Source organism: Maylandia zebra, linkage group LG10, assembly GCF_041146795.1.
Source record: "Maylandia zebra isolate NMK-2024a linkage group LG10, Mzebra_GT3a, whole genome shotgun sequence".
Classification (NCBI taxonomy): Eukaryota; Metazoa; Chordata; class Actinopteri; order Cichliformes; family Cichlidae; genus Maylandia; species Maylandia zebra.
Genome location: NC_135176.1, coordinates 21,017,978 through 21,154,456, shown reverse-complemented (window position 1 = coordinate 21,154,456; position 136,479 = coordinate 21,017,978). Strand labels below are relative to the sequence as shown.

Genomic DNA, 136,479 nt, shown 5'->3' with positions numbered 1-136,479 from the left:
CAGAAAAAGATTGCTTCAGGTTATTGCCACTAAAGATTGTTCTACAAGCTACTGAACCATGGGTTGAGTTAGTTTTTCACAGAACAGCACAGAGCCCTAAAAAATGTTCACAACTTGCCCAATTAAGCAGTGCTGTGGAAGTTTTCCTTTTAATAGATATTATATCAAATCCAAAACAGTACATTATGTTACACTGTCCACCAAACGGAGCCACACACTTTCTCAAGTTTAAGCCTTTCTAAGAGGGTCTTTGATATGAGCAAAGGAATACACTGCTTTCCAGGAGAAACTGAATTTTACACTATGTACAAGACTGATATTTGATGCCTCTCTAATGCCTTTGATAAGCAATGTTTTTCTGTTTTTCAAATGATCCCATCATATAAAGGGGTCACTCATATCTCTAATTGTGTTCTTCATCTTTTCCAGAATTGGCCCATCAGACTATTATTAGGACTAACTGAGTGTGATCAGCATTCATTTAAGCTTTATCCACAAATATAAAGAGTAATTTAAGATTTCAGCCACAATTTTTAATGGGGATGTACTAAAAGAAAATTCTGCATCCCCTCTGTGGGACCTTGTGTGTATCTGTGTGTCAGTGAGTATGTGCATCTATTTTCCAAAAACCTGTGTAAATCCTATGTAAACAATGGATCTGGAATATACCGATAGCTATTTGAATTGCTCTGTTTACACAGTTTTCTTATTCAAAGTTTGAAACTGCTGACGGCAGTGACAACTTTTTCCCTGCATCTTCAAGAAGCGATTTTACAGAACAAACACTAATCTAACAAATGGATCTCATTTACTCCATGCATGTCGAGATCAATCTCACAATTATCCTTACAGATGACTGTTATTAAATCGAGAGGGAATGGATGGTCTTAAAGTAGGGGGTGAGAGCATTCAGATCACACAGAGAGCCTCCCTTGTCTCTTCCGTGACCGAGAGTCAGCTTGATCAGACTGCAGAACAAGCAAGTATGCCTACTCAGGCGAGAAATTGTTTTGGGTGCATCGCAATGAAGGAATCATTTAATGTGCCAGGATTCTTGCTGCTTTCGTTTTAAATGATTGCCACTGTAAATGCGTATCTCTGTGTCTCCACATTAACAGTTCATGTATATTCTATTATCCCCATTAAAGCTCCCCCAATACAATATTCAGTATGAGCTTCATCACTCAGGTGCAATGCATGGTGTCTATCTATAAATCACCTAATTCATTTTAGTGCTCTAAAGACAGTGATCAAAACTGGGAAATAACAGTTTTGTTTTTACTGTACTGGTGATAATGCCCTTTGACTCAGGTGAATAAAAGAAGCTTCAATTGAAATCCAAATAGAGGACCAGCCACCCAGATGGCCTGATGCAACATCTATGTACTAAATTTGGATTTGTAAATTAGAACTACAACTATAACTTGTATTGCACCAACAAATCAGTAATTATTAAGATGAATGCATGTTGTTCCTCTGCAGATCTTTTAATCTAATTCTGGTCTGTTACACCCCGTGTACATTTAATGGCCTCGTCTCAGTTGTTTATGCCTCAAACCCTGCGCAGCTATACCACATCTTACCTTATGCTACATCAATCATAGACACTTTGTATTTAAGTTATCGTGTGTGGGCTAAGTTCGATTATCCACACCCCCAAACCCAAAAAATCCAAGCGCACTCAAAGGAACTTGGTGTGTTTTACTAGACAAGTCTCACTTTCAGGGCCTGAGGGCAGCATATGTCCTTGCAACCCTTTTTTGTATACCCTCAAAGTTTCCTCATCTTTGTCTCTCCAGATGTAAGTGCAACAATAAAATGGAAAAGAAAAAAAAAAAAAAAAAAAAAAAAAAAAAAAGAGAGAGAGAGAGGTGAAAAACTCACTCACAGGAGACATACTCATTATTTTTTCTTTTTCTGACACCCTCCCAAGGGGGATGTTATTGACTGACTCTCACACGAGCTGCCTATTTTCAAGCAACAATAGAATTTCTCCACCCTGGTCGTGATCGTGAAGGCAAATGGTTAGGGCAAGGTGGAATTAGTGACATTTAAGGAGTATATAACTATGAAAAAAAAGGACAGGCGCTTTGCCATTTTTAATGAAACCACTTATATTCTACAGCCTCGCTCTCTTTATCTACCCGTTTCAGTACCAACCTCACATTTTAACTCTACTGCTCTGCCCTTAGCAGACTAACAGGCAGGAGCATTGGAGGAGGAAGAGAAAAAGACAGAAATTAAAAGAATTGAAAGGCTGAAATTAGAGATGGATGGGACTATGAGGGTGGTACCCAAGAAGAGATAAAGGAGGAGTGATGAAGCTACAGATGAATTTGAAAGACTGTATTTATCTTCAGACATTTCCCAACACACTAATGTCACATCTTTCCTGAAGGTTACAGACAAAAAGAAAGAAAAAATGGACCCCAGACAATAGACTGGGACAGTTTCTTCTGTGTTAACTGAATGGAATACAATTATCATATGTTCACTGTAGAAAGAGATCACATTTACGATTTGCAGATGATATAACATGTTGTCTAGACACATGAAATAGTATAACTAAAATTTGTCATGGCTCGGGGCAGCAGCCGTGTGAAGAGTGGAAGGAGGACTCAAACGCAGCACAATTTCAGATGTGAAGGGTGATTTATTGACAATACTGAACATAAAGTGGAGATGGCAAACAGAACTAAGGACGAACTAAACTGGGAGAAACTACACAAAGGAGTGGCAAACCTGAACATGAAGGGAGAACAGCAGGGAGAGCACGCAGGGAAATTCACCGGGTATGAACACAGACGACGCGACGAGGAACAGAGGCAAACACACACTATAAGTACACAGAGAGACACTGGGAAATCACACACAGGTGGGAGACACAGCTGGACCTGATTAACCTGACGAGACAGGGGAACACTAACACCAGGGACCAATAGAGGGAGCACAAACCCAAAACCCAGTATCTAAAATCCCAAAACACAAACCATCCCAAAACAGCCCAAGAATAATAAAGAGAATAATAACAATAAGGAACACAAACACAAAGTCACTGAGTCATGGCCGCAGGACCATGACAAAATTACTGTGTGAGCAACTTCTTGTTTTCTTCATTTTTTTTTGATGAATGTCATTGAGTACATCAGGAAAAAACCCTGGTTGATAACTTCACACCACAATTTTTAGCCTAACAGTAATAAAGGCAAGTGTATATTATAAGAATCACATTTTTTTTTAAAACACATGAGAGCTAGTGGTCCAAGGTTACAAAAAGACTTGATGACAACGCATAAACCTTTAACACTTAATTTAATTAAGATGCTATTTAAAAAAAAATCTCTTCCACAGCAGCAATGCTTTAAATAGAACTACTTATGCATTTAAACTTCATTATCTTAATTACAGTGTCTATCAAATGATAAATGTGGCAAGTAACACTGAAATTAATATTTAATATTTCACTGGGACTGATTTTCTATCTCGTTCTAATTAGCTGTTCGCTGGTGATGATGGTGTGTGCAGCTTTCATAAAAGCTTATGCACATGCAGAAACGCATGTCTGGGATGTTTCAAAGGCCTCCTTCTGTGACCTCTCCACCCCACTCTAATTTCATCTTCAGGAAGAAAAAAAAAAGTCTCAGACATGATGCATGGCTGTCTCTGCCAACTGCAATCCCAGCCACAATGAGATTCAGGACAGCGGCAGGGAAATCATGGCCAAGAATAAGCATTCCACTCGTACTATGCTTTGTATTTTGCTGCAAGGCCTATTTGATTACATTGTCCAGAAAATAATTGAAGGTGGCTTGAGGTGGTGCCCACAAGCAAGACAAGTTAGTCTCGCAAGACAAGTTAGTTCAAGTGGAAGAGGGAAAGAATTAAAGTACAAAAGTTCAAATATATTTAGACGCCTTTTACACTATACTTATAGAGAGAAGTGCTGCGAACAAAGATTTATTATAAATCATCACTATTTATTTGTCACCATCTCAGTTTAGTGTGTTAATGTTAAAAGCACAGATGGGGCTGTGATTAATTTTGCACTTTTTATTTTATTTTATTTTTAATATTAATATAAAATACTGGCTTTTTTACTTAACCTGCATGAACTCACTCAAATGATGCAACAACGTAACAGCAAGCAATCCATCTGACAGAACACTGTCGCTAGCATGGCTAAAAATACAGAAGTATTTTGAGTAATTGTTACAAGTTGTTTTTCTTAAGCAAACCTATTGATGTGAAGGCTAAGAATCCACCAATAGAATTATGTGTCACTGATAAATCAGCCTTGGCTGACAGAACCAGCCCAGTGGGACCTTTTCAGGTTGTCTAGCTAAAGTCCTAAGTAACTAAGTTAAGTATGTAAGCAAAATTTATCATAAAGCACGATTCAAGACACCTTTTTACTGAACAAAATGTGGTACATAGTAGTAGGAAATACGGTGCTTAGGAATAACTCATTTACAGAAAACACAAATATTTTACAAATCTGTCAAAAACTTAATAATTAAATTGATGTTTTGGCACACCGGACTTCTCTGAGAAATGAGAAATTATTCAAGCATCACACTCAACCACAAAAAACCAACTAATTATTCTGTTCAGGAATACAAATAAATAACTGTAATTTGGCATCTTGATCAAAAATGTTAATGTGCTTTACTGCTTTTTTCAGCTTGTAAAGCAGTAAATTTGAAAATTAATGAATGACAATAATTACATGTCAGTATTAAAAATATCATTTTGATTAAAGTGACTGCAAATGCTAATATAGTTAACATTACAGAAACATGAACAAAATTATTTTGGTTATTAGCAACACTGTTGATTTAGTGCAGCTGTGACAGAAACCTTACATTGACTGATAAGACAGACCAGACAGACAGACAGACAGACAGACAGACAGACAGATATCCATAAAAATATGAAAATATTATAGATAAATACATAAGACACAGATTAAGAGACCTTCACCAGTATACTGACAGCAACAACCAGAGAACAGCGAAGGAGAAGCAGAGTTACAGACATAACAACAAATGGGAGATTAGTGGGCTGGAAAGGACAGGGAATAACGGTGAGTGTTGAGCCTAGACTTAAAAGCAGAGATGGAGGCAGCACTGAGGGAACATGGAGGGAACTTTTGATTTGATGCGTGACCTTGGGGCATGTAACTTTCCCAGTGGAGCTGAGAGACTGGAGGCAGAATGTAAACAAATGAGGTTGGTGGTATATATTAGAACCTGCCTGTTAAGAGCCTTAAAAACAATTAGTAAAATATTGAGAATATTGAGTTGAGTGCAGAGAAGCCAGGATACGAGTGATGTGCTTCTATTTTCTAGTACCAATGAGTAGTCTTTTGCTTGTATTCTGCACCATTTGCGGGGGAGACCAAGGTCTAAGAAACTGTAATAGGTGACTTTGGCATAGGTGACTTTTTCCAAATCATGATGAGACAGAATAGACAAACTTATCTGGTAAAGTCATATAGAATGACCTCATACCAAAGCCCACAAGACAACCTGGACATAATGTTGTTGGTACATCCCATAGAAAGGCAGACATTGTGATTGAAGTTGAAGTTGTATATAATCTGCAGAATATGACAAGGACACCGGAGACTGAATGAATTCAAACTGACTGAGATCACTTGATTTTAAACCATCTACATAGTAAATACAGTTTTTCTCAGTCATCTTGGTGCTTTTCTCAGATCAGAATAAAAATTCTCAAAACCATTAGTGCAACCTCCAAACATTTAGTCGTTTTTGCACATCATAGTAGCAATGTCTCCTTCCTCTGAACAAATTGCAAATGCTCTTGGACATGTATCACTTGCTTTCATACAATTATCTGGCGTCGACAGCATTATCATTTGCTTATGTCATGTCAGTCAAAATGAACTATACTTTTGGATGCTGAATAGTCATTCCCAATAAAACTAATAGTCTTTATTTCATTGCTTGAGGCATCACATACAAAATTGGTGAATTCGTTTTCAAATGCTGTCTAGCAAATGTTATAACTTTTTTTATCATTATTTTTTCCTGGAAATGACGCCGAAATTGAACAATTTCTTCAACTTCAGCTTTCACTGACAAGGAGGTGTGTGAAGTATTAGTTGTAACCAATGACAAGCCACTTGTTCACAGTCACTCATCGATCAATCCCATGAACCCTTAATTGGAAAGCATATATGAATCGAGCAGGACATAGTGTGTAGGTCAGCATCGTGGAAGAGGGGTGAGGATGCGCGGGGGGGGGGGGGAGGAGAGAAGACGTCAAATACATAGGCAGATCCATAATGAAATTAGGGCAACACTTGTTGACCATGTTGTCAATCACGGCCTCACAATGGATGATGCTGGTCGGAGGGTGCAACCAAATCTTGGAAGAATCACTGTGAATTCAATCATTCAAACATTTCGTAGGGAGAACAGGTATGCAGGTATGCATCATCATCAAGATGATGTCAAGACTTCTCATTTTGATGACAATGGCAGTTTCATTGACATAAATACTTGCTTTTGAAGAATGGATTATCGATTTTGAGCAAGTGACCTGCTTTTGCAGGTTATCCAGTAGGTTTTGCAGTTTGCACCAATTGTTTTGCGAAATACACTAACTGCTGTGGAAATGTTAATAGTTATGTGAGAAAATCACCAAAGCAACTGAGAAAAACTGTAATACACTTTCATTCCCCCTTTTTCCCCCCATTTTTGATAGATAGATAGATAGATAGATAGATAGATAGATAGATAGATAGATAGATAGATAGATAGATAGATAGATAGATAGATAGATAGATAGATAGATAGATAGATAGATAGATAATTTATTTCAACATGTGAACAATATACAAGTACATTTAGAAAAGAAATGAGAGAAAAAAAAATATACTATACAAATTACATACAAAAAAACATTCTGATTAATTTACATGTTGAAAGGGAGTGGGAAGAAGTATACACTTATTTAATCCCACCCCTGTCCCATAAATTATCAGTGAATATTTAGTCAGCTTCCTTACTGATATAATTTGTAATAAAAATAGTGAACAGATTTCTGATATACTATATACTATAATATCACATCATGAATTTTTTGTTTGTTTGTTTTTAAATAGAGACATTCACTTAATTTAAATATTTTCCTTTTCTTTATAGATCGAGAAGATCATATTTTTATAACTCTTTTTGAACAGTTTTATGTTTGGACATTGCTTTAATTCCATATTCAGTTTGTTCCATAGTTTCACTCCTTGAACAGAAACACAAAAGCCTTTTCTTGTAGTACGTACCTTCATTGTTTTGAAGTTACAAAAACCCCTTAAATTATAACTTCCTTCTTTCAAAAAAAACATACTCTGAATATTACCTGGCAGTTCTTTATTTTTTGCTTTGAATAGAATTTGTGCTGTTTGGAATTTCACTATATCGTCAATTTTCAATATTTCAGACTGCAAAAATAGTGAGTTTGTATGTTCCCTATAACCTGCATTGTGGATGATTCGAATTGCTTTCTTTTGAAGAGTAAAAAGTGAATGTAATGTGGTTTTATAGTTATTGCCCCAGACCTCTGCACAATAGCTTAAGTATGGTGAAACCAGTGAACAGTAGAGAATATGAAGTGATGTTCTGTCGAATACCTGTTTTGCCTTGTTTAGTACTGCAATGCTTCGTGATACTTTGGAATGAATATATCTTACGTGAGCTCTCCAGTTAAGTTTTTCATCTATTATTACCCCCAGAAATTTATTTTCACTGACTCTTTCAATATCAACACCATTTATTTGAATCTTTGCATTTGTATTTAAACTACTATTTCCAAATAACATAAGTTTAGATTTATTCAAATTTAATGATAATTTGTTTTTATCAAGCCAGAACTTCACTTTACTTATTTCATTAGTCATATCCTCCAATAAATTCTGCAGATCATCACCAGAGCAAAAAATGTTTGTATCGTCAGCAAAGAGAACCATTTTTAATACTTTGGACACTTTACAGATGTCGTTAATGTACAAGTTGAAGAATTTTGGACCCAAAACTGACCCTTGGGGTACACCACAAGCAATGTCCATACATAAGGAGCAACCACCATTTATTTTCACAAACTGCTTTCTGTCACTTAAATAACTCCGGACCCAATCTAAAACTACCCCTCTGACACCATAACGTTCCAGTTTTCTTATTAATATATCATGATCTATAGTGTCAAATGCCTTTGTCAAGTCTATGAATAACCCAGCCACATATTGCTTTTTGTCTATGGAATTTGTGATGTATTCTATTGAATCTAATAGTGCCGATGATGTTGATCTGCTTGATCTGAATCCGTACTGACTCTCAGTGAGTAGTTTATGTTTATCTATAAATTTTTCCAGTCTGTTTTTAAACAGTTTTTCAAGAACTTTTGAGAATTGAGGTAGTAAAGAGACAGGCCTGTAGTTTGTGAAATGGTGTTTGTTTCCAGATTTGTATAGAGGTATAACTTTTGCTATTTTCATTCTGTCTGGAAATCGACCAGTTTGAAATGATAAATTACAGATGTATGTAAATGGTTTTATAATAGCCTCAATGACTCTTTTAACCACTATCATATCAATATCATTACAATCCAAAGATTTGTGATTTTTACATTTTTTGACAATTTCAAGAACTTCATTTTCATCAACGGCTGTGAGAAACATAGAATATAGATAGATAGATAGATAGATAGATAGATAGATAGATAGATAGATAGATAGATAGATAGATAGATAGATAGATAGATAGATAGATAGATAGATAGATAGATAGATAGATAGATAGATAGATAGATAGATAGATAGATAGATAGATAGATAGATAGAAGCTGTGCAGAGATACAAGAGTTTTGTTGTTTATTCCCTTGGTTCCAAAAATAACTAAAGGAGCAAAGGAAATTGAGGCAGCATGTGACTGCATCAGGCTCCATCTAATACTTGTCACTACTTTGGAGCAGCCCTTCATTTCAAGAGGATCTGGCTGTACAGCAAAGAGAGAGATGGCCATGGCAGATGTCACTTGAGTAGAGGGAATTTACTTTGGAGTGAAATCAAGTAAACAGACAATTATTAATCCAATATAAACACAATGGCTTCACAAAAAGCTAAGAATTAAAACGAGGCTGTGCACCACCAAATGGAGGCTTTGAAAAACCAGAACCGTGTTATACATTATCAGGAAACTTTAAAAAAAAATGTGTTGTGCAAATTCTAAAATAACTTTTTTTTAGTATGTCTCATCAGTTTCCAGTTTCCATCACGGCAGGCATGGCAGGTGGTGAATAAGCTCACACCCATGTGTTGAAGTGTATTTTTGAGATATTTTTAGACAAGTGACACACACGGATTGGCTGCATCCACTGTTTATTAACCCATCACTAAAGCTGTGTGTAAAATGATTTCTAAAATCAGATTCATGACTGAAAGAGACTCTTTTTTCAGGCTTACATTTTTAAGTCTCAAATGCTCATATATAGACATAAACGCAACTGCAACTCTTCACATCTTTAAAAAGAAAATGCTGTTCAGTTTTTAATTAATGCTTATAGGAATTTGATGTTTTCTGTGTTAGTTTAATTAAATAAGAACCCATCAAATGTACCATGTTTTCATTACAAAACCTGTTACCATGCCTCCAGAGTAGGTGCAGTAGGTTAAGTTAAGTGAGCACATGGTGCAACTGGCTCCTGATGAAGAGATCCATGTACAAGGAAGCGTTGCACAATGAATGGGAAATTAAATGTCAGAAAATAATTAACTTAGTCATGAACTCCTCATACCTTTTTACATTTCTCTTCCTATTGTTGTGCATAATGTACCATAACAAGTCTGCAAAGTTCTGGAAATGTAGTTATGATTATGCAATTTTTGCAAATGAATTCCCCGAGGTGTCACATTTGTTTTTCATCTTTGCTGTCTTCCCCAATCTCTCTTCCCCCTTTCCCATCCAGCATGATAATTGGACTAATAATGGCGTAGACAGCCTGTGGCTGTGACTCTGCACTCGGTGTATTCACTCTAACTCGGTGCTTCAACCTGTCATAGATTTCCATATTCCTATAGGCAGAACTCATAGTGCTCTCTGTGCATGCCCCTTTGTTCAGATATTACTTCTCTCTGTGTGAGTTCACTGACATAAAACTCATGAAATTCACTCTCTTCTTCTACTCCTTGAAAATATTGGTGAGTGGTAAAATTTTGGATTAGTTTTCTTCTGAGGAAAAAAAGGCAAAATGTGATCATGGATCTCACAGCGACTGAGAAGAAAATGTAATCTGAATACTCTTCTATGCCACACGAGCACCTAGATTCTGGTGACTCCTGTATGACGCAGCAAATCTAATGGTGACCTTTAGAGGGATATCACTGTACATTTATAAAATAGGCACATAGGATAAGGCCAGAGAAATGTCAAAATATTCCTCTCCTCATATTTATTATAGCTGTCACTGTTGAATATTATAGCTACAGATGTTAGAAATTAAAACCTCCACAAAAACTTTTCCAAAGCCCACTGCAAAATAGCCAACAATAAAAAAGTACACCAAGGTAAACTCAGTTACTTAATGGAGCAGGATAGATGGCCATGCATTGTCTAATGTTATATTATGTATGATATATAGCATAAAATTCTATGCTTGATCGGTACAGCAGAGAGGCAGCAATAGAGAAGCGCTGCTGAAGCCCTGAACCAGGATGCTTGACTGGTTTGCAGAGCGAGCAGTGAGGCAAGCAGTTTACTGCTTTTTGTACTCTGTGTCTCTCTCACTTGTGCTCTCTCTCTCAATCTGTGTGTGTGTTCCCGTATGTGTGTTCTGCTATCTATCTTTTTTTTCTGCATAACAAAAAGCAGCTTAACATCATGGCTGGCTCTGTTGTCTGCCTGCACAGTCTGGTCTACTTAGCCTGTCCATCTCCTCCTGAATCCTGTATGATAAGCACAAAACAAGAGAAACATTGCCAAACAAACGCAAATACACATGCACAAAAGAACATTTGAATGAAATAATTCAGAGTCCCACAACAATACAACCACTGGAAAATAACAATTTTGACATGCCAAAAACAAATTGGTGCATCTGCAATCAAAAGCTACTGCTTAACAGAGCAAACAATGCTGCTGCTGACATACATGTAGTAGTTCTGCTTCTAATAGTAACAAGAAAATGTACAAGGACCTCAGAGACTAGAACACCAAGCAATGAAACCTGAAGACAGTGCAGTGTAAATTTGAAAACAGTCAATATGAATGTGAAAGAAATAAACACATATCAGAGGAGTCGTGATCTTCATTTTGTAGAAAACTGACAAAACATGCTAAGACATGCTAACAAGGGAGTTTGAGAACAGCCATGATGCAGTTTTTACCTCGTGCGTATCCATTTGCACGTGCTTGTGTGCATTTGGTCATTTTTCCACGACAAATGAATTGATTTAGTCACCAATGGCCTTTGAGCAAATGTTTATGCTTCAGGCATCATATTGCAATTCTGTCAGCGACTTTGGCATCAAAGCAGTCTTTAACAGTCTCGAATTCACAAAATATATGTACGGCATTTATTTCACTTGCATATTAATGTCACTTACACTGAAAAAAATTAATTCTGTCAAATAACTTATATAAAGCTCAAACTCAGTTTTAATAGACATTCAGTAATTCAGTAAGTCTTGATTGGATCCTGCTTCTAAAATCAAAATCCTGGCTTCTTTCCTTCTGGAAAACTTTGTGAAAATCCTTCTTCTCCTTCTATTTCTTCTTCATCTCCTTAGGGGTCATCATAGCATATTATCTGACCCTAGTATATTCACTTGCTGCATAACCTCTCTAACTGCATCCATGAATCTTCTCTGGGGTCTCCCTCTCTTCATATTCAACATCCTTTGTCCTCTATATTCACGATCCCTTCTGGGCACATAACCAAAACATCTCCAACTTACCACTCTAACTTTATTTTTTTCCAAAGCAGTCGGCCTGTTCCTCTCCTCATCATGTCAATCCTACTCACTCCCAACAAAACTCCAAGCCTCTTAAACTCTGTCAATGAAAGGGTGGGCTGGCGTTCAGTTATTAACTTCTTCTTTTTTAGATTAAGTTGTATTGTAATGTTATTTCCAGTTAATAATATATGAAAAACATAATGCAGAGTATGCATTCTAAAATCCTTCAAGCTCCGTTATAAGTAATTATGATGTAATTATTATACATAATTCTCTTTGACCCCGTGGAGCTTTGACCCAGGGAGAGTATACCCTCATATCAGCTATAATAGGCTCCACCCCCTCCACACCGCTAGGTTAAATAGCCAATATTAAATAGTAAGTAATGACAAGCCTACCAAGAGCCAAAAGAGTCAAAATTTCTTAAGATTTAAAAACAAATGCTTATACTACTAAGAATATATGTTAAAATTGACACCTGTCTGCTTACATTTCTTGAAGCTGATTACAAAATGCTGCTGTTTATCATCTTTCCAGGCCACTGATGAATTTTGACAGCGCTGAGCTGAACACACTCATGTAGCACCCTGGCGGATGACATCGTCTCCTAACTCTTTTCCGCTCCACACTTCCTCCCCCGCATTGACCTCCATCTCTGCTCCCCCTCTCCCTTCAGTCCCTGATCTTCCTCTCTTCTCCTCCCTCTAAGCCTGATTTGTCTGTCACACTGTCACGTCCCCCCGGTCTCTCTCTTTCCTCCCTTCCTCCCCCAACGTATTCCACCTCTTTTTAACTCTCGGTAACACACAGCCACTCTGCCTTCCTCTGACTTAGCTAACAGATTTATTTGATACCATGAGTATTCTTTTACAAAGCAGAGTCTTCCTGAACCAAGGCTAAGCATTACACATACAACTCTCCTGCACAAGCAGCTTTAATTGCACACGGCTGTCTGCACGACGACCGAGTGCATATAGAGCATGACACAAAGCCACAATGACAGAATATATAAGGACGGGAGGAGGGAAGGGTGAGGGAGAAATGAGGAAGGGAACAGCTAATAAAGAAGCAGTAAAGGATGGCTGATGGAACAACATGGAAATATCAGGTAATCTTGGATCACTTCAATTTTCACAAAACAATATACAGGGTTTGGCACACCTGCTCAGCAGTTGAGGATATTTATGTCTCTAAAACTGCATTGACAGCCACTCTGAGCAGACTGAGACAATGCTCTAATCATGGCAGACATTAATATCACCCTAACCAGATAAAGTTATTTGAATTAATGAGAATATATTGATTCTGTCAATTACTGGCATTCAATTTTTAGCACATCATGGCGGAGCAGGTAGACTGGTGTCTGGAAATAAAAAGGAAAACACAGCATTTGTCTATTGTAGCAGGAAACAGCTGCATTTACTTTGTTGTTTTGCTTTGCTCTGCTTTTCTTTTGGCAGGAAAAAGTAGCAGAAGACATACTTTTATGGAAACCTTCATATTAAACATAATTTTCACTGTGTTTGTGTTTTACTTCCTGTGTGTGACAGTCAGAGATGGGCAGTAACGCATTACTGTAATCCGATTACTTTTTTCAAGTCAGGAGTAAAGTAAGGGATTACTAAGTAAGTAAGTAAAACTTTATTACTATTGCAAAAACGGTAATTAGATTACTGTTACTTTCCCGTAAGCACGCTGCGTTACTGCGTTACTAAAACCATGATTTTTTTGCGAGAGTGTCTCATGACAATGATGTAAGCGAGTGCCACGTTCGTGACAACAGCTGTGTGCAGATCAAGAATGGATCATATATCGAGTGCGGGAGAGAGTATGAGCGTGCAGCGTTTAAAGCGTGGAAGTACTGACCTTACTTTAAGTTTGATTCCATAAAAAGTGACAAAAACATTAGCGTCCGTTGTGCGTGGGAAAAAAACTTCTTTAGTCTAAGTTTAGAACCCCTTAGCTTCCAAGCAAGTACCGACAGTACGCTACGACGTAATGGGAAATTCACAGACAAACTCGCAGATTCTTCAACTGACAGCTGCGGCACACCTGCACCAGGGCAAACCTCCGCCTGCCCCACTCCTGCTTTACAGTTGAAAATAGAGCAACAGGACTGCTAGTCTTTGACTTTATTTATTTTCTGCTGTGTTTTACTTGCATTTATTTGAAAGACTGAGTGTAAACACAAAAAAATATTTTATTTTATGTGCTGGAATGTGCAGAAAATAGGTTTAAATGTTAAACAAATTTCTTCTGGTGAGTGAATGTTGCATATAATTTAATGTTTGCTTGATGCATAAAGTTAAAAGATTAAAACTAATAAAACAAGTTTTAAAAAGAGACTTTTCCATTTGATTACATTTTGTATGATGGATTATGCAGAAAAAGTAGAATTGGGCTGAAAGATCTATTGCTTTATCACCTATTCAGGTTGTAAATCGTGTTTTTAAAAAGTAACTAAGTAACTAAGTAATTAATTACTTTTGAAAATAAGTATTACTTTTTTGCGGAAGTAATCAGTAATTAGTAACTGATCACTTTTTTCACCAACACTGGTGACAGTATGGATTGTGACAAAGACTTCATGATCTTTGCAACAGTGAATATGAATGCTAAAACTGAATATATTGGATAGTGTTCCCCCTGCACCATTAACAAATGGTTCAGCCCATAGCATGACCGTCTTTTTTCTTGTTTTCAGTAGCAAGCCATGCTTATGACTGTGTCAGAGCACATTTTGAACAACACCTTGGGAATTTTGCTTTTTACACAGGTGGTTGGATGTTACACTCTGGAAATGGAAGGAAGGTGAGTGTTATTAACCCTCTGTGGTCCACCGACAGGCTGCACCTCCAAGTCACATGACTATTTTCAGCTGACTCGATGACGCAGACTGGGGCATGTTCAGAAACAGCTCCGACGATGACGTCAACGTGTTTACGGAAGCGGTTGTGGGATTCATCGGGAAACTAGCGGATGATACCGTGGAGACAAAGACTATCACAACGTTTCCCAACCAGAAGCCGTGGGTGGATAAAACCATCCGCGACGCTCTGAGATCCCGCACCGCTACCTACAACACGGGACTCAAGACGGGGGACATGGACCCGTACAAAGCCGCTTCATATAACGTGCGGAGGGCGGTGAAAGAGGCGAAGCAGCGCTACGGGAGGAAACTAGAGTCACAACTCCAACAGAGTGACTCTAGGAGCCTGTGGCGGGGACGAACGCGGCCGTGACTCTGGCAGACGAGCTGAACACTTTCTATGCTCGCTTCGAGGCTGCAGCTAAGGCAGGGGTGGGCAAACTTTTTGATTCGTGGGCCACATTGAGTTCTAACATTTGACAAATGGGCCGGAACAGGAGTAGATAGATGGCATGCTTTGAAAACATCACCTCATTGGGGGAAAAATACACATCTTGGGATATGGAGAAAACATGTGCTTTAATTTCATTTTTTTTAAATGAAGAAAAGTATTACAATAAAATCTCTGACTTCGAAATGAGCCTTTAAACACTGAAAATCAAATAAATGAACATTTTATTTTAAAGCACTGAAAGTTCTGTTATCCTTCAGGATATCACATCACTCTCCTCCTAACTTTTTTTTTTTTTTTTTTTTCCAAAAACGGTAGGAGATGCAGATGTACTTGTCCTGTTCCTTTTATTCAATTTGTTTCCCCGGTGCCAAAAGTCAACAACGACCAGTGCAAGTTCGAAACAGTTGCAGCAAGTCAGTCTGTGAAGCGTTATATTTGATCTGCGCGCACTGTTCATTTTAACAACGTGCGTATCACGGAGACACACATTTTAATGGGAGCAGTGTTGTTGGTCTCCTTTTTTAGCCAGCGCATCAAAGTCTGGAGTTAGTTTTGTTGTGGCGATTCTCAGGATTGATCTGAGGTGTAGGTCTGTTAACTTGGATCTGTGGCTGGCTTTGTTGATGTTCATGACGCTGAATGTCTGTTCACACACGAAGGTAGAGTCGAACAAAGCCAACATCATCTGCGCTTTTCGCCTTAGATTTGGAAACGCAGCATCATTGAGTGAAGCATAGAAGTCATCTAGTTTCAGAGAGCTGAATTTCTCTTTTAAGGCAGGGTCGGACTGAAGGTCGATGAGTTCGAGCTGAAGCTCCTCTGGAGCTGTTTCGGGGTCTTGTGACAGAGGAAAGGCCACCAATTGAAGTGACTTGTCAATTTTATCGAAATCCAAAAACCGACGGCAGAATTCTCCGTGCAGTGCATCCAGTGACTCACTGTATTTCTTTACTTTTGCTCCGGCCTCTTTCAGCGTGGCTAGTGTAGGAAAATGAGTGAATGACTTGTTCAAAATCTGCCTGGAGAATAAAGCCAGCTTGGATTTGAAGGCTTTCACGTTTGTGTGCATGTCATGCACAAACTGCTCCTTCCCCTGCAGTTTCACGTTGAGCTCATTCAAGTGTGAAAATATGTCCGTAGCAAACGCGAAGTCACACATCCAGCTCTTGTTGCTCAGCTCAGGAAATTCATCAGTCTTCCCCTGCCGCTCCAAAAACATGCCAATCTCCTCTTTGAGCTCCCACACTCGTTGAAACACTTTGCCCAAACTCAACCAGCGGACACGGGAGTGATAAAGCAGGTCCTGGTGATCCGCATCAGTTTCCTCCAGGAACGCAATGAACTGACGGTGCTGAAGTCCCCGTGCGCGTATGAAATTGACAAGTTTCACCACAGGATTCACAACATGATTCAGCTGTAACACCGATTTACATAGAGATTCCTGGTGGAGGATGCAGTGGAGGAAAATCACATCCTGGTCAGGGTTTTCATCTTTCACTTTATTCTGGATTCTCCTCAGCAGGCCAACGTTTTTTCCCGTTAAATTTGGAGATCCATCTGTGGTGACGTTAACAAGCTTACTCCAGGGAAGCTTCATGTTTTCGATGGCAGCAGACACCCGTTCAAACAAGTCCTCTCCCCGTGTTTGTCCTTTCAGAGACTCCATTGTCAAAAACTCCTCCGTTATTTCAAAGGTTTCGTTGATTCCTCGGATAAAAATGAGGAGCTGAGCAGTGTCTTTGACATCATTGCTTTCATCCAGTGCTACAGAATAAAAAGTGAATGACTTCGCCTTTTTGTTTAATATGCTGGTGATATCTTCATCTATTAGTTCTACACGGCGAGTCACTGTCCGCCGTGATAAACTGATTTTCTCAAATTTGTCTTTGGTCTCCGGGCACAAAATACCTGCTGTCTCTACCATACATTCTTTTAAAAACTCGCCCTCTGACAGTGGTTTGCTGGCCTTTGCTATTTTGAATGAAAGCATAAAACTGGCCTTGGTACTTGATTCTTGAATGGCAGTTTGACGGTGAAAAAAACTTTGCTGAGCCTTCAAATTAGCTGCCAACTTCTCAGCAGCAGCTTCCCGTTCTTTTGTTGAGAGCTTGCTAGCATAATTTGTGTGCTTTGTGGCAAAGTGACGGCTAATATTATACTCTTTAAAAACCGCCACAGTTTCTTGGCATATCAGGCAAACAGCAGATGATCGGTGTACAGTGAAAAAATATTTAGTTGTCCACTCCTTTTTGAACACTCGACATTCTCTGTCCACTTTCCTTTTCTTGGGTCCGCTCATCTTCATAGAGGGGCGGTAGGTCACAGGGTAAAGTGCAAACGTGGAGTAATAGGCCTACGCCGCTTCACCTCAACAAAGCCAATATATCTAGAGTGCGCCATCTAGTGAGGAAACATCAGAATTGCAGGGGAAATAAAACATTAACAAGGTTAATTTATTACATTTTTTTTTTCAAGTTTGGCGGGCCGGATCAAAACGTTTAACGGGCCGCACGTGGCCCCCGGGCCGTAGTTCGCCCATGCCTGAGCTAAGGTCTCCAACAATGCTAGTGTTAGCGGCGCTAACGGCTGCAGACAGGAAGATACTGCCAGCACCGGAAACGTGCTCGTCATCTCCGAGCATGAAGTAAGGAGAGCCTTCAAGAGAGTGAACACCAGGAAAGCAGCAGGACCAGACGGCATCCCAGGTCGTATCCTAAGAGACTGCGCATACCAGCTAGCTCCTGTGTTCACTGAGATATTCAACATCTCTTTATCTCAGTCGGTGATCCCCACATGCTTCAAAGAGTCCATCATTGTTCCCGTCCCGAAGAAACCCCACCCTGCTTCTCTCAATGACTATCGCCCTGTAGCCCTCACCTCAGTAGTGATGAAGTGCTTTGAACGCCTGGTCAGAGACTTCATCATTTCTTCACTACCAGACACACTGGACCCACTACAGTTCGCTTACCGTCCAAATCGTTCCACAGACGATGCCATCTCTCATCTCCTCCACACATCACTCACTCACTTGGACACTAGAAGGGGGAATTATGTTAAAATGCTCTTCATAGACTACAGCTCTGCATTTAACACCATAATTCCCTCCACACTCACCACCAAGCTGGAGCATCTGGGACTCAGCTCATCTATGTGTCAGTGGATCTCCAACTTCCTAACTGGCAGACCACAGGCAGTAAGGATGGGCGGACATGTCTCAGCCTCCACCACTCTCAGCACTGGAGCCCCCCAGGGGTGTGTTCTGAGCCCCCTGCTGTACTCTTTGTACACATATGACTGTGTGGCCACTACCAGCTCCACCACCATCATCAAGTTTGCTGACGACACCGTCGTGGTGGGCCTGATCTCTGATAACAACGAGACGGCCTACCTGAAGGAGATTAGGAATCTGGAGAACTGGTGCCAGAGGAACAACCTCCTTCTAAACGTCAGTAAGACAAAGGAGCTGATAGTGGACTTCAGCACTAAGCAGGAGAGGAACTACCAGACCCCCGTCATCAACGAGTGCCCAGTGGAGAGAGTGGACAGCTTCAAATACCTCGGAGTTCACATCACGCAGGACCTGTCATGGTCCTGTCACATCAACACCGTGGTGAAAAAGGCCCGACAGCGTCTCTACCACCTCAGACGCTTGAGAGACTTCCAACTGCCCTCCATAGTGCTCAGGAACTTTTACTCGTGCACCATAGAGAGCATCCTGGCGGGAAACATCTTAACCTGGTTCGGGAACAGCACCATGCAGGACAGACGAGCTCTACAGAGGGTTGTGCGGTCAGCTGAGCGCACCATCCGCTCCGAGCTCCCTGACCTGCACTCAATCTACAGCAGACGGTGCTGGACCAAGGCCAGGAAGATCGTGAAGGACCTCAGCCATCCCAACAACAGACTGTTCTCTCTGTTGAGGTCAGGAAAGCGATTCCGCTCCCTGAAGACCAACACAGAGAGACTGAGGAGGAGCTTCTTCCCGCAGGCGATACGGTCTCTCAATCACACCACCACACAGTACTGACCCACACATATGGTTCTTACACACACACTGGACTTTCTGGACTTTGGTTTTGCACAACACTGGTCACTATATTCTTCATTTCCGGTTAATACTTGTACAGCTGCTGTTATTGTGTATATATTTATTTATATTTAGATTTCTTCATACATTCTTATATAGTTCTATATTGTGTATTGTGTATTTTGTTGTAGAGATGGACCGATCCGATATTACGTATCGGTATCGGTCCGATACTGACCTAAATGACTGGATCGGATATCGGAGAAAAATAAAAAATGTAATCCGATCCATTAAATATCACGAAAGCACCTCACAAAACTTGCAACACGCCATAACTCACCTCAGAACGTTAGCATGTCGGAGCAGTATGCATCACGTGATAGAGCGGCTGTGGCATGCGGGACCTGTCGGTGCTCTGGATAGCATTTGGAGCTTCGCTAGCAACCCGGCATTTCATCTCCGACAAAGTTATCCCCGAGAGAAGTAAAGCAAGTGTGTAAGTCCATCTCTGAATGTTTGTAAAGCATTCCTGCGTTAAGCTTAACGAGCGACTGCCTCTCGCTCTCCGGCTGCTACTTCAATCGTGAAACTGCTTAAATGATCAGCTGATCGGCTTTTCTGTCGCGAGTCCGTCTTTGTTTTTGGCCCACTTTGCACCAGAAAGAGAAAACCAGCGGCTGAACAACAGCAGCACGTTTAAGCTTGATCAGCTGTTGTTAGAATTTATTTAATATTACTTTCTACTCGAGGATCTTTTTCTACGTAGCTGACGGCTGGTAACTGTGCAGGGGCGGATCTAGCAAAGTTTAGCCAGGGGGGCCGATAGGGCATTAACTGGGAAAAGGGGGCACAAAGACATACTTTTCTTTCTTATTCTCATTTAAAATGTCTAGCTTTTAATAAATAATTATCTGACACACAAAGTTTTAATTTGATGTAAAATGAATAGAAGTCAATTACTGTATATAGTGACTATTAAGTCTAATATATATACCCTAGTAAGCTATAGTACTTTTTCCTTTGGGAAGGTACCATCTGTGCAGTCTGCAATTTTGTTGAAGAAAGATGTTGAATCTATTTAATATTTCTTGAAAAATAATTGATTTCTGTGCATTTTTTTTCACACTGCATCAAATTAAGGTTGATTACGTCGATTAAGCATCATGAGGTGGCGCGTGAGGGGTGGTTCCCCAATTTTTATTTATTTATTTTTGTTGTTGCTGGGAGTTGGAACCCTATTAGTTAGGTTGCTTAATATTTACGCTAAGTACTCTTTAAAATACCAGAATAGGGAGGATGGTGTAGGTCTAAGTTTATTAGATTGATCAGTATTGCTGAACTATGAAATATTTTTTTTTTGCATACAGGTATAACAGAATAGCTTTAGTGTAGTTGTTGTTTTAAACTTGAGTATGAACTTATACAAACTGCAGCAAGATATTTAAAAAACAGTTTTGTTGATTAAAAAACACTATATCGGATTCATATCGCTATCGGCAGATATCCAAATTTATGATATCGGTATCGGTATCGGACATAAAAAAGTGGTATCGTGCCATCTCTATTTTGTTGTACAGTTATTTTATTTTCAACTTTAATTTATATATTTATCTTTATCTTATTCTTCCCAGTTAAATTTACCCTTCATTCTAATTTGTGTTGTACAGTTATTTCATTTTTAACCTTAATTTATATTTTATTCCTTCCTAGTTAAATTTACCCTTTTTAATTTTTCATATTTATTTCCTATCTTATTCATAGCCTTTTCCTTTTTTGTTCTCTTTAGGTCACGAGCAGTTGTCCAAGCATTTCACTACATATCGTACTGTGTATGACTGTGTACATGACAAATAAAATTTGAATTTGAATTTGAATTTGACATAGCAACAAGCTGCAGCCACGCTGAGTCTCTATTTCAACCCACACTGAAAGTTCGGACTTCAAAGTTTTTAAATTTTAATTACAGGCCAGTAAATCCAGAGTTATGATAATATAAATAAGCCCCGCTTTTTTCTAAATACTGTCCTGTTTTAAGCTTTTTCTAAGGACAGCGCGAAAACAGTAAAGAAAGCAAAAAAAGCCACCTCTTTCCTATCGGTGGAAAAATGCACCATGTCGACCAATTAGAAAAAAAGTAAACATGTGGGATTTGGTTGTTCAGGAAGAGGGAAAAGTTTTGGGAGTGACGAGACAGAGCGAGCGAGTGTGTGTGTGTGTGAGAGAGAGAGAGAGTTTTTAAGTGTGGGAGATTTGTGACGTTTACTGTGGAGTGTATACTTAGTGTGTTGTGTTGTCTTGTGTAGCTGTTCTGTTGTGTAGTCGTTTTGTTTTGTGTGTCAGTGAGGGCACTAATGAATGTCACAGAGGCACATTGCAATGTAAACACTGTCACTGCGTAGAAAACCAGCGGAGTGATACACCTCCTCTTGTCAGGCCTGCAGGTTTATCCCTGTGCTGTTCTCCTCTGTCTTTTGGTGGACAAACTTTTTTTTTTTTTAACTGCCACACGTCATTTGTGGGGCATCTTATTGCAACACCGGATTGTTCTCTCATTTTAGTTTCAGTAATATTTTTAAATGGTTGTACAAAATGAAAAAAAAAACAAAAAAAAACGGCAGGTGTATTGGCTGCATTTTTAGATAAATAGTTGTATATGTTTACAAAATGTACAATTTATATTTGCATTTCAAGTTATAAAAATTTACTCAACATGTCTGTTTTGTTTTTTACAGTAAAAAGGATTTTAAGTTCTTTGTGTGATTTCAGATCAGTAATAGTACTATTAATAGTAATAGTAGTACTAATGCAGTATGTCAGTGAAAAAAACAACTGAATTCAGTTGAGCTGAAAAGAATGATACCAAACAAGCCAAGGAGGAAAAAATAAAATGAAACAATCTGAGGGTGAAATACAAACGGTTGTATTTCAGACCTCAGTGGGTTAATCCAACAAATCATGGAAAATTAGGTTTAAATTTTTGTTCATGACAGTGCAGATTTCTGACATTTTGTGTAATTTAAGCATGTAACAGTTTGATTGTTTTCTAACAAAAAACAGTGTGAAACTTAAGTTAGACTTGTCGTTGTAAATAAACCACCCCATGTTGTGTAGGTTTCTGGATTTTATACTTATTGGGCTACATATTTATTTATTATACAGGCTATACAGTACATAACATCACAACTCACATGTTTTATGTAACTAAAGTGTGTAATTATGTGGAGTACAGACAATAATTAAGTTATAGACTATATTTATATGAAAAACGTGTATACTTACTGCATTTGAATCATTTTAATCATATGTAACCACCTGCATATGTATTTGGGGGGGGAAAGGCTTTGATTTTGCCACCCCATTTGATTTCTTTGCCACCCTCACGCCACCCTAAGAAAATTTCTCTAGACCCACCCCTGATCATCTGATGGAACTGCAGGAGAGATGGCTAATGTGCACATCAGACAGATTTAACACTAAATGGTATTTAGCCTGTCAGCTGCCTAGTACAAACAATGTTGTTCAATGATGTTAGTTTGTGCAAATGTGAGAATCCTGCCTCCCACATGTTCAATTCCAGCAGCGAGAGCATGTCTGAATTCGACTACCGCTTGCTGTGTGCTACATGTGAAAGAAAAATGATTTAATAATGTCCCATCCTGATTCTCTCGACATTATCTTGATATTATTGTGCATATTTACACATGTATATTATTTTTTCCAGCAAGTCCACAAAATATCCCTGCATGACAACAAATTGCTGCTGTTCTTAAAACTTCTTCTTGGGTTTTGATCCGTTTTTGTGCACATTTTGATTTATTCGTCCTCACATCCTCTCTTTTTTTCTTTTACGTTGACAGATCATACCATTAGTGTGCCTTTAGCATCTCTGCCAACATCCTGTCCCTCAGGAGCAGGACTGGGAATGCAGTATTCATATTTATGGAGCTCAACAGAATTCTGTGATACACTGCTAAAGAAAAAAAGATGAGTATCTAAACCTAAAAGTAATAAATAATATAGTAGCTGTACAGAAACAGTCTGTCGAGGTTCCAGGTTCTCTGCTGTGTAGCTGTGCCAATCCTCTGCAGCATAATGCTGACCAAATCATTGGGGCTTGTGTCAATACCTCTAGTCCTTCTCCTTTCCATATTTGTACATGTTCGTGGATGATGTTACCCTACAGAATCAGCAGAGTACAGTTTGTAAGAGTCTGTGTCGCTGAACTTAGATGTTAGCAGTTAACTCCGACCTCATACCCTTAAAAAGCACCTAACCTGACCGAGTAATTAGGGTGGCTAAAACTAATCAAACAGCCCATTAAAGAAAAAGTAAGCAGTGCTTTAAAAAAGTAGCTGAAACAGATGAGCCATGAAAGACACATGAAGCTACTATTACATACTGGCAGCACCAGTCAAGTGACAACTATGCGCTAGAAGGCAGTGGAAGCGGCTTAAAGACAATATGCATGAGACTGATAACTAAGAACACCCATTTAGTGAGTTGACAACATTTGAAATGGGGTTCCTATACACCACACACCTATGTGCACTCACTGTACACTTTATTGAGTACACCTGTCAAACTGCAAATATCTAATTAGCCAATCACATTCAAGCAACTCAATGCATTTAGGCATGTAAACATGATCAAAATGGCCTGCTGGGGTTCAAACTGAGCATCAGAATTTGGAAGAAAGGTGATTTTAATGACTCTGAACATGGCATGATTGTTGGTGCCAGATGGGTTAGCGAAAAGTTGTTGATCTACTGGGATTTGCCGACACGACAATCTCTAGGGTTACAAAGAATGATCGGAAAAAAGAGAAACTATCCAGTGAGCTTGAATCAAATGCAGCCTACAATAGCAGAAGACCACACTGGGTACCACTGCTATCAGCTAACAAAAGCTTCAACAAAATTAGACAGTGGAGGACTAGAAAAATGTTGCCTGCTCTAAATAGTTTAAATCTGCTACTACATTAAGACGGCAGGGTCAGAATTTGGCATAAACAATATGAAAGCATGATCTTTGCAGTATTAAGCCTGCCTTGTATCAGTGGTTCAGCCTGCTGGTTGTTGGGTAATAACATGGGGAATCCCATGACACAGTACCAAGTGAGCATTGTTTAAACCCCATGTCATGGACATGTCGGCAACATTGTTGCAACCTTGTTGGTGACATGTCCACACCTATGACCACAGCATACCCATCTTCTGATGGTTTTTCCTGGGTTCTTCCCAAGTCTGCCCTTGACAAAGAAATATCTTGTGTAAAATCTTGTACCTGTGCTGTGACTGCTGTTTTTCTCCAGTCTTTCTTTAAGTATCTGACTCAGCTAAAAGATAAGTTCTTCAGGCTCTTCTCACATACATTTCTAAAGGAAAATGGGTAAAAATCTGGTCAGGACCTTGGTCAAAGCTGTTGTTTCTCACATGACACACACAGCAAGAGAAATCTGCATCAGCGCAGTTCTAATGGACATACTTTGTTATTCCTGCCAAAACAAGCCCAGGAGGTACAGACCTCCAGTCAGGGAGGCAGAAAACAGTCAACATCCTGCATGACAAATAACACTTTCTCATCTTTTTGCTTCTAGTATCTTTTAATTAATGGCACTTGGCACAGAGAGTAATTATCTAATAACTACAGACTACACATGATTTCAAGTGATGAGCAGTCTTTTTTCTCTTTATTTTTAAATTTCCTTAGTTCTTTACTGTCTGTGAGACATTGCACTAATTTGTGGCGATGGCAGGGGACAGACAGCCAAATGTCTTCAGATGTCAGATGGCCTTGCTAACACTGCTGCTTTGATTGCTGAACACCAAATGCGCTTTTTCAGGAACTCTACTTTCCAGTTATTTGTGAAGTTTTCCACTGTGATTTGTGATTTTTTTCCTTTTGTTTACAAAGATGCATCTACCTGATTGTAGTAAGTAAACAGCACCTTAATTTTATAATTATATGTGAAGCGGAAGACAACAACATGTACTCCACACACTTTTCTCTTTTCTGTTTGTCAGAAGCTAGCTCACCAAGCTATGTGTCATATTTCATTTTACTCGTCTTCACTGACTGAAAGGTTTGGCACAAATACACTATCATGATGCTTACACAACTTTGTATAAACATTTATCAGTCAATAATCTGATACATCTATGTGATTATCAATCATTTCATTAGCATATTGTAGCCAGTAATGCAAATTCACACACATATAGATATATCACTGGTCAGTTTGATTAAGCTAGCTTGCTAGTTTTAGTTGCTCCCTTGTTTATAAGAGGTCACCAGACTACACCAGATGCCCTTCATGACAGAACATCAAAGGGATTTGTTTCTTCTCCCAGAATCACACCGATGATCGTGTGTTAGGCAAATTTGTCATCTGCATTGGGGAAAACTCTTCTTTGATGTTTATTTCAGCCAAACTATTCCGATGTTTTCAAAGATATGTTTCCATAAATGAGAGTGAGACCAAAGGTGATGGATGTCATTATTCACAAAGAGCTTCCTGCACTATAATTGTCATGTTCATGACCTTACTTGCTGAAACAAATAGTTCCCTTGTATCACCTTGCCATGCCACCAGATTTTATGTACTGTACAGCTCTGATACAAACCCTGAGAATGATAATCCCATCAATGAAACAACTGCATTTAAAGCACTGCATGCAGAATAGTGCATGCAGAATGAAACCCAAAGGTATTAAATGTGTTTATGTCTTCACAAAAGCAGTTCCTAATGAAATTGAATATGTACTCATAGCTTATATTTAGATTTTCAATTCAATTCAATTGTCAATTCCACCTTATTTATACTGTGCAAAATCAGAACAGCAGTCACCTGAACATGGTTTATTTTGCCAGGCAGAGACAATATAACAAAACCCCCTCTGAACAAGGACATGGCAGCATAAAAATTATGGCAAGAGCAGGTTTTCTTCAGAAAGGTGAACAGCATATAAATTCATACAAATACATACATTATGGAAATTACTTCATATCAAGGGACTTACACTATTATTTGTGTTACACCAGATATCAACATCCCCATTGAGAAGTCATAATCTCACACAATTTCCCACACCCCATCTGAAGTCTACTCTCCAGATAACAAAACACAATGCGCATGTCAACTTTCAAAAAGCAGCTCGACTCTCCTCAAGACCCTAAAAGTAGACAAAACAAATATTGCCACACCTAAGACGAGCTCCAAAAGGTTCCATCATATCTGACCATATTCAGTTTCTCACTGGATATTGAAATCTCAACAAATACAGGGATAACCCAGAAAAATCCATTTCCCTGACCACTTACACTCGTGCAATGAACACTAAAACTCCTTAAGTGACTTTAAGACTTGACTTTTTGGCCAGTGCCAAATGTGGCAATGAGGGTGGGTTTTAATCAAAGAAAGCATGAAATTTGTTTTCAGTGCAGGTGATAGGACATCAGGAGCACATGGACATTGCCCAGGGGCCTGAGGGTCATTTTGGCCTGCCGAGCACTTAAGCAGATAATATAAAAGCAGGAAAGAGTAGACGGGTGCCTCAGAATGCACCGATCAGGCTCAACTCCATCACACCCCAGAGACGCACATGCATGTGTACACAAAGCTTATCTCTCTCTTCTCAACACATAGTGTTGGACAAGTCCCTGGTGTAATGAGTGCTCAAAGAAATGTTGGAAGTGAGAGAGAGAAAATCATTTATTTTTAAAAGAGAATGATGGAGCTAAATGCTGAAATGTCAGTCAGAGACCAGGCCAGTCAAGGAAAACAATAAAAACTACCTAAAGCACAATTGTCTGTCTTTACCACCCACCACTCATATATTGTGTGTCATTCATTTTCCCAAAATAGACAAAATCAACATCCCATAGGACTGTTTTTTTTTTTTGTTTTTTTTTTTTTAATAATAGACATCTGTAATATCACAACACATAAGTGGCTGTGAATGGAGTCAAATTCCCAGCCTGAGTTACTGTTTCAATCCATCCCTGAGCAGTTAATCTGGTTTTAGTCCTGACCTGAGGCATCGCAGTCAGACCTGGTAACTGTGGACTCTTTAACTGAAAATTTCTCTTTGGTCTCTGAATCATAGCCTGAGACCTAGCTCTCATCACCGGTGATGATCTTCAACACAAAGTCAGATCAGTCTGACAGAAGTTGATGTTGGCTCTCATAGTTGTGCAACTGTAAGTCGTGCAGACGTGTCTCCTGGGGAACAATCTAAAAATAACAGACTGGCTGGAAACTGTCAAGGGGTGCACAAAGATACAACTTTGAGGAAGCCAAAGTTAAGTCAAGAGATGTTTTTTTTTTTATTTGTTTTAGAGGCAGTTGTTTCACTTCATTTTTTAAAACTCACTTTATATATTGTTTTTATTTACTCTGTACGATGTTTTGGCAGCTTTATGAGCTGAGATTTGCAATTTCATGTCTCTATTTTCTGTCAACATTTATAAAAAATAACAGTCAATAAGTGAACAAGCACAAGTAAGTATAATACTTTATTTAACAAACACTCAAGAAAAGATATAACCATACTTTACCCTTACAGAAAGATGCAGTTATAATAATTTCTTTCTAAAGGGCTAATCAGGGTAACTGCTACAGGGATGAAAGATCATGTTCAAGGAGGAAGAGAGAAGATAAGAGTGCTCAAGGACAGACTGTTTGAAAGGTACTATTTGAAGTTATTGATTTTAACTGCCTGTTTGAATGACCTTGTTGTGCCGTCGCATCCAAGAAGGAAGTGGTCATCACAGGATGCAGATCCCCATGTATGTTAAGTATAACAAATTTAATTAAATGATTCATCTCAGCAATTTTTTTTTTGTCAGCCAGCACACCCTCTGACATTTTAATATCAACATCTTTCTCCACTTTGTTTATTTAACTGACCTCTCATCAAATAAATTTCTTATTCTTTGCCCACCTTTTGTGTATATCTCTCTCAGTTCACCATTACTTTGCCACATTGAGGGGAAAGGTGATTTCATTGTAATATATAACAGAATAGGGCAAGCCATAGAAGCATTAGTCTAACATATCTTGCAGCAGCAGAGCAAAATCCATATTTCTGACATGGTTGTCTCCAATGGAAAATAGACCTGAAACCCTTTGGTGCCACATTCTCTCAGTTCAGCTACATTTGTCATGGAAAGTGCAGCAGTGCAGTCTTGCAAGGCCGGCCATATCAGTGAGTGTGTTTGCAGTTGTACATCTGGAGTCAAATGTGGCTGATTTTAGCCCAAGTGTGGGTGGAAAGGGCTGATTGGATATTTTATGCAACACCTGGAGAAAGCGGTACAACATAAAAAAAGAGAACAAACCTATTCCATGCCAGCTGTCTCCCAACAGATTTCTTTACCTTAATCGTATATCTAATTGAATTTCACGGTGCTCTGTACTTGGTGCAGCATGTTTGAGCAGCTGACAACGGCAATATTGCGGAATCGTTTCATGCAGTCACCATGTGGCTAATCACAAAATGTGAGTAATTACATTTTATCTGGTTTATTATCAGTGTTTCAGTCTTGACCCATGCAACACTGCATCATAACCATACACAACATCAAAGATCTACTATTGCCATGTAAGAAATACTGGTGTAAGTTAGACTTCGGCTACCTTATAGTATTGGAATTAAAGAAGTGGATTCTCACAAGTCAAGACTCTTGTTTTTATCATAATTATGAGATAACTTCAAGTTGTGATGGTGCGTGGGAAACAGAGGAAACTGGAGAGTACAATCGCAGAATCAGCTTTGTTGACGAGCTTATTAAGTAATTGGGTTCCAGCTCTTTATTTGTTCTCAATGTAGGTAACAAAATAGACAACAGGCTTTACTGACAATAGTAACATGGCACAGACAAGAACAGCACATATAGCATGTTTATATATAAGGTGCAGACTTCAAAGACGTTTGAATAAATCATGGAATAAATAAGAGATCGATTACTTGTTATTTTATATACAGTTTATACATGTGGACTGGCTATAAATATACAGTATATAGACATGTACAGAAAAGCTGGTCCGGCAACAATACCTGATCACATCTTAAAGACTGCTTAGGTAAACACTGACTCTCATCATCATGAAGTCCTGGTCATGCCACACATATGAGCCCTCCTTCCTCTGTCCCCGGACCATTTTAGTTTTCATATCAGGCTAACTGGTCAATACTCTTCTTCTGTCCTCCTCATCCCTTGCCCTAGACATGAAACATCCTATGTTGGACTGCTGTTCATAGATTTTAGCTCAGCATTTAATACACTGATCCCGATGAAGCTTATACACAAACTGGACCAGCTGGACCTGTACACCTCTCTCTTTAACTGGCTGCTAGACTTCCTCAGTGAGACACCACAAGAAGTTCTGGTCAGCAACAACATCAAGCACCATTATGCTGAGTACTGTTGCTAAGGGGACTAAGCACTCAAGTATGTGTGCTTCGTCCCCTGGTCTTCACTCTGCTGACCCATGATTGCACTCCACACTACAACAATAATATCTTTAATAAATTTGCAGATTAGACAACTTTTGTGGTCAACTTAAGAGCAATAGTGAGACACATATAGAAGCAAGGTGAATCAACTGGCCATGCGGTACAGTGACAACAATTTCTCCTTAAATGTGGAGATTATCAGTGATTTCAGAGTGCACCCAGCATTCCCTCGCTCACGATCGGTGGTTCTGCTGTGGAGAGCACCAAATCTTTGGGTGTGCACATCACACTCCTCTCCTGGACACACAGCACTGCATCACTGGCCAAGAATGCAAAGCATGCTTCTACTACTCCTGCAAACTGAGAAGAGCGAGGGCCCCAGTTACCCATCATGTGCTCCTTCAACCGAGGCACTGCTGAAAGCATACTGACCAGCTGCCTCACTGGGTGATTTGGAAACTCCTTTGCCGCCAACCACAGAACCCTGCAGCGCATAGTAAATACAGCAAGAGAAATCACTGGTGCCTCGCTCTCCTCCCTCCTGGACCTTTATAACACGCACCAAGCCTGCCAAGCTATCAGTATTGTGTGCCAGTCCACCCACCTTTCATACAACTTTTCCAGTCCCCTGCCTTCAGGGAGAAGGTCCTGGAGCCTCCATGACTCCTCCAGCAGACTGAGAAACAGCTTTATCCAACAGGCTGTCAGGATATTGAACTCCCTTTCCTCTCTACCAGCTCCCCATTCTCAAGAAGACTCACACGCACACACTCACAACAGCCACTTCACTTTACATAAAGAATATTACTGCATCGGCTGTACGGACACTGCAACCAGTTTTTAGGGATTTAATATTTTATAATATTGGCTGTATATATCAATAACAATAATTGTATATAATAGTTAAATAAATCTTTTGAGCTTGTGTACTGTACTCTTATTTCCATATTGGTATCACATAATTTTATAGCTCTCTATTTTGCTTAGTTTTATTTTTGATTCATTCTTGTTCTACATCAGGGGGAAGTGGCATTTCGATCTAGCGTATGTAATGTACATCTTGTAGCATTGACAATAAAGTTTCCTTTGACTTTCTGTTCTTCACCCGACTTTTATTTTTTTGCAAATTGTTCCACTGAATGACAGGGTCAAATTATTCTCCTCTTCAGACAGTCAGAGTAACCCTGAGAGTTTGGTGCATTAGCAGTTTTTTTCTTTACATAAGTATTTGTCTGGTTTTGCTTCTGCCTGCTTCCTTCCTTGCTATTTTTATTGCAGCTTTTTTTTTTAAATTTCAGTCTTTTCTATTGGTCTCCCTTGTCACTTTTCTGTCCTTTTCTTTGTTTCTCTCAATCCTTGCAGAGCTCTCAGTGTACTAATGAAAGAATGAGTGATGTGGGTGTTAGCTTGGAGATGGAGCCTGTCATATCTTTGCCAGTTATCTGGAGGGCTTGCCTCGGGCCAGGCTCACCTCGACCACAAAGGCTGTTACCGCCAGAGCGTTTCGTTCATGCTGAGATGGCACATAGATGTAACTAAGGTACAATGTATTCATACATATGCACATACTGACTACACACACACGCGCACACTCCTCCCATCCTGCTGTTGACACTGACAGACTGATGTTTGCCGGTGTCTCAGGGAGTGGGAGTCAGAACAATACTCTGTAATTGAATCCCCGTTGCCACTGTGTACCTTCCTCCCTCTTCCTCATTGTGGCAACAATCTCTTACATACAGTCAATCTCTCTTGAAGAGTGTTTGCTTCTTGCATGTCTTTGATTTTCTGTCTAAATCACCTTTTTACATGCTCCTCTCTACCTGTCCCCTTTCCAACCCACTCTTCTCCTTTTCCTTAAAAAGTAGTGTTCTTCCTGTGCATGCTTTTCATAGATTCCAAAGGATAGAACACAGAGGAGTTCAGCGTCTTGGTTGGGTAACTGTATTTAAATCATTGTGATCCTTTATATTATGCAATTTCTGAGTACAATATACAAATATACAAATTGTCATATGTTTGTTTGCATGCTTGTATCCTCTCCCTGTGTATCCTTTGTGCACTGACTGACACCTCAACCAGTCGATCTCCTCCATGCCTCATCGCTTTTCATTGTTTTCCTGTACGTTTGACTGACATGTCATCCTCAAAAGATGTTCGCATCGTCTAGGCACTCTAGATTGGACACGCTTGCGCGATCCCAGCCGGAGCTGCGTTTGAAGAAAGACAGGCAGTTTGGTTCTGGTTTATTTATAGTCTCCCATACTTGTTCACACTCTGCAGACTATGTTTTGATTAGACGCCTCACATGGGGAGATCAGGGCCTCAGTTGTCTCACATTATCTGTAATATTTGTTGCAGTGTTCCAAGATTGCTGAGGTGTAGCAAATCAGGACAAGTCATATAATTTCTTCAGAAGTTTTTCCTTATTGACAAAAAGCACTAAAGCACAAACATAACTCCAGTGCATGCCATATTGCAATGGGACAAACCACGCAAAATGAAATACGTCATTGCAGTTAGGAACTATATAGAGCTATAAAAAGAATAAATAAATTAAAAAAAACATTGCAAGTAGGCCACGGACATATAGACGGTAGACGGGGCCTGAATTTTCAACATCCTCATTCACTTCACTTCAGAATATGAAGTGTCAAGGGAGATTAATCCAGGTCAGTCCCAAGATGCTGAAAGATAGTACTGAGCCTCATTAAAGAATATTTGCTGAAATTTAACTGAACTCCCAGGAAATTACTGCCAGGTTTGTAGTCGTTTTTATTTTTTTGTAGATCATCCCTGCAGCATTTTGCTGTGGATGGTGATTGGTTAGAAAGTCCACCCCTCTGGTCAAGAAGGAAAAAATAATAATCTTGATAGATTACGATGAAATGTTTCCCAGGGACATCTCCACAATATGGACTATCATCACATTATGATTGCTATTCCCATCAGGTCAAAATTCCACTTTTTTTACTTTGCTGTGGTAAACTGTGCCAGCTACGAAATGTTTTTATAAACTAGTTATTTTCATGCATGTACTGTAGCTCTGAACTTTCCAATAGATTATCTGATAGAGGTACAAAAGTACCCAATCAAAATGTTTTGTGTCACCCACATTTCAAAAAGGAGAGATAATTTGGAAGAACTGAGACTGATTTATTATGATACAGAATTCAGCTGTGCTATTTGGTGATTAGACTCTGATGACCCAACATAGTAGAGCAGAAATTATAGGAATTTCTGAGGTCTGGATGCTGGTTTCACAGTTTCTGCGTTTTGAGATGCTGTGAGTTGATGTTTCTTTTTAGATTGTGAGAATGGTTTATGTTTTACTTTTATTCCTTGTCTCTCTGGTGAATAGGGTTGTCAGCTTCTTTATTATTTATTGTTACCGTTCCTGTAGCCTGTTTGTATTTTGCCTGTTTATTGAAGTCCTGCATTTTAAGTTATCCTTGGGCTTGAGTTTCTGTATTCCTTGGTTAGCCTGTATTTAGTTATTATTTAATTATTTCGATTGTTATGTCTTTCATTTTCAAGTTTTGTTTATTTCACATTTTGTATAATTTCTTCTGTTTTATTTAATAGCCTAGTTATTTGGGTCCAACCTGATATCAACTCGAAGCGTGTTATAGACCCACTGGTCCAACATGTGGATGTCACGCATGGCCTCTCCAGATGTGAAATGGACGTACATGTTTAAGTTGCAGTGCCACATGACAGATGGTTGGATCTACACTGTTTGCCCTGATCTTTCTTTTTTACATCGTTTGTTGAGGCTTTTCTTGTTAGTTTTAATTACTAATGATATTTGCTTTAGTTGGTTCCCTTTTGTGTTCTTTTTTGCTTCAGTCTCAACTGTGTTTTTGTCCTTTGCCTTTCTATTTTCATCTGTCTAGTAATTCTGTCCTCCCCTTTGTCAAGTTAACCCTTGTTCCCCGATTGCTTGTATCATCCCGTTTTATTCTGGTAACTGTTATTCTCTGTCTTGTGTTACATTTTATTTCCCTGACTTCATTATGCCTAGAGTTTCTAGCTTTGCACCGCCCCTGCGTCTCTGCTCTTCTTACCCTGAATATTGTCTCTGGCTGTCTCGTCCCTCATGACTTTGAGCCCTGGTTCTGTGTATCCCTGTTCTGAGTTCCCCTGTGTTTCAGTATTTCCTGGCATTTCAATACTGTTATTCAGGTCCCCATTTGTTTCTGCATTTTTAGACTAATCATAATTAAATTCTCAGTTTGGGTTTACTGCTGCTTCCTGTACTTTGTGTTTAGCTCACATATCTCCATTTCACAGCTGGAGGTGGTGAAGATAAAAATGGAGGCTTGGGCGGGACTTTGAGAGACCAGGTTGAGGCAGAGATGGACAGAGGATGGTTGTATGAATGAGAGTCTAAAATGGAGACTGGGAGAAGAGTATTGATATTTAAAGTAAGCAGAATGGAGGATGATTGGCCTGAAGAAGGTGATGATCGGAGATGATGATTGGATTAAAGCAATGATGTCAGAATTGAGTTTGAGAGTGTTGGAAAGTGAAAGAAATGTAAAGAACGCCCTGACAACCGAACACCAAGTGAAGCAGCCAGATGAGCGATTACAGAACTGAACCTAAACATAATCTACATATCTTTATATTTTGCTTCCAAGGGGCCAGACTTTCTTTAATTTTTTCTTGTCATTTGACCTTGAAGAGGCCTTCTGATGGTCCTTCAAAGTTTTCCTTTGGACATTGGCTGCTTTTTCACTCACTTTGTACCAGTCCATGTACTTGACCACTTTTAGAGGAAGGATTTTTGTTTTGTTTTATTTTCGTTTTTGAATAGTTCAAACATTTTTTAAAAAGGACACCAAACTCAAGGAATGAACCAGTGTTGTGTCTGCACAAAACAGACAATTTAGCGAGGAACCAATTTTAAATTGTTAATTTTTTTTTTCTTTTTTTTTTTTAAATGACATCAGAAACAGCAGTATGCGACATTACGTGATGGCAGAGCTTCAGTTCATCCTTTGTCATTTTTTTTTTTTTTTTTTAATAAATAGGACAGGGGGAATGAATGAGAGAAAGAGGGGGAGAGAAAGAAAGAAAACCAAAGGGGAGAAGAGACGGTGAGAAGGGGGGGGAAGAGAGAGAGAAAAAAAAAAAAAGAACTCCTGGGTCACCTGTATGGAGAAAAAAAAAAAAAACAAACAAAAAAAACAAACAGAGGAGACAGCAAACAACAAAGAGCAACATAATAATAGAGAAAACAAAGCACCATCACAATAAACTAGCTGGTCATAGATATCAATATTTACTAAGTAATAAACGATATTGTGCAGCACGCAAGATAGACAGCGCACAGTGTGCTTTGAGGCAGCAGCCAAGAAAGCTTTAGTCCGCGTCTGTGAATACCCATGTGTGCATACCTGTGTGGATCAGCATGCTTGCATTCCAAAGGTTTCTCCATGTAATGATCTGCTAGGGAGTGTGGGGGGGCCACAGCCCCGTCCTCCAGGGTGTGAAGTGGGTATGGAGGAGATCAGAACTCCAGACATCCAGAGGCCCCCAGAACACAAGAGACCATGGAAGACCAACAGAATTAACAATTTATAGTTAATTTAATTTCTTTAATTGAATCTACGAATATTGCCAAAGTCAACAGAGTTTAACAGGTGCAAAATAGTTGGGTTTTTTGGTTTGCTTTTTTTTCATCAACAAGGTGATACCCAGAGAGCTATTAGCTGAAAACTTGTTAGATATTGGCATGGTGTGCAGCATCTCCGTCCGTGGTAACATTTCTGCCCTTGTCTAGGAATGGTTCCATCAGCCTCATTACTACATTTTCAGAAAGTCTCTCCCCACTGGGACGATTGGGGTCCTTGCCAAGATATGGGAAGACATTGCAAATGTACTTGGATTTTAGGTCGCAAGCCACCCAAAACTTGATCCCAAACTTGTCAGGTTTACTTGCAATATACTGCAGGAAACAGCACCGAGTCTTTGATGGGAAAAGCTGTTCATCAATGGTGATATGTAGACCAGGGTTGTAGCACGTGATGCAGTTGGTGACAAATGATCCCCACACACTGGAAATGCAGACTACAGATACCATGGCAGTGCCAGGATTGTGAGTGATTGCTGAAAATGTTGAAATGTACTCACTCACTTTTTATTATTATTTGTAAATATGTGTACAAATGGTCGGTTTTTTGTACTGTTTTTATCAATAAATCTCAGCAACAAAGGACATACACCCATGTCTGTTGATTTCTCCCTAAGATGGCAAACTGAAACACTCCAAGTTGGTGACTTTTGGAGATTTATTTCCCTGGATGATTGAGAATGCATCAAGACGAACACAAAAGGAAGTTCACAGCTTTTAACAGCCCCCCCCCCCCTCCCCCGACAAACAAAGAGGCAGTTGGCAGTTAGAAATTAGCAATCATTCACACACACCCACTCCCCTCCAGAATTCTCAGGTAACAACCTAATTTACATATGAATGACTAGCCAATTTACCTTCCACTTGACTGAAGCTAAAGCCTAGCTAAAAGCCATTTGGCTGGTAGGCGGGTTTTAAAGGTAGGTTTTAAAGGTAGAAAAGCCAACTGGCTGCTCTCGGGGGCTCTAAGTGTTTAAAGAATTGGGGAAAACCGAGCAAGTGGATGACAAAAAGAAAGAAATTGAAGGGTCTTAACAACAGATAAACAGTTTCTGAAAGTCATGTCCTTAAGAATTAGGAAAGATTCCACCAAAGATCTGACACAGGACCTGGGCGACGCACCTGGATCTGCAGTTGATCTAACTGTTCACTGAAGGCTCATCAGAACCGGTCTCAATGGAAGGGTGGCTGTCAAGAAGTCATTCTCACAGAAGGGAAATGGAGACAAAAAGGCTGAGGTATGCCAGATTATCAAAGAACTGGACTAAAAATCTATAAAGCTATCTATAGAAGATACTGGAGGCTTTGTCATGGTTGGGAGTTAAAATTTTTCGTGGACTAGCTGTGTAGCAGGTAGGAAGAGGATGCCAGACTTGTTAGACAGCAAATAAAGTTAAATATGGCTTTTATTTGCAGAATCTGTTTAATGCCACAGGGGAAGCAAAACTGACCATAATGCACACAGGATTAAAGACTATCAAAATAAGACAGGAAGTAACCAGCACTGGGACCAGGACCAGATATTACTAAATTGACAGAATGAAAAAGGGACCATGGAGAGACAGCACAGTGAGACCAGACAGACACAGGGACACAACTGAGGATACAATCACAGACAGGCTAGATTTGGAAAAACAGGTATGAAGCTCCAAGTACAAAACCAGAGCCAAAAAGACCCATAAAAGAGAAAGAAAACAAAAAAAGATAATCAAAAATATAAAACTAGAAAAACCCTAAACATCCCCAAAATTCAAAACTCTGGGTCCTAGACCTCCAAACCATGGCAGAATTTCTTTCAGTGATGTTGGTGTAGTACTTTAAAGCATAATGTCCAACCAGAGTCTCTGGATAAAAAGACAGGCCTCACCGTGAACAGCTTCCACTTGGAACTACCCTCTTGTGTCTATGGGAACACCCAAATCCCCATAAGTCTTATTTAATAAAATCACTCTGATTTTGTTAAATAAGACTATCACAGAACACCGTATATATTTTCAATATATTTAAAGGTATTTTGGTTGAGGGAGGGTTACAAGTGGAAGATGTGGACAGGTAAATAAGAGAAGCTTATACAAACCCAACAACCTGGAAAGGAAGTTTTAAGGTCATATCTCAAGTGACAACTGCGACAAGCAAACACATACTCATCCCAAGGTCTGTGATAAGGTAATCCATTCACCGGTACATGCTACTATCCTGCTATAATGCTGAATGATGAAAACCATGCTTTCATCATTCAGCTCTTTCCCTCTCTTCCTTGCTGTAGCTCACTCAAACCGAGACACATACCTTATCTTTCCAAGGATTAATCAGCTTAGGGGTATATGTAGGTGGTGAGGAGAAAAACGTAACCCTACACAGATCAGCATGTTTTTACTTGAGCCGCTAGGCAGGTGTAATTCATTCACATATTCTGTATTCGGTTTGTGTTTGAGAGATCCTTTCTTTGACAAAGTTTTGTACATTGTGATTCTATCGACACGTCAGACTTCTCCCCTGTTCAAATATTAGACAGAGGTTTAATGTTACTGAAGGACATTTCAAAGTGGTGCAGATTAATGCTTGTGCAGTAAAACAGTCTCTACCTCTGGTGTTTGGAAAAAGAACATCTTTGAAAGGAAAGAAGAAGAAAATCAATTAGGTACTGCAATCTGATACGCAAATACACACACACACCCAAAAGTATGTATGCTGTTTGCACACACACCTGTCACAAAAGAACTTCTGATATTAGGAAGTCTGAGTGTGTGTCTTAATGAGCTCCAGAGAGCTAGATGTTGTTTTGATGTCTTTTTAAACTTCCAGTGTTACTGAAATCTAGCGCATTTGTCAATTATCTATGTACTTTGTGTATAGATAAACGCGCATAGGCATTTTATTTGCTGCTAATTAATCATTTTTATATTTGGACAGTGAAGCTGATTGACTAATGTTACACTTGGTCTCTGAGGAAATTCAAATAAACAAACAAGCACCTTATTCCAAAAAACATTACACAGGCTGGGTGCAGTGTTTTTTTTTTCTCACAGCAATTCTTTACTAAATCCTTAAAGATGCAGTGAATCCGAACACTGTATGAATATCCTCCCTGAATATCCACAAAATCCGCATTAGAACAAAAAAAATACAAAAAAATAAAGTATGGATAAAAAGTGGAAAAATGGGCTAGATAAATGCTGACTATTGACAATTACGATATCCATCAGTGTTGGCTTTGTGGCTTTGATTTGACTTTTTACCTACACTTTAGAAAATATGTTATTGTTATTTTATTACTGATGATGATAATATAAAAATGTATATCAAGCCAAGAAAACTAAGAAATACTTTTTATCCCATATTTCATCAATTATCTTGTTACATGCCATCATAACAATAATAATAATAATAGGATTATTATTATTATTATTATCAATAATAATAATAATAATCCTATTATTATCAATAATAATAATAATAATCCTATTATTATTATTATTATTATTATTATTATTATTATTATTATTATTATTATTATTAATAATAATAATAATAATAATAATAATAATATAAGATAGTTCTAAATTAGCAAAGCAAAACAGAATTTTCTGTGTTAAATTGAACAGCTGCCTCAGGGTGCTTGAAGTCTTCACCACAGGTTTAAAAGTGTGTAGCCAAGGGGAGCCAATCCCAGAGCCAGTGTTTCTGATCAGTTTATTCAGTCTGTTGGTGTCACCAGCTCCAATGCTGCTCCCCCAGCAGACCACTAGTGCTCCTCACTTGCCCATCACTCCAACATACATCCATTGCAGGATTATCAGAGTATTCCTGCAGGTGGCATTAGCTGCAGTCTCACGTGACAGAGCACCGCCCAGTCTCATATCTTGCAGCCTCTCTATCAGATAGTCAGTAATCCACAAGATGGTTGTGTTCACTGACATTTCCCATAGCAACATCTCGAAAGTATTAAATGCCCTCTAAGAAGGGCACTCTGTAGCCATTAGCATCTAGCTGTGGCTACACTCTCTGTACCATGTAGATGATTGCATCATCCACTCCCCGATTTGGTCTATGTGCAATATAGAAGGTGTTTAGAGATGTTTCTACATGCCGTCACTTCAGTACCTTCATCACATCCAATATGAGAGCAACCGGTCGATACTGATTAAGCTCTAATGTTGTCAGCTTCTTCGCTATGGAAACTAAAACGGATATTTCCACAGTGCCAGTGCCTTCTCTGCTTCAGATTACTTCAGGCTGTAATTGTGACTCAGGATCACAGACAGCTGGCAAGCACAGGTCCTCAGAACTTTGGGGATGATACTATCAGGGCCTGCAGCATTCACTCTGTCCTTTACTATGTTTCATCTTTTATTAATACTCTCAGGGCTACAAACCAACATTCTGTAAGAGTTGCTATGGGGAAGTCTTTTCTGAAAGACATCTCTGTTTATATTCCACAGTACATAAACTACAGTTAAATACACCATCGTTCATGGATGTTGTGACGAGGGGAGAGTGTGGCACAGTGAGTGAAACATTAGGTTGTTGGGTTGATTAAAGGAATGACACTGACATTTTAGTGTTGCAGGAAGAAACCACATTCAAACATTAAGTGCAGGCTGTAGCATGGAAAAGGGAATATTAATCAGTCAGTCCGGATAAACAACGTAATTGGAGTTGTACCTTGCTCTAATAATCCTATTATCGTGTGCATATAAACACAGCCTTTGTCAAGTTTGACTTCACCTCATTAATTTTACTGATCTTTAAGTGACTAATAGAAAATTGGCTTCAACTTAAGTGAGCCATAAACAGAAACTACCACAGCTACTTTTCTTCATTAGAATAGGTCACCGCAGTGTATCATCAGCTTCCATCCAGGACCTTATGATCTGGTATGGAATTTTTCTGGTTCACATATTCAACCCTCCGACTGATTTCTGATAGAAACCATAATAAAAACAAAGTAAAATAATTAGTCGGGCTCAGTTTAAATAAAAAAAAAATATCTTGTGTCTTCTGATACTTTAATGAGGGAATTATAAAAGTGTGAGTAGGCTTCTTATCCAGTCTGGTTGCTACTCATTGTTTCTTATGCCAACCCAGGCAAATTACCACCAATGGTAGACCAAAACTCTAACTCTGGGAATATACTGGGTGTGAGTCTTTGACATTTCATGTCCAACTGCACTTTGTTCTGCTATTGCATGGCTTCAAATTACACCAGGGGGGTTTGAGAAACTGATTCATTCACTCTGCACAGGGTCTTTTATTGCAAAGACTGGATTCTCTCTCTGTCTGACTTCCTCCCTTCCTGATTTGCTTTGCGCTGCTTAACAGGACTTTGGTAAAAATAAAATCGAGAGCCACTTCGCAAAACACACGGTGAAACATTACAGTTAGAACGCAACACAGATGCTCTCAGTGTTAAATTGCTAGTGTAAGCCCTGATCCATAACAATAGAAATGATAAACCCAGTGCTTATGTGCGTATTAGCTAAAACACAACATGTGTTGTTGGCTGTATATAAATTCCTTCTCTTCCTGATAATTATTATGTCAAAAGTTGCAAATATGAATCAGAGGGTTTATAGTTAAATCATTAATGATCTGCAGCTGGGGAAGTTATGATGAGAAATAGGTCAAGATCCCCTGTGATCACAAGCATAGGAGGAATAAGGGGGGGAAGATGCAGGAAAGAAGTGCATAAAGGTTGCAGGATAGAGAAGAATCCCCAAGACTTCATTCACACTCACTCTTTTTTCCTCTCTGGACCACTGCAACTGGCTTCACAGCACACACCTACACATTTTCTGCACTGCAGCCTTTTGACATGTAGTAATCACACACAGACACACAGACACACACACACACTTCTGAGGTGCCAGTAGATGAAAGAACACCCACATCAATGGCAGGACTGTGGAAGTGTGTGTGTAATAGAGATAAAAACATTATGCAACACAAGCCACAAGCCTGTTATGTCAGCTATTAGGCACAGCTACATATATTATCGAGTGAGCATTTATAGATCACATAGTATAAGGTCCATTTGTATGGCAAGACAAAAGACAAAACGGCAGAGCGGAGACTCATCTATGTGTTTCATGCAAGTGAATTATAGACAAGAGAAAAACATCAGGAAACTTCAAAAGACTACATCATGAGGTAGTTAATGGATTAAATATTACCCAGGCCGAGGGTATATAAATACATAGCGTAGCCCAGAGTGAAACAGAGTTAAGCATGAAACCCACACATATTCACATTATGAATCATTAGTGTTTTATCAGAGAAATCAATGATAGAAAAACTCACAAGAATTTCAGGGATTCATGGGCTTTTCAAATAGAACACACAGCGTAGAAGTTTAACACACCGAATCCCATAAGCACCATGCTAGTAAGTAAGATGCCCCCTTACATAGCGTAGGACGTAGCATACGTACACAATGGCATTGCTATTGAAACACCTTCGTTTATCAAATTGAATGCAGCACACTTGACCTTTTCCAACAAGTGGTCTTCTACCATTGTACACTGACAATAGTTACTATGGACACAGGTCCAAGAGTTTATTTGATGCATCAGTCTGTTGAAGCTGCTTGCTTTCTACCCTCTTGTGTCACATTTACCAGCATTTAGTGTACAGCAGGCAAGTATAAGGGAATAAAAAAAGCTTACTTCATACATCTGTAAAAACAAACTGTGACAGCTATCTGGTCAAAAGGAATTTTTGCACTTAGTGTACTACATAAAAAATTAATACATAAATTATTGTTAAAGTGCTACCGGTGGGTGTCATTTTAAGCTGTTCTTGGTTACAGATGCAGTATTCATTCATTTCTTTTCCTTTCTCTGAAATACCTCATGGGTATCCAGATTTTTTCTCTTCCTCTTTTCTTTTAAAATTTGTTTTTTGGTTGGTCTTCCTTGGTCTCTTGTGTTCTGGGGGCCTCTGGATGTCTGGAGTTTTGATCTCCTCCATACCTGCTTCATACCCTGGAGGACGGGGCTGTGGCTCCCCACACTCCCTAGCAGATCATTACAAGGAGAAACCTTTGGAATGCAAGCATGCTGATCCACACAGTTATGCACACAGGTGTACACACGGGTATTCACAGACGCGGACTACAGCTTTCTTGGCTGCTGCCTCAAAGCACACTGTGCGCTGTCTATCTTGCGTGCTGCACAATATCGTTTATTATTTAGTATCTACTGATATCTACTGCTAGCTAGTTTATTGTGATGGTGCCGTTTTTTGTTTTTTTTTACTATGTTGCTCTTTGTTGTTTGCTTTCTCTTCTGTTTTTTTTCTCCATACAGGTGACCCAGATGTTTTTTTTTGTTTTTTTTGTTTTGTTTTCTTTCTTCCCCCCCTTCTCACCGTCTCTTCTCCCCTTTGGTTTTCTTTCTCTCCCTCTCTTTCTTTCATTCTTTCTCCCTGTCCTGTCCCGTTTGTAGCAACTGAAAATAAAATAAATTCATAATTATAATAAAGGTCAATCAAATGGACCAATATGGCAAGGCCATGATGATCCACTTGGTAAAATAAATCCGCTTGGCATCTTTCTTGGCCTTAAGACAACAATTCTGATGGCTAAAGATCCAAACGGGACACACAAAAAAAAAAAAAAATTGTTTTTTAAAAGCATTTTTCCTCCTCATCTCACTGTATATACATTTATGTATCAATAAGAAGTACTGTTCCATATAAATAGTTATACTTCAGAATACTTATACAGTAATGTTAGGAAATGATGCTATATATCACTATATAATGCAGTATTAATGCAATAGTTTTTTTTTTCCTTTTTAAGACTAACACAAAACATATGTTAATAATAAGGTAGAAGTTGTCCCATAAATTTCAAATTTCCCAATTAATTCTTCATTACTTATAATCTCTCCCACTATATTAAAAATTATATTTTTAAGCACCAAAAATATTTGCTAAACTTGCTAAATCACTTTCCTTAAAATTCCTATTTGCCATTTTTATTTTATAAGAAGAAATTATTTCTGTGTAATATTACTGACATGTGAAGAGGCTGGTGAATTATGTTGATGCACTGCTACAATGGAATTAAAAAGTAATTAACTACATATCCTACTATAATACACAAAATCTTGGTTTGTTTAAAAGACTAGTTGAAAAAAAAGTATATTTTCTTAACTCTGATTTTCACATGAATCTAACATCTGTGCATAGCGTACTTAAACTGGTGCCCCGAATTACCTCAGCTTAGCATAAAGGCTGGAAGCAAGTTTAATTCACAGGTTACAGGTCAACCAAGGGTAAAGTAACACCTGCATGCAAGGGCCTCTGTTGAAAGTCTGTAACTTGTAGCTGTCAAGTGAAATGGCAAAATGTCCTTCTGGCAAACTGAAGGAATGACCTAAACATTTACTTTGAAGTTGGCACAAGAAAGGAGCCATCATGACACTTTCAAATGGAAGGGTTATCCCCTATGGTTTTCTGTTAGCTGTTAAAAAAAACGGGGGGAAAAATAGTGCTCCCAACACAGTATGGACCGTCTAAATCAGCAGGGAGGAATTCAGAAGGTGACCAGTAGCAGTAAAAGAAAGCACTTTATAATCGATGTTCACATAAAAAAATATGCTTTTACCAAAGGAACTGTGGAGGGAGCAGTGCATTGTGAGCACTTCAGTTTATATATTGTAGCTCCACAGTGGATATGAAAACACTGGAAACACTTTGACGAAAAGAGAGAGAGAGAAAGAGACATAAGTGCCGTATGTAAATCACCACCCTGACACAATAGATAGATTCATGCAAGAGCCCCTTCTCCAGGGTGCTCAAATGAGAATAGATGACATTCTTGACATTCATCAGAGATGCCTTTCTGACTAAAAACACAGGCATTCAGTTCCCACAGATGTGCTAGGAGGCCATAGATATTCCTGCCATTTGCCACTCTGCTATTTTTGTACATTCAAATCTTTAAACGTGACAGTTCCAGTTTTGATTGGTGTACGATTCCGGTGATAGCTTTTTATACTATTTTTGACTATTTTTTTGCCATGATCCTGTTTAATATCATGTTTTATTTCCTTTTTTCTTGTCTGTTTGTTTTTTGGAAAGAGGAACTTATTCCATAGTTAGAAAACTTTTTTCCCCTGCAAGAAACCTCAATCTTTTTGAACTCCTTTGAGTTCAATCCCTTGCCTCATGTTGCTTCAGCTCACACACAAGATGTGGTCACATCAGACCGTGTTTGAAGTTGACACATACTGTACATCTAATTGAAATTTAACTTTGAAGTTAGATTTTTCTGCCCTAGCTTAGTTATATAAAAATGATTTATGTCCACATTTCTTCTAGCTTCTAGGTGACGTGCCATATGACCAATACATTCACCACAGTACACAACGTATTTTGTTGTTGCTAGATTCATTATCACATGTTTTAATGCTTTCGAAGCCTTTTTTTTTTAAAACAAATTCAGCCATGTAATTCAGTATGATCCATGGTAAAACTGTAAACATGGCCATATTTGTTTATTTTAATTAATGCTGGATGAAGTTCTGGCAACCATCACTGTTTAATGACCTCGAATGATGCATAGCTTATTTCATGAAAAAAAAAAAAAAAAGGATCCTCCCTTTTCTTGCCAAGCAAATGATAAATTGATAAATGCATCAGCAGTACATATTCAGTCATAGAAGAAAATATATCCTCTTTGAGTTCTAAGGTTTTATATATCAGGACCTAATAAAAGTAGAAGCAATAATTTGAAGTAATCCTTTTCTGACTTTATCAGTCTCTCATATCATTATGGAGGAATTTTGGCTCCTTTCTTTTTTCTTTTTCCTTCTTTCTTCAATATTTCTTCAGTTCATTATGCCTTGCAAGGAACTCGATTTTGCAATGCTCTCCTACCACAGTATTTGCATGAAATCTGGACTTTTCCTTGGGTTTAGCAAAAGAGGACTCAAATACAGATGCATGGAGACAGGATCTTAGCAAAAGGTGAGATGTTTATTTGGCTGAATGTCCAGGTACACAAACAGATCATGACATACAAAGGAAACTAACAATGTCAAATCACCGGAATTGAATTAAGCAAACATTAGGAGACTCAAGGAGCTAGGAAACACTGAACAAATGAGCTGATGAAACTGAAACAATAAATACACAGACAAGTGATTGGTGAGTGAGTGGAGACAGCAGGGGAATACAGTTGGAACAAATCAATATAACGAGACAGGGGAAGCAAACATGAACAAAAAAGACATAATACAAGGACTATCAAAATAAAACAGGAAACATAATAAACACAGAAACATAGACCCAGACTCAAAACACAAAATTAATGAATTAATGAAAACAACACATACTCCATTAACCTGATTATGGACTTGCATCGTTAAATACAGTGAAACTATATAAAAATAATATGCTATTATATTTAAAAAAAAAAGTTCAGTATTACTGTAAATTACTGGCAGCTGTGGTTGCCAGAATTTTACTCTGGAAAATATAGTAATAATGCAGAATACATAATGGTATACTTTGCTAATAAATGTAACATTCACAGTGAACTGTTGTTTTTTGCACAATAAAAAAACCTGTTAAAACTTGTCAAAATACATTTTTTAATAAGCTTGATTATCGTCTCCTATTGAAAAAGCAAAGAAGAGCTGTATAATATGATACATGATTTTTTTCATTCAAAAGTTCTTATTTGTATTCAATTACTGGCAGCTGCACTGAAACATAATACGGCTGATTGGCATAAAATTTACATTCATTGACTTTTTGTTATAATTTGCTAGAAACAATAATAAAAAAAACAATAGAAACATTGATTTAATATTAAACTTAATACAACCAAAAACAAAAATGTACATAATAAACAGTCAAATCAAATTTGAAACAATTGATACTTCCAGTGGTTTCACAAAGTTTCTTTTTAACCAGACTTGACAGTAGAGGGCTTTCAAGTCTCTGATGGTGTCGTAGGAACTGGAACAGGTTTTGGATCAAACGTGTTTGAGGACTTGCATTTGTTATTCAGATGCACAGTGTAGATTAGCTTTCTTTTCTTTTAGCCTGAAAGCAAATACAAATACTAATTTTAGTAACTGATTGTATTTACTATTAAGCTATAGTGTTTTATCAGACAATCTGAGCTTGTTAATATTCACATTTATTTTCATCATAATTTTCTCAATAATTCTAACACTGTTTTGACATTTTGTTAAAGTACGATATGTTTTGAGTGATTAACCCTTTAAAACCGGTCGGAGCAGGCACACTCCGTTTTCCGTAAATCCCTGTAGAACTGCAACCGTGTAAGCTAGCGCAATAAATTTTTTTGCATATGAAACCGGAGGAGTTTTACTTACATCTTATGCCATCAGCTTGTCCTAGGTCCTGGTTTCCTTCCACATATAGCTTTGCAAAAACTGTGACGTCATTTTCACGGAAATGTAGTTTTTTTTTTTACCATCAGGGCCTCATAAGCCTATACTGGTGTTTTTAAAAGTTATGTTTGACTTTATGACTTTCTTTGTTGTTTCTGGGATGCTTAGAACTCAAATTGCACTGCTGGAAATAGTTTGTTTCGATGCATATGCTGTTTTTTTTGCAAATTTGCACTATAATATTTATCTTCGTTTTTCCTGCAGTATATAAAAATTGGTGTATTTCAAAAATAAAACTATGAAGACACTCAAAATAAATTTCCTGTGGTGGGAAACTATTTTGTGCAACTTTTTTGTATTTACAGTTTTGAGGGATAAGCCCCTTAAATTTCTCTAACTAGAAATATATGTTAAAAAAAACAAAAACGATTTATTTTGTAGTTTATTGCACTTTTTTGCAATTTATGTAATTACTATGCACTTAATGCATACATATTATTAAAATTTGGGCTATAATGGTTGCATTGATGTATAGCAACTTGATATGCTCCCAAAAATGGCACTACAGCATGTAAAAATATAATAGCTCTGGCAGACTTGGTTCTATAGTAGGTCTTAAAGGGCTAATATACAGTTGTAAATTCAAATGAAAAAAAGCAGGAAACATTGTCATTCATACAGAATTATGTAAATTGTAGGGTGATTAATTATAAATAATGTTACAGATTTCTCCTGTTGTTTTGAAAGACAATGTGCCGTATCACTCAAAATTTGTTTTTTCAATATATTAGCAGTGTAAAAATAAAATCAATTTACCATTTGTCTATTAACAGAAATTTAACATACATATTACAGTAATTTACTAGTTTTGATTTAATGGTCATTTACCATTTCCATTTCACAGTTATTTACTGTAATTTTTACAGACATTTTTTACAGTGAGGGAGTACTGTAGTCTTTTCTACCTAAATTAATTTACATTACCCTAGAGATACATAATATAACAGAAAACTCATAAGCACAAGGAGACTAAATTATACCAACAGAGTCCCAAAAAAGTTGATTCTTCAGTCAGACTGAAGGAGTCGCTTGGATGAGTAACATAACATTTCTCCCACTGAAAACGTTACGTAAAGAATCAGCTTTTTGGTGATTTCCTTACCTGGATGGTTGAGCATGCATCAAGACATATACCAGCAGAGGCTAGGAAACATAAATCACTCCTTGCGATAAAAAAAACAAAAAAACAAAACAATGACCTTATAATGTTGAAAAAGTCCAAAAAACACAAAACACTGACCAAGAACCATGGCATTTCCTGGGTCATTGCAAAACCTTGATTGTTTTCTTTTTCAGCCATTCTGTTGTAAATTTGCTGCTGTGCGTGGCATCACTGCTTTGTTGCATAATCCAGTTTACCTGTTAGATCAGGGGTGGGTGATATCTAAAACCTCCAGGCCTCAAGGGTCCTGTAGGTCTTAGATATCACCTGGGGTCAACACACCTGAATCACATGATTAGTTCATTACCAGGCCTCTGGAGAACTTGGTGAGGAGGTAATTTAGCCATTTGAATCAGCTGTGTTGGAGTGGCTGTTTGGTCTCTCTAATGCAAAGGTCTGGGCATTCCTCGCTACACTGTACAGCATACACCACATTGTTAAGTTGGAGAGATCAAACATCCACTTCACAAGCGCATGGCACAACATAGAAGAGCCACCTCCAAGGGACAAGACTCGGCGGTCTATCTGCATCTAAAGGACAAAGGTCACTCCTTCGAGGATGCCAATGTCCACATTTTGGACAGAGAGGACAGATGGTTTGAAAGAGGAGTGAAAGAAGCCATTTGAGCAAGGTCCACTGTGAGCGACCATCTTTGAACAGAGGCGGGGGTTTACAACACCAACTGTCTGCCATCTATAATCCAGTTTTGAGATCCCTTCCCAGACGCCTTAACGCCCACTCACATCCTGGGCCATCTGACCTCAGGAAATCACATGATAGGGTGGGGCCAGGTTTCACAATGAGCGTACCCGAAACCCTGGCTGATTGTGACCCACACCCGCTTTCACACCTTGGCTCATGTTATTAGGTAGAGGATCATCAGGGGGTCCTTTTGTCCCTCTTTGGGGGGTTACTCCCAGGGGGGTTAAATTTGGGACTCTCCACCATGTGACCTTAGAACTGAAGAAACTTCTTGGATGAGAAGCGAAACATCTTCAAGCAAGAAGTCCAGACGCTTTTCTTTCCAAGCTCTTTAGACAAAGATGACCCGGATGACTGAGAACCTTCACAGACAGATTATCTTTGTCCAGAAACTTTTGGCTTTTTGTCACAATTTCCTGCTGAGGGACAAATATTGAAAAAGCAAGAAAATCTTCAGTATTGTAATGTTTTGTTGCTGTTTTATTAAGTCAAATGAAACACATTTGATACAATTGAAAATAAAAAAAATTTCATTGGCATTTTTAAACCTAAATTCTGAGTCAATACATAAAAAATATACAACCCAAAACATGCCAAAGCTTTTAGCTTTAGGCTGAACAGCAGCTGAATGCCCTCCACCTCCCCGTGCCTCCCGTTTCCACAATGGTAACGTGCGAGAGAAAGAATGAAAAACACAGGGAGACAGATGAAGGACAAAGATGAGCAAAAGGGTATCACAGAGAAAGTGATATAAAGACAGGGTATGAGGAAGTGCGTGTATGTGTGTGTTATGTAAACCCCAGGTAGTATTTGTTGTCCTGGATAGAAGCATCACCAGGGGGATGGCTGCTCCTGCTAAGCAGGTCTCACCACACCTCTTTCTTTCTCTTTTTTTCCCGGATACACACCAGTAGGAGTAAGAAACAGAAAAAACATTAACAATAAGGGAGAAATTATAGGATGAAGGGAAGAAGACTGAGCTTACTGACAGAAAGGGGCACTGGATTTAGCTGGTGTGAAAATGGTAACGTAAAAATGTGCGAGATGGAAGAGAAAAGCTTGATCATTTGAGAAAAGAAGAAGCAAAAGGGGAGGTGAAGTGTATGGTAATGTATGTCAGATATGTGGTTTATGAAAGCCCAAACACGCCACCCTTAGCTTCTTGTTTTTGGGAGCACATTTTGTATTTTATGTGTCAGTATAATGGTGGCGTTTCTGTAACAGTTCATTAAGAGCACATTAATGATACACCTGCATATATCACACAGACATTTCCACATCCACCCACACACGCACACAAACACAACTCCCTGAGGGGCTGTTGTCAATAACAGCCTGTGCTCTGCACCTGATGCATCTGTAGGGATAGTCGTCTTCATGCTGAAACAGCAGGAAAGAGCATCAGCAGAGATATATTTTATGGTTCCTGTCTGACTGCTGACTTAGATAGAGCTCCACTGTTCCAAATCTTGACCTCTACTACTGCTCTGGAAATCCCAACTGTGACCCCAAATCAGCACTAAAGACTGATTTCACCCCACTGAGAAGCTGCAGGAATCACAAGCAGACAGATGCACCGTGATCTGGGGCAACACTGTCCCCTAATGGCTCAGACCTGGAGGTGTATCTGGTAGAGATGACGTAAGGCAAGGCTGTGCTCGTTGATCTAGTCATGGGTTAAAGATGTATTTGAGGTTTAACTGTAAGCCTGTAACGTTTAATTGATACCACTTGACATTTTGTGGCCTGCTCCATAAAACAACACTAAGTAATTCATTATACGGTGAGTTGCCATTTTATTATGTGCACCTAACTGAAAAGAATGCAGTCAGATCATACAGTCCGGCAGTAAACCTTTCATTTTGTGAAGGTCATTTTGTTCAATTTCTCTTGCAGTTGTTTTACTCAGGTGCTGATTGTCCTTTATGGTTATTTCAAATGAAAGTATAGTGAGCCCCATTTATCCTTTCACTGATACAAATGGGGCTGACAAAATAATAAAGTTTATCAAAAGTTTATTACATTTAAAGGACTCTAAGAAAATGCACTAGCTCAGCTGAGTAAATCTGGCACAACAGAAGAAATATTAGCAGCACTGCTACTACACAAGTATGTAAGGAAATTACAGTAGTGCTTCATTGCAAGTTGGCTCGAGGCAGTTCCAGTTCACCAATAGGTACTGAGCAGCGAATCCGTGGGAGGATTTATCAATCTCTGCATGTAATCCAGACATAAAGCAAGTAAGACTGTACTAAGGTGGCAACGATTTTATGGTGCAGTTGTAATAAAAAACAAAACAAAAAAACAACAGAGCTACTAACAATGTGGGTGTTATCAATTATAGTACAGACTTGGTATTGTTTAGAAACAGGGATGGCACCAGAGTCTGCGTCTGCAGCAGAATGATATATTTTAGGCTGAAATGGTTTTATTTATTTTATTATTTTCAAATGGGACTTTGTAAGCTTTGTTGCCAGCGTTCATCTGTTTTCTTTTGTTTCTTTGATGTGCTTGGGTACACAGAAGCAAGGTTCAAGCTGTTTTTATGGTCGTCTGTGTAGAATGTGAAATCACAGTGTCCACAGTAGGATGCACACTGGCAGGTAACCCCAGCAAAATGCAAAGCAATGTTTTGTTTTGTTTTATATGCAGCAATTATTGGCAGAAAATGCTTGCACATCATTGTGTTTAATCTATTTGTTCCTGCTTTAAAATGAATGTGCAAATCTTCTATGTAACAGGCACTATTCCACTCTTAGTCTAATAGTGATTAATTAAGTGTTGGTTAAGGAGAAGGATTGGGAAAACATTAAAAATGCACAAAATACAATCCAAAAAGAAAGACGTGGCTGCTTAAGAATAGCAGTGATATAAGAAAATGTATTTACATTCAGCAAATTAACTTATTGAAATGGGAATTGGACTTTGTGTAATATATGATTACATTTTAATATTCACATCGCTCCCTTTAGAAAGCAAATCAGTTTCTCTATTCTCCTATTTCCTTCGAGGCTGCTGCCAGGTGGGAGACCACATCGGAAAGCCTTAACAAATTTGCCCTTTGAGGACCCATCTGTGTGGCGGATAAATAAATTTTCATATCCCTTCTTTCTGGTTGGCATTTCAGGTTCAGGGAGCCACTGCAATCAGACTAGATTAATAATATGATTGAATGCCAGAGGAGGAATCGAGGAATACATGGATAAAAGAATAACAACAATATGGAAATCACATTCCATTAGCGGCCCAGAGGTGCGAAAAATATCAACATTTCACAACTACGGAACAGAAAACACAACATCCCCAGACGGAGCCCAACTATAAGGAAAAGGATACAAGAAAACCACAAAAGCAACAACATTGCACTTTTCCTCTTTGTGACTGGACAGAACCTGAAGTTGATGTTGAGAATTAAAAGAACATTGTGTATGTGTATGAATGGCATTATTTATTTTGAGCAATTTAATTCAGTTCAGTTCAGTTTCATTTTTATAGCGCCAAATCACAACAACAGTCACCTCAAGGTGTTTTATATTGCAAGGTAAAGACGGTACAATAATACAGAGAAAACCCCCTATGAGCAAGCACTTTGCAACAGTGGGACAGAAAAACTCCTTTATAACAGGAAGAAACCTTAAGCAAAACCAAGCTCAGGGAGGTTAAGAAACAAAGCATTTGAATCCGTTCTTTTAAATAATTTGACCAGTTTTCAATAACTTTAGATACTTCCAGGTGATTTTACTCAGTTTGAAACCTGGCTGAGCTAAAAGAACTTTTAAAATGCAACCCAATGAAATACTAGAATCATAAAGGAATATTTCAACAAACGACATTTATTAATACTGTGATGTAATTCTTGGTATATGTTCATACTGCAGAAGCAAGTTTCAAAGAATTAAGACTTCTGAAAACTCTTTTTCTTTTAAATTTCACTCAAGGACGCTGCATAAAGCAGTTTAGAAGCAGGATATTATTTTAAACTGTCAAATAGGATAGTCCAAACACAAATGATCACAAAAGAGACATTTTGTCTAGACTTGTTCTCTAAAGTGAAATGTGTTTTTTGAAATGTCTGTTTGAGTTCGTGTCTTTGGTTTCGCTTTACATTGCGTTACACATGAGGACCAAGATATTCATGATATACTTCAACAACTGACTGTAAGCAGGACTACTCAGTGGTATTATTCAGTCAGTAGTCAGTAGTCAGTATGTCAGTTAATGAGGCAGTTGGCTGTGTTTATCAATTGGACTCACACACTTGTTTCATCCTGTACACGGAAATATATTTTTCAAACTCTTCAAAGCAATTATGTTTACTTAAGTAACCAAATGACTCCTTGGGTCAGACTTAATTGGCTTACAGCTTTCTGTTCTTCCCTGGCTTTACTTGGATTTAGTTTTAAATGGGACATTAAAATGAGATTTGCAGATAGGGTCCTCTGCTCATTGCACAGTTTGTGCCTCAAGGTCTGGGAAGCATTATGTTTCCTCACTTCATCTTTCCTTCACATCTCAGGGGGACTGATCACATTAATGGGTCTGGTGACCTTTGGCATTCTAGACACAATTAACCGGGTGAGTCACACATATCACATACGAGATTTCACAGTTACTTAATTTATAACAACCTTCAAGCTAAAAAATAATGAACTGTTATCAGTGAGCTACATCTAATATCCAAAACACGAGGGACATTGCTTTTGGAAAGACATCGTGCCTCCTGTTGTATCCTATTTTTATAAATGACAACCCGACTGCAGCCAGTATTTAATATATATGTGGCTCAGTGTCAGTGATTTGAATTTGGCTTTAAATTTAGAGGTGCAATCAAGCAGTTGAAGTAATACAGAATAATAAATTGGTTCGGAATGTGTTTAAAAACAAGAAGCTTGAAACACATGACTTCAAAGCATTATATTACAAAGAATTGAACTTTAAATATATTCATATATTAAATATATGTCTATAAATGTATTGAGTGAGAATTAGACTGCTCTCCTACATAGACTGTATATGAAAAATGAATATGGTAAAAAATTAAAGCCAATGTAGTGCTCGCTACCCTGGAGGGCAAAACATTACTCCATCATGCTGGCCAATAGTGGACAGTTGGTAGTACTGCGGGACAAAAGTGTTTTTGGGGGCTTTTTTTGCCTGTATCAAGCCAAGAATACTTGTACCATCTATCCATGGAGGAAATATTAAGATATCAAGAGAAACTAGGAATTTTGGCGCTTGTGATCCATATTTTGCCCGGCAGCTTTATTTAAATCCCTGAAAGTGGGATGTCTCTCTCAGAGCTCCAGTTCAGTGACATCTAAGTGTATCTTGAAAAGAATCACTCACCTTACACTGCTGCGACAAAGAAAGCTTTCAAAGTACAGACAGCTACATGTTTTTTCGATCTGGATGGGTAAATAATGGCTCCATGTGGGAGGTAAAGAACAAGATCTAATGTTTTGTTTATTTTGACACTTACACTGTAGGGCCAGAAAATTCCAGTAGTATTAATTTGTCACATTAATGTCGTGGTGTCCCAGTAGCTTTGATGTCATGTGAAAACTATGAATGAAGCAGGGGGCAACTCCTGATGGGTTGCTGATGGGGGTTTTGCTCTGAAATGCAAATAAACATTTCAAAAAGGAGGACAAAGCAAGGCGAGCTTTACTTTTTAAATGGCAAGTTGCTGGTCAGTAAGCTTGCAGTATTCTTAAGGTTCTTAGTCAGAGCCACCTAACTCTATGCCACTAAATATGCAAACAAACAGACAAACAGTTAGGTTCCCATAGTGAATGACAATCCTTGACCCATCTGATCCTGAGGTTTCCCCTCCCTCAGAGGTCTGGGTGTTACATTTGATTAGGTGTTCAGGTTTGATAAAACATGATGGTTGTCTTGTATGATACTGTTTTTATCATCTGCAGAGCATTGCCCAGCTTTATTGCATTGTGTTTCATCTGATGTGGAAATGATCATGCTTTAATTCCATCACACCTCTGTTATTGAAAGTAATTATTTCTTTGTCCGAGCAATGGTCCAGTGTTCCTGCGAGACTTTGGTGAATACTTTCACAACTCCTTATGTTCAGATTAGTGAGCTTTTACATCCTGGTTGTACCACTCACTCCCACTGGATCAGTGGACACTACTGATAACCAGCAAGTCTGCTTTTTGTCATTCTATTGATCTATATATAACACCATTTCATCTTTTTTTAAGTTATACTGTGACTTTTCTTCTTTAAAAAATGCAGTAAAATTGCATTTTACATACTTACATCAACCATCAGTCATATCTGGTTTCAAAACACCCAGACAGTAAAAGCATAAAAAAAAAACCACTCAGTTTGAAGCTTCACAATTTTTCTGCACTCACCAGGGGGTGACTTCATGTTCAAACATATCTTTTATATGGAGTCTGTGCTTTCATCTCATTATTGCCCAGCAATAAGGTTTAAAACATCAAGAAATTGCAAAAGGTACAAAACATAGCAGACAGTGTTAAGCTTTGTTGTGAGTAGAACAACCACTGGAACAATGTTTAAAAGTCTAGACTGGTTACATGTAAGAATATATTACTATAGTCAATGAATGTATTGATTACAAACATTATATTAATCTTGGATAAAATCATCTTTCAGTTTAGACAGGCATGATTATGCACTAACAGAATGGCCGCATGAGGAAACATTACATTATCAAAAAAAAAAAAAAATCAGCCTGTTATGTGCCAACCTGTGCAGGGCTGGTACTTAGCACCAACACCAGTAAACAGTAAAATTCCCTTACATATATAAAAAAAATTAAAAAGTAAAACTGCATATTTTGACAAGAGATTACGAAAACAGAAAGAATATATTTAGTTTTTTTTTTTTAAATGAATGTGTGTTTTAGTTTGTTTTGATGTGTTTTGTTGTTCTCCATTATTAAAGTTTCCCAATATTAAGTACAAATTCCTAATGCAATCACACATCCTTTTTTTTTAACTGTAAGGAGCTCATCTTGTTTCTGTGTGTGTTCTAGTTATTGATGTGTTAAAAGTGTCTGTGTGATAGCGGCTTCAGTGGTGTAGGTAACAGGCATTGTAAAAAGCTAAACTTACTTGAGTCTTTCTAAATTTTCATTATGTAAAATGGCGCGCAGTTACCTCAGTCACAGAAGTTAACCCAGGCTGTTTCTAAAACCAAAATTATAGATGATTTAAGAATTATAAGTGCCGGAATTTAATGCTGCAGTAAAAAGTTGGTTAAGCTGATCTTTCAAATATAATTAATCGGATCAATACCTTCATAAAAAAACTGCTCTGCATTATTCTATATGCATTAATCCAGATTTAATGGCTTTTAACGATCTTTGAACTAACTACATTTAAAAATATCTGCAATTGAACAAAGGCAAGAAACTCATCTGTGTTGGTTCACGTCTTACAGATGTACCTTTAACACAGTGTATGCCATTACTTTAAGTTTTCCCTTTTCTATCACTTTTAAGAATTTGTATCACAGGCTTGTTTTTTATTATTCAAGAAGCCCTCAGGGGCAAGTTCAAACCTCAGAGTAATGATTCATCCTATTGTTCATACCAGTAATCTCTGCTGCTCTTCACACATTTATGATAAATTGAAAAAAAGAAGAAAAAAAAAAGATCTCATTTGCTGTTTCTTTAGGAGCATTCGAGTGTAGTAGACACATGATATGTCTGAGTCTTCATCCTCCACTTCATTTCTCTTATCATCTGACATACAGCCAGAGGGTAACAGCAATACACTGTAGTCCAGTCCTCACACACACTTCCCTGTGGATAAGCATGCAGGACAGATGAGTGCATGTCTACATGCAAACACATACAGAAGCACACACACACAACAACAATGTAGTGGGAGCAGGATGGGTACACGATAAGATGAAAAATGCAAACACAGAACTTCATTTACACAAATAACATGAATATTTTACTGATAACCACTTAGAAAGAAGCAGCACAAGGGTCGATTTTCCATTTACTAGAGTTGGAGTTTTAAAAATGGCTGAAACGTCACAGCACTAAAAACTGAGTGCGGTGGTGCAGTTTCTGTTTCATTGAAAACTTTATGGTGTTATGAACAGGGTCCATTTTGACAAATTTGCCTTCCTCTGTCTTCAAGGACGCTCTCACAACAGTACAGCATACTGTATACCTGCACACACATAGACACACACTCACCCGTATCTTGTAGCGCTCTCTGATCCCAACTCGAATGGCAAAAGTGGATCCTGGTAGTAGAGGCATGCACAGACACTCCCCGTATTGGTGAGCTAAACTCAGGTCTAAACAGCACGGCACGAGAGCCCCGAGAATACCTGCGAGCACAACGCAGCACATCATGTGGGTACATGAGTGTTTGTTTACGCCAGACAAAATCCTTCGTATATGTCTCTGTCAGATCCAAAAGTACATTTAGAAAGAGACAATGATGATGTATTGGCTCTTCATTTTGTAGAAACAAGTTAAGTGAAAAGCAAAATATTCCCAATCATTTTCAGTTTAGAAAAATCTACGCAATCTTAATTAAAAGAAAAGCTACTTAAAGCAGTTGTGCTGAAAATAAATAATCTTGTGATAAAAAATGCTTAAATACTAAATTGTTTTTGCAAGAGATGAGTTATTAAAAGTTTGTTAAAACTGAAATGATGCAACTGAACTATAAAATAAATGGGTAATATTCATTAATATTAATATTATAATTATAGTATTAACTATATCTCAATATATTGACATAACGCAGAATGCAAAGCACCGCTGGAAGAAGAAAAAGGTAGTAAATGGATATCTGAAACTGCTGCTATTTGAAATTATTTGCACTTGGCTCTAAACTAAGACTAAGTTTCAAACCTTTTTTTTTCATATTGTATGCTATGGTACATCTGATGGTTTAGCTGAATGGAGTTCTGGATAGCTGGTGAATGGTCACCTAGTTCCAACGAGACTGCACCATCAGCAGCAGAGGCTGAGTGATGATCTGAGCTGGAATAATGCAACGTGAAACAGTAAAGCCCCTTAGGATCTCTGAGGGTGTCAAAGTGACCTCTGTGAAATATTTTATGTATTACAGACCATTTACAGCCACGATATTAAAAATATATATATATATTTTCATGCAGGGCAATGTACCACCCTATACTGCATTAAACGTCTGTTGCTATGGGAATAAAAACAGAAAATAAAGGCTTGGTCACCATAATTCCCAGCCCTCTGTCCAACTGAAAGCATGTCATTAAGGGAGGTCTATGTAGAAGGGCAACAGCATACCTCTGGAGAGCCTCCTCAAATGAGTTAATGCAGAAAGTGTAAGTTTATTGCAGTGGGGCAGAGGGCTGGGAATTATGTCGATCAGGCCTTTATTTTTAGCTTATATTACCATAGCAACCCAAGGATGGTCTTACAGTTCAAGAAGTTAAAGTTCAAAAGGTGGAGGAGCTGCTGTTAAAGAAGAGCTCTTATATGAGGTGTGACCATCAAGTTCTGTGACCTTATAGCGTCTCCCTTTTAATGGTCTCTTTGGACAGCATGGCCATTACTTTTAGATTGCTCCATATTTTTATGAGCTGAGTTGCTGTTTTTGTGTATCAGGGTTTTTTTTTTTACCAAAAGCTAGACAAAAATCTAATATGAGTTGAACCTGTTATGGCCTTCATTCGGCATTATTATTTAGAATAATCAATATTTATGTTTTTTTTTAATATTATTGTGTTTATAAAGTAATCTAAATTATTTAGGGTTAAAAGGAAATGTCACATTTGCTTACTGTCTTGTGGATGAGAGGCCTGGGCTTACATAGGAATACAGTATCTGGCTGTGTGTCTACATTACATGTTGTCTTGTCTCTGCAGACATCAAGCAGGCCAGTGCTCCAGTCCCCTCCAGTCTGAGTGATGGTGGTGATGGTGGTTTTGGTGATGCCAAGGCCGGGCTGCGTCACTACTGGTTCCAACGCAGCAGGGGCTTTGTTTGACCCCCAATTATCTTCACTTCCTGTGGTGACCCGCCCCACTTCCTTCTCTTGAAATGCTATTGCTGAGTCTGTGGTGAGCACCCCCACTTCTTCCCCTTCTTCCTCTTGTAATACAGATGTTGAAGGTGCAGTGAACACCCCCACCTTTTCCCCTTCTTCCTCTTGTAATACAGATGTTGAAGGTGCGGTGAACACCCCCACCTTTTCCCCTTCTTCCTCTTGTAATACAGATGTTGAAGGTGCGGTGAACACCCCCACCTTTTCCCCTTCTTCGTCTTGTAATGCTGATGTTAAAGGTATGTTTACTAACGGTTCTGCACTGAAATTAAATTTTGAATAAATATATTGTTAGATGGGTTCACCATCATCTAAATGTCAACTGTTACTCAAGTGCAAGAGAAACAATTTCAAATCAGCAACCTGGCCTCGTGTTTTTCTGCATTAAAAGCAAACATCACATTGAGCTTGGCATTTTAATCCAAGAAGTGCAAATGCAGGAGCTGCAGTAACAACAGATTCAAAAGCTTCTGTTTCTTTTTTTATTATGATTTATCATAGAGGCAGAAGAGAATAAACACAGCAGCATTATTAAGTTGGGTAAGATAAAAGAGCTGTTGGCTGTAATTCTATTGTGTTCAGCGCTGACAACAATGTGTAGTGGTGGGGACAAAAAAACAAAAACAAACACTTACTCGTGTGTGACTGTTGCATCCTCCATGACTAGCAGCTACTGGCATCCAGACAGGGGTAAGACGACGAGGCGAGAGAGGACAGCGAGCAGGGAGTCAGCAGGAATGAGGAGGTGGAGGAGGGGGCGGAGTGGCACTTTCCCAGTGAGAGGGTGTGCATCAGAGCAGATAAACCAGCAGTCAGATGGCTCGGCCAAAAGCTGTGTGACAGAGATAAGTCTTGTAGTTTTCTTCCGTCTGAGACTTTGCCGTGCACCCTGCTAATACAGCAAATGCAGACTTGGCAGATACACATCAGGGTGCATGAACATGAATGTCTGGAATAAAATAATGTGGATGCAAGCGCGCATTTAATACGAACACGCCAGCAGGTCAGAAGACCTCAAATCTTGCAGAAAGAACTGAAACCTACCAAAAACAAACTGAGAAAATGAGGGAAATGCAGTAAGCAGGAATTATTTTATTGTTTGATAAATGGTGGAAGTTAAGAATAAGCTCAAACAAGAGAGCAAACCTATTCTTTTGTTTGACCTGTGACTGATGAATTTAAAACCACTTACAGTAAATGTTACGCTTACCCTTAAGGTAGAAATACAAGTCTATAGAGTGGAGTGCTGGGAAGTGAGAGATACAATGAATTACTTGTGGTTTATGTTTAGAGGCAATGTGTTCATTTCCTGTGTTCTCTTATTGACCTTTATATTTAGACTGACATATTTCACGTCTGACAGCAGGTAACGAAAAGCGAAAGAGGGAAGCAAGCAGCACTTTGTACGTGGTGGAGAGACATGTAGTGAAACTAATGATGGTTTGGACGCCAAGACGGTTCACACAGAAGTACACCCGAAGAGAAAAGTGAAGGGGAACATAGTAAATTACTAAAATATACTGTTTAATTTGAAGTCCACAGGATTAAAGCAATGCATCATTTTCTCATGATTATTTTCACTGTCATCCCTGATTAAGTCATTCTGTAAAAGCCTTTCTAAGAGATAAAGGCCTGAAGCTTGTGCTTTTCTGTCCACACTGGAATGTTTTAAGTTTACCTGAACAGTGGTCTCAGCTTGGATCTTTTTTTAAATCAAATTCCATGTCAGTCTATAACGCCAGCTTAGTTTTTTGGAACAAGAAGTTACCATCCTTGGGCAAGAAGGTAAGACTGGCAGGCTTGGCTAGCACCATGCACAAACACACATATCTGCCAATTAGTTCTGCATCACAAAACGATTGATTCCACTTACCTAAACCAAAACTTCTTAGATGGGGGGCAGAACTTGTTTCTCTGTGGAGTTTACATGTTCTCTCTGTTCCTGTGTTGGTTTCTCCCACAGTTCAAAAACATGGCTAAAATAACTGGTGTATCTAAAAAGGCCATGGATGTAAGGTGGACACATTTTTTTAAGTGTAAAGAATAAAGTGCTGCATGAATGTATAGTTAAAGTGTGACTTGTAGTTAAAAGCTCTTTGAGTGGTCTGGAAGACTAGAAAATAAATGTGATTATATTATATTACCTTTGCATCAACAAACACCAGAAGCATTACAGAATAATCTAAAAGGAAACAAATTACAGTCATTTTCTTCTGAGCTTACTGAGAGCAGAACTCAACAGAGTGGTTGAGGGAGGTCATAATATTAGAGTGGGAAATGTATTTACAAGTTCCACACATGCAAGATGTCCTGTTACTGCGTTGAGTGCACAGATTTACTCGCAATAAGCAATTTTTGTTCATTATTGATAGTTGTGAGGATTTTTGCAATCAGCGAGCATAGAGTTAAATTATTATAATGGTGATAAATATTGAATTCCAATTGAATTTTCTCACCATTTTCACTTTAAAAAGCTCTGGACTATATTGTGAAAGCATTAAATATGAGCAGCCTGTGGAGGTTAATTCCATTAAAAATGTTCCAAAAGGGACCAAAAGCACAAATGCAGTGAGAGCAGTTTTCAGGCCTGACAAACACCTTGGATGGTGTGCTGGGAGACCTGTCAATCAAATCTATTTCCATCAGGCTGTAAAAAAGATTTTTTTTCCCCAAATATTGCACGTTTGACATTTTAACATGAGACTCTCAGACTCAATTTTTCAGCTGCAAGATTGTTGGTTGATTCTGACAAAGAGGTAGAGTAACCTCATGCACAGTGTGTTTATATTTTGTTTTAGAACAAAGATTTGGTGAATTAACAGAAGAGATATTGGCTGTACAGTAGTTGGATCCAGGCTGCTTTACTCCTCAAATGACCTCTAACCTTTCACTATAGACATCTAGATTTAACTCATGAATCTTAATTTTAACACTTGACTAACACTAACACTTTAGCTCCCTGTGAGATGTGATGGAGTAGAAGCTAACAGAGGTGTGAAAAGCACAGAGATCTCAAACATGCCCATAAGTATAAATCTTAAGTAAACATATTTTGTTTTATTGCGCAACTGCCAGCATAGGGGTTAGAGGGAGACAAACACCACAGAGGTTTAATGTTTCATAGGTTTTATTATTCATCTGGAAAAGCCAGACAAGCACCATCCACAGCTAGAAAACAGGAATGCTGTCTGACAGGCTGACAAACATAAGGGAACGATGCGCCTCACCTTGGCTGTATAAAACAACACAAGGCACGTTACCCTCTGTATGAAACCATCAGGCATTCTGGAGGATGCAGGAGCAGTCTCACAACATAAACATACATCAAAACAGTGGTTTTCTGTGACGAGAATAAACTCTACAGACGATTTTAATATGGACACCGCTGACTGAGTTCCTGAGTCCTGCAAAACAGATGACAAATTCTAGTGCTGTCCTTGATTGCAACCATGACAAAAAAGGTCAAAACTTTTAGGATAAGTTTGCAGTATTTTGTTATAACTGTTTTGCAATACTGACTTCTTAAGGAGAAAACTGTACCAGAGGGATAGCCCAGAGGCAGATGTGGATGTACTACAAATATAGAATTTGTTTTAAAGAAAAGAAGACAGAAGCCATCATTTTAGGTCCAGCAAGTTTCAGAATTTCCTGATGTCACACTCATCAGTTTACAAACAGAAATATCAATTATAAAACAGATACAGCTTTGAGTTGCTGCCCTGATGCTTTAAATCAAAATGAGTTGTTTTGCTGTAACATTTCTTGATGCATTTGAATCTTCAACAAAGCTCAACAACTACTGAACATGCCCCCTCACCTCTGTGTGTGTGTGTGTGTGTGTGTGTGTGTGTGTGTGTGTGTGTGTGTGTGTGTGTGTGTGTGTGTGTGTGTGTGTGTGTGTGTGTGTGTTCAATGTTATTCTAATGAACCAGATAAACCAGAGTGTCGCCAATGTCTACAGTTAGGCCGTTGTCAGCCAGAGTGACCTTCTTCTCCTCCAGATTGATGTTGAACACAGATTTGTTGGAGATGAGCAGTTTGCCTTGTTCCTCCTGTCCCAGGACAGGCAGCCGGCGAGGGCCGAGCAAAGGGTCCTCATACCTCATCAACTTGACTCTGGACAGATCTGGTGGAGTGAAAGTGGAAGGAGACAGAGGTGAGGCAAAACAGACAAGAAACATGGGAAACAAAACAACTGAGAAATGCAGAAGTACTGGAGGTGGGATAGATAAACCAGTACAGAAACAGAAAGCTATGCTTGAGATTGGGGAAATTGGAGAATATAAAAGAAGAAGCAGGATGGAAAAATGAAAAGAAAGAGAGACTTCACTGAGATACACAGAAAAAAAAAATTGAGATGAGACATTACAGGCAGAGAACAGAGAAGTGAAAGAAAACAGGCTACAAAGAAAATTGGGTCATATATTGAACTGTTCTAAGCCAACATTATTCAGTTTTTCTTTTCAAATCTGAAAGCATAACACAAAACTAAAGCCAAACATAAAAGACAATATGGAAACAGCAGAAGCAGAACCTCTCAAAAGGCAGAGTGCCTGGTGGTGCAATCACAGCGGAAAGCTTTCTCAAGCGGTTCGCACAAATTTGATGAAGGATGGCTGGTGGTTGTTGTGTTAGCAACACACTGGCAGAGATATTTGCCACAGTTTTAACGGCATGATATGGCTGTCAGCTGTCATCAGAGAGCTCACATAAATTAGCTTGGAATTAAAGATGACTGAAGCGAAGGTAAATGAACGCTCTACAGTAAGTGTCTTTGTGCAGAGACACTGAGGCTGTCTAAATAGCTGAAAGAGAGTGAAAGAAAGAGAGCGAGGTGGTGGATCATCCCAATGCTACTTTGCTCAGCAAAGTTGTTAATGATATGAAGGAAGTTGGGACCACAGTCACCAAGAATACCATTGGCAACACACTACGCCGTAATGGATTGAAATCTTGCTGCGCCTGCAAAGTCCTCGTGCTCCAGAAGGCACATGAGGTCATGAACTGTAAAATCTTGGATGCAAACCTCCTTCCCCCACGCTGGGTCTTCCAGCATGACAGTGACCCAAAACATACCACCAAGGCAACTAAGGAGTGGCTAATGAAGAAGCACATTAAGGTCATGTGACCTAACCAGCCTTCAGATCTCAGTCCTATAGTAAATCTATGGAGTGAGCTGCTGAAGATTCAAGTTACCAAGCACCATCCAAGAAACCTAAATGATTTAGAGACTTTCTGTAAAGAGGAGTGGGCCAAACTCCCTCCTGAGATGTGTGCAAACCTCGTGACCAACTACAAGAAACATCTTACCGCTGTGCTTACAAACAAGGGTTTCTCCACTAAGTACTAAATCATGTTTGGCTTGGAGATCAAATACTTATTTCACACAATGACATGCAAATCAATTTATCACTTTTATGTAATTTATGTAAAGCTTGGGTTGGTATTGTCTCTCTTTATTAAAATGAAATTTTCATAAAATTAGAGATTGTTTATTTCTTTGTAAGTGAGTAAACTTACAAATTCAGCAGGGGACCAAGAAATTATTTTCCCCACTGTATATTTAACCCCCTGTGATAAAGGCCCTTCTAGCTCAGTTATTCAGTCATGTTACTCTAAACTTTTCACAAATGTTAAGGCCACTGTGTACCTGGGGACATTTAAAACCTGAGGTATGGTTTCATACCCATCACACTGGCCCAGTCAATTCACTCTGTCACTCAAACCTTCCCCACTCCTATATGATTACAACAGGCTGGGGAAGAGTAGAAAAGATGGGTCAGAAAGATAGAAGAAAGATATAAGACAAATGTGTGTTGAACATCGCATGATGTTGGTTAACTGAACCCAAATGCTTTCAACTAAACTGAGCAAATACTTTTATCCTCTTGATTTAGTCACTAAAAGTCATTTTGGCTTTATTTATTTTTGTCTTACTAACCTTTAATGAGTCTGTTGACCTTGGCTAGCCTGCGGACGATGCTGTCTCTGCTGTCCCCCTGTCGGATGTCAACCTTTGTAGAAAACATGCCATTGCACGGCTGAGGGTTGACCAAGGACACAGAAACTCCAGGCTACGGGGATTAAAAAACGAGGAGAAAAGAAAAATGCAAAACTGGCTTTTTGATATGAGTATAAATAAAATAAATTTCTTTGTTCATCACTGGCTGCTGCACAAAATGAAATAGGTCAGTAAAATGAGCACAGCCATAAAGAACATATGAAAACTGTGGACAAACGTGTTAGTGAGGAAAAAAAGCTAAAAGTGATCCTCTAACACGCAAGTCTGGCCAAAGCTAATAAGCATTGAAAAGTATTTACCTCTGATCTGAAAACACTGAACGGTTTCCCTGGGCAACAGTCCTCCTTCACTTTGTCATCAGCCTCAGAAGCAAACAAGATGTCAATCTGCTCCAACTGTCAAAGAGAAACGATGGAGGGGAAAAAAGATAATCAGCTCAGCAGTGTAGTCCACAGGGAGTATGTTTACAGGTGCGTTTGGTATGCACACTGGCAAATGCTGGGCATACTAACCATGCTACAGTAATGGGAGACTAGTTTGTACTTGGGTCTTTAAAGAAGCCCACAAATGGCAACAGACAAAGTGCTTCTCTCCTCATCTGTCCTATGATCTACAAGCCTATTTCAAGCCACACCAGTTAACCCACTTCTTAGAGTTGGTTTGTGAGTAAGGTAATGTATCACGCTTTTTTAGTCCTACATGATACAGCGTATTTCATTTCATTATGTCTTCCTTGTCATAAACTTATCTTTAGCTATGATCTATCAGAAACATGAGAATTTAAGCCGAGCTTTTGCTTTGATGTACATTAAGTGCAATTTTCCTTTTCTGTGGTTAAATCTGCTGGTTTTGCAGAAGTATCCTGGGGACTTTGGGCTTTTTTCCCCCCCCTTTTTCCCCGCCTAGGCTAAGCTTTTGTGCAGACAGTGGTATTAAGGGGATTTTCTGCAGAGAACTGAGCTCAGGATTTCCTCAACTTACTTCTGCAAAGGGAGTAAAACTCAGCTTTAAAGCATCTCTGTGCGAGTTTGACATTTATGTGAAGACACACTGAACCAAAGTTCTGCACACTTTGCTGCACAGTTGTTGTCCAACAAATTTTAGACACCAACAACGTGGGGTAAAGGTTGGATCATAAAGCTTACCTCCAAAGAATTAGTCAAGTAGACCAGGTTCTCCATGAGAACTGCTCGCTCATCAAATTCCAGCTCCAAATCCAAAACTCTGGGTCCATTCTTCTCCAGGTTCTCCTAAAGAAAAAAAGAAGATCCCATCGTACATGATAAGAATCAGAGCTATCATCGCGAATGATCAACAAGGCAATGAATAATAACTCCATTGAGGAAGTGCAGAGGATTTCCTTGGTATAATTTTACACAGAAGCTGAGATATTTGGAAATATAAAAATTCATCTCATTACTGAGGCAATCATGCTTTCGTTTATAATACAGCGCGCACACAAAGTTCATTGCTATGTTGATGCCACCACCACAAGATTATCAAGAAACAAATGTTTATGAGCCAAAAAAGTTAAAAACAAACAAATAACGCAGGGAGATAAATCAACATGAAAGATACAAGACCAGCTTGAGAGACAGACGGTGGATGAATACAAAGCTCATCATGACTATTTATTAGCTTCATTCTTTTTGATCACTGCAGTGAAAGAGCGAAACCTGAACAAAGCCCAGAGCACAAGAGATGTGGCTTCTAAAATTTTAATAAGCAACAATCCTTCTGATCATTTATTAGCACCACTTGATCTTGAGTGAATATGTAGCTTTATATAACAGAAACAGCAACTGCAGGCATAATGTTATTTGCGATATTTGTATCATCTGGTGGCTACTGCTTTTAGAAACGTTTTTGTAACATGAAAGGTGGGGATGAAAATTGTAAATTAAGACATGCAGACCTGCGGCCGAGACAGTGAACAGAATTTTTGTGGATGCTGCAAATAAATGGAAAGTGGTTGACACAGCCCATCAAAAGTGTTTTGTGTTCTTTTCAATCAATAAACACGTTAAACTGTGCAGAACAAGTATTCCTGAAATTTCTCTGTAATGTCAGTGTAACACTTGTTCAAATTTTTCATTGTATTGTCTACAGTTTTGTTATTGTTTAACACAAAGCACTAAAAAAAAAGAAAAAAAAAAAAAAGAAAATAGCTTTTCAACTCCAATCTTCCCAACAAATTATCAGGGAAGACTTTCCACCAATCAGAAGTTGATCAGTGTGAAAAAACTGTCAACTTATGGGTTGGCTGTTGTGTAAGACTTATTAAAAAGGAAATCACAAGTGAAAAAACATCTCTGGAAAATTCCATCTATGTGTAAAGATGACAAAATGGTTTATGATCATTGGTGGAGAGTGGGCTGTGTACGTCTTCATAGTGAAACATTAATGTTGGCCTTTCAATATTTTTACCTTGATCATGGCTACAAAAGGCATGACTCTCTTCATGTATTTCTTCAGTTCTGGCAGAGCGCCTAGTTCACTTGCTATCACTTTGTTGTCCGGAAGGACCCCGTTGTTGGTCTAGACATACAAACAGGAACAGAAAAAGAAAAAAAGAAACAATTAATAAACTTAAACAAACAGGAGCATCGATAGGAAGACACAGAGAAACTGAAAGAATTCAATTACATAATCATTTAATTCTGAAATTACTGATTTACAGAAATAAGCATATTATTGCACCACTAGGCAGACCTGCAGTTCTTCAGCAAACAATAAATCTTCAAACCTAATGCTGTGAATAATGTTGGGCTTTGTGTGTTCGTTCCCTACCTTGTAGTGCTTGCCGAGCAGGGATAAGGCACTGTGCTGCCATGGAGGGTAGCTTTTGGCCACGTAGATGGTGCAGTGGGAGGGCTTGGCTGGAGGCTTGGAGTCACCTTTCTGTTGGAAGGAAAACAGGATTAATGTTTGTGTTTATAAGAAGCCTTTCACATTCATCTTGTTTATTCATACATCAGGTCCACAAAACAAGGTGGCCTCAATCAGATTCCAACAGGGTTTGGATTATTCAAGGAAAAAAGCCAAACAAACAAAAAAGCTGTTGTGTGTGTGTGTGTGTGTGTGTGTGTGTGTGTGTGTGTGTTTGTTCTTTAGCAGACATAATGATCTGTGAACTTGTATTACATGACAGCTGACAATTGCACTGTATGTTTGTTTTCACAAATGTACCTTCATATTATATTGTCACAGTATGTAAAAAGTTGCACAGGTATTATTCTATAATGGGAAAATACTGGATATATGCGGCTGTGGGAAATGATTTTACTGTATGTTACTTGATAAAATATTCCATATTTTCTACGTGGGGGTGGGGTTTAGGGGGCCTGGAGCCTATCCCAGCCATCATAAGGTGAGAGGTGGAGTATACCCTGGCCAGGTTACCAAATTTATTTATTTTTTTTGGTTTTATTACTTTTTGGTTTTATTATATTTTTAATTTTTTGTACATACTCACAAATCCCCTTTTCTGGGCAGATTTAGAACTCACATGCTAACAACATAGATGTTGCTGCTGAGAACGCTTATGGTATGAAAAAATAACTATATTTAAAAAAGAAAAAGAAAAAAAAAAAACCCTTTTCCTTTCTCCTTTTTCTTCTCTTTTCCCATCATCTTTCCAATCCTACCTCAATGGCAACAAAGCATTTCCAGTAAATCAATAACGGGGGCCTGGAAACCTGAGATATTGCCTGTCTTAGATGTTGTCAATACTTGTTTTGCTTTTCTCTAAGCTGCCTACAGCCACTTATTGAAGTGCGGAACTGTTAACAAACAATAGACTGGCTTTCCTGCTGTGAACACAGACATAAGCTCGCAAGTGTATCAGAAAGGATATAGGATGCTGCTGTAGAGTTACATCAGTCTGTTTTATGTTGCAACTCAAAAGTTACAGCATATCCACGAAGGCAAAGTGTACAGACAACTTCATATCTTACCTTGCTTTTAGGCGGAAGCATGTAGGCTTTGAGGCGAAGACGAAGGTCGTGAGCAGTTTCCATCAAATATTGAGAGGAACGAATCAGAACCTCGTCCATGGGCCCAGCCACAGGCCATGATGCCTTCATCAGAGAGCCAGTCTGTCAAGCAGAAATAGAGAAGAAAAAACAGTCACTTAGTGAGCAGTGTAAACTTTTAAAAACTTTCATGGCTGGGCCCAGCTCCAGAATATCTGCTGGGACTGCTGTTCTCATACCAAGTAGTACACAGCCTCAGATCCTCAAGTAGAAACCTGTTAATTGTTCCCTCCTCAAGTTTAAAGACAAAAAGGCAATCAAGTGTTTGCTGTTAGCCCTGCCCAGGAAATCTGGCTTGCCTCATTAGTGTTTTCTTATTAATCATTTATTTAAAAAAAAAAAAAAAAAAAAAAAGCTTTCTGGAAAAAGAAAAAAAAAAAAAAAGCTCATATGTAAGGCTTTCTATAAAATATACATTTTAGTATAGATTTGATTTCTTTTGACATTTTTAACTCCATCGTTTTCTTTTTACTTTTAGATTTGTATGTTAATTTGAAGTTATTCATTACAATTGGAATCACACTGTATCTTATTCCAATTTTGAAATTGCAGTTAAATCTTGCACGGCCTATGCTAAATTGATTAGTAATTTCTTTTTAAATTTTCTCCTAGTTTGTTCTCTTACTCTGTGTTTCTGTGAAGCATTTGGGTAGCATTGGTTTTGGTGACTGCTACACAAACTTTAGTGTTATCATAACTACACAACCAGAGGTCACAATGGTATCATAACAGTGGCATGTGTAAGTTCTCTGTGTACCGAGTGCCTCTTAGCTCTTTAGTTAGTGGTAGTGAACACATGACTGGAGAACATACTGGTGTTGGGGCTTTTTTTGTTGCCTAGCGACAGCCAAAAACCCATTTCCATCACAGCTGCACTCCTTCATATTCATAAATTTGAGTGTTAAAAATATATTTGTCTCCCTGTGCTATTTGAAGTGTGCACCTGTGTGTGCATTTGCTTCATGCTGCAGTGAGAAAAAGATCCATAGTGCGAAGATATGCTCCCGGTGGATATGTACATCAACAGTGAGAAAGTCAGTAACCATTTCACACAGGTAATAAGCAGCGGGCCCAGAGCTACCCAGAGGTCTACCTAAAGCTGTAGCTTTCAGCTCCTTGATCCCAATTCTACTCATGAATACAAACAAACACTGGATGTTAAAATGTTTCTTTTGACTGTATTCCTGTTTTACTCTAAAATATACAAGACAGATAAGAACTAAGGACAGAAAGGAGAAGTTAGATATGAGTCAAGTCAGAGCACAGAGCCAACTCAGAGCCTGAAAACAGGAATACGACACTAAATCCATGTGTTTCTTACCTTGCCAAGCAGACCCCAAGTGTATTCACAAAGGTGCGGGCAGATGGGGGCCAGCAGCAGAGTTTGCCTTTCTATGAACTGGAAGACAAGGTCTCTGTGCATGCCTTCGATGGCCAGCTCCCGATACTTATCTTTGGCTGCCTAAATACACACAATAAAACAACACAAGGTTCATCAGCGAAACTCGAGTCAGTCTCTTCTACTGATTTAACGATGACCGCAGTATCTGGAATCTAAATGCTCTACTACTGTTGTAGATTATGGGTACTTGAAATCATGCTACATTGTCTCTTATATGATCTCATCAAATTATTAAGGACTCTCAGAGGTGGAATTTTATCAATTTAATTTACCTGAAATTCGAAAAAGCCACTTTTCAAAGCCTCCTTGTACATCATCCTCTCATAGTGCTGCTCTGTCTTCAGGATGCCTGAATTCATCTCACTAAACAGGAAAGAAAATTATTTTTTAAAAATGTACTTTCAAAACATTTAACCACAATCAGGCTTTCGCCTTACATTTATTAATGCAGACATAGCTGTGGATTCTTTTGCTTTATCAAGGCTGAAATTCAATAAATTTCAGAACTTGTAAATCCTTTTCATTCCAGACACTTTTAAATCCTCAGACTACCTGGAAAAAACCCGATCATTAAAGGTGTCTGCAGGTCCCGTCCTCAGGTTGTTCTGGTTGGCAATCATCTCCTTCACCCATTCCACCCAGGTGTAGAGGCGCAGGATGCCAGCATCAGCCATGGTCTCTACAAAGTTAGCATCCTCCACTGTGTCTCCAGCATCCGCTAGAGCCAGACGCATACCTGAGAATGGAAATGAGAACATGTGTTAAAACAGCAGAATGTACAGGTACAATATAATAGATGTAAAACTGATATACGGTCACTCTCACAAATGCAACTGCCTTTGTAATTTGCTCCAGTTTAATATCCAATTATCTGAATCCTCTATTCAGGATATACAATGAACACAGCACTTTTTTTCTATTCTGCAAAATAGTTCAACAAAAGGTGAAGTACAGAGGCTCTGTGGAAAATTCCAAAGCTTGAGAAAACGTCAGTTATTCAGCAGACATCCCTCCTAGCTTTAAGACAGGAACAACTTTATGTGTCTATCTGCTGGCAGACCATGAAGCTGTTTCCTCCCACAGCAGGATATCTTCTATAGAAGCATGAACTATCCATCTATTCTTCAGCTCACTGAAGATATATTAAAAAAAAAAAAAGAAGGTGGAAATTATCCATCTATCCATCGCTAACATAAAGGAAAAAAGTAAACATATAGAGAGGAAAAACACAAGTCTTCAATTCCCTGTGGATAATCAACATTATACCAAACATATAAGTTGTAATGTTCTCACTTTCCAGCCATTTCTAAAAACACAATTTATCTTCCTCTTATATTCTTCTAAATATTTTATTTGCTTTTTATCTTTTGAAACCGCATTCCTTGAATATAATACATCTGTAAATACATAATACATGAATGATAGAGGCAATTCTTTTGCAACAACAAAACAAAATGTTGAACACTAATTAAAAGCTTCTCATCTTAGAACACACATTGATATTGAGAACATCATGCATTCTCTATTTTAAAGTGTGCATATTACATAATTATACAGAAATGTCTTACTTACAGTCCACTGACTGACCTGACAAATACAACAACTCATAATACTCAACATCAAAACCTCATCTATCTTATCAAAATGGGTTCATTTTCTAAACACCATCACCAGGGGATAAGAGATGTTAACAATATAATCATCCATAACAGCCCATGCACTGGGAAAACACAGTTGAAATCTGTTCCAAATGTACACCTGAAGTGTTTTCTCCCAGGTTTCATGGTAAGATGAAAGCGCCATTGAGAAGAAAACTATGAAGAGGGAAAGAAATAAAAAAGACAGAAGGAGAGATAAATCAAGAAGAAACTGATTATACCGTCTGCTGAAAACTTGTCAATGGCTTGGCTGAGAGTGAGGAAATTTCCAGTTGATTTGGACATCTGGTCGATAAAAGAAACAGATGTTAGCAGCCGCAATCTTTCAGGTCTGCCCACCCACACAGTCTTTCTGTGTTTAAAACCACAAAAGAACCCAACTACAAAATACAATCAGCAGCAAAAACAGAAAATGGCATTCCTAAAACCATTCAGAACTTAAAGCTTATTTGAGAAATGTTTGGCTGTTATGTTTAAAATCTGTCGGTCAGTCAAGGAACACAAAAGATCCCATCAAATGAAACCAGAAAGAAAGCGAGATTTCATGTTAACCAGGTAACTTTAGCCCTAGCTTTCCTGGACTGTGAAGGCAGTTCTAACGGGGGGGACCTCTGTGCGTAGAGAGTAGCAGAGTCTAAAATTTTTCTATTGTATCTAATATCTTTGTATTTCTATGATGAGCATTAGTGGTCAAGGTAGAGTGGTCAGAGGCTCTCAAGGCCAATCCTTTCATGACAACAAGCACTTAGCTAGATTGGGAAACCCTGTGTTATTTTAGTGAGATGATAAACTGCTTCATGTGACCTGCTTGACTAAACTGCAATAACAGAAAGATATTTTTTTATTAGTCCTTCATTTATCCAGGTAAAAAAAAATCTCATTGAGATTAAAAATCTCATTTCCAAGAGAGACCTGGTATCATGGCAACAAAATATCCTTGTTTGTTTATATATGGGGTATGTTAGACTTGGGGCATGGTACAGGGTCCTAAACTTACAGGGTTATAACCTAATAGCAAATTAAATGATTTTAAAGTAATACATACAGCTTAATACTTCACATACCTTTTCAGAGTTGAGGAGCAGATGTCCATTAGCTCGCACTGCTTGTGGCCACTTCCCGCTGTAAAAAAGAAAAAAAAGAGAGAGAAAAAAAAATATTTTTTTTAGTGTTATCTTGTTATTTTCATCATTACTGCCATTATCATAGGGAAGTTTACCCAAATGCAAAGCTGAGCTCAGTTTATTAAAAATAAAAATAAAAAAAATTCAGCAAAACAAAAGGAAGATTGGCAGTATGTTAAAAAACATCATTATGACACTGATAACATTACACTGTATTGTGATTATTGATTTACATCTTAAATGGTAAAAAGCACAGTATTATCACATTCTGATAATGCAACATTACCAAAACCTTAAAAAAGGCATATAGTACCTGACATAATTATAAATATTCTATTACTGAATCTGAATTATTGTCATCTCACCTTACTGTAGTGTCACCGTAACATAATGTAAAAAAAAAACCCCCAAAACTTATTTTAACTTATGTACATAAATACAGAAAGAGTTACGGAAACTACGGCAAAATAAGATCAAATCCAGTGAGTCCGAGCCAAGAGTGACATCAAATAAGGGTATAAAACAGACTCAAAAGGACTGTTTCCATGGCAACCACTAGAAACTCCAAAAAGTTACTCATCTAAGCCAAGAATTAGACCAGTGTACCAGTCGTGAACTGCTGAAATGTTTTTACACACTTACTTGTATTAAACTAATGGGATATAATGTGTTAATTAGAGCTCTTTAGAGATGCTTGTTGTGTTGGGGACACTTGCCAAAAATATTCATTTAACTGTCAATCACATTTTTATGGAATATCAGCTAAGTGGATGTGAAAAAAATGTCACAATTAGACTAGAGAACATCATTTTTGTAGCATGATAAGAGTGTCATTCAAAGCTGATAGCTGGAGGTTCGAAATTTTGTTTGTCGCCCCTCATTCCTGTCCTCTTTTTTTGTTCTGGTCAGTCCAGTGGGCAAACTTACTTGTCTTTGGGCCACATGGCCACATGGTTGTACAGGTAATATGACAAATGGTTGGGCACCAGATCTTTGCCAGATACACGGACATCCACGGGGTACCAGTACTCAAACTCCCTTCTAAGCCTCTGCAGATGCTCTTTAGGGATGTTGGTCTTAGGGAACGGAGAAGTCTTAAAGAAGATGAAGTCCCACACCTCTCTAGTCATCTGCTCTGGCCTGTGGTAGAGAAAAAAAGAGAAAAGACATAAATGAGGCTAGAAACAGAGACTTATTGTGTTCAAGTGAGGTGAAAAGAAGAAATTGAATGCTTGGTGTGACTGTGTGCATTTTATATAATTCAATAGCTGACTGTACATGCTTCATTTTAATTTGACATTTATTTTAGTGCAAAAGAAGGGACGAGACTTAAATGAACAATGATTTGGAATTACTGATTTCTGCATATTTGTGTGCACATGCATGTGATGCATCCATACTTGATTCCCAGTGGTGACTCTCCTTGGCCGTTAAGCACACCTCCCTGCAGAAGGTGGGCTACGGTGTAGTAAGCCATGTAGATGGTGGAGTCTGACAGGGACTCAATCAGCCACTGCTCGTCCCAAGGCAGCCGCGTTCCTATGGTAACCAGGGGATGCACACACACACACACACACACACACACACACACACACACACACACACACACACACACACACACACACACACACACACACACACACACACACACACACACACACACACACGAAGGAGAAAGAAAACCAAAATTATTCATTTTATGACAACCGACATCTCATCTGTTTTAAAACAATGTTTTCTTGTCAAACTGTACACACTGGTGCCAAATATTGAGGAAATGTAGAACAAAGTCTTGGCTTTACTGTGTGATCTTCTGTACACAAGCCGAAATGTAACTCTGTTGTCAAATAAACCAAATCAAACCAGACACCAAAGTAACTTGTGCTTTCACACAAATAGTTTGACACTTTTTTCCACAGATTAGATTTTTAGGATTTTGGAATCCCTGTTTAGAAGAATTTACAAAAGATCAACTATTTAAGCAGCCTGAGATCAGCTAAACTCAGGTTGGTGACAATGTTAAACGTCTTACAGGCTAATTGTCTGGTAAAATGACTGGATAGACTTTGTGTTTTTTATTCTTAAAACATGTGGAGAGATTTATACAGTGAGGAACAGTTTACAGCTAGCCTAGACTGTACTGCAGTGTCCTGCGCTGAATGCCAGCTGGCCTTCAGTCTGCATCTATTCTTATAAAAACCATCAGAGATGGAGTGTTGCTAGGTGTCCAATCATTAGTCCTTTGTCTCCATCTATAGACCAAGAGCATCGCTCAAATACAAGTTCAAATCTTTATATAAAAAAAACTGTTTCCAATTAGACAATCATGATCTTAAAAGTGCCAGAAAAGCTAAAGATAAATAAGAGTGATGGTTAGTTACCGTATAAATATTTACTGAACACACACACACACACACACACACACACACACACACACACACACACACACACACTGAAACCACCTACCAAGACCATAGGTACGTGAGCAGGCATGCTCCTGCAGCCAGTCCAATGTTGCCTCAAAGTTTCTTCTGGTCTCCTCACAAAATCTGTATGGTGTTGCAAAATGAAACATAAAAACAAAACAAAACATGAATTAGACAAGACTTTGGACTGAAACATTTTATTTCCAGCATAAAGCTTATAGGCAAATAATAAATTGGTGTTCTGAACCTTTACAAGATCCCCCACAAAAACACTAGAAAAGACAAATTTGATATATAATGCAAATCAATTGCATCAGAGATCTTACGTTTCCAATGACTTCAGGGCTTCGTTGGCCTGCTGCTTCCACTCAGCATCCCCATAATCCAAATACCTGTGGGATAAACAAATAATATTTGCATAAGGCTTATTGAAGACAGTAAACACTAAAAATGTTTTTAAAAAGTTAAAATTACAAGAGTTTCATGACCAGAATGACTGAAACTAGTTTAAACTTAACCAGCTGTTAACTTTTTGTCACTTTGTAATTCAAAGTATCAAACACCAACAATTATAACTTTATTTTACAGTTCCAGCAGCACTCACCACTGGTCACAAAGAGCCACCACACACTCGTCAGCTGAACGTGACATGACCTGCTTTTCTGGCTCCATGTAGATCATGGCTTCTCCCTGGAATACATGAAAATAGAGTCAATAATAATAATAATACAGAAATAAATAAACAATAACTTTTTGTGACTCTGCAAATATTTTTTTTACCCTTTCAACCATCATCTTCTGGATGGGCTTCTTGACATCCTGGACCTTCTGGCCCTTGTAGCCTTCCACAAGCATGATCTAGGACAGAAGATTATTAGCAGAAAGTCAAACACACTGATGCACTGTTTGAACTATTTACAAGATTTACCAGCAAATGAGCTATGCCTCACAAATGGTTACAGAACTTCTTCTTGCTTCAGTGTTTAACGATGGTAAACAGAAGAAAACTACCTGAGGGTACCTAAAAATCCACAGACAGTTGATGAATGATTTAGGCTAGCCTTAAGCTTCGAACTACTTGATTTGTGCCTGGGAGATAAACAATACAAGCTTCAAACCTAAAACGTATACCTGCAGGGCTTTTGCAGACAGACCACATTTTGTTAACTAACATAGATGCTTTGAATGCTAATGGCACTCACCCCTTCATAAAATCCCTTCAGATAAACCTTCTCCTTGGCTTCAGCCAGTTTCTCCTTGTCATTCTGGCTCTGAATCTTCAGCTCATCACACACCAGAGGAGCAGACAGGTTGCCATATCCTGGAATCTCAATGATAGGGATCTGCACACAAATAAAAGCACAATGACTTTGCATGGTGACACTGAATGCATGAATTTTGTGCAGCATAAGTAAAATGAATGGACTTTACTAGTTCAGCTTACCGGCTCAAAAGGCAGAACCATCTTGTCCTCAATTCCATACTTCTCCCGCAGCGCCTTTTATTCCAAGTCCAAGAAAGAACAGTGACATCAACAAAAAGGATGTGAGAAGAAATGACTACATTTTGCCCACAAAACTAACATCAAATTAAAATATTACGCACTTGAACTTATTGCTGGATGGTATCAGAACCTTTATATTTCTTTTGATTCTGATATGGAAATGGTAAATAAGTGTAGTGATTTATTGATACATCTGTACACATAAATGGAAATACAGCAGATAAGGCAAAAACAGAGTCTGCACAATTCTAATGAGCTATTCAATGCAACTTGAACTCTCTTAGGCAAATTTTCTTGTCGTTTCTTTAAGTAGCCTTTGCAAATAGTTCTCCAGGCTTCTTGGAGGACATTCAAAGCTCTTCTTTGGATGCTGCTTGTCTTTTGTTTTGTTCTCTGTTAGTAGGATCCCACAGTTTCAATAATGTTGAGCTCCGGGCTCTGGGGAGTCCATCACTTGACTGATGGCGTTCCACTTGGTTTTATTCATGATTAATTTACTGAAATGTGTCTGGGATCATGGTCATCCTAAAACATGACGACATTACCACAGAAAAAAACCTTTCTGGGTTTTTTTGTTTGTTTGTTTGTTTGTTTTTTTGGTGGATTAAAATGTCATGATACTTTTTGTATTCATCATTCCATCAGTTTTAACAAGATCACCAACATCACTGGCTGGAATGCATGACAGAGCCTCCACCGTGTTTTACAGATTTACAGCTATTCACACTCTCTGTTGTATTTGTCTCCTGACACCAAAATTCCAATTTGGATGAATCACTTCCTAAGACCTGCTGCCACTGATTCCATCATGTGGTGTAATTTGGCATACCTCAGCCTTTTCTCCCTGTTTTCTTTAAAAATCTTGAAAGCCACCTTTCCTGTGTCAGGTTTTTGCTGTAGTTTTTCACATTTCTTAAAGAAATGACTTTTAAATCATGTTCAACTGCTATAGATAATTTTTAGGACTGCCACTCCTTGTTGTGTTCTCCACTTGTCCAGATTCCTCAAAAAGCTAATTTCAGAACATACTGCACATCATGTCCAGATATGTTTTCCTCTAAAAGCTTATTGTAAATCACCTTGTTGGTACAAAAATAATATTTTATGACTGTGAAACTGTTCAATCATTAGCATTTTTTGTGTTTTCAGAACACGAGAAACTCGTTTTTTTGACAAGCTGCTAGTATCAAAAATGCCTGAAGTAACGAAGTTCTTCGATATGTTGACTGTCATGTGTAGACACAAAACTATTCATCCCTCGAGTTAGGTGCCTTTTTCCGCTTTGATCAGATCAGACAAAAAGACTGGATTAAAAAATGAGTGCAAAAGAAGTCAATATCCAAAGAAAAACTTTGAAAAATACAAAGAAATGCAGGATGGCTCAAGACCTTTTCGTAGGTTTATATCGTCACCTGTTTTTTCTTGATGTCCCTGAGAGCAGCAATGTCATCAGGAGCATCAGATGGTACACTGGTAACAACCCCAGTACCTAAGACAGACAGGAAAGACACAACAATGCATAAAATCTATAAAATGATAATGCAGTTTTTTATTCTTTTCCCTTACCCTTCATAACCCTCAGAAACATGATGACACAGGGGGCATTTATTATTAAAATTGTGACATATCAACTTAGTCATTGAGAAATTCCAATTATTACTAACTCTACAGAGATTCATCAATAGGACACATGAGTACAAAGAGACAAACTACTACCCTGGAGCAACACAGACAAGAAAAATAGAGAAGTCTGACTTCTAACAGAATAGAAACACTCTGCAATAAGTCGATTTTAAATGATTGCAAATGTTATGCGCTGGAGGGAAACAAGAACTTATAGCATCCATCCTTTGACATTGCAAACAATGCTTCTGAATTCTACCTTGACCTTGTCCTGCTATTTTGAGTCCCAAGAATTTTTCTATATAGCTCAAGCAAAATAAGACAGTGTTATAAATGAGGATAAATCAAATTTCAGTCAGATTCTGTGCAGAAGACAGCAAGAGGTGGAAAAACTGAACTATTTAGAACTACTTGTGATTAGGGCTGTGCGATATGACCAAAATCTCATATCCCGATATAAGAATTCTATCGTCGATAACGATATAAATCACAAAAATGTAACATTTTCTGTAAATTCTGTGAATCTCGGGCAGCTCGACTTGCGTGAAGTGTTTCCAGCTGCGCGTCATGTAGCTGGAGTCGAGTGTTTTAACCGATGCATGAAACTATACATTTTTAGACATAAGTTGTAAATCCCGCCGTTTTCTTTGTGAGCATTTATTACACAGCGTGCTGCGGGGAAAAGCCTGTTCTAACGTTTGAGTCTAAAGGTTTATTTTTTTTAGCACCTGGCGGCTCTTTTTTAATTCTCATCCATAAATAATCTGCTCTTTCACGTGATTCAGTTTATTTTGAAAAGTCTCAACAGGATCTTGAGCTTTATTGTGAAAGGTTTATGTGGAACATAAACAAGCGGACACGCGATGGTGTTACCATCCTTGTTGCTAACCACAACGCATAAAAAGAGGCGCTTGTCCGTCTGTAGTGTGTTTATATTAAATATAAGAGAAAGAGAGAACTTTAAGAAATTAATATAGTCACTACAGTGACCATCAAAACGATGAAAAAATATTACAGTAAACAGTTTATTTTGCGACACCACGAAACAAACGATAGCGTAAAATGAAACAGACTTTTTATATCGTCATCCGATATATATCGTTATATCGAACAGCCCTACTTGTGATTGCCAAGTACATAAGAGAGGAGGGTGCCACTCCTCAGGAATATTCCTGCTGTTTTGAGTGCAATCAGCAACAGCGTCCATCTACAACTATGATGCTTAAATGTGAGAAATTTCTGCCTCAAAAGAAAAGGCACAATTTCTCAAAAACAAAAATGTACTGAAATTTAAGCTACAAATCTAATCCTAGCATTTTGGCTCATACCTTTATCCTCCTTGATGGTGAGCATAGGGAGAGCATAGATGATGTTATAGGAGGTCAGAGGAGCACTCAGGGCACAGCCGAGGATATCCTACAAAGACCAAAAAAAAGAAAAAAGGCCACTGAATTAGATACACGAACTGCTGGTTTAATATTAGATAGCATTTTATTTTTTATTCCACTGAAATTAAATAAATCCATCTAAATGATCTGAACTTATTTGCTGTAGCTGAAAGCAGCACATGAAAAAAGTAGTACCTGTCCCAGTACTTCCATTATTACTGGCACCACTCCATTTTCCTTGGTGAAGCCCTGGAAAGACATATTCCTGGCAGCCCTTCTGGTGGAGATGAAGACGTCCCCACTGGTTGTCTCAAAAGCAACATACTTCATGTCAGGTCTCACCCAGCAGTTGGTCTGACCAAACATGGTCTCTGGTCTAAGTGTAGCAGCCACCAGGAAGATGTTTTTGCCTTTCATACCGCTGTGGGAAGTACCGAAACTAAGGCTTAGTGACAGGATTTAAAAAGGATGACAGTTATATTCAAGGGGATTAAATCAGTCTTTCTTTGTAAACCTGTCATCTCCAAGAAAGTTTTGTTTTCTTTTTTGTGGAAGTACAGCATTAAGTATTTGTTACCTGCTATAAAAGACCTTGGATTTGAATTTTGCTGTGTAGGGTTCAACGACCTTCATCTTGATCAGGGTGTATTCCTGAGGTCCAACTCCCTATAAGTGAAGCACAAATGTTAAGGAAGAAAATTTGATAAATAAAAGTTCCTCAATCACTACAATTTAAATTGTAAGAAAGTTTTGTGGTAAAATAAGTAAAACAAACATTTTTAAGCATTTCCTGCAGTAAATCTGTGGTTAAATACACCTCAACATTGTCACTTTATTAGGTATTAAGTCACTTTGAATGTGGCATTGTTGTTGCTGCTGTTATTAGTCTACTTGGTTTTTATGACACAACCATCTCTAAAGACAGAATGATCCAAAAAGTAGAAAACTGCTTCGACCTGATAGGAAAGCAACAACAACTGAAATAAGCCCTTGTTACAGACAGAAGGACATCTCTGGATGCACAACATATCGAAACTACGAAGCAGAAGACCACATGGGGCCCCACTCCTGCTAGTTCTTGTTCTGACAAATCTGCAGCAACTATGTGATGCTATCATGTCAATATGGATGGGGCCAACCCTGACACTAGTGAGGTGTACCTAATCTTAAACAATACTACAGTTTCAGAATAAATAATTTTTTCTGTCAAGCTGAGGACGTCTACCTCTCCTGTCTGTCTGTCATGGTCCATGCATGGCTGTCCATCCTTGGGACAGTAGATAGTATACCTGCAGGGGAGTTCAGAATAGTCACGATATAGACTCAATAATATAAACAGAATATACAGACTCAGAATAGACTCAAAGAAGACTAAAAGGAAGACATCAAATTAAACAGAATTGGGAAAGAAAGCCACTTGAAAAAAACCAGTCATATATAAACTATGATGATTTTTTCCCTATATCATTAAAAAAACCAAACCTTGTGGTAGACGACAAGAAAACCTGAAAGCATCTCACCTTTTACCAAATTTGATCTTTTTCCTCTCTTTTAGAGTAACAAACTGCCACCTGACAAAGGAGTCGTAGAAGGGGTTCACGTCTGTGGTGATGAATGAACGCCTCCAGTCCACCTATGAGGTAATGACATAACAGCATGTCAGCACAACTGAATAAATTCAGTGCCTTCCTTTAGCCATGAAAACATGGATGCATCAATGTCACTGTACTTTTTGTGTCTCTTATTTAAAAATTACAATGTTTTGCCACATGAAACTGCATGAATGTTTAAAAGGTATGTGCAGTTTAGTCTTAAAAATAATTTTAATCAAACCACAGAAAGATAAAACAAACAAACAGAGAAAGCCACCTTGACTCCCATCCCTTTGAGATCTTTGACAGCCAAAGGAGGGAAGTAATCCAGCCAGTGTTCAGCATCAGCAAACTTGACAATCTCCTGGTCAGTTAAGCCCAGAGACCTCATGATGTCCCACTGGAAAGCGGTGGATCCAGATTTGGCCATTGCTTTACTCTGGCAAAGAAACAAGAAAGAGATTGCAGAATGTTAACAAACTTTCTTTTATCTGAAAAAATGAAGCCATACACTACTTAGATAACAGACTAATTTTTTACACCTTCAAACCAAATTTTATGGTACTGCTTTCATCTTAACTCTGCAAATTCTGTCCTGGGTAATAAAGGCCTTAAAAAAAACAGCTCAAGCTTTTGTCATAATAGCATAAGTATAATAAATTCATTTTGAAAATAGCATTTCTGCCCTGTGATCCTAACCTTTTTGCCCTTTGCTTTGTCCTTGATAATGATTTCATCAGATGTTGTTTGCTGTTGTTTCTCTTCTTCCTCCTCCTCTGGAAACTGTGGAGGGTTTCCATACAACTCCATCTCTCTCTTCAGCTTGTCTGCACAGGCCTGATGGATACAATTATTGATTAAAAATATCAGAAAAAACACAAAGATCTGTTTAAGAGAGATGGATTATGACAGATAGATAGTAGCATAAAACAGTTATGTTAAAAGTTGATTTTGGGACAATAAGAACAAACTGTAATTGCATGTTTATATGATGAAAAGTGATAAGATTATGTCAGATTATAGACACCTAGAAATCTTATGAAAAGTTTCTGAATAAAAAAAACAAACCCAACATTACTTACTTTGATCGGCATTCCTGTACAGTGCAACCCGAATGGAAAGAGGCATTTCTTTCCCTTAAGAGACTGGTAACCAACAGCAAACTGCAGGAAGACAAATAAACAACAATCGGTAAGAGACCACATATCAAATTTCTCAATCTTAACTTATTTGCAACAGGTGGTGACTCAGGTCGATGTCTGCCTTTAAACTTACCTCACATTTTGAAAAACTGAATGTATGGCCAAGGTGCAAACGGCCATTCATGTAAGGATAGGGAAAGGTGACCAGGTACTTGTTTTTACTAGAAGGTAAAAAAAAAAAAGGTAAGGTAAAAAACAAACAAACAATTTAGCTGCAACCCAACAGGTTTTCCCAATATTGTAGTGTGAACTATGAAACAACATCAGACAACATGATTCAGCAACAAAAATGTACTACATACCTATTACAATATATTTAGTTCTACAAGGAAGTTCTACAGAAACTACTTTCACATTCCAGTGTGCTGCAAATCTTTGGAAATCTTTCTTTATATATGGGCTTACAGTTGCATATTCTCTATCTGGAACAATTTGAGAAATACTGTAAAACTGTTCAGAAAACTGATCACGTAGTTGTTCTTGAAAACTGAAAAGATACTCACTTTGTACTTTCCCCGACTGTTGTCGGTGCATCTTGCTCAAATGTTCTCTCCCTCTCCCATTTCTCCTGGATTTCCAATTCAATCTTTCTCAGGAAGTCCAGCTTTGCTGTTCCTTTCCGCTCCTGAAATGTACCGTCGAGCAAATAATCACAAACTGAATGTCATAACAATAACAGCCGCAATATCCAGCTTAACAGAGTCAGACTTTTTTTATTTCTGTAATTGTCTCAACAGCTCATGTTAGCTAACTTTGCTAACAGCCACATTGAATTAATGCTCTAAGGCAGAAATTTTCTTTTTTACAAAAAACTAGCACAAACCATTTCATACTGCGAGTAATTAAAAGATTGGACCTACCGTCATTTTGTCTAAAACTGCAAGTAATTAGTTATACTGTTCAAAAAGAAGAAATAGTGTCTAGTTTGACAAGAGAAACCCACGCCACCGGTGCCTGGCTGATGACACCGTTCGCTTGGTTTTCTGGGAAATGTAGTCCATCTGACTTTTCAGACGTATCTTAACCTATCTGTTGTATTTGCACATTAATTAGAATAGCTAAGATTTATTAATCTTAATTACTTTGATAAACAAATACAAGCCCTCATATGTGCGGCTTTTTTTTGTTTGTTTATTTGTTTAAATGCATAATAAACATCCGCCGTCGTGCTTGCGTTACGACAATTTGACCATGTTGCCATGCCGTAAAATATTTTGTACGACCTGCCTGTGAAGAGAGACAGAAGGCCTTAAAGCTTATAAATTTATAGACGATGAAAGTAGGGTTGTCAAAACGCTCTTTCTTTTTGTAGACAGTATTGTAGTCCTTCTCACAATGATCATAGAAAATGTTGAAGCCTTGAAATCGTGGCTGGCAAAGCTCCTGGAGCCGATGTGAGTATTGAAATGAAATGACATTTAGCGTGCATGCTACGTAGCTGCTTTAGCCTGCTAGCCGCTGGGTTAGCCTTGCATCAATGGCAGATTCTTGCACGAGTAGCTAACCATCGCTTGTTAGCCTTTCGAAGCACAGAGAGGCACTTTTACTTTTCATTAGTAATGATTGTGCATGATTTAGCGAGTTTGCTTGCGTTTGATGCACTGCGAATTCTTGATTCTGACACTATGGTAGTTAAGAACGCAGTTGGCGCACGGTAGTGTAACTTTATCACAGTTCTGTAGCAAGCTCCTAGCCTTCAACGTGTAGCCCCTCTTGCCTAAAACAGCTGTTGTATCTCTGGGAAAAGTTACTAATTAAAACTGTAGCTATTAGCTCGACATATTTCATAGTTAAATGCACACAAATACTTTGCCTTTGGAGTTTCCATAGTAACACATGCTTTGTAAGCGTTACGCTTTGTCTGTTTTGCTAACGCGAGATCCTAAAATTCTTTTAAATATGTTGACGAGCTCAAATGGGTAATGGAGTGCATTAAAGGATTTAAGTTACCCCCTCCCTCTCTTTTTTGTGCTGTTGGGACAACACACAGTCACTGTTTAATCAACTAATGGAGTAACTCCACAATATTATCGTTGTGTGTCCGAGGTTCATCCTCTAAAAATAAGGAGTTTTTTGCATAGGGGAGAAAAAGTCCTTGCAGAGCCAAAGTGAGGCGTATTTAAGCTGCTTTAACTAAAGGCTGAAGTTCAAGTAGGCATAGTTTCATTCACATTGTTATTACATTTATATTGTTGGTAATTATTAATCATTGGGAATTTCCATGGTCAATGATCCTGTAGTTAAGGGTCAAATTTGACTGTAGCTTTAGTGAGTCAGCAGTTAATTAACTACTAGCAGCTTGTTGCTTGAACTTAGGGCTGTTCGATATAACGATATATATCGGATGATGTTATAAAAACGTCTATCGTTTCATTTTACGCTATCCTTTGTTTCGTGGTGTCGCAAAATAAATTGTTTACGGCAATATATTTTCATCGTTTTGATGGTCACTGTAGTGGCTATATTAATTTCTTAAAGTTCTCTTTTTCTCTTATATTTTATATAACCACACTATGGATGGACAAGCGCCTGTTTTTATGCGTTGTGGTTGTTTATGTTCCACATAAACCTTTCACAATAAAGCTCAAGATCCTGTTGAGACTTTTCAAAATAAACTGAATCACGTGAAAGAGCAGATTATTTAAGGATGTGAAGTAAAAAAAAGAGCCGCCAGGTGTTTAAAAAATAAACCTTTAGACTCAAACGTTAGAACAGGCTTTTCCCCGCAGCACGCTGTGTAATAAATCCTCACAAAGAAAACGGTGGCCGTTACAACTTATGTCTAAAAATGTATAGTTTCATGCATCGGTTAAAACACTCGACTCCAGCTACATGACGCGCAGCTGGAAACACTTCACGCAAGTCCAGGTTCCAGTAGTTCCATAGCTGACAGTCTCGGAGATCTTTTAGCTTGATTTCTATTTTTTAAGTTTAAAAAAGCAAATGTTGTGTAAGTGGAACTTTTAAACTCATAAATTATTTTGAAAAAGTGCAGGTAAACGCACTGAAATCGTTTTACCAGGCTTTATATTAAATTTAAAAAAGGCATTCGTGCTCAAACTGCAAAGATTACTCTGCTGTTAATTGATTTATTGAGCTTCATAATGCATTGGTCCAGTGCTATATGTCTGATAACTTTGATACTGAAAACCAGCCACAGACTTTTACTTGCATTTTGCAGTGAAGTATAACAAATTCATCCTGTCAGTTTGCATAAATACAAATTACTCTTAAGAAGACAGCGGTCGTAACTGCAGAAGAAGCCATCTAGTTAAGATGCATACATCTTTTCCCTAGGAGACTGTAATGTTTCAAACATGTCAAACAAACTCAACCATTGGCTCAGTTTAAAAGAATAAAATAGGTTTGATGGCTAATAACTATTGTGAGCACATGATGCAAACTGCAGCAAAACTGTATACCAGTGAGCATAAGACGATAATGATCGTGTTTTACGCTTTATGGGCTCTGAAGCTTACATATTTTGTTGTTTTTGTATTTTATTTTGTATCACTTTTGTTTTCCTGTACTTAATTTATGTATTATTTTCTGCATTCATTTGTGTGTTACTAGTTTATGGAACTTAGTTGATTTTGCAGCTGTCTGTCTTGGCCAGGACACTCTTGTAAAAGATATTTTTAATCTCAAGAGTCACATTTTCCTGGGTAAGCAAAGGTTAAAAACAGTGTAGATAACACTGAGCTTTTTTTTTTTTTTAATTTTATTTGAAAAGCTAGCAGTAAGTTAGACAGACACACCTTGACATGTCCCTCATTTTGTCTTGACATTTAGCTTACTTTGCAGGAACATCTGAGCATTTTTTTTATGCCCACAGAAAGGGTGACCAGAGTGACCAGCTGTAACACAGTGAATTGCAACGCTTGTGTAAAAAGCCAAACCACAACGACACTTCAGACATAGTCACTGCCCTATGTCATTTCTTTCACATGCTCAAAACCCCCCTACATTGCATGCATTGTAGCACATCAGAGTTTTCAAAGAATGTGCAGAGTTTTCAAAGAATGGTCATCAAACTTAGTTGTAATCATAATTAGGGCTGCCACGATTAGTCGACTAGTCACGATTACGTCGACTATCAAAATCGTCGACGACTGATTTAATAGTCGACGCGTCGTTTGAAGCTTTGTAAGATCCTGAAAAACGCAGGAATAAGTAGCAGGATTTAAGAGTGTAATAACGGACTGAAACAGAAGATGGCAGCACTGCATGTACAAGGATACCAGCTGCCGTTAAACCCCGAAGAAGAAGAAGCAGCGTCCCAGAATTCATAGCGCAGCTTCCAACAATGGTGGCAGCTAGTTAGTTTTAATATTGCTCTTATTATTCTTTCTGGGTCACAAAATAAACATTTAACATATTTTCAGGCGAGAATGTAGCTGTGTAAACCTCAAATATCTGCTCAGTTTATCAAGACACCGCATATTTTCAAAAGCGCTCCGACGTTTTCGGAGACGTCTGTTACCCACTAGCTCGATAGCTAGCCGGGGGCTAGGCTAACTAGAGCCGTGAGAACACCAGACTCCCGGCAAATCTTTTTCAAACCCACCGCCGTCTTTCGCTACTCAGGTTAAACATGATATATGAGTCACTTAGATAACTTAAAAATGTAATTGTTTGGCTTTTTTTAGTATTTTATTTGTTCCTGAGTAAATCGGTTTGGCTGAGATTAAAGTTATAGTTTTTACACAGCTGAATAAACGTCAAGCAGACAGCTGATCATCAGAAGTGTGAGATGCTCGAGAATTTACTCCGGTGTCCTGTTATATTTTAGATAGCAAGGAGTTTATTAAACTTCACCGAAACAATCTGCAAATTTCATTAAAATTTAATAAACTATCATCTTGTCTTTATTTTTAGTTAGCACATACCTTAAACAGTTAAAGCTGTAAGCTAATGATAGTTATATAAGAGCAGATGCTGCTGGTGCAATAAGCTGTACGTTTTACCTCCAATGGATGATGATCTGATTAGTCGACTAATCGCAAAAATAATCAGTGACTAGTTGACTATCAAAATAATCGTTTGTGGCAGCCCTAATCATAATTAAATTTTAAGCTATATTACCAATGTTAAGAAATGCTATCATGGAAACCTGTACTCCTTTCCTTCCTATAAGAATAATAACCTTTCTTTTACTTTATGCATTTGGTGGATTGTTTAAGTTTTGTGGCAATGATCTGTCCCCCTTTGAATTTTACGCTTTGCATACATAGATATGTAAATGAATTTGATATGCATTATATTTCAGTTGGTTCAACTAAAACATTTCTCTCAGTTTTAACAGTTTTTTCTTATTAGATATATGAATGAGTGTGTGTATAGATAGATAGATATGTTTTAATATATACATTTTAATCTGCAGATGTGATGCTGACCCCTCTGCATTAGCCAACTATGTAGTTGCTCTTGTGAAGAAGGACAAACCAGAGAAGGAACTGAAAGCACTTTGTGCTGATCAGCTTGATGTCTTCCTACAAAAAGGTATACATTTTATTTATATAAAGCTTTTCTGCTAATGTGTCAGCAGGCAATTTTGACATTTTGTAGCTCTTCCTGGTTAAGGTGGAGGAAAAACTTTTGCTCCATCATTAAGCTAACAAGGGATTTATTCGTACTCCCCTTGCACATGTCAGACAATAGAGGCTTTGCAGTTAGGTCACAAATCCTTTGGGAATCAGACCTGGTGGCATTGTCGAGGTCAGTGACTAAACTGATTATTAAAAATTAGTTGCTAAGTTTAGACAGATCAGAAGTTTTTTCCCTGCATACAAAAAATGCAGTACCCCTGCAGAGGGGATTTAGTTTTCTTTTTTCCCCTCATATGCCACCAAGACTGTACTATATAGTTTAAGTAGCTCAAACATGGAATACATGTGGTTATCATAAATAATATTGAAATTATGCAACTTGTTTGATATAGTAAAACAGGCTCTTTGTGTTAACAATGTTAAAAAACTTGATTGAGGCTAGAAAATGACCAATATGGAAATAAGTTGATCAGAAGCATTTGATCCAATTGATGTGTCGTCTTGGCTTCAATTAAACTGATAATGTTAGCCATTACCTGCAACACAAACTGCTTTTCAGCCCCCAGAACTCATATGTTAACATTAACAGTCACACTGATGTAGCCTGCATTCTGTAACAGGCCATGTTAATGAAAATATCACCTGTATAAATATAGTGAGGCAGGCAGAATACAATGAAATGTATAGAGTCTTAAATTTGAAGTGGAACATCAGCAATGCTATCTTCCTCGTGGATGCCATTTGTGGACCCCACATGTGGCCACCAGAGGGAGTGTTGCATCGTTTGATAGTGACTCTGTATCCAGTGTGATGTGTCCTGATTCAGTCTCTTTATTTTTAGCTCTACACTATTAAAATTAGTTTAGGGGTTTAATTTAGTTGGAAAACATGTTGATGGTTATTACATATGTCTCCTGGATCACTTTAGAATTTTTTAATGTTACATTTTTTTAATCAGGTAGCTTTCCCACATGTCATGGATGCAGTGTTCATATGTGTTATTTTTTATGTGTGTGTTATGCTTTTAGACTTTTGGCCCTTTTTCACAAGACTGAAAACTGCATGCAGTTTTTAATGTGTTCTCGTGATTAATTTTGTCCTTGCAGAGACGGTGGGATTTGTTGATAAGCTTTTTGAATGTTTGACGACCAAGAACTACCTGGGAAATCCTGCTGCCAAGGAAACTCCCAAAGAGGAGATTAAACTGCCTGCAATCAAGGCTGAAGTTGTTGAGGTACACCCTGAAATTGAATAGCTCGCCTTTTGAAAATGAGTGCGCGCACACACACACACACAATTTTTTTTTTTTTAAACTGGTTGAGTGGTTTTGTTGGAATGGGCATTTCAATTTGAAATCAAAGCTTTTGATAAAATCACTTATTTTGAATGCTTTTTTGTTTATTAAGGCTACGTCCACACGTACATGGGTAGTTTTGTAAACTGAGATTTCTGATTTTCATTTAAAAAAAATTAAAAAATATCTCGTCCACACGTGCAGTTTTCTAAAATTATCTCCGTCCACATGTAAATGCAGAAGTAGCTCACAAAGAGCCAAAGTGAAATCCTCGACCTGTGAAAATTATCTCGCCATTCTTCTGGAAGAAACGCGTGTGAAAGAAAGGCCCAAACGCATTGAAAAAGCTACGTTTTTAAAAATACCCATGTATTTGTGGACGTAGCCTAAGTTTTAAAGTTATATTATAGCTGATGTTTTTTGTTTTGTTTATTTTGTTTTTTCCCCCTCAAGGCTGAAACACCCGAGGAAGAGAACAGGCGAAGGAGAAGTCCTCTGAGAAATCGCTCTGACTTCAATGAATCCAGGTATATGGCTTGCATTTAACTTTGTCTTTATAAGCAGCTAAAACATTTGCAGGTAGGACACACTTGTTGAACTGTTTAGTACATATTGATGTTGTGTAGTTGTATAGCGATCTTACCAAGCAGCTATATTTCCAGCCCTCCAAGTCCTGCTTTTGGCTTGATTAGGCCCTCGTGTCCACTAATGTGTCCCTTGGCTGTGGCATATCTAGTGTTGGGTGCAGATGGGAGAGTTCATTCACTGATATACGATAATTAACGTAATTTGAAAAGAGTTACGTCTTTAATATGTAGGGTATATTTTCTGCATATTTTTAGAAATTAAGTTGTTATTAATTAATTTTTTTACTTTATTTTACTTTCTTGAGCTTCTGCTGTGAAAAGCTTCTGTTAATGAAACTAAGCACTTCCCAATAGTTTTAACACAAACAGCCCATTTGGGGACTTAATGGGATTGTGCACACATAAAACAAAGGTAATTAAGCCTTTCCCTAATAACTTGTTTCAGATAAAAGCGTACTTCTCTCAAACAAAGATCATTATTTCAGGGTTCATGTTATGTTAAAGACACACAGAAAGAAATGATCCTTGCGTCTTCATTTGTTATAAGAAGACCCACATTCGTGTCTGAAAACCTGTGAAGTATTCCTGTGTGATTTATACATTTAAAATCAGCAACGCCTCTAACTTCTCATCATCCACACAGGAACCGCGATGAGAGGAGGCGAGACGAGCGCAAGCGCCGTGACTTTGATCGGCACGGGAAAAGCGGCAGCGACTCCCACCGGGAGCGCCATGAGCGGCGCAGGGGCAGCCCCCGCGGGAGAAGCTACAGCAGGAGCCGCAGCCGGAGCGGCAGTCGTGGAAAGAGCAGGGATAGGGAGCACAGAGGAGGCAGAGGTGAGAAAGTCCCCCCTCCCACAACCAATAACAACAACAGCACAGGGGAACAAAGATTGAGGCGCGAAGAAGCTCCTGAATCTCTCGTCAGCACTGCTAAACGGTGCATTAGTGACGGTGACGTGCTGTTGGAGACATGCTGGTGTGAGGCGCTTTAGATGAGAAGACTTGTAGAAATTACGGATGTAGCCGACTCTCGTTTTTATTCCTGTCGGATTGTTGGACAGTGTTGCTGGGAGTTGGTAGAAAGGAAGGGAGAATGTGGACAGCTTTGCAGTCCTATCACTGGGGGTTCAACAACATGGGTTGGGATTGGTCTTCTTACCACCAAGGTTAATCTGCTCATCTTTGTCATTACAAGTTTCCCTCTTTTTGTAATCTATCATTTAATGTAGTGCTTTTAAAAGTCAGCTATGATACAGTACACAATGATTTATGTGATTTACTTGTTTTCAACAGACTTCAAGTCAAAGTTTGAGGCAGAAAGGAAGGACACTGACGGATACAACTCTTCCACCACATCTGGCTCTCAGCAGCAGCAGCAGCAGCAGCAGCACCCGCCACCTCTCCTGCCCTTACACACACCTCTGCATCCCTTTTCCTCTTCTTCCTCGTCTTCAGGAGCTGGGGGTGTACCGGTAGCAACACTGGCTCACTTGCCCGACAGCACTACAGACAGCTGGTCTAGCTACTACGGAACGAGGCAAGATGGTGTTTGCAAACCTTTCAGCAAGGCTGCTTCACTCAAACAGCGCTGCAGGGATTACGATGGTAGGAGCAGAGTTAATCATCCTGTTCTCAATTCCTTTGATTCCTTCTTTCTGTCATTTCGTGTGTCTGCGTGTCTTTTATTTTATTTTTTATTTTTCCATCTGAGAGCCTTTTATCTGCTACAGCCCAGTAGCATTAGGGAGATGTTTTCTGTGCATTTCAAAGGGGATCAGAATAACACTGGAGCTTTTTGATGAGATTTAAAGGAAATGTTAAGTTTATGACGGCTGTTGTACAGTTTGCTCAAGTCTCTAGTTTAAACACTACCTTTTTCTTCCCCTGAGGCTTCTGTGCCTTGTTTGGTCTCTTCACTAATGACCACTGCTTAGCACTCATCCTCTTGTCCCCAGTGAAAGGTAGAAAAGCAAGCTGGTTCCCTCTCACTCCCCTCTACACTGAGGCTCAGGAGAGTTTAAACTTACCCACTGTCCCTGAAGTACATTGCTTTCTGTCACCGTGCTCAAACACAGCCACTTGGGACCCAGTTCCTTAATGAGGCTTTGGTGTAAATACATGAACTGTGTGACTTGGCTGCTTTAAACTTAGATGTTTATTCATTTTGTTTAATTCCCATGAATTTTTTATGTTATTGTGTGTGGTGTCTTTTTGTTTGTTTGGCTTTATTAATGTGTGTGTGTGCATGTGTGTTTTGTGACTGTAAAGCAGCAGTTTATATAAACTCCATGTTGTGTACGATATTTATGAATAATCGCTTCTCTCCCTCACACAGAAAAAGGATTTTGTGTCCGTGGTGACCATTGTCTCTATGATCACGGCAGTGACCCCCTCATAGTCGACGATGTCAATCTACCAAATATTATTCCATTCCCACCCCCACCGATTCTGCCACCCGCCGGGCTGCCCATGCCCCCCATCACTGAACCACCTCCCAACCTCAGGATGCCTTCTATGCCACCCTATGGCCAGCCACCACCACCAGGTGTTTTCCCTATGACAGGTGAGTATTAATGCTCCTCTAATCCATAAGTTTGTGCTTCATCATATTGCGAAGTTTTACAATTTGCATCTACAAAATAGTGAAGCCAGAAGAACCGTGTTCCTCTCTCAAACATTTGGTTTTGTGTGAGACGCGTTGTTCTTCCACTGGCCTTTTTCAGTCTGGTCACAATATACATACCTTTCCTTTGGCCTGTAGTATCATTGATTTATGAAGATATTTTTGCATGAGTTTCCCCAATGTTTGAGAGCTAACAAACATCTCTTTAATATAATAGAAGTAGGATTAAATCATAAATCGTTTTCATTTAGAAACAATTTTGTCCCCACTCACAACAAAATCCAGCTAACTAATATGGTAAATAAATGGTAAATGGCCTGTATTTATATAGCGCTTTACTAGTCCCTAAGGACCCCAAAGCGCTTTACATATCCAGTCATCCACCCATTCACACACGATGGCGATGTGTTGAAAGTGTAGCAGGTCACATGTAAGACATCGTGGCCTCAGTAATGTGACACTGTACTCCTTACTCTGATGGCTGATTTGACGACACCAGAGGTTTTAAATATGTAAAGATTCAAATGAACGGTATATTGGAATTAGAGCAGGGCGATATGGCCAAAAATATTTATCACGATATATATTTGAAAATTTGCGATAACGATATAACTGACGATATAATTGATGCGAGACAAAATACAACTCCACAACGTTACTAGCGCAAAAAGACAACCTATCATTTATTTTCACTTAAACAAGAAGCTGGTTTTTATGTACATTAAAGCTTTATAAAAATGTAACAGTGCAAATGCAAATTCCTTGCTGAAAGTTTAACCAAAAGGCATTTCCAGTAGAAATGGGCTGACATATCCTGAGCATAACCATGTATAATATTCACTGAAGTTAAAAAGAGGTGCTTTGCAACATTAAACTGCAGTGTGCAGTACGTATTTTTCGGACCATAAGGTGCACGGGATTATAAGGCACATTAAGCGAAACAAAGCAGTCAGATAAATCAAACTTTATTAAACTCATTCTTCTTGCTTCCTCCACTTCTGTACCATTGATTCATTAATGTTGAATTCTCTGGCAGCGGCTCTATTCCCATGTTGTTGCAGTATATTAATGACTAACCTCGTATTGTGGATGGATTATCTCAGTTGTTCTCCTGACTGAAGATTGGTCCTTTTACAGCATCCTGCCATGCGATTGCATTTGTCTCTAACCATGAGGAACCTTAACGTTAACTTTTATAAGTGGAAAAGTGTTAGTGTTCGTCCTCCAGCTTCACTGTTTATGTTATGTTAACATAGCTGTGTCGCTAGCGATCACGTAGCACATCATTATATACCAGCTAGCCCAACTTCAGTAACCCTACAAACGTCACTGCTGTTTAGTTTCCTGTCTTCATTTATGTTGGAAGTGATAGCAGAGCTGTACGTTTGATTTTTTTCAGAAATCTCTCAGTCAGAACATGCAATATCATGCTTAGGTAACTAGCGAAACTAGCGAGCTAACTTCCGCTAGCTTCCTGCTAGCTTCTAACTCCGTTAAATGTAATGCATTTTGTTTTCATGGATGCCTGGAAGTTAAACTTCATAGTTACACCTGGTAAAGCAGCAATGCTGATCGTTTTATTAAAGATGAAAGAATTTAGACAGTTTTTAACTCTTAGTGATGCTGCAGTGTTCGTTTGACCTGAAGTATACGGAGTTTAGGACCCAGATTACTCCCAGATTTAAGGGCATCTTAGTCCGACGACCGCTTGCATGTTCTGCAAAAAAATGTGCTTTGTCGTGTATCTGACGGACAAACACCAAACCAGTTCCACATCACTGAAGTTGCACCATTTTTACAAACCAATTCTGGTTCATCTGTTTCACTCAACAATCGGCCATGTGCGTATGAAAACAAAGGCACTGCGCATGCGCGTTTTACTCATATTCTATCGCGATATTTCATTTTCCTATCGTTGCCTAACATTATACCGGTATTACCGTGAACGGTATAATATGGCCCAGCCCTAATTGGAATGAGATGTCACCACTCTGGTGTGTAGAAAAGCAGCTGTCTTCAATATTATATGTATGTATATGTGTGAGTGAGTGAAAACACTTGCCCGACTTGACAACGTGCTCAGTTGTAAAGAGTTTTTGTTGAATTTCTCAAGGGAAGAAATCAACCTGTGCAATCTTCCTGCCTTTGAGTTGCACTATTGCCGATCAGTTTCACACTGGCTGTGTTTTGTTTTTGCAAATCATCATGATGATTTAAAAAGATGTATTTAAATCCAAAGCGCAAAAATCTTATGTATCTACATACGTTTAGAGTAGACGTGCTACACAGTAGATAGCTGCCCATTGATCATAAACAGTACATAAAAAAAAAATATTTTGCCTTTTGGGTGATGACTGAAACATTTGACCTGATAGGCTTTTATTGTTTCAGCTACTTTTTAAGGCTGTTAAAGTTATGAGATTTCTATCTTCCACTTGATAAATGGATAGTGTGTCATAAAGTTTAAGCAAATCTATCGAGAAGACGCCGCAGTTTCCTGGTGCATCTGCTTTTATATTAAAGCAGTCAGATTTTCACTGAAATACTTCTTTAATACTATACATGTAATATACTATAGAGTCATTGCAAATTTGCATTTTGTCATTTCCTTTTTTTTTTTTTTTTTTTTTTTTTTTGGTAATTTTTATTTCATTTAGATTTTTTGGTTTTGATTTCAGTTGAGTTTCATTTAGTTTCCAGAGTTGATTTTTCTCATTTATTAGTTTTATCGCCACATTTAGTTTTTGTTGTTATATTGACTCCATTTTATTTCATTTTAATTTTCCCAGTTCACAAAATAATTTTAGTTGGTTTTAACTTTCTGTTTTGTTTAATCTAGTTTTTAGTTTTCATTTAATTGACTAATTTATTTTCTTTCACATCTAGTTTTAGCTTTTAGTTGTAGTTAACTATAATGACCTTTTGTACCTGAGACATCAGCTTGGGCTTGTGTCTCCCTCAGGACCCCCACTGATAGCAACCAGTGGGATTGATACCCCCAACCACCAATCTGCAATCACTTCTTCTCCTCCCGTCGGACCGCCTGGTGTGGGCCGACCTCCTACACTTCCTCCTCCTCCTCCACCTCCTTCCTCGACCTCATCTGTGTCTCTTCGTCCCCAATATGTCCAGTCTGAATGTAAGCAGGGCTGCTTTTGCTTTTCAGATTGGGACTGTGCATTTGGAAGAGATTTTGCTGTGTTGCTTTTTATTTGGGTGTTCCTTTTAGTGTGTTTATGTTGTTGAGTTGTTATTTTTTACTTCTCATTTCTGTGTGCTTTAATAGTTACAGTATGATAAAGGTTAGTTTACTAAATATCTAAAATAACTAAGATGGTAAGGGTTATTTAAAACAAAACACTTTTTGGTTCTGTTTCTGTTTCCTGTCACTGTAAAGTAGTTGTTGTATGCCGTGTGTGTTTGTGTGCACAATTGGCATGTGTTTCTTGAGCCTGCAGTAACAGTTGTGGACCAGAAGGTAGCGCTGTGTATTAACCTAAAAACAAAAAAACCAAGCATCTCTGGGAAATTTTGTCATGACTCATTTAGTTGAGTGCTTCCTGCTATGATTATGCACATGAGGGTTTCAGTTACAGACTCTTTAAAAGACTTTAAAGAACTAAAAAGAAATTGGTCTATTTGGTATTTGCAAACTTTGGGTTTGTGATCTGTTACCACAACTGCCGTGAAGGGCCTCTTTCTGATAATTTTGCACTTGTGTGTCACAAATGTAGATAAGAATGAAAAGCATCATCTTGGTTGTTAATTTTTATCTTTGTTTGTTTCTTGCTGGGTTATTTTGCGCACTTACAATAACTGTAATTTTTATTTCTCGCATTTTGTAGGTTTTGTTTATAAATTTTATCCTGGACTACATGTTAAACTCATGTCACAGGTTGCTACCTATTCAGTGGTTACATTTAAAGTCAAAGATTCTTTTTTTTATTAATATGTTTGCTTGTATTCACTTTTTCATATTTTTAAATGTTTTCATATTCCCCCCTAACGGTATGTGCGTCTGTTCACTTTTACACATTAGACAACTACGATGCAGAAGGCTACAACCCAGAATCTCCAGGCCTGACTGTAGCAGGACGTAACCCATATCGTCAGTTTATTCCCCGGGTGCAGACTCAACGCTCCAACCTCATTGGCCTCACCTCCAGTGAAGGTCAAGGCTCCAGAGGTAACAACCTCATTTACAGGGTTTTTTTTTTTTTTTTTTTTAATTCAACCTGATCCTGGGAAATTGACCTTCTCAGACTGATTTGACTTCTTGCGTATCTTCTAGCTGCCAACATAGTGATCCAGACAGAGCCAGCTACTGCACCCAGCACTCCTGGAAGTAACGTGTCCCGTTTCAACACAGAGCAGGACAGCAGGAAGAGGACCATGGGACCCAGTACAGCTGAAGGGCCAGCACCTAAAAAACCCTGGATGGAAAAGTAAGAGATTAAAGAAAAAAAATCTACATATTTGATTTAGGATGTCATTTATTCTGCACAGTGTTTTGTTTTATGTGAAGAAATTGGAGTACAGTAGCCAGCTGAAATGTAATCAAGTTGGTGCCTCACCCCATTACTTATTACTGCTCAGGAGGTCAGCAGCAAGTGTTGTCTCAGTTGTAAGCAGGTAGATACAAGCATCCCAGTCATGAGGATTTCTTTGCATTACCTCTACTTGGAGTACATTTAAACTGTCATACAGGTTGTAGGTTGGAAGTAGTCTTCTTTAAATAAAACCATAATATGGCCAAAACTTGAATCCCAGATCATCAATCATCGCTAAATTTTGATTAACTCATCTGCTTTTTTCCTTCATTTATTTATTTTTTTTATGAAAACAAAACTACCAAATTAGTGATGTTAGCACTGAAATGTTCTTTTTAGGCCAAGCTTCAACAACCAGCATAAGGGTGCTTTTCCCAAGAGGACTTTTTATGTGAACACAAAGTTGGAGGTGCGCAGGATCCCGCGCGAGCTCAACAACATCACCAAACTCAACGAGCACTTCAGCAAGTTTGGAACCATCGTCAATATACAGGTAAAATGCATCCAGTTTTGGTTGTTGTTGTTGTTGTTTTGCTTTTTTTAATGAGTGCTCCCCACAAAGTTCATAGACATTAGGCCTGCAGGAGAATGAATTCAAAACATTTACGGACTTGCACGTGCACTCTCAATCCAGGTTGTGTTTGGCGGAGACCCAGAGGCAGCATTGATCCAGTACACAAAGAATGAAGAAGCCAGACGAGCCATATCCAGCACAGAAGCGGTCCTTAACAACCGCTTTATCCGCGTGTACTGGCACCGCGAGCTTGGTGCTAATGCCACAGGCCTTCAGCAGCAGGAGCAGAGCTCAGGGAGCCAGGTTGCCGGGTCAGTGCCCAACCAGGGGCTGCAGCACAGCAACATGCATAAAGTTGGTATTAACAGCGGAGACATTGAGAATCCTTTGATGACAATTTTATATATATTTTTAAAATATCCATTGATTTACCCTCACTCGTTTTATCTGCAGGGGATCAAGCAGCACAATCCAGCTGCTTATGTGTTGAACAAGACTGTACCCAAGCATCATCTGTCTGCAACAGCTGGGGCCACGACAAATGCCAAGTCGGACAACCTGAATCCAAACACGGACACGGCTGCTGTATGTTTTAAGTTTATCTTGCAGACAATATCAGGCAAAGTGGATATTATATAATATACAAAAGTATAATATTATGATGGCACGTGTGTTACAACATTTTCACAGTGATTTGTGTGTTTGTTAGCTAAAATTGTATTTGTAAAGAAATTAATTATATATTAATTTTCCTTTTTTTGCCCCTCCACCTTTCTCCTTAGGTGGTGCCTGCTACTACGAACACCCTGAAGGGACACTACACTTCCACAGCCGCCAAGTCTTCCTCAAAGAGCCTTGGGAAAACGGGAAAAGCACTGGAAGCACATGAAGCTCTCAAGAAAAAGCAGGCACGTTGCTTAACTTGGTTACGCATTTTGACCATTAAAAGAATAGCAGAGCTAAGCCATTTCCTTCTCTCAGGAGCCACAGCTAAGAAGGCTACTACCACTGAGAGAGAAAACTGTTTGGGGGGTTTTGAATGTTTTTGATTCCCTTTTTCTTTTTCCCCTCCTTTAGGAGGCACTAAAACTCCAGCAAGACATGAGAAAGAAGAAACAGGAGATGTTAGAGAAACAGATTGAGTGTCAGAAAGTAAGACATTTAACATTGAAACTATTCTTATCTGTAATCCTTCCTCTTTTTCTCCAGTGTACTGTCAACGTTCTTTCTGATACCATTTTTCGTGCCCTTCCAGGCGCTGATAAGTCGGCTGGAGAAAAACCGAGGCATGAAACCTGAAGAGAGGGCCAACATCATGAAAACGCTGAAAGAACTAACGGAAAAGATCACCCAGCTCCAGAATGAAATGAACCTTGCCTCCCAGGTCTCAAGCGCCAAAACTAACCACAGCCAGCCCAAAACCAAGACTGATGTAAGTTTGGCTTCCTTTTTGTCTTTGTACGTAACTGAGAGTAGGGGCGGGAAATTTAGGCCGAAAATTATATCACACATTGGTAGAGTTGTTTATTTGCCTTTTTTTCACACTTCACAGGTTCTTTTTAAAAAGGCGTTTCTTCACATAAAAAACATTTTTTATATGAAGAATAAAACTGCATACATTGAGTAGGTAGATGTTTATGAGTTTAAATTTTTTTATATACATTTTGTGTACTCTAAACCTTAGATGCTGGTGGATTAATGTATTTATGGGGTCTTTATTAAGCAGTAGAAAGAAAGACCCTCCAGATCTCAATTTATAATATCTTAAAAATATTTGCTGTGTGTTTTCTAAGTTTAAGAACTATATAATATCTCTGAGCCACTGGTAAAGGAGAGGGGGAGTACATTTCTTTCTTCTTTTTAGGGTTAGACAGCTTGCCTCGAGTGTGCTGACCGCATCAAGGGGGGGGGTGAGAGTGCGTAGGATTCCACTGATGTTAAACCAAAATGTGTCAAAAAACATTCTCTATAGGCTCTAAAACTACTTGGCCACAAGGTATAGACATTTACGTATATACAGGATATGTGCACACAGGCTGTCCTATATACCAAGTGAATAACCAATAACCGCTCAGCCTCAACAAATCTTTGCTGTTTTCACATTCGTTTTCTCCTCTTTGCATGTAGTTGTGTCCTAGTCCTAGGCCCTTTTCAAATTTCAGCTGTATGAGTTCCTATACCTGGGATTGGGTCCTTTTTAGTCTGAATGCAATGAAAAAAATGGTTCTTTTGGGGGGGGGGGGGTTGTTATTTTTCCTGGAAATTCCAAGGAATGCTTATCTTTTAATCCATATTGAAAGAAACGGTTCTTACACTAATCTTAGGTTTGCAAAAATTGAAAAAAAGATCAAAAAGTCAATGTTGGTTCTGTACAGGACCGAAGTAGAGGATCTGTTTGAATATTGGGTGCATAGGAATAAAGTTTTTTTTTTTGGGGGGTTTTTTTTTGGTTTTTAATCACAATTTCGATTCACACAGTTTTGTCTTGATTGACCTTGTTAGACCAACAAGCACGCTCCACCCCCCCCTCCTGTATTTGTAAACACAAGTTGATATTTGTGTATTTAATTGCTTCTCTGGATTAAGTAAACAAATTTCTTTTCTATGACATGCGATCAGGCCCACAAGGAGCTGCTAGATGCTGAGCTGGACTTTCACAAGAAGATGAGCTCTGGAGAGGATACAACAGACCTCAAAAGAAAACTGGGGCAGCTACAGGTGGAGGTAATACTCTGTCTGTCTGTCTGTCTGTCTCTCTCTCTCTCTCACTCACTCACTCACTCACTCACTCTCTCACACACACACACACACACACACACACACTCACACACTCTCACACACATTCTCTCTCTCTCACACACACACACACACTCTCACACACATTCTCTCTCTCTCACACACACACATTCTCACACACACGCACAGAAAATACACATGGATAGAAACAGACACAAAGTTAATCATTGACAGCATCTTGCATCATCAACACTTTCGTTGAGAACTGAATTAGAGGATGTGATACCAAGAAATGTCTTAGAGGAAGTGTGCAGATGAGATTATAGTCGCAGCCTGTTCTGCAAGGGGTGGAAAGAGATGGTATCTGTCCACCGATTAAAATAAATCAAATAATATATTAAATTCATTAGTTTATTTGTGTTCTGTCAGACGTGTCAGGCAGAAAGGTTTTTTTTTTTTTGTTTTTTTTTTTAAAACCATCTATGTTCTGTTTGTTTTATTTGACTGTGATAACTGGAACCTGATCCTGCAGTTTCTGCACAAGCTCCAGATCCGCTGTGTTTAGTGTTATTCGCTCAGCTCGAAACTTCGTAAGAGTCCTAATGAATCTGATGCGAACGTCTTGGTGATACCACAAGACACCTACACAAGATGTAAATGACCTATTGCTTCCTTCCTGTTAAAAGGGAGTTTCTCTTTCCCGCTTACCCCAATCGCTACTCATAGGGGACCGACTGTTGTGGTTTGCACACTATCGTCACAAGGTCTTTACCTTGCAGCATAATTGCCTTGAGGCGACTGTTTTTGTGAACTGGCCTTATATAAATAAACTTGAATTGTATTCAGTAATGAAAAAAAAAAAGAGTTTTATGGTAAATTTTCAGTTTACCTCTGTACTGTTATCTTAGTCGGCTCCAGTAGTTGCCAGACGCACTCCTCCAGATGCTTGCTTTGTAGTCCCCTCGGGGTTTTGACACATCAGATTAAACAGCATTTTATTACTACACTCCATCAAAGTGTAAGGAGGTAGACTTACACACACTTATCTACTGAATTGGTGGCTTTTCTTGAGGTAATTAGTATTGCAGTTTTGTTTGGAGTATTTGTACATTATATTTCATGTTCTATAACTTGCATTTAACCTCATCTTTGTTGCATTCATTCTGGATCAGGTCTCTTGTAAGTTAGCGTGGTTTCCTGGTTAAGTGAGCAATGACACATAAATAACACATCTTCCCAGTGATTCTGCCAAAAGTCATTAATTAGGTTTCAGGTTAGGTCATGCAGCCCATACAGTTATTTATTTGTATTTTTTGGTGTTACACACAGTGTTTTCTTCTTCTTTATCCTCTAAATTTGCTGTGCACGCAGACGGCTGTGGCTTAAGATCAGGCTAACAACAACATAGCTTTTGTTAGCAACAACCTGCTTTGCATTTTTTTTCCTTTAACCCCAGGGTCTTAAATTGGCTAGTTGTTTAAAAATGGATATGCATCCCCCATCCATCTAAACTCGGCCCGCCTTCTGCACATTAAACTGCAGCCACTTAAGCAAGCCCAGAGGAACATCTGCTAACGAAGCCAAATAAGACACACGTCCTACACTGATGGAGCTGCGCCTCATTAAAGTTTGAGACACTGGTCCTTGTAAGAAAATCGCAGGATGACAATTAAAGGGAGAGTGGTTGTGAGCTTGTGGAGTGTCTGAGAAGGAAGGAGATGTTTTTAAAAATGGAGGAGTGACAACTAGTGGTAAAGGGCAGAAAGTGAGAGAGTAAGGGTTTGTAGAAAATGTTTCAGCTCTGAAGGGTTGTGATGGCCTGCTCCTTTTTGTTGTTGTTTTTGTATTTTTCCATAAACTTTTTTTTTTTTTTTTAAAAGTTATTCAATATATAAATTAGACACACAGTGGTGTGTAATTGTGTACTGAAATCAAACAGCGTCCAGTCAACCGCCCTTTCTGTCCTCCTTTAGGCAACACGTTTGGGTTTGATCTGGCCTCCAGCAGGTCGAGGTCGCGGCCGAGGAAAGCTGGGCCCAGATCCTGGTGCGATGCACGTGGGCCGTGGCCGGAGTCGAAACCGGGAAATGATGGCGCGCGGCGGGGCTGTGAACCGTATGGTGGTTGATCACAGACCCAGAGCCCTGGCTATTTTAGGGGTCACTCAGGAGGAAAAAGAAGAGCTAATGCCGCACTTTGTGGTAAGAATATGGCAGGATCTCTCCCTCCAGTAATACAGCACGATGTTATTGCTAAGTAATAAAAACTGTAGTAATAAATACCACTTTATTCCCTCTTATATCTTTTAGATATGTTAAGTGAATCATTTTCCCTGTGATAAGTCATAAATGTTTTGATGTGTATAAGTATATCCTGATTGGCCAACTGATATTTTTAAACCTAGAAATTTGGTGAAATCGAGGATCTCCGTGACCAAGACGCCAACAGTGTCGTCATGACCTTTAAGACACGGAGTGAAGCAGAGAATGTAAGTCACATGGCTCCAAATGTGTATGGGCTACATGTTCTCTTAATCTTGCTGCTTTTCCTCTAATCCTCTTCTAATAATAATAGAATAAATTAATACATTAAAATAATTAAAATACTCCAGTATAGCATCTAAAAGAGCTGTACCTCTCTTTGGTGTTCTAGGCAGCAAACCAGGGAGCTAAGTTCAAAGGTCGTGTTCTGCAGATTTCCTGGTACAAGCCCAAGACGCCCTCTGTTACAACGGAGCCCGAGGAAGAGGAGGCTAAAGATGAGGACAGTGCGGTATGACAAATACACACACAGCTTCATGTTTTCCCAGTAACTAAAACAAATTAAGGAAAGGGCGTTGTGTACGACACAACTTGAAAATCTGAGTTGGGGAAACTTTTGAAGTTTTAGTTACATTCACAAAATTTTACTTGGTTATTTCTTTCTGCTGCTTGTTAATTTTTAACAGCAGCTCCCAAAGGAAAAGGAGTGCTAGCCTCTCAGTACTAAGAGCATCTTAGCCCCATGAGTAAAACTGCATTACTGTCAGGTGAAATCCTTATGCTGTATTTATTTAAGGGGTTTGTTTCCTCCTTTGAGGTTGTGCCATTTCTTATATGTAACTTTTGTTTTTAAAGGTACGGTTGCCATTCTGAAAATGTGTCTGTGCACAGGTAGAGATTTGTGGTCAGATTTCCTCTGACTGCAGATCTACTTATAGCCACTTCATGCTCATCACGTTTTATCACAGGAGCTGAAACAGACAGATTTCTGGACAGGTCTACAGACTAGTTTGACTGGCAGAGATTAGGATTAATTTCCTGAGACTGATCAGCAGGTCACCTGTCATGGTGGATTCACCGATGGCTAACCAATAGAATGGAGGATGTCTAAATCTAAAGCATAAGAAATATCAGAAGCAGGCAGTCTGACCACTATAGGATTTTTAAGATCAGTACCAATATTTGGTGATTTTAAAATCTGATATTCCAATATATTTTTGGATTGTTTTTTTTTTTTCTTTAAACAGTTACCTAACATTTTTTATTTGTTACAATATTATTAAAAATAGCTAATATCAGACTAAATAATTTCCCTCTGCTACACTTTGAATCACTTTCTGTTTGCTGTGTTCTAAACATGCATGTTGCCAGGAGGAAAGCTGACTTAAAGTTTCCAGAAAAAGCATAAATATAAATGCTAACATGGTATTTATTTCTACAGAAGGAAGCTAGCTCGTATTTACCTGGGGAGGACGAGGAAGAAGAGGAGGAGGAAGAGGATGACGATGAAGACGATGAGTACGAGAGTCGATCTTGGAGGCGATAATGACATTCGTCATTATCATTAACTGCTCTCCGTCAGAATCAGTGGTCCCCCACTCCCACTCCCACGCAGATTAAAATTGATGTAAAGGAACTCGCATTTTTTTTTTCCCTTTCCAGTATTTTCAAAGTAATTTTAGACTCTAATCAAAGTAAAAGAAAAAAACGTCTTTACTTTATTGTACATGAAAAGAAGTGTAGATGGTCAACAGTTTTTTGTATCCCTCAACTAAACAGTTGTTTAAAACATCTCACTTTTGCTGAGAAAGATACATGTTTAGTTGTTCTTATAGCTAGAAAAACTTATGTAAGTTTCTGTGTGCTTACCAGATGGACAATATCAGTAATGCACAACATTTGTGTCGACTGTGAATAGGTATTTTTATACATACTGTATTTAAGCTCTTTTTCTCACCAGTTTTTGTAGAATCTTGTCCTCCGTTCAGGGACAGCCATTCCATCACCAACAGAACGTTCTCTGCCGCTACCACAGAGAAATTTATTTATTCTTTTTCCACACTGCATAAATGCACTGTGCCGTACCGATATTGGCAAAGTATGGTACAGCTTTCACTTCGCTCATAGTTTTGATGTGGTAAAGCCCAACGTGTTAAAGGATTGCATCTTTCTTTTTCCCTAAATGTGTGCTGGTATGAATATTTGCCAGTGCACATGCATGTTGGTGTTCCTAATAAACAGACAGACCCATAGAGATGCTGCACCGTGGCCATACAGCCAGTGCAGGTACAATAGGATACCAGTGCAATAAAAAAAACACAATCAATGTTTACAAACTTCCATGCACTTCATATACAGTCATGTAGTCATGTTCGGGAAAAAATCGCCCCCACACACTTGTATTTTGTTGCTCACTCAGTTGTCCAGTGCCACTCTGTGTAAATACACACCCAAACACATGTTGTAATGTTCATCTGCTAAGAGTGCGTAACATTTTCACTTGTTTTCTTCTGTCACTTGGTCATTCAGAGGCCCTGACGGGACAAAGATCAGATCACCCATTTCAAAAATGTGAGATCCATAGACAGGTGTTTGAATGTAATGCTTAAAAAGGAAAAAAAAAAAGAATATATAAATAATTTCTTTGCCTTACACAGTCAGCGGATTGCTGAGTTTTTACAGGACGTGATTTACTTTTGTAAATTTTGTAAATGCTTGAAAGAGAAATTACTGATCTTTTTTTTTTTTTTTTTCTTTCTAAGTTTAATATTTTTTTGTTTTGTTTTTTCCCCCTTTGTTTTTTTTTGGGGGGGGGGTTAACGACTGATGAGGTTGTGTCAGGTAGAAAATGTTGAGCAGGAGAGCTTAGTATCTCTGCTTTAGTCGCAAGAATTTTGTATTTTCAGTTTTCAACCAGTTCATATTGTTATTTGACTAAACTTGTCATTTAAGTAGGTTTTTGTTTGTTTGTCTGTTTACGAAATATAAGAGCTGCTCCGAGCTGTGGAAAACACTCTGAAAGACACTGAGTCATGCCCGTAACAACATTGATTTAGCTTAAGTGCAGCTTTGCCTCTATCTGAATATTGTCAAACTGTGCTCCGAAGCCACTCTGTGAGTAAAACCACAGTGTGTGAGTTCATGATAAATATTTTTATTTTCTGTTTTGCCTTTTTTTTTCCCCCCCCCATATACTGTATTTTAGAATCCTCAAGGTGGGAGGAATCAAAAACCATTAAAACTCACATACAAATGTATTTGGTTAAAGAATTAGTCCTGTCCCTTCCACCAGATGCATTTACATGCAGCTTAATGACGTTTTGTTTGATTTATGCTTTTTGTAACTCAGCTAAACTGATCATATCCAGTTTGAATGAAGCACCATAGGAGAAGAAAGACTTTAACTTATTACTGTGCAGACTTTACACAAGACATGCGTGTAGAAATGTGCGCATATATATATATATATATATATATATATATATATATATATATATATATATATATATATATATATATATATATATATATATATATATATATATATATATATATATATATATATATATTATATAAAATATAAAAAAAATGCACATTTTGGCCTGCGTGGTCATATATTCAGTCAGTGATTACAATTGGTTTTCTTTGCTCCCTAATGCACGCTGGCACCACATCTAAAAGGGTGCAGATCTTCCTCCCACCTACAATGTTGGTAGTGCTCTTGTGTGGATTGCATATCTGACTGTTGACTGATACTCAGACGCCTCCTGCCAGCGACCTCATTGTCCCAAAGCTGATGTTTTTACTTCCAGCATTAGCGTCAGAATGATGTGTGTGTGAGAGGAGAGGCTGTTGCTTTTCCCTTTGTACTTCATTATGATTTTCTCATGTGATGTTTTTGTTTTGTTTTTTAAATTTAATGAGGTCACTGGCAGGTTGAAGGGATAAACCTATACTGGCGAGGTTCTTGCTTTGTGTGAGTGAGGATTCAGAGAAGGTCTCCCACTTTTTGTACTATCACACAATGGTGTAAAAAATGTAAAGTGTTTATTGGATAATAGTTTTGGATTTGTTACTGTTTATATTTGCAGGATGTGGATGTATTTTCTTCATGTATTTTGTTTGTAAAAATGGATTTCTAATTTACTAGCATGTTTGCTTTTGCCAATAAAGATGGAGGAATTGGGTGCTTATAAGGCCATAAAAAAAAAAAAAGAGGGGGGGGGAAAAAAACAGAAAACATACATAAATATAAATTGGATCTGGGAGGGAAAAGAAAAGGTAAAGAAAATGAAAACATGTCAGCATTGGCAAGGGGGGGATTTCCAGGCAAAAGCATTCCAGAAAATATGAACCTATTCTCTTGTGTGGTCTCATTCTTCTTGCATGTGCTCGGTAATTAAATAATTCACACTGCAGTATTAGTACTTATAATTAGGCTATAGCATTAAAGATTATACCTGTGCTTAAAACACATCAAATGTTATGACTAAACAGTGGAATTACTGAAAGCCATTAGATTTTTTCCTTATACTTTAAGTACTTTGATGCATGAGTGCATTAACCTTCTTTTAAATGGTGTGTTTATCAAACCTTCTGACAATTTTGTTTTGCTACATCTGGCATTTTTTGCAATTTATGCTTAAAGTTCGGGGTGAAGGCACTGATGACGTACAAGTGTCAGAAAAGCATATCACAAATGACACTTAAACCCCTTATAACACTGAATTTACTTATGGTAGAACCTACTTTGAAATTCTACTCTACGTGTGTATTCACATTTATCCAAGTGTTATTGGGTCAAAATTTTAGCTCTTTTTATTGGGGGTGGGAGAGCTCGAGCCTATCCCGGCTATCATAGGGTGAGAGGCAGGCTGCAACCTGGACAGGTCATCAGCCTGACACAGGGCTAACAGAAACATGGACAATAAGTCACACCGATGAGCTATTTAGAATCATCAGTTAACCTATCTCCACTGCATGTCTTTGGACTGTGGGAGGAAGCCAGAAGAGAACCCAAACAAACAGGGAGGCCCCAGGCAGATTGTGGGGTCGAACTCCCGACCTTCTTCCTGTAATGCAACAGTGCGTGCCACCATGCTAGTCTGGGAAGTGTTATGGGGTTATTTCCAAGTATTTTGAAGTCCATCATGCCATCAACATGATTATTCACAAGTGGAAAATATTCAAGATAGCTGCTAATCTCAGGAGTGGAGGTCCCAGCAAGTTTATCCCAAGGTCAGACTGAAATACACAGAGAAGCTGCAAAAAACACGAGCTACATCTCCGACTCTACTGGCCTCAGTCAGCATGTTAAATAATAATACTGAACAAGTGTGGCTTGTTTGGAAGGGTTGCCAGGGGAAAGCCTCTTCTCTCTGAAAAGAAGATGGCAGCATGGCTTAGGTTTGCAAGAAATTGGATCTGAACAAACCACAAGATTTCTGGGGGGAAAAAGTCCTCTGACCAGGGGAAACAAAAGTGGAGTGTGTGCCCATAATGCAAAAAATTAAGCACAACATATTAACAGCATACCAACTGTCTGTGCACTTTGCAGTCACTTCTCTGTATCCCAAAGTATTCTAGAGTAAAATGTGAAGCCATCTGCCCAACAGATAAAGCTTTGCACAACAGCTGAGGAAAAAAAGAAGTGAGATTCTGCAACGGCCCAGTCAAAGTCCAGATGTCAGCTCAATTGTACAGTCATGCATAAACAAACGACAACCCTCAATGAACTGAAGCAGCACTGTAAAATCGAGCGGGCCAAAAAATTCCTCCAAAATAACATGAAAAACTGAAATCATACGGAAAACGATTACTTCAAGTTATTAATTGCAAAAGTAGTTTGATTCTAACAGATAATTAACTGTGCGACCTCAGAGTAAAGTGATTCATTTAAGGAACAGTCAAGTTTGAGAAGCATCCTAAAGAACATTAATTAAAGTAAGATGGGTCAGCGCCCCAGCGTCGCTATGTGATAATGATAATGTGAATAAGTAAATGGGATTTTTTTTCATAAATTTCCAGAACACATGAAAACAACTTTTGCATTTTTATTTTTGTAATATTACACAATGAAGGATAATATTAAAAAGAACATTTGTAAAGGAGATCGAGTTACATAAAAGTAGGGTCAAAGCTGATTTATGGCTTAATAATTAGCCAATAAGACAAGCCGTTATGGTCATGGGCGTCCACTTTGATACGTTCCCAAGCAAATCCCAACGCATCTGAGTGAAGACACCACAGAGCAGCTGCGACATATTAAAATATCACTGAATAATGCATGACCATTTCTTACTTTAGGAAGTCAAGTGAAAACACTCAGAATCTGTTTAGCTTAATGCAAGAACTTCCAGCTCGTCCCAGGGGAAAGGACTTGAAGGGCTTGACAGTTCAACATTCCAGATTTCATTCTGACCTGGTTACTGGGAGGTGAAGGAACAAGCACTGGGAGAATTGACTGTGCTTGTGTATTTAATTATATCATCAAAAGTAAGCTGCTGATTGGTAGCGCGCTTATTTATTTATTGTTTCTTTCCTGAAATTATTCATCACGGTGTGTAATGAAGGCTGTGACAGTATTTAGATCGTCTGGTGGAACTGAGCTCCAGATGTAGCCTGGCCAGATGGATGGGCGGTGCTGATGGCGTGGTGTGGGGACACGTTGGAGAGGTGGTGCTGCAAATATGACAAAGCTCTTTATAAAACAGGCCAGGGCATCTTCAAACTATGAAGAGTGCAAAGATGACATAGTACAATGACCACTAAATTATGAATAACCCCAGCAGTGTAACAGCAAGCAGGGGTTTCATGCTTTCTACAGACTAATGCGGAGATTCAGGTTCTTGTATCTGATTTTTATTCTCACGCTGATGAAAAATGATATCTTCTGGTGAGATCTCACGTGTTCACAACTCAGTTTAAATAACACGTTGGGTAACTAAAAGTATCGCACGAGCGATCAGACTCAAAAAAGCCAATCAGGGGTCAATCTCTTTAATGCATTTAAAAGGAGGAAACTTTGAGGGCGTTTCCTTCTGCTGAAAGTGAAAAGTTTCTCAAAGTCTGAGAGGCGTGCTTTGTGACATCACGCTTCAGCCAGAGGCTATGTGGAAAGCCTGTATTCACATACAGTGCGGATAGTCTGTCAATGATGCAGAAGATTATAGTTAAATTTTCGAAACTAAAAAATATTTAGTTTAATATTTTAGAATATACATCAAATTATCGTTCAAAGGACGTATATCTGCGTTTGAATTACGCCAGGAGAAGATCATTAAAGGTATCTCTATGAGTCTGTGTTGAGTTATTTGAACGCAACACTCGCAAATATGAGTTAAGGCCACATGCTCTTCGCAACCAAGTCTGAAAGTCAAAGTTTGCCCGGGTCGAGAAGTCCTTGGCTGTTTTAATCTGTGTAATGTATAAGAACCTGCCAGTGTGGTAATGGATGCCTGCCACGGTGGTGCTAAATTATTCACAGTCTGGGGAACCAGAGAGGCAGCAGGATCGGATAGACTAGGCTGTGTCATCGGGAGCCTCTGCCAACCTGGCTCCTCTTTCGGACCGTCCAGGCCGGCTTCGTGAGTTTTATCCAGGCAGCCACATGAGAAGACCGTGAAACAGCCCGAGGACTGGCGTTCACAGTGGATGGGACAAAGCCAAGGCCGTTGGGTCGACCGGTCAACCAGCAGGCCTTAGATACAGTTTGGAGCACGCAGGACCAAATCCATCCATAAAGTCATCCAAACATATCCATCCACGGTTTAATACACACTCAGTACTACTACTCAAAATGCTGCGCTGTCCTCGGTGCTGAAATGATTGAAACGGTCTTTGTGCTGCATAATAATTGCTACATTGCAGCCTGCTGTAAGCCTTTCACTCTGCTTGTCACCTATGACCTCATCGTTGGCAATGGTGGGGAGCTCGGAGGTATCCTGCATGAACTTAACACTGGATTTATAGAAATAACATAGGCTGTAAATGTCGGTGTGATAATACACATCTATATCTCAGGGGAAAGGAAATTACAAGACTCCAAATATCAAGGATGCCGTCGATAAATAGCCTTTTAATTAAAGAATTGTGGGGCTTTTTGGTTTTGCTTATTCTTAGACGCTTGCGCACAGAGTCCACGATTCTGCAACCTGTAAGTTGAGCAGAAGAGAGGGTGGGTGGGAGGAGGGAGACTGAAAGAGGAGGAGGGGAGAGGGAGGAAGCGGGAGAGGGGAATGCCGGGAGGCGCTGCTGATGTTAACTGTTCAGTCTGGTGAAGGAGAGCAAAGGAGCCGTGTAGCTGTCCGTGCCCCAACTTTTATGTCAGGGGCCACACTGCTAGCGAGGTGCTTGCAGGGAGGATGATGATGACCATGAACGGCAAGCAGCACTTCTCCATGCACCCGGCTCTGCACGAGCCCAAGTATCCCGGCCTGCACTCAGGCTCGGAGGGCATGCGCAGAGTCTGTCTGCCCGCCCCACAGGTACGTTCAGGTCAGGGGAGAATGACTGGAGTATACTGGGTGAGAGAAAGGGGAAAATATCACACTGGAAATGTCTGTAAAGTTGATTTGACAGGACTTTGTTCTATCCGCTATCTCTCCCTCTCTCTTCTGTCTGTACCCCCCTCCCCCTCCCAACCCCATCCTCCCCATCTCATCCACATGTCTATTCAAGCAATGCTCTTGCTTTCATATTAATTTTTATGACCTGCGCTTTGAGGAGGGTTCTCTTCTCTCCTCGGCGCTGCTTGCCTTTGGAAAATGTTTTTTAGATCCTGAGAGCTGCCTGACAGAATTCCCCACTGACTCCAGTATGCGCACTCTTGCTTGCAGCTGCAGGGCAATATATTCGGAGGCTTTGATGAGAGCCTGCTGGCACGGGCAGAGGCTCTGGCGGCTGCTGACAGCATTGTCTCTCACGGCAAAAGTCACCCGTTCAAACCAGACGTGACTTACCATACCATGAACAGTGTCCCCTGCACCTCAGCTTCATCTTCTTCCTCTACTACCGTGCCCATCTCCCACGTTCCTTCCACCATCGCCTCTCATCACCACCACCACCTCGGACAGACCCTGGAGGCCGGAGACCTCCTGGACCACCTCTCCACCAGCCTGGCTGTGACCGGGATGGGTGCCCCAGAGCCTCCAGGGATGACCACGCCGGCGCACCACCACCAGCACCCTCATCACCACCTGCAGACTATGGGGCAGCTGCACCAGGCGATGGCCACTATGGCCCACCCTCACTCCCTGTCCGTTCACGGCGGTATGGCTTGTGTCAACGACGTAGAGTCGGATCCCAGGGAGCTGGAAGCCTTCGCCGAGCGGTTCAAACAGAGGAGGATCAAACTCGGGGTGACCCAGGCGGACGTCGGGTCAGCTCTGGCCAACCTCAAGATCCCAGGAGTGGGGTCTTTGAGCCAGAGCACCATCTGCAGGTTCGAGTCCCTCACCTTGTCCCACAACAACATGATCGCGCTCAAGCCGGTTCTCCAGGCCTGGCTGGAGGAAGCCGAGGCTGCCTACCGGGAGAAAAGCAGCAAGCCGGACCTTTTCAACGGGAACGAGAGGAAAAGAAAGCGCACGTCCATCGCCGCGCCGGAGAAGCGCTCTTTGGAAGCGTACTTTGCCATTCAGCCCCGACCCTCCTCGGAAAAAATTGCGGCGATCGCCGAAAAACTGGACCTGAAAAAGAACGTGGTTCGAGTGTGGTTTTGCAACCAGCGGCAAAAACAGAAACGAATGAAATACTCTGCGGTGCACTGAGTTACACAGATCATGAATAAAATAGCCTACTACATTTTTGATCGAGTGATTAATAATAGCCTAAGTAACCTAACTAACAGGGATTTTGCAACGTGTCTCATTTTGGATTGCTCCCAGAAAGACTTTTACTTCATCCCCATTTCGTGTCACGCACTCTTCATTGTTGCACTTTTTCGATTTTGTTATTAATACGGGACTGATAAATGTGTTATAGATCTGTAAGGAGGATGACTTTGATGTTGTTTGTCTTGTATCTTGCACACTCTAAATGTGGATTTTTAGGAAATTCACCCTGACAATTTGTCACATTCAGGGATTATTAACTCACTTTTTATAAACCATTACTTGGAGTTCATGGAGGCTGAATTTATGGGCTGTTTAAATGTTAAACTGATGTTATCTGAAGAGACAGACAGAGTCTTCAGGAATTCGAGAAGAAAAGAAAAAATACGATTTTGTAAGATAATTGGTTGAGACCTGAGTTTGTCCTCCACATCACTGGCTCATATACACTGAACTATATGTCGTTTTCACCGCTTTCTTTTTCACCTCTTTTCTTTTTGAAAACTTCAGTGGAATGTGTCCTCAGTGTGTTCACCTTTTTAAATCACTATTTTTTCTCGGTATTTTTCTTTTTTGCGAACTAATCAGCTCTCTTCGTGAACTGTGTGAAGGTAATTTACGCACAAGCAACAGTGACTCTTTCACAAGGTATATGACACTGTGAGTCTGGCTATCTTTAATTATTTAGAAATGAAAATGACACCGTCTTATATATATATATGAGGCACAGACGTGTGGCTTTGGCTGCTGCTATATTTTAATATTTTGATGTGAACGTGTTTTGGACCATTACAGGTGAGCTGTATATTTATCATATTGGTGAGATATATCCAGTATACAGGCCTCCATCACCTGATCTAACTATTTATTTTTTCTCACTCTTGATTTCATTTGGAAAAAACATGTGTGAATTTTAAACTTAATAAATTATCAGTTATTTTTTAAAATCCCACTGGGGCGACTTTATTTCTGTGACTTATGAAGCTGCATTCATTTACTCTTGAAGTTACAGCGCGAGAGCCGTTACCGTGACGAACAAATCGCAGGCCGAACCAATGGGCCATAACTTCATTGTAAACAGTTTGTTTTTATGGGACCTCGCCAGACTGTTTTATTTATAAATCCCCAGACCTCTGCTGGAATTAAATATGTATCGTTGTATATGATAGCCGACAAGGACCAAAGAAAGAGACGGGCCTCCGTTTCTACAGCGATGTTCACACCGCAGAGCGCTGACTGTGTACACGCTACTTATGGCCCCTTTCTCTAATTAGCACGGTTTTAATTATGGATGCCCTCATGTCACCGTGCATGGGCTTTGAAATTATTAAGTAATGACGATGCAATATTAATTATATATTGGTATAAAACGAAGTAATGTGGAAGAGTTGGAAGTAGAAGCCTGACTGGGAACTCTGGGAACTCTAGGGAGACATTGGCTGTACCACAGTTTAACGCAGGAAAGATGGGAATGGTTTTTATGATTTTCTTTTCTGTTTATCTAAGTAAGTATTTAATTTTATTTTTTGCTATTTACATATTTTGTGTAGTTTAAAACAAATATTTTAATATTTTGATATAATTATTTGGGGGAAGCGCGGAATAGCCTATCGCACCCAGCGATTATTATTATTATTATTATTATTATTATTATTATTATTATTGTTGTTGTTGTTGTTGTTGTTGTTGTTGTTGTTGTTGTTGTTGTCATATTTCTATATGGAAAATATCCCAGTGCTTTTAAAAATAGGCCCAACCAGTTTGTTTTAGTTTTAACAATAGTATTATTAAATTAAATTAAAATAAAATACATTTGTTAATAGTTTCGGATCAATTTACAAATACACGGAAACGTTTTGGGGTTTGTTGATGAGAAGTGAATACTCACAGTGTAATTTACGGGGAACAAAAAGAACTTGAGAGAAGACGGTAAAATAAAATGCAAATTCTCGCCCAGTTGATTTTTGACCTGTAAACGTTAATTTCATTTAATTAAGTGTTATTTTATTGGCCTGTAAGAAAACATTTCACTTTAATTGTTATTAAAAATACTCCATTAGCGTGAAACTCTTTTCAAGACCAGAGCCAAATTTCTCTCTAACGGCCGGCACGTTTGTGGCATAAAAATGAAGATAAAACAAGAGCTTGGCGGTGTGAATAATTCATTTTTGGAATACCTGCATTGATATCATAACGTCGTCCCTATGCGGTAAGTTGAGCTGAAGGCTTGTGCGTTAGCGACATGTGGCGACTGAGGGCACCTCAATTATTCAGCAGCAGCTGAAAGGTATATTGCGTTTTCTCGTGCAATAACAGAGACGTGATCAGGGGCAAATTCATGCGTCATCTGCAAGGCTATATATATATGTGTGTGTGTGTGTGTGTGTGTGTGTGTGTGTGTGTGTGTGTGTGTGTGTGTGTGTGTGTGTGTGTGTGTGTGTGTGTGTAAACTCACAGCTAAAATAGTGACGGGTGAAGGACTTGAGACTAGTAATAATAATAATGATGATGATGATGATAACAGTGGTAAAAAGAAACAGGGCTAACACTGCGATAAAGGGAGCAGAGCTCTGTGAAGATATAGTGAAGATGTTTTCATGCTGGGATGACTATTTTCAGAGGTGGCTGTACTTAAGTAAAATTTTCAGGTTTTTGTACTTTACCTGTGTATTTATTTTTGTGACAGCTCTTTACTTTTACTCACTACATTTCTAAACAAATATATGTCCTTTCTACTGCTTACATATTCAAAACAGGCTCGTTACTTTGGTTTAACACATTTGAGTGGAGTTATTAGTTCACGTCACTGTGGGTCTTCAAACATCAAACTGATCTGAGTCTAAACAGTAACACATGACAGGCAGTCCCGTTTGTGTGTTAGTTACCACGGAATGAAAGGTGCAAGGCCGTGTGCGTGTGCCATAGTTAAAGGGGTTAAAGGTTGTTTTCGTTTTGTTTTTTGGCACCGGAAGAACTGCAAGTGTACATAAGTTGCATTATCGTGATACTTCAGCATCTTCAGCACTTCAGCCCTAGGAAGAGGAGCCAGCATAAACATACAAACATTTTTTAAGCGGCAGGTCATTTCAAATCCAACGTTTCCATCAGCTTAACAAACATTAGTAGTTTGTCTCACAGTGTGTTGCTAGCTAAAAGTCCAGCTGCTGTATTTTACAGGGAGGGAAAAGAAAAAGAGCTAACTTCACTCAGAGATGGAGAAAGATAAGAAAGACAGGACAGGAGAGGAAGAGAGGTTAGGTTCAAAGGTAAGGCTGCACATTTAAAGCGTACATTAAGTCCTCATGATTTTAAATCCGATGTATGTTTTTATGTTATGTTTTTTCATATTGTGAAACGTGCTGTAAAACAAATTGAGGCAGACTGGATGGAAATCCGCTGCAGGTTAGTGCAGGGTAAACAGGTTAGTTTGCTGTACTGTGATGAATTTAAAGTAAAGAACAGCGTGAGACTGGTGCACAGCTGCTGTGGGTTAATGCTCAGAGAAACGTTACTCTAAGTGCCTCAGAGATGAGTTTGAAGTTGATGATTAGATTCATTGACTGAATTCCACCTTCATACCAACTGTATACTGTCTAATATAAAGACAGCATATAGTACAGTTTACTGTCAGTGTAGAGGATGGAACTCAGCCAGGGCAATTCATGAAACATCTGTATGACATCTGGTTGAATATATATATATATATATATATATATATATATATATATATATATATATATATATATATATATATATATATATATATATATATATATAAAATTGTTTTTATTGTTTGTTTGCCTAAGCCTAGGCTGCTGCCCTGGCGACCCGGCCTCGGATAAAGCGGATGAGGATGGATGGATTGTTTGTTTGTATTGTTTAAGTGAATATATTTACGAGAATCCAAATTTAGACTCATATAAAGTTTGTAATTCCATCTACTAATATAAATTAATTATTACATTAATATAATATAAATAGGTTCAGTTAGCTTTGCACAAAAACAGGTGGTAGAAACTTCAACTTTTACCTGAGTACTTTTCTAACATTAGTATATGTACTTCTACTTAAGTACAAACTGTCTGACTATTTTTGACAGAATGAAGATGAAAGCTCTGTTTAATTGCTCAAGAATAGGTGCACATATATGTACCCCCTCTCTCTTTGTCTCTCAGTTTGCTTTAAAATACGCACTCTCACAGGGTGGCTGTCATCCGTGGGAGCACACTAAGGGAATGTGAAGGGAGGGTAAAGCCAAGACACCCCAAACTCAATAATTCATCCCATGCCAGTAGCAACAAATGAGAATGTGACCAGAGCGAGGGAAGACAGCTACCTCTGGGCTCTCTATTAGTCACCTTCTATTATCATCAGAAGCCAAACCGCTGCTACACACACACACACACACACACAGAAATATACACACACCTGTGTGCAGCACAGACCTGGATACACATGCTCACAGGCACACAATGAGATTGTGTTACTCTCTAGAAACTTGAAGCCAAGATGATGGATGAATGTCTTTTAAAGGTACAGCAGGTGATGCTCTCTGCAGTTTCTGTCACTTTTTCCATGGTTGGATCCACATTCTTTCTGTTTCGCTAATGCTACATTCTTTCAAATAACTCATTGCATTAGTGCAGTTCTGAAGTCCTTTTGTAATTAATTGTTTATTTACAGGGTAAGAAAAATCTACAGATTTTATAGTATAATATACTAAAGTCCATTTTTTGTTATAAAGCAAATTAAAGTATTTGCATTTCTGCAGTACTGTGCAAAGGTTTTTTGGCACTTCAGATTTAGATTCTTATTCATTCCATTAGGGACACAACTGACAGTCATGTATCATTGCAGTATTTTTAGCAACAACAATAAGAGTCCTGCAACAGATGTAATGTCCTCCACAGAGACCTTATCTCAACATTATGGAGTCAGTCTGAAATCACATACAGAGACAAGACACTGAAGTGATGTAAATCCACAGACTCATGGCAGTCATGTTGTGTGTGTGTGTTTACTGTACTTCATATAAAAGTAATAGATAAATAAACAGAAAATAAATCATTAATAATGGGGATAATCTTTTAATTCCACTACCTGATGTGAGAGTGCTGCCTTTATTTTCTCTTTTTTGAGAATGTTTTGTACTGCTGGTCAGGCAGTTTGTGAGAATGGCTGACAGGTTTCCAAAATAACGGAATAATAATATTAATGGAGACAAAGTTATAGAGGGTAGGCTGAAACTAAAATGAACTTGCTTATAGCACTTCCTGTAATTATAGTAGTCTCTTGTTCCAAAGGAACTCAAATCAGTAATTTGACTTTAAAATACAAATATTCTGAAGCACCAGCAAACTGTCATTGCTTCCACAGAGAAAATTAGAAATGTAGGATAGAAAGAAATTTAGACTCTAACACCCTGTGCTTGAGGCCAATCGTATGCAGATACGATTCAGTTGTGGAAACATGTCTGAATAGTCTGTGTAGAAATGGCAACACTGGAGGCTGCAGGCGAGAGATCCTTCCTGCCTGATGACAGATGAGAAGCAATTAAAAAAAAAAAAAGAAATAGCAAAAATTAAAAAACATTTCTAGCAATTTCATTTCTTTCACAGAAGAGCACATTCATGTTCCAGCTCCAAAAATAGAAATAGAAATGTAGGGGTGTATATTAGAGGCACTCACAGAAACTCACTTATATGCACTTGCTAAATTCATTCAGCGGGTCTGAAGAACAGTATTATATACCCCATTCATTATTCAAACCTCTCCATTATCAAAGTGCCCAGAGAAATAAAACTAACCCAGCCAGAAATAATTCACTGTGGCGTGATTTTTTTTTCCTCTACAAAGCACTTAGCTGGTCAGAAGATGAGCTACACACAAACCCAGATTAGAGTGTAAGAACGCATAATCACAATAAGGTCTTCTGAACATAATCAAACTCCATAACTCCACTCACATGTGGCTGTAGTGTGGCAAGACAAAGGAAAGGAAACGGGAGAAAAGGACTTGTGGGAGGCATAAGTTAAGAAACAGACTAAGGAAAGAGAAGATGGAGGAACAAAAGACAGAACATACTCAGAGAAAATGAAATTAGGATAAAATGAACGGTAAGAGGAAAATAAGGTAAAAAGAAAAAAATGGAATCAGCAGAGAGAGTAAAGGAAGGTTGGCAATGTGCAAATGAAAAAGGAATGTAAAGAGAAATAATGTAAAGCGAAAGTGAGGAAGAGCAAGAGTGAAAAGTCAGGAACGAGCAAAAATATGAGAGAAGGAAGGAAAAAATCCCTAATGGCTGACATGTCTGTTACCCTGACTGTCTGGATTTAGTTCTTTTCATTTCAAGGTTGATCACGTCAAGGTAAGCGCGTCCCTGCTGGCCACGGACAGTTTGACACTAAACACCTGTGACAGCAGGAGCACCAAGAGGGTCCACTATGAACAGGAGGACGGGAGGCGGGGCATGAGGAGCGTATACCAGCCAGCAGAGTACTGTAAATGCAAAAATAAAGCTAGGGGGAAGCTATAGTATGTGACTGACCTAGAGCTATAAAAAAGAAGAAATGAGTAGAGGCATGCACTACATTATCTATTTATTTGATTAATGATGCAGCTAATTAATATTCCTCAGATGTACAACCTCTCAAATGCTGCAAAAGTGTATTTTAAAGTTGATAACTGTGAAACCAAAATGAATCATTTGCAGTGTATGAATGATAATCATGCCACAATTAAAGTATACATGCCATAGATAGATAGAGAAGTGAAAAGCAGCTCAGAGTTGACATGCTCCATCATCCACATATTGTGTATTAACAGAGGGCACATGGGAAACTAACAATGGCAGTGCCACTGCCGATGTACTGTCTTCTCTCTGTTTCTCACCACAGGGCTGTGCCTTTGAAGACAGACATGAAAACTGAGCCAGGCCACTGCGGGGCCCCTGAAGGAGGTCCCCTAGCAGATGCAGCCACCCGCCCTCCTCCTGTCTGCTCCCACCGGCCCCAGGCCCTGAAGACAGCCCCGAGGCTAATCGACCAGGAACACAATAAAGAAGCAGCAGAGGCAGGCAGTGCTGAGCATGTATGTCTGTGTGTGTACAGATGAAGGGGAAGAACATAAAACGACATCCATCAAGCCCCTCTAAAGACAAGTAATGATCCAGAATCAGCATGGTTGTCGCACACTTAAAGAGTTTTATGTTTACACGAGCCTGGTCAATGAACAAAGAAGTCCTATTGTTCGCTATGAAGCAGAGAGGATTCTTTGAATGACAGCACGGTATCTCCTACATCCCATCAGATCTGCCAGGAAAAAAGCCAGTTTGTATCGTAGCAGAATAACAGGTTATGTTGCCTTAGGCTAAATCAAGCTTATTTGCATGCCTGCAATGATTCCCACATGGAGTTTTTAATTTGTAGTCCTGATAATGTTTTCTTTAACCCAAACTAATAATAGTCAATAGGCTTAAAAATCGTATTTTATTCTTTGATGACGATATAATAGCAGTATCACAGATTGCTTAAAAATATGGATTTTCCAATATTTCCGAACCTTTTTTATTGTGATTTTTTTACAGTATGAAATATTGTAATAAAGATTTATGTAAAGCTTCTACAGAAACATGATAAATCTGGAGAGAGAGTAAGTAAATAGATAAGCCATTAATAAAGATGAATAGTCTTAGACTAATAACCAGAGTTGGTTAGAAAAAGGCAATATATTGGAAAAAAAGAGAGAAATATCTAGACATTTAATTCATTTTTCCAATTTAAGGCATTTTTCATGAGATAATATGAAATAAAAAATAAACTTAAAAAACAAACCATACAACTAATGGCCACATACAAGCCTCAGCTCTGTGGCTACATATGTTTTAAGTTTATTTGGTTAGTTTGTTTGTAGTATCCAAATCTAACATAAAATATAGAACACATTACACAATGATTGTTGAAGGGAATTAATGCAAATGAAATCAAACACATTCAAAAATATTTTTAAAGCTTGCTCTAACATATATACACACATGTTTACAAAAAATAGCCCTAATATTAAACAATGTATACATGGATTTTTAAAGACAATTATATACCTCATAAAGCAAATCCTGGTTATTTAATACTTACGAATCAACACCTCTTGAATGTGGATCTGTTGTTTACAGTGGATAAAATATACTAATTTCCTACTCAAGTTCTGCATCTCACATGGATTTGAAACTTTACCTTTTGGTCCAGGGGCAGTCTCCATATAAAAAAATCCACTACTTTACAAAAACATTTAACATAAAAGAGAATAAATCACCAACAGAATTGTCCAGAATGCAGTGGAGTGAATTTAGCCTTTTCTTACTTTACATAAATACTTAAACTGGGCTCCTCTTGACCTGCAAAAACATGAAATAATATTTAAATAATATAATGCTTTCAAAATTTAGTAATTTTAAGTATATAATAGTAAGAGATAAAAAAAAAGTCAACTTCTGACCCCAACATACTGTGTCGCATTAAAATGGTAAAATACTGTAGAAAGGATTGCATTCTTGGCAGCATTTTCTGTTTCTAGTAAAATACTAAAATACACCCATAATGTTTTTTTTTCTTGTTTTTTGCTTTATAATGGAAAGCAGTAATTTAACTGGTTTCTCACAGCACTTTGTCAAACATTTTTTGTTATTTATGTAACACTGCGATTGCTGGACTTGTGCTTATGCGTCTTGTACTTAATCAAAAATGGTATTTATTCCACTAAAGGTTAGTTGGGTTAGTTTATATCTTATAAGAAAGTTATCACGCAGTGTATTGCCTCTGTTTATTCTCTTTACACAATGTTAAATGAATATTAGAGCTGATCTGTCCTTCAAGAAAAAATGGGTTACACATAGTTTTGGGAATATTTCAACAGTTCTATAAAAAGAACTGGAAAAGAAGAGTCTCTTTATAATTAAGTAATGAGGGAGCCATGGTTCAGTAGCGCACATACACACAGCTGAAAGCCACAAAGAGACCCAACCACCACCAACGGCAAGCCTCCCCATAGCTCTCACATTGCATCAAGTCACTGAGTGATGGGTAATTGTGTAAGGCAAGAGGGAAAAGAGTGGTGAAACGTGTTTCTTTCAGAGAGGGTACCAGCATTTGCACAAATGTATTTCTGGGGTGCCCCGATTAGTTGAGTGCATTCTACTAAAAAAAGAGGGTTCTTTAGAAGTTCTGTGGGCTGAATGATTTACAGAATCATTAATATTTGAGCAATCATTTGAACTTCTAAACGCTTCTGCAACGCTTCTTCAAGACCCATCACGGCTAGTGCACACAAATAAATGACATGTAGACTCATTATAGTTCCTCCTATTAAAAAAGTAAATAATTAAAAAATGTAGTTTCACATTTTAAAGTGCAGTTGAAAGTTGTCTTGGTCTTATTTTGAATTAACACCTCTAGACTTTTTAGGTACACTGCTGTGACTGTGAGTTCGGCAGCTTCAACCAGCTGCTTTGGGAGGGGCAGCCAATCAGAAGAAAGTCTGCTTAAAGGGAGCCATTTCAGACAGTGGATGACCTCAGGGTCTGCACCATGTTCTGGTGTGAGGGAATCCTGCAAAGTTACTCTGATAGAGAACAAGAATTAGACCATAACCAAGAACTGCTGAAAATGAAATTAATATGTTCCCTTAAAAGGACAGAATGAGAAACGATGGCATGCCAAAAGTTCAGCATTATGAAAATACAACCAGAAGCCATCAGAAAATGGGTACACTGTGGTCATCAGAAGGATAGACATGATCAGCAACAGTACTAAGGCTTTTACAGTTTAATGATGCTCAGTAGGTACAAAGGAACCCAAAGTGTGCCAAGAAGATATCAATTATCATTGTGCCATCACCACCACCACCACTAGCTTAGACTGCTGATACAATGTAGGATGGGTCCATGCTTTTATGTTATTTATGTCAAATTCCGAACCTGCCTGCGTGAATGTTGTAGCAGAAATAAAGTCATCAGACCACACAACATTTTTGAAACTTTCCAGTCTCTAACTTTGGTGGCACTGTGTGACTTGTAGCCTCAGTTTCCTTTCCTTAGGTGCCAGCAGTGCGACCTGGTGTGGTCTGCTGCTTGTCGATCGGCAGGGAACAGCACCCCAACACAGGAAGCCTGGATTGGCCTTCTGCTAAAAAAAATTGTTAACATCTGATCCTATTGATCTTACCCAGTAGGCAGTGCAAAGCTGATGAAGCCTGAGAAGTGAGGGGGCATGCCCAGCTGTAACTACCTCAAAGGCTAGACGTCTTCACTGCCTCCACTGATAATGTCTTGGTTAGATCATGTTTAATAAATTAGTTTATATTTAAGTGAACTTCTTGTCTGAACTCCCTTCCTGTCACCTATTTTAAGCCTTGGGGACTGCACATTGCCAGACTATAATATTGCACCTGTCCCAGTTGACATAAAGACAAACCCAGTAAAAGAACAGAATGCTGTTTAAAATACGGCCTTTAATGTAAAATCAACCAGGGAAGAAAAAAAATGACAAGAGGAAAGAAAAAAAACCAGTGACACTATCACGCTTTCAGCCTGTCCTTCAACTCACTGATATGCTTGCTGTCCTCTTAACCATTACTTGAATCTCTGCTTAAAGGCAGTATAATCACAGCGTGCTTAAATGGCAACTAGATCTTCTCAACATACTCTCTTTTCACACATCTTCTGAAATTATATCTCTTCTCACCCATAGAGACATCCAATCACATTATTAATATCTAATCACCAAATATCCAGCCACACCTCAACATCCTCTCTCTATCCATCTGACCTTTCCACATACATGATTTAATATAGGATTTAAGCTTAAATTGCAAACTCACGTCATTGCATTTCTTCCATATTTGTTATATTGGTTAAACTTAAATGTACTTATTTTTTAAAATATTTGATTATATTCTGGTAAGTATTAAGCATCATTTACTATCAGCAAAAATCACATATAAATTATGCTCAGTTTGCCATTTTTATTTATTTATTTATGTTTACTTTTGCTGCTGTGTGATGTCATGGTTATCTCAAGTACACAGCTCTGACTGCCAGTATTGCACTTCCACCCACCTGCAGTTCAAACCTTCTTTTAGGGATGGGCAGCCAATCAGAAGAATGTTGGCTTAAAGGGAGTACAGATATGAACTGAAAATGAAGGCTTGAACAAAGTATATAAAACAACCCCCCCAAAAACTGTGTGTATGAATGTTAATAGTTAACAGTCAAGAAAACATTTGTGCTTATAAGATGAGCCCTTACTTTAGTGAGAGTTTCATTGTATTGTTCAAAGATATGTTTAGAATGTCATGATAGACAGGATTTCCAGTACAAGGATGGATTGCCACGACCACAGCAGACACCAGCATAAACATCATCATCTCATAAACAATTTCAAGAAACTGGCCTTGAAGACCTTGTTTCTGTTGTGTTGCTCAGCTTGTAAGCTGTTGTGATGTCTTGGCTGAGAGCCGATTATTTGTATTTGCTTTGCCCATACCTTCATCACATTCACCAGTTACAAAAAAATCCAAATGCAGACAGTAAGATGAAATGTGTAATTAATTTGTGATCAATGAATAGAATCAATGTTTCTCCAAAGAACAACCTATAGACAGTAGAGAAAAAAAGTGGTACTTTCAGAAGAAAGTTGATAACAGAATCCACAAAGTAGTAAACATGTTTTCAAGCAGAAGCCCTTAAAGTGGTTGTTTTGCTCAGTTGGCAGGTTGTTGTGAGATGTTGGTTCAGATCAGATTACTTATACTTGCTTTGCCTACGTCTTTGGCATGTTTGTCGGTTACAAATGCAATCTGAGGTGACTGTGAGATAAGGCTTATGATGAAGTTGCGGTCAATAAGCAGAAAAGGAACTGTTTCTCTAAAATGAACGTATATGTTTGTTTGCATTACATTTCCCCCCTCATTATCATGTTGAATAAACCACTTTGAGATTACTTGAGCTTTACTTGAGTCATTCTGCGCTCCAGATGGGTTAATTGCTTTAATCGTGTTAATTGTGATGATGGATTGATATGCGTTAACATTGACAGCCCTAATTTATTCATGTCTTACTTGAATCAATGTGTCAGTTTACACAATTGTGACCTCTCTATGATATTCAAAACTTGTATTGCATTACCTTCTGGGCAATTCTTCCCAGACATTTTTACAGTTAGTTTGAGAGGTATATGGCTCAGGTTAGCATTTCTATAACTGTAAACCAGTTTGTACTGGCAAATATAGGCTATAAATTTCACCAATTATGGAATTCTACAACTTTGGACTGTTTGTGCTATCAAAGCGACCCATACTTCAAAAATAACCAATTTTCTACCCACCATATGTCACAAACCTGTCAAAATAGAACACAAAACTGTCAAAGTTACCCATTATTAGATCTCTAAATAAGTTTCACTTTAATAGGTATTAGAATTGACCTGAGTATGTGGGTAATAAACAATTTGAATAGATGATTAAACTGCTCAACGTTTTAATGACAATATATCCATTCATCTCTTTAGCTTAAGGGTCATGGGGGGCTGGAGCCTATCCCAGCTGCCATAGGGCAAGAGGCAGGGTACATCTTGGACAGGTCATTTGTCTAAAAGGATGATAAAGGCATAAAAAAGAAAAGAAAATACTAATAGCTTACTAAACTATACTATAAGCTAAAACAAATGTCCAGTTTCACAACCATTGTTCTTTTTGTTGTATTCCAAAAAGGAATTTGTATTTCTGGCCAGAATTGAATCGGAAACTTATGCTTGGCAAACAAATGGGCTAACCCGTACACTTTATGAATTATGAAAAACATTCAAGTGATCACATATCAGACAGTTCAAATATCTCTCTAACATGGTATTTTCTTGAAACAAAAGTAAAAGTCTGAAAAAGACTTGTCTGTGGAATCCATTTCAAATGGATTATACCTCCTTATAATACATTTGTTGAGGTTTCCCAGCAAATCAGGTAGTGGCTGTTCTTTTTCTGACGGCCGTACTTTCTTTAGTACATCTTTGCAGTCCATCTGAAAGACAGGAATCTGTGTTCAGTATATATGCTCAGTTTTGCAGATGTATTTGTCTACCTAAAGTGAGATTAGCACATTGTCTCTAAATATTTACAACACAGACTGACGCTTTTCTTTCCAAACTCCTTAGACTATGATGACCTGGATGACTGAGAACCTTCACAGACTACACAGATTTGTTGTTCTTAAGTTAGAGATGTGTCAAAATAGATAACTTACATTTGATTTCTTAATGAATATTTCCAGGTTTCTCACAATTTCTTTCTCGTTGTCATTTTTGGCATGCTTTTGTAGGATGTCATTCACTTTGCAGAAGAAGTTATTCTGTACGGAACACAAGGACGGATTTATAAGCTTTTAAAAACACATGCATTTACAATTATATAAGTTGGCTAGTGTTTTTTCTGCAGTTTGTAAAAAAAAAAAAAAAAGACAACTCAAACTTCCAATCAGCAGAACAATTCAAGAAAACTGAATGAATTAAAAGGAACATTGTTTCAAAGACATGAAAAAATGTCTCCTCACCCCACATCCATTGTCAGCCAGGTCAGACACATCCTCCACAAAGAACCTCTGTAAGATCCAATAAAAAATTACTTTGTCAGGTAACACTTTTAACATATTGAATCAGATAAGGCACCAAAAAATTTAATAGAAAAAATATTTGTAACTGAACATTGCAAACACTTTTTAAAGGTTTTAACAAGTTAGGGCACCAAAAAAATGTTACAAAAATTTCAAGCTAAGTGTCACTCAAACAATTGTGCTTATGCGATGAACCCTTACCTCATTCAGATCTCTGTTGTATTTCTTAGTCAGGTCAATGATACGGTTTAGGTTGTCGTTACTGACAGGATTTGCAGCATATGGATTGATCAGCATGGCCACAGCAGACATCAGCACAAACATCATCATCTCCATACTAGAGATGGACCGATCCGATATTACGTATCGGTATCGGTCCGATACTGACCTAAATTACTGGATCGGATATCGGAGAAAAATAAAAAATGTAATCCGATCCATTAAATATCACGAAAGCACCTCACAAAACTTGCAATACGCCGTAACTCACCTCAGAACGTTAGCACGTTGGAGCAGTATGCATCACGTGATAGAGCGGCTGTGGCATGCGGGACCTGTCGGTGCTCTGGATAGCATTTGGAGCTTCGCTAGCAACCCGGCATTTCATCTCCGACAAAGTTATCCCCGAGAGAAGTAAAGCAAGTGTGTAAGTCCATCTCTGAATGTTTGTAAAGCATTCCTGCGTTAAGCTTAACAAACGATATATGGAGCGACTGCCTCTTCTTGCTGCTACTTCAATCATGAAACTGCTTAACGATCAGCTGATCAGCTTTTCTGTCGTGAGTCCGTGTCTCTAGTTTGCTTTTGGCCCACTTTGCACCAGAAAGAGGAAACCAGCGGCTGAACAACAGAAGCACGTTTAAGCTTGATCAGCTGTTGTTAGAATGTATTTAATATTACTTTCTACTCCAGGATCTTTTTCTACGTAGCTGACGTTGGTATTTGTGCAGGGGCGGATCTAGCAAAGTTTAGCCAGGGGGGCCGGTAGGGCATGAACAGGGAAAAGGGGGCACAAAGACATACTTTTCTTTCTTATTCTCATTTAAAATGTCAAGCTTTTAATAAATAATTATCTGACACCCAAAGTTTTAATTTGATGCAAAATGAATAGAAGTCAATTACTGTATATAGTAACTATTAAGTCTAATATATATACCCTAGTAAGCTATAGTACTTTTTCCTTTGGGAAGGTACCATCTGTGCAGTCTGCAATTCTGTTGAAGAAAGATGTTGAATCTATTTAATATTTCTTGAAAAATAATTGATTTCTGTGCATTTTTTTCACACTGCATCAAATTAAGCATCATGAGGTGGCGCGTGAGGGGTAGTTCCCTATTTTTTATTTATTTATTTTTGTTGTTGCTGGGAGTTGGAACCCTATTAGTTAGGTTGCTTAATATTTACGCTAAGTACTCTTTAAAATACCAGAATAGGGAGGATGGTGTAGGTCTAAGTTTATTAGATTGATCAGTATTGCTGAACTATGAAACATTTTTTTTGCATACAGGTATAACAGAATAGCTTTAGTGTAGTTGTTGTTTTAAACTTGAGTATGAACTTATACAAAATGCAGCAAGATATTTTAAAAAACAGTTTTGTTGATTAAAAAACACTATCGGATTCATATCGGTATCGGCAGATATCCAAATTTATGATATCGGTATCGGTATCGGACATAAAAAAGTGGTATCGTGCCATCTCTACTCCATACTTGTTGTTCGTTGGCTGAAAAGCAGAAGTCCTTGAAGTTGTTGTGAAGTGCTGGCTGAGAGCAGGTTATTTATATCTGGTCTGTCTACGCCTTCATCACATTTGCCAGTTACAAAAAACCAAAAAACAGTCTGCAGCTCCTTGGCGATAAGATCCATGATTAGTTTGTGGTCAATGAGCAGAAACGAAACTATTTTTCTCAGAATAACCAATAGACTTGGTTGCATTACAGAAAAGATGAAAAAAAAATGGTACTTTCAAAAGAAACTTCATTACAGACTGTGATCCACGCAAAGTGATACTGCTGAGAAAAATGGGGGAAGACTCAAACAATCTTAACTTTGATTTGAGGTGTGATTTTAAATCTGGCCAAAGGGGGGAGTCCGGTGACGTAGGCTGTCAAGATGGCAGCTTGAATGGGGAAGCTCCGTCGCAGTGGCAGCTAATTTGCGTTAGACTTAGAACATTGCGCTACACAACACTTACAAAATATCACCCCAGGGCTGTGGGAAGCTTGAAGACTCTTTGTGAAAGCTCATAATGCAGAGTCACTAACAAAAACTTACGCTTCAACGGCAAGAAGGCGCTAGCAAGGAAACCTCGGCGAAAGCTAATGATGTGCGCCCGCCCTCACCTTCAATGTCGGATACTATCCAGGCTGCTACAACTGAACAAATGGCCAAGGACATTGCAAGTCCATTGCAACCGAGACACAAGAGAGCAAACTCAATTCTATCCAAATTGCTACGAGGGCAGTGGAGGCTAAGCTAGAGGATATGGCTACTCGAATAAGCAACGCTGAGTCTCACCTGGATTTCCTTGAAGATGCTAGCAGAGTGCTAAAGGAAAATCCTCCTGCTACTAGTGACGAGGTAAACGCTCTACGACAGAAATTAGATGATCTTGAAAACAGAGGATGGAGAAAAATCCTGCACTTTGCTGGCTTTCCCGAGGGCTGTGAGGGTTCGGACGCTCTGACACTCGTGCACAACACAATTCCACAACTCCTTACAACTTCCTGGGCGGGCTGGAGATTGACTGCGCACACCGCAGCCTAGTGAGACGCAAAACTGACAGTCATCCCCCAAAGATCATCATCGCCTGATTTCTACGGTTCCAGGACAGGGAACGGATCGTGGAAGCTGCGCCGAGGCTGGGGCAGCTGAGCTGGAACAACCACCACATCATGATCTTCCCCGACTACTCCAAAGTTGTCATGGACAAACGAGCAGCATTTAATCCCTGTAAACGGTTGCTGCACGAAAGGAAAATGAAGTTCTCCCCACTTTTCCCAGCAGTGCTGGTGCTGAAAATGACGGCGGGCAGACGTGAGTTTACCAACCCAAAAAAAGCCCAGGACTACATTCTGTCTTTACCTTAAGGGAGTTATTTACAGTCATGGGCTTGGATTTAAACACAACCTTTTTTTTTTGCCCTAGTGTTAATTAACACGCTATACACGATATACTTTGTACAAACTGTTTAGTTTCAATATTATAGGGCTTCGTGGTTTGATTTCTTGATCAATCAGCTTGATCATCAGCTTGATCAATTGCGATTGCAAAATTCTGGCCAAGGTACTAGCAACCAGATTAGATAAGGTCAAGACTTACCTAATACACCCCGACCAAGTCGGTTTTATTTGGACTCGCAGCTCTGCCGATAACATTAGATGCCTAATTGATATTATGTGGGCAACCCAGAATAAATCCCCTACGGGGGACTCTTCTCCAGCTATAGCCCTCTCCCTAGATGCAGAGAAAGCATTTGACAGGGTAGAGTGGTGTTTCCTATTTTGTGTAATGGCTCAAAATTCACAAGGTGGATCAAACTTCTCTACAACAATCTAAGAGCATTACTACTAATGAACCGTATTATATCACAGTCCTTCGACCTCCACAGAGGTACAAGACAGGGCTGCCCACAGAGTCCTCTGCTTTTTGTTCTAGCTTTAGAGCCTCTGGCAGCGACAATACGTAGAGGCCCTAATTTTCCAGGTATCCAGGTCCACAATAATAATCACAAATTGATGCTCTATGCTGACAATGCTCTGGTCCTGATATTGTAGCCAGAACACTCTCTACCTGCTCTCTAAAGAATTATTAACCGGTTCTCTAATATATCAGGATATAGAGTAAATTGGTCAAAGTCTGAAGCGCCCCCTGTGACAGCCTTCTGCCCCAAAACCCTGTTCCAGCCAGGGGATTTCAGCTGGCCTCAGACTGGTATTAAATACTTGGGCATTACGTTCCCCCCTTTGTTATCTAACATAGTTCAGGTTAATTTTGAACCTCTATTGAACACGTTCAGAACCAACATAATTAGATGGTCCCCTTTGTTTCTCACCCTTTGGGGCAAAGTTAACATCATCAAAATGAATTGTGCTCCAAAATTTAATTACCTACTACAAACACTCCCGCTAAAAATCCCATGGTTTAGTCTTGAGAGTACTTTGTGGTCACCACTCCCTCCGATGCACATTTTAACCACCAAGCTCTCACCAGATATATAAACCCACCCCATTCTTTCGTTCCTGTAGACAGTCTGGAAGAAGGTGGCCTTGCTATTAAATTTTAACTCCTACCTTCATACTAAGGCCTCCATATGGCTCAATCCCAAACTCTGCATTAATAAGTCTCCGTTCTTCTGGAGACTGTGGGTCCAGAGAGGGATACTTGTTCTTGGAGACCTGTATCAGGGGAGAATTCTCAAGTCCTTCAACGACCTTAAAGCACAGTTTCAGGTGCCACAGAGTCAGTTTTGGAGATACTTGCAGCTCCGGCACTTATTGCTCAAAACCTTTGGTTCTTCCTCCTCACCACCTCCAATTATTGAATATCTCAGCTACATCAAAAAAATCTTTGGGGGAAGTCATGAAGTCTCTAAATATTACTCAATGCTTGTTAAGGGCACGAGTAAAGGGCTACCTGCCCTCCGATTAGCTTGGGAAGCTGACCTTGGTGTGGTTTTTACAGATCAGGAATGGACTACAATTTTGCAGAATAGCAAAAAGGTGTCCAGGGAACTTAGAACGAGACTAATCCAATTCAAATTACTACACCAGATTTACTGGTCGCCACACAGACTGTACAGGGCAAACCTCATACAGTCCCCTGAATGCTGGGGATGTCAGACTGGGGTGGGCACATTGACCCATATGATTTGAAGCTGTCCTAAAACCCAAATCTTTTGGACTGAGATACATGACTTTATCAAATCAACCATACGATGGGATATTCCTTTTTCACCAAGACTACTCGTTTTGGGGGACCCATCACTCCTTAAACATGCTCTGCCTAAGGCTGCTGAGTGGGTACAGACTGCATTGATGCTGGGGCGTAAACTCATTATCTCCCAGTGGAAGGCCCTTTCCACCCCACCTGTCTCTGTATGGCATGTTCAACTAGGGAGACTTGCTGCACTAGAACAACTCTCATACAGGCTTCTGAATAAAGTGGAAAGCTTCCACCTGAAGTGGGATCCATATCTGTTCAGAGTAAAAGGATCAGACTAGAACTTAGAGTGGCACAGACATTGGGATTCTGACGAAGCACTCTCAGGGATGACAGAGTGTGGCATGCAGCAAGACCCACGTAGTCAAAGGATGGCTGTGTTTTTGTTTGTTTGTTTTTTTGCTTGTTTGTTTATCTCTTGTTTTGTTTGTCCCCCTTCATTTTGGGTTTGTATTCTCTACTGTTCTGCCGATGCTTTTTTTATGTGACGTAATCTGTATCTACAGTGGACCGTAGTGTTCTAAAATTACAATAGAATATTAATCACAAAAAAATCTGGCCAAAGAGCCAATGATTTTGGTTTCCACTGAAAATTGTTACATCACTTCCTACTCTACAAATTACAGTGAATGGTAGTAAAGATTTTTGACTTGAGACTTTGACTTTGAAAGGGTCTACATGACCGTTCACATTTCAAAAAATGAAAAAAAAAAAAGCAAGTTATTAACAGACTGCCATCCACTCAAAGTGGTTACCTGGAAATATACTGTTCAAAGAAATTAGCAGATGTGATTTATTGTTCTGTAAACACTTGTTACAATGCGGCGTGAGAGAGTTACAATAAAAATATCACACAAATATATTACAACAACCAGAATTTATGACTTTCACTTAAAAAGGAAGCAAATTTGCAGTTGTACAATAACACATCAAGTTGGTTTCTTAAACTTTGTAATGATCAAAGACAGCTACAGATATATTTCTGCTTTTGCAGTTAAAACATAGTTCAACCAAAATAAATCTTTGTCTTGTACTGAATTTAGTATTAATAAATAATAAAAACTGCATAAAAAAAAGAGAAAAATCAGTGATAACTTACCAAACTAATAAAAAAAACAACTAGAATATGAAAAAAATCTTAAATTATGAAAACCCATGACTTTTGAAATACACTTAAAAGAGTTATCACGTTAGCCAGTTCAATGATCTTGAAGGTATTCAGGCAGCTTGTGTTACGTTTCCCATGAAATTTCTTCTCTGAATACATTTGGTGAGGTTTCCCAGCAAATCAGGTAGTGGCTGTTCTTTTTCTGACGGCCCTACTTTCTTTAGTACTTCTTTGCAGTTTATCTGAAAGACAAGAATCTGTGTTCAGTATATCTCTCACTGTTTTGCAGATGTATTTGTCTACCTAAAGTGAGGTTAGCACATTGTCTCTAAATATTTACAACACAGATTGACGCATTTCTTTCTAAGCTCCTTAAACTATGATCATGGATGACTGAGAACCTTCACAGACTACACAGATTTGTTGTTCTTAAGTTGGAGATGTGTCAAAAAAGATAACTTACATCTGAGAAAACCCAAAAAAAACTTACATGTGATTTCTTAATGAATATTTCCAGGTTTCTCAAAATATCTTTCTCTTCGTCATTTTTGGGATGCTTTTGTAGGATGTCATGCACTTTGCAGAAGAAGTTATTCTGTATGAAGCATAAATAAGTAAACTAAGCTTTACAAATAAACATAAATAAAATGTAAAAAAGAGACCACTGTTCTTGTTGTAGTATCTCAAAAAAAAAAACCTGAATGGAAAACTTGCAAACTGTTTCAAAGACAAGAAGTTTTCTCACCCCACATCCAGATTCAACCAAATGTGTCACATCCTCCACATAGAAACTCTGCAACATTGGTGAGACAAATTGTCACAAACAAGTTTTACGCACCAAAAACGTGAACAAAGCAGAAAAAACACGAGTTAACTAACAACAACAACAACAAAAAGCTCTATGAGTGTTAGGAGTCCAGAAAACAGTTGTGCTTATAAGATGAGCTCCTACCTTAGTGAGATTTTCACTGTATTGTTCAACAAGGTCAATGATACTGTTAAGACTATCGCTGAGAGTAAGATTACGGACAGGATTTGCAGCACATGGACTGATCAGCATGGCCACAGCAGACACCAGCATGAGCATCGTCATCTCCACACTTGTTGATTGTTGGCTGAAAACCTCTAGAAGACGTGTCTTCAAGCAGAAGCCCTTAAAGTGTTTCTGTTGCTCAGATGTCAACTGGCAGGTTGTTGTGAGGTCTTAGATGAGAACAGATTATTTATACTTGCTTTGCCCATGCCTTCGCCCTAATTGTTGGTTACAAAAAACAGCCTAGATACAATCTGAGGTGAATGTCAGATAAGGGACATGAGGATGTTATGGCCAGTAAGCAGAAAAGCAAGCGTTTCTCTGAATTTAAAAAAATGAAAAAGCAACTTATTAACAGATTGTCATCCGCTCGAAGTGGTTACCTGGAAATGTACTGTTCAAAGAAATTAAGGGAAGACTTGAACAATCTTATGTTTGAATTAATGGGCTGATTTTTTTTGGTTTCCACTGACTGTTGTCACGTCATTTTTTACTCAACAAATTACGCAGAATATGGCACTAAAGATTTCCAACAAGAATATTTCATTCAGCAAAATCAGATGTTTGAAGTGTTTGTTTGTTGTTAACTTTGTGAGCATATATTGAGTGTAACTGGCAATTTTGCCTCACTTTCATGTTCAAGAAACCAGTCTGAGATGATTTGAGCTGTGAGACATGTTCCCTTGTCCTGCTGGAGGCAGACATCAGAAGATGGGTACACTGTGATCCTACAGGGAGAAATGGACATGAACAGCAACAATACTCAATCAGGCTTTTATGATTTAATGATGCTCAGTTAGTACAAAGTAGTGGTGTGCGACATTGCATATTTTGGTATCGATTCAATACCAAGTAAATACAGGCCAGTATCGCCGATACTGATACTTTTCAATAAATAAGGTGGATGCACCATTGAATTGCTAAATCTCAATTAATTTTCATGAACTTAAGTTTTTTTTATGATGTTTCCTTTTTTAGTATGAAATAGTTAAAACCTAGGACATAATTAGGACAAAATTTATAATTAAATAGAAAATACTTATAGAAAACCAATATTATCAATTTTTTTTGACAAAACCTAAAATGAAAAGTGCACGCAAACCAGTAAACAAATTAAAACAAACAAGTACTGTTGAGAAACTGTAACACAAAAATGACATCTAAAATTCTCAACAAAAAAACAACTGGTGAAAATATAAATAATATGTAAACAATTTAACAACCCCCAAAGCATCTGAGTCACGTCACATGATGGCGCAACATCTAAACACAAGAGGAGGAGGGGGAGTAAAGTGTGCCTGCTCTGTGCTGACACAGGAGCGGCGAGTCCGGCGACCTGGCTGTTTCGTCTTTTCCCAAACCACAGCACTGCAAACAAGAGCGGAACTTAAAGTAAAGAATCAATCTCACCAGGCTAGTATTGATCCGATATCGATGCCGACTTGGTATCGATACAATCGATATTTGGATCGAACCGCCCACCACTAGTACAAAGTGTGCCAAGAAAATATCACTCACATTGCATCACCACCGCCAGCAGCCTAGAGCGTTCATACACGGCAGCATGGATCCATGCTTTAATGTCATTTACACCAAATTCTGAAGCTACTGTCTGAATGTCACAGCAGAAACTAAATCATCAGACCAAACCACATTGTTCACATCCTCTATTTCCCAACTTTGGTGAGCCTGCATGATCTGCAGCTTCAGTTTCGTGTTCCGAGATGTCAGGAGTGTGACCTGGTGCAGTCTTCTGCTACTGTACTCAATTTGATTCAAGGTTCAACATCTTGTTGCAGTTGTGTACCTGACAAAATGCTGGTGATTATATATATATATAACTGATAGACGTTTTTCTGTCAGGTTCGGTGGCTTTTCATCCACATCTACACCCCTTACATGTGGGGTCCCTCAAGGATCTATCCTTGGCCTAGTCCTCTTTTCTCTTTACATGCTCCCATTGGGCTCTATTTTCAGGAAAGATGGAATCTTATTTCACTGCCGATAATCCTCAAATCTACTTTCCTCTTAAAAGAATTCTACAGACTCTCTAAAAGTTTTGCTAGACTTCTTTGATGACATTAATTCATGGTTTGCTTTCAATTTTTTGAATATAAACGATCAAAAAACTGAGATTGTACTATTTGGACCTTCTAACCCTTGTTTTTCTTTTAAGGGTACGGTGGCCCTGAAAGACCAAACGAACTGCAATTTAAGAAAACACCAGCAATAAGAAAACTGCTGCAAAAGCACACAAAATGCAACAGAAATAGGAAAAACGACAACGGAAAAAGGAAAAAACTAAACAGAAATAGGAAAAATGACTACGGAACTAGGAAAAACGAAAACAGAAATAGGAAAAAACATATTTCCAAAAGCACAAGGAAAGTGTTTCTGTGGAGACAATAACCCGTCGGACCAGTTGCAGGAACCAAAATATGCTAAGAATTGCACTGGGAGACTCTTAAAAGAAGTGGAGGATCTATCAGTTTTGTGAGGAAAGAAAAGGTGAGAGGTAAGTTTGTTAGCCTAACTATTAGCCTAAAAATCCGTCATCAGTTTTATATGAATCATGATAAAACACACCTCCCATGTTTTGGGTTCTCAGGGCCACCATATAAGGGTGACCTTGGGCCTCTGGAAAAGTCTAGAACTCCCATTGCAAAAAATCTGGTAGTGTTCTTTAATAGCAATTTTTGATTTGAGAAACAAATAAATTCTGTTGTAAAAGCCAGCTTCTTCCAGCTCAGGGCCTTTGCAAAAATTAAGAACATTTTGTCATCTGCTGACTTCAAGAAAGTAATTCATGCATTCATTTCATCCAGGCTTGACTCCTGTAAAAGTCTTTATTTTGGTATCAGCCAGGCTCTGCTCTCTCGTCTTCAGCTTGTTCAGAATGCTACAGCCCGACACTTGACAGGCACTCGTAAACATGACCACATTTCCCCAGTCTTGGCTCATTTACAGTGGCTTCCAGTACTTTACAGTACAGTAGAAATGATTTTAAGATTTTACTGTTTGTTTTTAAGTCTCTAAATGGATTAGCTCCATCAGACC

General features: G+C 38.7%; 6 protein-coding genes and 1 long non-coding RNA gene across 8 annotated transcripts; 2 read left to right on the top strand and 5 right to left on the bottom strand.

Moving 5' to 3' along the window:
• Positions 1-15,784: 15,784 nt before the first annotated feature.
• On the bottom strand, positions 15,785-17,806 carry LOC143420734 (general transcription factor II-I repeat domain-containing protein 2-like). The gene has a single exon (XM_076888846.1). It carries the CDS (start codon positions 17,597-17,599, stop codon positions 15,785-15,787), a length of 1,815 nt encoding a protein of 604 aa, XP_076744961.1. The 5' UTR covers positions 17,600-17,806.
• Positions 17,807-54,965: 37,159 nt separating this feature from the next.
• plac8l1 (PLAC8 like 1) lies at positions 54,966-59,527 on the bottom strand. Its single transcript, XM_004550337.5, has 4 exons — positions 59,395-59,527; positions 58,561-59,021; positions 56,914-57,050; positions 54,966-56,505 (listed from the first exon to the last, which is right to left on the bottom strand). Exons 1-4 carry the CDS (start codon positions 59,418-59,420, stop codon positions 56,374-56,376), a joined length of 756 nt encoding a protein of 251 aa, XP_004550394.2. The 5' UTR covers positions 59,421-59,527; the 3' UTR covers positions 54,966-56,373.
• Positions 59,528-61,868: 2,341 nt separating this feature from the next.
• lars1b (leucyl-tRNA synthetase 1b) lies at positions 61,869-83,749 on the bottom strand. The gene is made up of 32 exons (XM_004550336.3): positions 83,595-83,749; positions 83,238-83,359; positions 82,808-82,895; positions 82,615-82,695; positions 82,232-82,369; positions 81,810-81,971; positions 81,461-81,573; positions 81,166-81,229; positions 80,518-80,606; positions 80,136-80,361; positions 79,881-79,968; positions 78,342-78,418; positions 76,870-76,923; positions 76,628-76,768; positions 76,206-76,283; positions 76,030-76,115; positions 75,752-75,817; positions 75,466-75,548; positions 74,400-74,538; positions 73,927-74,139; positions 72,940-72,997; positions 72,097-72,160; positions 70,770-70,953; positions 70,490-70,580; positions 70,137-70,277; positions 68,738-68,878; positions 67,572-67,682; positions 67,209-67,319; positions 65,927-66,031; positions 65,081-65,176; positions 64,701-64,833; positions 61,869-62,885 (listed from the first exon to the last, which is right to left on the bottom strand). Exons 1-32 carry the CDS (start codon positions 83,598-83,600, stop codon positions 62,680-62,682), a joined length of 3,555 nt encoding a protein of 1,184 aa, XP_004550393.3. The 5' UTR covers positions 83,601-83,749; the 3' UTR covers positions 61,869-62,679.
• Positions 83,750-83,935: 186 nt separating this feature from the next.
• Positions 83,936-106,339, top strand: rbm27 (RNA binding motif protein 27). 2 transcript variants are annotated; one of them, XM_014407820.3, is made up of 21 exons: positions 83,937-84,128; positions 88,118-88,236; positions 89,390-89,517; positions 90,031-90,104; positions 90,808-91,001; positions 91,461-91,772; positions 92,503-92,730; positions 95,753-95,929; positions 96,830-96,976; positions 97,082-97,235; positions 97,680-97,833; positions 97,975-98,208; positions 98,308-98,439; positions 98,637-98,762; positions 98,932-99,006; positions 99,110-99,286; positions 100,474-100,578; positions 102,564-102,791; positions 102,995-103,078; positions 103,243-103,362; positions 104,293-106,339. In XM_014407820.3, the coding sequence occupies exons 1-21, from the start codon at positions 84,070-84,072 to the stop codon at positions 104,395-104,397; spliced, it is 3,132 nt and encodes a 1,043-aa protein (XP_014263306.3). In that variant the 5' UTR covers positions 83,937-84,069; the 3' UTR covers positions 104,398-106,339. The 2 variants fall into 2 exon arrangements, with proteins under 2 accessions (XP_014263307.3, XP_014263306.3); XM_014407821.3 differs by lacking the exon at positions 95,753-95,929 and having other exon boundaries at positions 83,936-84,128.
• Positions 106,340-110,940: 4,601 nt separating this feature from the next.
• Positions 110,941-113,634, top strand: pou4f3 (POU class 4 homeobox 3). The gene is made up of 2 exons (XM_004550335.4): positions 110,941-111,337; positions 111,689-113,634. The coding sequence occupies exons 1-2, from the start codon at positions 111,215-111,217 to the stop codon at positions 112,619-112,621; spliced, it is 1,056 nt and encodes a 351-aa protein (XP_004550392.1). The 5' UTR covers positions 110,941-111,214; the 3' UTR covers positions 112,622-113,634.
• Positions 113,635-125,137: 11,503 nt separating this feature from the next.
• LOC143420684 (uncharacterized) lies at positions 125,138-126,725 on the bottom strand. Its single transcript, XM_076888799.1, has 4 exons — positions 126,540-126,725; positions 126,279-126,326; positions 125,973-126,077; positions 125,138-125,750 (listed from the first exon to the last, which is right to left on the bottom strand). Exons 1-4 carry the CDS (start codon positions 126,672-126,674, stop codon positions 125,574-125,576), a joined length of 465 nt encoding a protein of 154 aa, XP_076744914.1. The 5' UTR covers positions 126,675-126,725; the 3' UTR covers positions 125,138-125,573.
• A 5,408-nt stretch (positions 126,726-132,133) lies between these two features.
• On the bottom strand, positions 132,134-133,295 carry LOC143420862 (uncharacterized). Its single transcript, XR_013100596.1, has 3 exons — positions 133,135-133,295; positions 132,880-132,984; positions 132,134-132,631 (listed from the first exon to the last, which is right to left on the bottom strand). It is a non-coding gene; the product is annotated as an uncharacterized LOC143420862 (long non-coding RNA).
• Between the last annotated feature and the right edge of the window lie 3,184 nt (positions 133,296-136,479).

Bases quoted from the DNA above. Each gene is read 5' to 3' on its own strand.
- LOC143420734 (XM_076888846.1), bottom strand. From the start codon at position 17,599: ATGAAGATGAGCGGACCCAAGAAAAGGAAAGTGGACAGAGAATGTCGA.
- plac8l1 (XM_004550337.5), bottom strand. From the start codon at position 59,420: ATGGAGGATGCAACAGTCACACACGA. The intron at 57,051-58,560 runs GTAATGTAGACA...TTGTGCTCGCAG, and splicing joins CTGCAGAGACAAGACAACAT to GTATTCTCGGGGCTCTCGTG. The intron at 56,506-56,913 runs GTGAGTGTGTGT...GCTTATCCACAG, and splicing joins GAGAGCGCTACAAGATACGG to GGAAGTGTGTGTGAGGACTG.
- lars1b (XM_004550336.3), bottom strand. The intron at 78,419-79,880 runs GTATGAGCCAAA...TGTCTGTCTTAG, and splicing joins CACCATCAAGGAGGATAAAG to GTACTGGGGTTGTTACCAGT. The intron at 70,581-70,769 runs GTAGTCTGAGGA...TTTCCTGTTTAG, and splicing joins AATGATCGGGTTTTTTCCAG to TGAGATGAATTCAGGCATCC.
- rbm27 (XM_014407820.3), top strand. From the start codon at position 84,070: ATGATCATAGAAAATGTTGAAGCCTTGAAATCGTGGCTGGCAAAGCTC. The intron at 100,579-102,563 runs GTAATACTCTGT...GTCCTCCTTTAG, and splicing joins TGGGGCAGCTACAGGTGGAG to GCAACACGTTTGGGTTTGAT. The intron at 103,079-103,242 runs GTAAGTCACATG...TTGGTGTTCTAG, and splicing joins CACGGAGTGAAGCAGAGAAT to GCAGCAAACCAGGGAGCTAA.
- pou4f3 (XM_004550335.4), top strand. From the start codon at position 111,215: ATGATGATGACCATGAACGGCAAGCAGCACTTCTCCATGCACCCGGCT. The intron at 111,338-111,688 runs GTACGTTCAGGT...TCTTGCTTGCAG, and splicing joins TCTGTCTGCCCGCCCCACAG to CTGCAGGGCAATATATTCGG.
- LOC143420684 (XM_076888799.1), bottom strand. From the start codon at position 126,674: ATGGAGATGATGATGTTTGTGCTGATGTCTGCTGTGGCCATGCTGATC. The intron at 126,078-126,278 runs GTGAGGAGACAT...TGTTCCGTACAG, and splicing joins TGGCTGACAATGGATGTGGG to AATAACTTCTTCTGCAAAGT. The intron at 125,751-125,972 runs GTAAGTTATCTA...CCTGTCTTTCAG, and splicing joins TATTCATTAAGAAATCAAAT to ATGGACTGCAAAGATGTACT.